Source organism: Nannobrachium achirus (genome assembly GCF_963921795.1).
Source record: "Nannobrachium achirus genome assembly, chromosome: 11".
Classification (NCBI taxonomy): domain Eukaryota; kingdom Metazoa; phylum Chordata; class Actinopteri; order Myctophiformes; family Myctophidae; genus Nannobrachium; species Nannobrachium achirus.
This window is the reverse complement of record NC_137820.1, coordinates 18,098,531-18,242,709: the sequence shown is the minus strand read 5'-3', so window position 1 is coordinate 18,242,709 and position 144,179 is coordinate 18,098,531. Positions and strand designations below refer to the sequence as shown.

Here is a 144,179-nt window from a genome sequence, read left to right as displayed (position 1 = left end):
CAGCATACGCACCACCGGCACCAACCCACGACAACCGTCAGGATCGTTCTGGTCTACCGTCCGTGGGCCCTACAAGACATTGCCGAAGCAGCAGAGGATATCGGCAGCCGCACGTCTATGTGGCTGCACAAAATACAGTTAAAAGAATGCCGCCCCTCCAGGATGGAAATATGCAAGGTGACAGTCAACTCATTGCAAAGTGTGAGGCCGCATTCCCGCCCAGAAGAGACATTGGCAAAGTTGCCATGGTGACTCGAGTCACCGATTACTACAATGTCTGTGGACAGTGTTTGTTTTTAAGAGTGGAGTCAGTGGACTGATGCAGCCGGGTGCAGTGGCGTGCGCCTGTAATCCAAGTTACTGATCCAAGTTGTGGATCGTTTGAGCTCAGGAGTTTTGAGCTGCAGTGGACTATGTCCGGGAGTACGCACTTAGTTCGGTATCGTTGAAGCCAAGGTGATGGGTGCAAGACCACTATATGAGATGCACCCTAAAACGTACAAGGACTCAAGTGCTCCATGTTCAATTGAATAGCTGCCATGAACATGGGACAAGGACAGTTCAGCCACAAAACCAGCGAGGATGCAGTGGGTGCGGATGTGGCAGAAGAAGCCAAGGACCTGGGGGGGATGTCAATGGGGTAGATATACCTGAAGAAGTGAGTGAACATTGGCATGTTGTGCCCAACACCATGCAGCTGAGGGAGGTTGGGCTGCCGGACAGCCTGGTGCACAACACAGCTTTCCGATTGAGGCCAGGTGGAGGAGCGGACCCCAGGGAGAGATGCCCGTTGCACCACCCCAGAGCAAGTACCCCTCACACACACAACACATGCACATGCACACGCACATGCACACGCACATGCACATGCACACGCACACGCACACACACACACACACACACACACACACACACACACACACACACAAGGCATGCACAAGCTAGTGCAGCAAGCTATTATCTACAAGATAAGAAGAAAATGCAACAAGCACAATCACACACAAATTAGGGGACTACTACAGTAGGGCATTCTGGAGCAACATATTCACTGTTCAGAGCAAGTAGTAGAATATGAGTACCCCTAGCATAGTCATAAAGGTCAGAAAACTCAAGCACTCGTTTATACTGATTACAATATGTCCAGGTAGAGCCCGAGTCAGTTATTAGTTCCAATGGTGTTTAAAAAGAAAAAAGAAAAGCACAGGAATTAATGACAGAAATCCTAATTCATGACATGGTACAGACACACAAACTGCAAATTAACTATACAGTAAATAAATGTTTACTAGTCTGTGGATTGTGCTGCTGCCTCTCTCTCTCTCTCCATCTGATTCTCAAGGCAAGTTTTTCAAGGGGAAGTATGCTGCGTATCTCTCTTGGAGAGGAAACACACCAAAGGCTGGCAGGATTTGGGCACAATGCTGGGTCGCCAATGACAGGGCACAGGTTTGGTACCGGTACAGTTTTATTTTAAAAAGGCCTATAAAGAAGTGAGATCACACAGTCTAGACACAAATCCACAACTTTCAGAGGTGCACCTACGGAATTGCGGTTGTGCGGAGTTTGCAGGCTGTCTGTCACAAACCGTGTGCCCCACAGGTTGCAAACCCCCACACTATTTTGGCTCAAATTCCGCCCGCCGTGACAATTTTCTGTCTTTTTTATTCTGTGGTCAATTTGACCAATGCGAGGTTTTTTCGTTTCCGATTGAGGCATCCGATAAATCTGATCAGATCAGAGAATCATGCGAATCTCCAGGGGTTTCACAGTGAGCTAGTCAAGAACCCAGGAGTCTGGACCCATCCGCGGGGTCTACACTTTGACGGTCTGATAACTTATGGTTTGTGTGGCTCCTCAGAGGAGGCCTGCAGAACCTGACACTGTGATGCTCCTGAAGCACCTCGCTGATAAGGGTCACGGTTAGTGAATCTATTGGGGACATGTGATCACAGTAGAGGGCAAAATCCCTCTCTCCCTGACATGTATTAATAGTAGAAGCTGACAGGACCAAAGTATTATAGGGACTGGACTGGACTTGACTGGACTAAAAAGGCATTTTATGATAAAATAGGCCTTGGATGAATGCCCTACTCGCTACCTATGACAGGCAGAACAGGTGGGGCTATTCAAGCATTCATAGACGAATACTTTATATCATTCTCTTGTAATTCCAAGTTCAAGTGTGTTAACAGAGTTTTGTTTCAGTTACATTATGTTCAAATCACATTACTGTAGTATTTGCATAATATTTAATTGCATGAAATGATCTTTAAAATAAAAGTCACACAACCATGTACTGTAAGAGGAGCCCTGTTCTGTATTGGTATCATATTTATTTGAGCATTAACCTACATTTTAATGAATGGTTCATGGGACTCACAGCCCTGCGCACTGGCCCTATGGCCCGGTCCATAATCAGCCCAACAGTACATCCAATCACTTGATCAAAGGGGGAACTGCATGACATCATGCTTGTCAGGAGCATGGAGGAAAAGTTATGGCATGTAGCTTATGGTACTTGTCGCTGTAAAAAGGCCAGGGACACCATATAAGGTCTCAAATATGTTCTGATATGCTGCATTATTGCCTATATTAACCTTTCTGTCTGTAACAGGAATTGTTTGTTGATTGCAGACGAGACCAATGTCTGTGAACCCTATGATACCTACTTACTTACACCTACAGCCCTACTTGGGGCATAGGCTGTCAACAAGGGATCTTGGGCTGTTCTCTTCAGCTTGCTCCAGGTCATTTTCATGGCCTTGATGTCTGCCTCCAGGTATCTATACCTGGTGTTTCTTGGACGACCTCTTTTCCTTCTTGCCCTGAGGATTCCATCCTAGGTCTTGTCTGGAGATGTTGCCTCACTTGCATGCGGGCTTTCGCAGAGTCATATCCAACTACGTTTCATTTCTTCTTTTGCGGGCAGCTGGCTTGTCCTCTGCCGGAGTTCACTGATGGTGTCTGGCCATCGGATGCAAGGATCTTGCACAGGCGACTGTGGAGTGTGGATGAAACCCTGCACTTCCTTGCGGGGCAACTGTAGTTCTCTATGTCTCTGTTCTGTGTCATTAACTTGTGCAAGGGGCGCAGAGAAAATGTTCTTGTTGTGTTTTCAAGTGTTTGTGTATGTGAAACCGAGTGAATGAAACTTAACTAACTAACCCACTAACTACAGGCTAACTTTGAGTGCAAGAGAAATGCTTAAGGTAACTCTCTGCGAGGGTGGGGATTGTTTTGTATGTTGTATGCTGTTATGTCCTTTCCGATAGGAAGCAGCAGTCATGTACAGTAGACTCTGTACACACACATAAACAGTGTGCAACTTGGAAGTAAGTGATACACACAACACAACATCCCACCAAACCGAGCTGTGGATATTTTACTATGGAAGTGTGAGCATATTGTTTATTTAGGACGCACAGTTACTGTAGCTGTAGCATTGATTGATTGATTGATTGATTGATTGATTGATTGATTGATTGACTGATTGAATACTTTAGTAACAATGAATATTCTATTGACAAGATTGTTAATGCAATCAAAGGTTACGATAAAAGTATAACACAAATGCCCCAGGGGCTTATTTCCATTGTGGGCCATTGTACTCAATTCTTCAGTAATCAGTAAGACACTCAATATGTGCAGCAGTAACTATTTTTCTTTTTTAGTTTTACAAAACAACCAGTGTTGGGGGTAAATTGTTAAAAGTTATTCATTACTGTACTATCACTTTAAGCCGTAACTGAGTAATAAAGGTTGTTACTAAAAATACTTCAATATGTATGTAAGTTATTACATTCCGAAAGTAACTTGCTGAACACCGAACTGTTTGTTTAATTAAAGTGAATCTTACTTACAGTAAATCATGTGAAATGTACTTCTACACTGTTAAAAACAATATACATGATCTACTCAATAAAATTATGGCAACTATTTACACTCAATTTCATTGAGTAAATATTATTGGCTTGTAATTAAGTAAATGTAACTCATATTATATCATTAAATGTAATGCATTTAGTATGGGTAAATTAAATTGAAACTAACTAAATTAATTAACACTTAAACAAAAATATTGAGTTCATACTACTCAATAATATTGAGTTGACCTAGTTCTCTATATAGTACTAATGTAATTTAAAGTTGTACTATGTAACTTTTTTTATAAAACAAATCTTAAAATTCTCCTAACTATTAAATCACAAAAGTTTTAGAAGATCCGCGCCGTGAATTTCAGCCTGTAAAGCCTTCTCTATATGTAAACTGAGATCCTTGCCGTGGACCGGATCTCGCGCCAAAATTGCGTCATCACACTACCGGCCAATCACAGCGAGGGTTATACAACTGCCGGCCAATCACAGCGCATCTTGAAGTGGGGTCGCTATGGCAGCCATATTTGTTGTCGCCCGCTTGTACCATCCCTTCTCTAGGTAATTTCGCCTACCAGGCAGGGTGAAGGAGTCCGTATCTCTGGAATTACTGAACGCACAGGAACAAGGGACCCCTTAAAAGATAGATCTCAGCGAGGTGGAGGCAGACGCGGGGGTCTGAAGGTACGAAAAACGTCCGAAAGACGCGGACGCGACCGCGGTTTGCTATAGGGCTAATGACCACTAGTTGGTCATCTTACACAGTATGGCTTTAAGTTGGGTTAACTCATTAACACATAATAGCCACAAAATCAAGGACGCAATTATATTGAGTATATTTCACTTCATATATTGTTTAAATATTACTTGGCAAAAGAGTCCTTATTTACAGTGTATTGCATGTCTGTTAGGACAATAATGTCGATATAAATGGTAAGATTATTTCTCATACAGAATAAACAGAGTCTTTGTAACTTATGTTTCTTTCTAATAAAGGCAAGTAACAAATCAAGTAATGTTATATTGGATATATAGCAAATCAGTTTCTGAGAGTAAATTAAGTACAGGGAATCGAATATGTACTCAAACTAAGTGACCTTATCCTCCTTACTTTTGATACATCTATTGCACCTATGTGTTGAGATTTTATGCTTCTGCCCCAATACATTTCGTAGGTAAATGATGGGCATGTGCCACTACCATTATTCTCAGCTTTAACTACACTAGCTTTGCACATAATAGCCAGTGTTGCGTAAACATTTTGGGCTCGAGACAGATATTTAGAGTTGTTTAACCCTAAAATTACATTGCTATTTGTACTACTTGAATGTAATAATCTATCATGTTACATTTGTTGTGAATGTAGCCATGGAACATGCATATTGATTATAAGATAATATGAAGTTAAAAGCATGTTCTCACTTTCGTTAATTTGTGATTTGAATCATTTGAAATTCAGTGTCTTTAGACTTGTATCCTGTATAGTGAGAGACTTAACAGAATATCAGTTTCAGTTATAACTGATTGAAAGCAACGTTTATACGATTTTATAACTTATTTTGGAAGTTTGCAAATCCAAATAATACAATAAAAGATACTTTATTTTATTCCAATGGTTTGTTTTATCCTTCCAAAATGAGTTACCATGCAGGCTAAGTGTCATGAAATTAGAAATACAATGTTCTCCAAGTGATAACAAGTGGTGTGGAGATGCTTGATGTTAGATCAATAGAACTTATTGTCACATAAAGGACCTAAGTGATTGATACCAGTTCAGCTACCAAGCTGCAACAGAATGAACACTTTACCTTTAGGACTATTAGTCGAGTATGATGCCAATACTCTTTACTCAAGTAAAATCTAATGCAGGACTTCCAATTGAGTACTTCTGTATTTTGGCATTGAATACTTCTCCCACCACTACAGTGAATAGGAAATGTTATTTAGTACCCATAAGGAGGAAGATTTCGGGGTTGGGGGGGACTAACCTCTGAAGCATATTTTAACTGCAGGTCAGCAAGTGTCAAACACGGAACAACGCCCAACCAAGGGCCAACATGGAGACGCATGGCAAACCACATCATCCCTCAACAGTGGCTTGCCCCCAATCGGTGGGGGTTAGCTGGAGCTGCACCATTATTCTGATCACAATTTGAATTTGATTAATTGTGCAGCTCTAGGTATAGCTTTATCCTGGAACAGCATCTGCTTTTGTCTGATGTGTTTACTTGAACCATTCACTGGCATTAGCTAAATTGTATTACATTTTATGTCCATTATATGGCCAAAGGGGGAATTGTTATGGAAATACAATTTATATTCCCTTTCAGGCTATTGATCTATCGATTATTGAGTTATCGATTATTGATATAGATTATATATTTAATATTCATCTTACTTCTGTTATATTAATATATGACTGTATGCTGATGTTATGAGTGTAATATGTAAGCAAGGGAAGTAAATGAGTATGATAATATGTCTTATGAGTTTAGGCCTCTGTGTACTGTCTACACATAGTTATGCAGCAGCAGGCTCATACAGTAAGGTCAAGCTCACTAGCTATTCCCCTGTAGGCAAGCGGCAGACCCAGACAGCAAGACGACAAGTTAAGGTGTTATGAACGCAAGGAGAATGTTTCTTATTTCAGGCGTCAGTATTCTGGCTAGGGTAGTGACTACACACTACGGCCTCGGCATAGAGCAGAGGGCCTTCCATTCTCAGTCGATAGGACTGGAACACATGTTCATGCAGCATTGGTCAGGGTAGTGTCGCCACTCTCAGTCGCTGAGCATTGAGCAGCACATTTCATAGTCAGGCAGAAGTGACCTTCCATACTCAAGTGTTGAGAGAACAAATCTTTTGGTCAGACAGAAGGAATGTCAGTCCTCAGAATTATCTTAACAATGTGTATGTATCCTTGCAGTATCTGTATTTAAGCTGCCTCAACATCCAGATCGGTGTCAGACTCCCGTTGCCTTTCGAGACAACTGGACCCTGTCCACCTATCCTTCTTTCATCTCTTTTTCCTTTCTCCTCTCTTCTTTCTATTCTTTACTCTCATTTTCTCATTATTGTATTACATAGGAATTATTGTCATATTATTATTATTGTCATCTGTTATATTGAATAAATCTGTTATAGACATATCAGTGTCTAACTCTTCATTCTCTCACCGAGGAAATGTTCAATTTCCACAACACCTCTCGTCAACAACTTGAATGCTGACCTCAAGTTGTGTGCATTTATCCTGAACAAATTGTCAGGGGTGTCGCACCAAATTCTGGGCCCTGGGTAGGCCTACAAGGATTCACTGCGGGCCCCCCATGGATGTTCTTCATAGGGGCAGGGGGTTTAACCCATTTAGACTGGGAACGCATTGTGCTTTAACTATTGAAAAATAGCAGATTATACAAGCTCACAGCGCGGCACCAAGTGCTGCGCTGCGAGCTTGTAGATCTGCTATTTTTGAAAAATGTGAAAGTCCCCCATCTCAAAATCTCCCATCTCAAAATATTTAGTTCCAGGGACACCCCAGAAGCAAAATTTGAGTTTCAAATGTTCTCTTAAAAATACATATATTCAAAGATTTGCAGACATTTTCAAGACTTTTCAAAAATAGCAGATCTACAAGCTCGCAGCGTGGCACTCGGTGCTGCGCTGCGAGCTTGTATAACTGCTATTTTTCAATAACTAAAGTAATTAAGGCCCCACCTTGGGCCCTAGTAACTCAGTCCCACTCCCCCCCCCCCCCCCTTGTGACGCCCCTGCACATTTTATATACTGTAGATAGATGTAGATATGGTTGTATTATTGGCGTACATATTGACAACCCAGTGGGATTGTGATGTTCCTGGTAGAATACTGCTCCCATGGTCACATTTTGATTCAGAAAGCTAAGTGAAAATTGTGGGTCTATTGCTACATGCAGTTACTGGTTCTCAAAGTGGGGTCTGGCCCCAAGGGTCTTTGAGGTGGTTCCACTGGGACTCCAGCCAAATCAGGAACAGTTTAACCACTTTAATGCTGCAGTATGATATTATACTTAGGTTACAAGCTCACAATGCTGTTATTTCCGAAGCACAAAAATCTTGATATATATATATATATATATATATATATATATATATATATATATATATATATAATATAAATGTTTCAGAGCCACTGCTATAAATTAGATTTATAGATTTGACTATGTACTTCAGGCAGTACACCACTAGAGGTCCCTCTAACTACAGTCCATCTGTGACACTGCTCTGATCTGCTTTAAAACTGGGCTTGATGGAGAAGCCTGCTACCAAATGTGTTGCAATGTTCTGATAGGGCTGAACATGAGGAGCAAATCTAATCTTAAATTCAAACTTTATTTAAAATGTTTAAATTGATTGATTGAATTGATTATTAGACGGTATAGTCGACAAGGACAACACAAAAGTTGTTGACTTTTTCCCATTGTGGTCCTATGTATTATGTATGTAATAGATTGGGTTACTGTGTATCCCTTAGATTTCAGTGGGTGGGGGCATGCGTATACAAGCGGCTAAATATTTATTTTAGACAAAGTTGTCCTTTAAGCCTTAAAGTTTAAGGACACTTTTCTTTATCATTTGTGTGTAACTGTTTTCTATGTGTGAAGCAAGCCATACATTATCTTAGCCTACATTATCACAGATAACTAATGTCATGTTGAACTGAAGAAATAATTTGTGTATGTGTGGACTCTTGGTCTTTCTTGTCTGGCCCTTGATACACTTACACAGGCATCCTTGCATTTGTGTGTGCACGCGATGCGAGTGTGTTCGCCTTGTAGTTAACAATTATTACTCCTCATTCATATGTTCCAATCATAAACTAAACAGTAGATTATAAATGAACCTTAATAACGCTCAGAGTAGCGTCAGATAGACACAAGGACTTATGGAATTTCACTTTCAAGTTTTAATATACAGGGTGGCTATTGTCAAAACAAAAGATTGTTGAACAGAAGCAACAGAGATGGTTCATGAAAGGGAGCTTTTACTTTGACACAGTTATAAAATAGATAAAATAAGACATACTTTAATATCCCCATAGCTACATTTCTCCGTGGCGTGGAACATTTACAATAAAACTGACCCATTAATTTAAAGTTAAATAACATGTCTTTACAATTCAAGTCATAGTAAAAGTAATGACAGATAAAGTGCGTGTACGTGTTTCCTAATAACACTTGATCTGAAGTGCTGACAGATGTTTTGGCTATATTTAGATATGCAGAGAATAATACAGGACTACACAATCTCATAAGGCAATATTTACACATACACAGCTTAATGCGGGTACAGTAGGTGATACTAAAAGCTACAGTAATCATCATAATCATCATCTAAGCATATACTATGGTGTGGCTGTCCCCTGGCTTAGCTTTGAATTAACTAAAAGCATTTGTTAAGAAGCACATGGCTAGAAAACAAATTGGAAAAACATTTTGTAACGATTGCGTGCGCCCTAAGGGTTTTCAGTTAAGGGTTAGAGGGTCTGATCTGGGGGTCTTTCTTGTACACTCTGTACTCAAATAAAGCTGATTGTTTGGAGAGGAGACAGAGGGATTGTGCTGAGCCACAGGTAGGATTAAAGTTCAGCTGGTTTAAGTTCATCTCAGTGGGGACAATAGCTAATGACCTTCTCTTAAGACGCTGTGCTCTCTCTCTTTCACTGTGGTAGTAGATATCCTCTTCTAGAAAGATACGTTTCCTTACACAGAGGAGAGTTGCTAACACAGATATGTCAATTGTTAAGCAGCTGTGATGAGGGGTCCGTGATATCAATTATTGACACCAAAGTATCTATATTTCCTGCCCATCCTTACTGTTACACTGGCGCAACAGTGGATACCTGGTTGGTGAGACTGCTTAAAAAGTTCACTGACACTTGCTGATGAAGTCGCCTCTCCGCCACAGTCAATATGTGCAACCTTCAGGGTGTCACAATGGGGGGGAAAGTGGGACTGAGTTACTAGTGTCTAGGGCCCAAGGTGGAGGGGCCTTAATTATTTTATACTTTAGCTATTGAAAAATATTTTTGAAAAGTAGTGAACAATGTGTGCAAATCTTACATTTGTAACTCAAATTTTGCTTCTGGGGGGGTCACTGGAACAAAATATTTTGAGATGGGGGTCCGTGGCCAAATACATCCTTCTACGTCCTTCATATGAAAAAGTTTGAGCACCACTGACATAGAAACATAGGTTTTTCAAAAATAGCAGATCTACAAGCTCGCAGCGCGGCACTCGGTGCCACGATATCTGCTATTTTTCAATAGTTAAAGCACAAAACAACGCAGTGAATCCTTGTACCCAGGGCCCAGAATTTGGTGCGACACCGCTGCGCCTCTCCGCCAACAACAGTCAATATGTGCAACCTTAGCCTTAACGTTAGCCGTAGCTGTGAGGACTGCGGGGGTTGATGGGCGAAGAGTCTTCTCTCCCACTCTGTCCAATCAGCTGATAGAGACGGTGACTGAGGTTCTGGACCTGGCAGGTGCCCAGGACACACCCCACTCTCATCAGCTGGCCGTGGCTCCGCCCCATGCTGCCGTGGGCATGGCGACGCCCCCGTGACCCTCTGTGCCAGGTGGGCCCCTCCGACATGGCGTGGTAGCTTTGTTCAGGCAGTGGGCTGGACGACCTCAGTGGGGCGGCTTTGTGCAGAAGGGCCCTCCAGATGAGACGTCTGTCTCCCAGAGCGATGTTGTCAAGGCCGACAGTGAGGTCAGAGGCGGTGGGCACGGTGGGAAACGTAGAGGACCTCAGCAGTCTGGGAGATGAACGTGAGCTCAGCCGGAGATACAAAGGGAAAAACAGAAAGGAGAGAGAGATACAGTAAGATGAAGTGCACAGGAAGTACAACACAAATACATCTTCTAACTACTTTACCACTTTACTGCACTAAAGTGCATGACACACATGTTTTGTATTTGTAAACTTTTAGAGACATTGCACTGACGTACATTCTTTACATATCTCCTTACTCCTTAACCCTTAAAGATACACACCTAAACTTAACCCTAAGAAACTACAGTCAAATGTAATTGGGTAAATCAAATTAGTACCCAATTTGACTAAAGAGTTTCCCCAAAAGTGGTCTATATTGCGCACACGCACACGCACACGCATGCGCACACGCACGCACGCACGCACGCACGCACGCACGCACGCACGCACGCACGCACGCACGCACGCACGCACGCACACACACACACACACACACACACACACACACACACACAGGTACAGTTCAGTCTGTGATCATGCCAGGTGTTCCAGAGTGCCAGTCACCCCCTTAGGTTTCTAGGTGGAATTTAATCACTCAGACAAGCTGAAATGCCTCACGAGAAGTCAGGCTTATAGTGGAGGAGCGTGTGCTGGGCTCGTTCTCCTCTGTCTCTTATGCCAGGTGGAGTGCTGCACAGGCCAGAGAAGCAGAGAAAGAGAGGATTGAAATGGAAAGTGAGAAGGAAAGCTAGATGGAGTGATACTGTAGAAGAGATAGACAGACAGAGGCTTTATCCAACCACGCCATCTCGTTTTGCTAATTGTGTGTGTGCGTGCGGGCGCGCATGCATGCATGCGTCTTTGAGTCTATGAGTAGTGTAATATAAAAGCTTAACAATGTGTCCTTTTATGTATGGCAAGACATACATAATTCCTTCAAATACCTTATTATTTATCTCGTTTTTGTACCCGTTCAATAGTTAAAACATTTTATTCACCTAACATGCACTTCTATACATATTTTCACGTTTGGGACCATGCCCAAAATAAATGTTTCTCAATTTGGTTTCTAGATTTTCTTATTCACCCTAGCAGCTATTTCTGATATTAAAATTAGCAGAACACTTAATCTCTGGTGAGGAGACTGATCTTATTGAGTTGGAAGCAAGCCTCCCCTGCATCTTTTAAACATTGGGTAGATACAACAATACAGTTTAAACTCTGGTACAGATCAGCTGCACTACAGTTATTTGACAGTTTGACCTCAAGCCAAATTCAGACTGGTCTGGTGCTGTCCATCTCAGGAGCAGAACTGATAGTATTAAAGGAAGACTCTGGAGCGATTATATCCTTTTTAATAACAGGGTGGAGGCAAATAACAACAGAAAATGTCACACATGCACTTTAACTGGCATGAATGTGTGTCACTGAAACAAAGTTCTTCCAGAATGTTTAATTATCCAACAGCTGAAACTGAAATTTATGTTTTTTCTTTTTCTTTTTTAATTTGAATTTGAATACAATTTCAAAATACAGTGGATTTCATTGGAGATGAAACTGGCCTAGTCATGATTGCTCATGTCTTTCATGCAAAAACTCTACATGGTTAAAGAGTCACAAGCTGTTTCAGTTCACTGACTGGGCCAATCATCAATCAATCGGTTAATCATTGAAATGTGACTTTTAGGAATAACAACTATAGGCTAATACTTCCTGTCAAACACAAAAAGAGGGAGATGGCTCTTCAGTGATGAGGTTCCTACCCCACCACTAGGATTAATGATGGAATGCACAATCCTACACAGAGCTGCCTCTACGCCTGTACTTCACTAGCCTAGTAAACTGACTCCTCCCATCTTCAGTTCGAATCTTCGAATGAAGGCAGGAAGAGAGACTGGTTTACGAGGCTAGTACTTCACAGATAATGACACCAGGATACTGACACCAGGATACTGACCACAATATTGACCAATGTACTGACCAGGATACTGACACGAGGATCATGATACTGACAGCAGGATACTGCCACTAGGATGATAACACTGACACCAGGATACTGACACAAAGCATCACAATTAATCACATATTAGGCTTGTCGGAGTAATGTCGCTATCACAAAAGTAACCTATCTAGGCTTCATTATTACCAGTCAAGGCAAGCTGATATGAAGTCTCAAGACCCGTCCTACTCTGCCTCTCATTTGAGGTTGAATTTATTCTGAGGGTGGGTAAGCCAATCAGAGGCTGGGTATCTCACATTGTGTTGTGTATTTAAAATACAGAAAATACAAGCTCTGAATGTATCTTGTTGTAAATTACACAAATGTTTTTTCAGTCCCAGCCAAATATAAATGACAAAATACCAAAAAGGTATGTACTAGGGATGTGAATCTCGACCACTGAGGCCATACGATACGCATCACGATACACTACCAGCGATACGATATAATTGCGATACATTGAAATCCTGCCGATACGATACATCACGATTCACCCCTGTTCCCGATACAATTCCCGATTCGATGCGATTTGTCTGCGATTGAATTCTGCACAATGTGATACTATGTACAGTATTTACAATAATGCCTATCTGTGTGTGTGTGCGTGCGTGCGTGCGTGCGTGCGTGCGTACGTACAGGACTGCTGGACGCGTGGACTGCTCAAGAGGTTAGAAGGGGGGATAAGAGGCATGTTGTTAATGTTTATTTGTTTGTTTATGTGTGTCCCCCATGCTGTAATCCTCACTGGTATTCTGATCAATCTTCTGGACATCTTGGTTCACACAGCCGGCAACAACCAGACACTGACATCCATCCAACACAATGTTGGATGGATGTTAGTAATGCATGCACGTGCTCAAGACACCTCACTTCCTGGGTGGGCATCGCTGTACTTGTGTGTAAATGTTCATTTGCTACCTCACACACACAAGCACACACAGACACAGACACAGACACAGACACACACACACACACACACACACACACACACACACACACACACACACACACACACACACACACACACACACACAAATGAATGGACCACCTGTGGATTGGATTAGAACATTGCAGAGGAAAAGGCACTTGGCACTAAAGTGCCTTCCAATACTGTGAGATGTAGGCCAATGAACAGCCAGCAACTTACCCTCTGTGTAACACAATCGACGTTTAGTGGGCTAGTCACACGTAAACCAATAACACTCTCTCTCTCTCCCTCAGTGCGTGCGTGCGTGCGTGCGTGAAAGAGGGAGAGAGAGAGAGATCGAGAGTTTGGGAGGAGAAACTATTCGCTGCTTTATTAGTGAGTTTACATGTTGAACCACTGATGACTGGCCACTGAGACAGCAACATGACAACTCATCAGTGACACACTCCAGTAGTGAAATGTCTATTCTATATTTTTGTTAGCCTGCTAATTATCAAGACGCAGTCTCCAATATGGATACACCGTGAAATGTGAACAATGAACTTGAAGAATTAATAATAACTGTTAGTACCCTGTAATATAGGCTACATTATTTGCTATTTTGCTATTTTTAAAGGATTTTTATACATTTTATATGTTTGACAATACCTTTGTACATTTTGAATTCCGGACTTTTACAGAGTTTAACAGAGTATTTCTACATTGCAATATTGATACTTTTAACTTAAGTAAAACAAGTACTTTTCCCACAACTGCAGACAAGATGCCATATGATACTATTATTGTTTGGAATACCATTGCCAGGGATCTCCAATGCCATTTATAGTGTGATCAGGGACCTGAATAAGGTGGTATCATGAAATGATGACTGGCTTACCTCTGTCATGATGGGCTGTCCTGATAAGAACTGAAGACACACATGAGGAGATTAAGAAAGAGATATGGAGGGATGGAGAGATGATAAATTGAGGCATAATAGGGAGATAAAGAAAGAGAATTGGATGAATACCGACATGGTGTGATGGATGGGATGGAGGGGTAAAGCAACAGATGGAGGAATGAAGAGACAAATGGGTGGATGAATAGGGAAAAGAAAATGGAGGGTTGAAGAGATGCAGGTAATGTGAGAGAGATGGAAGAATGAATAGATGGAGATGGAGGGAGACAGAGAGAGATAGACAGATGAAGAGATGGAGGGATCAAGAGTGACATGGAGAGAGGAAGAAAGAGATGGCAGGATAAAGAGAGACTCTAGCAAAATATTCAAAAAGTTCAAATGTAAGGCTCAAATCCAGTCCTAAGGGAGCTGACTCTGCCGAGCTGAGCATTTTAATGTTTAAATTGTGTAAAGCATGTTGAAGTAGTAGGACGGCAAATAAGGTGCAAGAATGAGTTGTTTTGAACTGACGTAAAACACAAACATAATTAAATATTTCAAAAAGTAAAAAACACATTTAAAATGTTGAATAGATCACCACCATTCTGAAATAAAAGGCTTTAAAGTTTGAATGTAGTTTTGGATGAGTGTTTAATATCAGGAAAAAGTATTATAAAGTCTAAAGACTAAAGATAACAGGGTTTCAATGAGCCTACTAATTAAAGTACTTGGGATTTATTGTGAAAAGACCATGGAACTGTCGAGAGCCTGAGCATCATAATGGAGATCCTCCACCAACATTCCTCCAATGTTAGAGCCCAGCATGAGGTTCTCTACATAGGAACTGGATGCACGCACGCACGCACGCACGCACGCACGCACGCACGCACACACACACACACACACACACACACACACACACACACACACACCTTGTTTCCTATCGTCACTCTTCACAACTACTTGAGTCGAGGAAAACTTTCTTCCCCCTACCAGAGCCCCATTACTCTCTCTGGCAATAATAGCTCTATTTGTTAGCCTGTTTGACTCCATCTCTCAGTCCCTCTTTCCTAAATTAGCTATAGGCTCCTTTAATTCTTCATTAGAAGGCTATTGGAAAGGGCCACCAGCAGTGTTTCATTTATCTGTATTATGTAAAGCCCACAGATAACCATTCAAAGAGCTGCCTGCTCTTCCCTCCCCGCTCACCAGTCCATGATAGCCTACTGTACGTGATATCAGCTGTATACTTTTTCTCACTGACGGAGGACAATGCACACAGAGTACCAAAGAGAACATGACATGCCGCAGGTTTGCTAAAGATAGTATGTTATGTTGATGAACTCAACGAACATAAGTGATATCTGAAAGACACCACAACACTGTGCACTGCACTGATGCAGAGATAGTGTTGCCGCCTACCGCACAAAGGCAATCATTCATGTGCATGAAGACACACACACACACACACACACACACACACACACACACACACACACACACACACACACACACACACACACACACACACACACACACACACACACACTCACTCACTCACTCACTCACTCACTCACTCACTCACTCACTCACTCACTCACTCACTCACTCACTCACTCACACACACACACACACACACACATTCTATACTGTATACACAGTGCTGTGTACTGTATAGCACTGTGACATTTTTAGCTCATTGATTATTAGGCTATATCATGTACCAATGCATGTACGGTATATTGAGCTTGTAGATCTGATATTTCTTGGTGTGAAACACACTAAGTATTCTATAAATCAAGTATTTTCAGTTCCAAATGGCCAACGTTAGTTAGGGTTGTGTTTTGCTCTGTGCACAATTATCTCTGTCCCCAACACTTAAGCCTTAAGATTTATACTTTGTCCTACGAAGGTGCTACTCGTCAAAGATGGCTCTTCTATATTTGTGAGTGACGCAACATACAATGGAGTATAAATGAAGCATTACCGAGTCACTGCCACCTTGCTTGTTTTTGCACATCTCTTGGTTCTGCTGCCTGGAGGAATTACCTCATTTGCTCTTCTGACCTTTCTCACATAAGTCTTTTCCAATAAGAAGAAAGAGAGACATACATACATACATACATACATACATACATACATACAGACAGACAGACAGACAGACAGACAGAGAATATCTAATATATACAGAAATTGTATTTCTCAATACAATATCTTCGGGTCCTGAATGCTAAATGTACTTGTATTGAAGCATATGCTTTATGAAATATATTCCTATGACTATTATAACGTGGTATCCACTGAAATAAATATGAAACTATAGCCATAGACCATAATATAAGCCTAAGCCTCAGTTGTAATAATTGAAGTGTACAGCAGCCTACAGTAGCCTACCTTTGTCTGTGAACCGGCAAAGCCTCTGTCTGGATCTCTGGACGCAAGAGGCTGATGATGATCCACAGCCACACCGAGAGGAGTGGACCCATGGTGGGGCAGCGAGACTCACAGCCACCCCGGGAAGAGTCTCAATTCAGAGGATCAAAACACAAGCAGAAAATAAAACATCAGGAAAAAACAAAGTGGCAAATAAAATAAAACTAATAAAAGAGAAATAAAATATGTTTAATAAGTACTCGAGCGGAACCTACAGAACTTCCACAGTGAAAGGTTCTTTGGGCTCTCTTAATGGGAGCAACTTAAGTCCCCAGCTTCCCTATTTATAAAGCACGATGGGGAGAGTGGGGAGTGAGGACAGAAGGAGGGAGAGGACTGGGGCCACGGAGTCCTCCACACACACACACACACACACACACACACACACACACACACACACACACACACACACACACACCGAACTCCATGGCATTATTAATCCTCAGGGATACAATCTGGTTGATCAGAATCAGTTTTATAGGCTACAGACTACACAAATATCTGGCCTAAAGTTAAATAACATGTAGACCAACATCAAAGCCACGATGATAATAATACATAATAGGCTAATAGTCTTAATTAGGTTGAATTACAGTTGAACTATTCAACTGCAGATATGTGGAGTTTGTTGGACCTTGAGGTGTGAATTGTAATTTGGCGACATGTTTAAGTTGACGCTTGATATTGATAACAATATAATCATCTATCAATAATTAAGACATTGTTCTTCTGATAACGATTGCTTAACCTTGAACCCTGAGCATGATCAGGCTACACAATGTTATTTCTGGACTGACTTTTCTTCATATTGTAGGTTGGCTACTTGGCTTAACACAAAAGAAAAACTTTTTTCTATATAAATATATGACTGTGTGCCCTTTTAAAATGATAGTCTTTAACTTAAGCTCAGGCACAAGGTCTAGCCTACTGTGTTGACAATGACATCTATAAAACAACCTACAAAAACTGGCATTTGTATTTATAAGATTACCAGGCATGTTTGAATGTTCCTTCAAAGAGAGCATAGCAAATCAACCATGTCCATCTGATATCTTGAGACATTTAAAAAAATCATTACTGAATACTGTTTCCAATAGCCTATTGCAGTTACATTTAGCTTGTGGATGAAGCTGTAGGCCTAGTGTGCCCTCTTTACCGAAGGATGATATACTCAGCAACCTTTTCGAAATGAAGTGCCATGTTTTTTATTTGCTAGAGTGTCAGTGTGCCATGTCAACATAACCTTTAATGACAAATATGTTGACATACTTTTGATATTTTGATCAGGACATTGTTATAGGATCATTAGACCCAGAGCAATAATCCACCTATCTTCCCGACTCCCTCCCCAGTCAGAGTTCAGAGTTTTAATGAATTTAGAATTCTGTGGAAGATGTAATTTACTATAAATTAGCTAACCTCATTTAACTGTGCCAGTGTTCCGGTGTCCGGTGATCACCCTTCCCTGTGCCAATGTTGGCACCCGTGCCTACGGTTGCCTACTCCTGATATACTGTATACCAGGGTTCCACAATAGGCGGCCCGCGGGCCATTTGCGGCCCGCCAACCCCAGTAATAATGGTGGTATAAGAGCAGCAACAACACTAGTATATCGTCATTGTCGGGTGGAAACCCCGTATCTCAAAATGTGTAGGCTACATTCTTTTGCAAAGTAGCCTAAAGCTCTGCTTGATCAAACAAGGCCGTCGCACAAAAGTAGTGAAAACAGCCGATCTACAAGCACACAACGCCTTGCGGTGCGAGGCGTTGTGTGCTTGTAGATGGGCTGTTTTCACTAGATTAAATCATTTTTAAAATGATAAATGCAAAACGAACGTTTTTTTTTTTCACCCAACAAATACGATATCTGAACTGTCGCTGGAGTTTCGGGAACGCCGCCGTCGCCCCCTGCAATGTTGTGGCCCTCGGCTTGGTACCCTAGACATAATTCGGCCCTTGGGGAAAACTAATTGGTGAACCCTGCTGTATACTGTATTTAGCTGTAGATAACAGTCATCTCATTATGGTGGTGGTTGTATGCTATGAAAAGAATGCCGTATAGCATGACCACCTGCACCTAGCTGTTGCTTTAATCTGATGTGCTTGATATCATTTCAGTCAGTTCGATCTGATACACTCTTTCACTCAATAGGGACCAGTCTTGCATCAAGTTGATGACATCACATGTCCATGTGTGGTCCAGCCCTATGGAATGTATGTGCAAACTAAAAAACAACGTAATACTTCCTATGGTTAATATGAGCATCAAAGCAATAGTTTAAATACTTTTTATTAGCATGTGCATTCCATAGGGCATCATCAACCTGTGATGGGAGTTGTCCCTATCGAGCCTGATTTCAGACTGAGAGGAGCAGTTCACTTGGTGGAGTCTGGCGGGGTCTATGGTCTGGACCCAGGCTATGAAAGATGAACTATTTCTAAAATAAATAAAATATTGCATTTTAAAATGTAGTTAATTATAATTAGTTAATTAGTTAATTATAACTATAATTAAGGCATATAAGGCTTACTAGCCAGGGATCCTTTTAAGAAAATATAAAAAAGCTTTGTTAGTTTTCACTTACAATAACAGTATATTTTTGGTAACTTTACTCCCTTTTTTAGTCATCGCTCCTCCATGTGAAGAATGAAAGAATATCAGAGGATGAGAGTCTGGGTTTGAAATAAAGAATGCTCTGTATGGATGTGACTCTGGCCTTAATTAAAGAACTGAGAGAGAGAGAGAGAGAGAGAGAGAGAGAGAGAGAGAGAGTGTGTGTGTGTGTGTGTGCGTGCGTGCGTGCGTGCGTGCGTGCGTGCGGCGTGCGCGCGTGAGTGTGTGTGAGCGTGTGCATGCAAGTGAGTATATATGTGACTCAGCAATTTGCAGCATTACCTTCTAAGCTCAGCTTGTAATGCTGGGAGCTTCAACTCAGTCCAACATGTGCATTAACACACCTCTGGTCTGTCTGAAGAGCAGTGTTTGTGTGGGTGTCTGCATATGTGAACTTGAGTGCGTGCGTATGTGCGTGCACAAGTCTTATCCAACCCTGTGATCTTCTTGCAGGCAAGGAAGCTTTGGCTCTCATTGGAGGAGCTGAGTTTCAGTTTTATCTGCCAGTATCTGCCAGACAGGCTGAAATCAGAGAGGGTCATTCACACTCCATGGGTCAATCAGGACAACCGCTCCAGACCAGTGTTTCTCAACCTTTTTTTGGGCCAGTGGGGGCACTGTCCAATATCCAGATCCCTTACCGCTCCCCTATGCCCAATTAAAATGTAAGCTTTATTTGTGTTTTGTGTTTCTTATATCATTTAGAAAACATCTAATCGATTTCCAAATATCCGATTTTCCATTCAACGGTGGTACGGGACAAATTATTAGCCTAACAGGCAAAATGTGTTACGATTATAAGTAGAACTGGATGTCGGGCCTTATCTCATCAGGCCCCTCTCACAGCACTGTCATGGCTCTGTCACAGGCCTATGTTATAGGCCCATGTTAACATGATAACATGTCATTAGCCTGACCTCTCTACGACAAGGCTCTGACAGGGCCTGACATCCCTGTGACAAGGCTGTGACTGTCACAACTCTGGGTGTAGAAATATACACTAAACACTCCCCCAGGGCTCTATACTTTGCCCAATCTGTTTCCCCCTCCACATCAATCTCTTTGTCAAAAATAGCCATTCCACAAGCCACAAGCTGACAAGTCCCAACGGAATGTATCTTGTGCTTGTAGATCTGCCAAGAATAGGGACGCTAGGGTTCATGTTGTTAACATTTGCCAAATTAAATGCAATTATGTGACCCGTTCAGAGTATCATCATGTCAAGTAGCACAGTAATAAAGACCTCCGAGTGAGAAAGAGCTTTGTTTGCAGTTGAAGTAGGTCCAAACGCACCTTGTGACTGGTCATCTTTCACATACTTTTATGACTGTATTGCCATTAGCCCAGGGCATATGAGGTAACATTCCTTACTTTGCAGAAGACTTATTTCTGTCTAGAACTTTAATTACAGTCATATGCTATCAGACCGTTGATTGTGACCGTAGGTCGCTACTTAGTACTAGTAAGACGCCTCAGGGCGACAAGCGACAAGGGCGAGGTCGCACCATGTCTTGGCCATTTGGCCAGGGATGTATATCGGACCAGTTACCTAAGGAGACCCCTGGTACCCATATACTATATGGAGATCCATGTACTATATGGAGATATGCTGTGAGAACCCAAACATGCTTACTCAGTTATTCAGGCTTAACATTGATGACATCAGGGATCTCCGTAAATGGGCATTAAAGGAATTCTGTTAGAGTGGTTCCCATGACAAAACAACATACAATCACTTTTATGCCCATTCATGAAGATCCCTGTCTGAACCAGCCACACAGATATGGGCTGTCTTCCTCCATATATGGGCATTCCCAATTTTCCTGTATGAAGTCCCGTTAGATATGGGCATAATATTGATGACATCAGGGATCTCCATATTCCCATAACATCACAGTGATGTCAAAGCGTGATGTCAGAGCAGCAAACCCTTAGACCGTAAAAAAGTGTACACGTCCAGACAGACAGACAGATTCAGCATGTGCCGTTTCACATACTAAACTGAGAGCTTCGGTTGCAATTCGGTCACAATGAAAACTTGCAGCTCATGTCTGGCTGTCACACCGCTGACCTGTTCTGACATCACAATGATGATGCTCTCATGTGGTTTATGACGCCAGACATCTATGATGTCAGACGTCAGTTATATCCATATCCATAACTAACCGCAACGTGAGTCACACAAATGAATTCCGTCCTTGTCCCTTTTATGCCCATATATGGAGATCCGTCGTCCATATTAAGCCCATATATGGACATATTGTGTCAGTCTCATGTGGTCTGTAACCTCAAACATCTATGATGTCAAACGTCAGTCATTTCCATATTGGGAAAATATGGCCCCATTTTGGCCCCATACATTTTGTGCATTTTTTTGGTCAAAGTTTATCCCATGTCCAAGCGCCAGCGCTCTCTCAGCAGTCTGCTGTCACCCAGGCGGATGCATGCACCACCCATGTGCAATCTGATACTGTATCTTTTTACCTTTTTAGAAAACTTTGAGTAATATAGATTAAGTGGACATGCAGTTCCATATCATTTCAGATGTCAATGCAATTTTATTTTAAATTATCATTTATTTCAAGATTTTGTGAATGACATTTGTGTCTCTAATTTCACGTTTTAAAAATGTTACCACTTCAAACTGAGTATGTAATCCATAAGGTAATCACCTTGTTTCTCCTAAATGCATTAACTATCTGTCTGCAGTTTTCCTATAATACATTAGTTTGCTAATTGGTTGTCATCTGATTACTGTTACTCCACTAGTTTTCACACTCAGTTGGCTTGAGAAGAAGGGTCTAGCTGCCTCTGTGTGGTGATTGTTGGGACTGCATGGTCTGCATTGCATTGCATTGAATAACAACATATAACTTGTATTATAACCTTACAAAGAAAAGCCAAAAAACGAATAAGAATTCACATTCACAATATCTGTGATGTCTGAAAATGTACTTGATATTTGTAATAGAAATGTACTGTAGCATACTTGGGAAAGTTAAGGGGGTTCTGGAGCTTCTCTCTTACAGGGAGGGAGACAGGAGTGCCTTAGCTAAGGGATGACAACGGTGATAACAGACCCATACTAAGGGATGATAATGTAGGTATCAGGTGCAGCCAGAGCATAGTACTCATTTCCTTTCATCAACCTTGGCTTATACACCAGTAATCGTTTGTGGATCTCAGACTCTGAAATTGTTTCTTTTTGTTGTCTGGGACTGGGAGATTCTTCTTTACACCGCCATCATTGACTTTCCATCGTCAGACCACAGCTATCCACACAGTCCCCACATATGAAGACTGATGGACATTGGACTTGGTAGGTGGAGGGGTGTTGATGGGTGTGAAGTTCTGGCAGAAGTGGACTTCAGTATGTGAGATCTGCTTCAGCTCAAAGCTTCTCTTTATTTCTCTGTTGTTTTTCATGTCAATGAGCTCAGCCTGGCTTCTCTTAATAGAGTTGCTCAGGGCAGTGAAAACCTCTACACCGTGTGGCACCTGGGTGTGCTTTACTGTTCAAGGGAAGAGGCAGAGCCTAGCTCCGCAAGCATCACTGAAGTCTAGAAAAATGTTAGAAAACTTGGAATCATTTAGAACACATCTCGTATGGGGTCCCTAGCACACAATTGTTTTCAGATGAGTGTCCACGTTCGAAGAAAAAAAAAAGCACAGTGCATGCATGTACTCCGGGCTAAATGCTGTAGTCTGGCTCTCCATACATCCGAAGGCACTGTCCTCCAACCATTCAGGCCACACACGACTTTTCACGCATGTTGTCAATGTTTGCAACTCTGGTACTGGAGTTGCAGCTTTGAGCATTGCAGAGGAGCATGTTTTGTCAATTAAACGTATGTCAATGATGACATCAGTATATGTCATCATTAATCATATTTAGCAGGGTCAGGGGTCCAGAGAAAATGATGGAGTCCCACTCTGTTTTCATATATATACACATTAATCTCAGTGACCTCGGAATTCAAATGTGAGTCACTCGCCGATATTACATCCCTACAGATAGATAGATAGATGCTCTGTGTGCATTTGTAGGGATGTATTCTGTTCAAGGGCGTCACAAGGGGTAGGAAAGTGGGACTGAGTTACTAGGGCCCAAGGTGGTGGAGGGGCCTTAATTATTTAATACTTTAGCCATTGAAAAATAGCAGATATACAAGCTCACAGCGCGGCACCGAGTGCCGCGCTGCAAGCTTGTAGATCTGCTATTTTTGAAAAGTCGTGAAAATGCGTGCAAATCTTTGAATATATGTATTTTTGGCGCGAACATTTGTAACTCAAATTTTGCTTCTGGGGGGGTCCCTGGAACGAAATATTTTGAGATGGGGGTCCGTGGCCAAATAAATATCATTTTGGGGGTCCTTCACATGAAAAGGTTTGAGCTCCACTGACATAGAAACATAGGTTTTTAAAAAAAACGCAAAGATTTTCATGATTTTTCAAAAATAGCAGATCTACAAGCTCGCAGCGCGGCACTCGGTGCCGCGCTGTGAGCTTGTATATCTGCTATTTTTCAATAGTTAAAGCACAGGGGCCCCTCAGTGAATCCTTGTACCCAGGGCCCAGAATTTGGTGCGACGCCCCTGATTCTGTTTGTACATATGTTGCTACATAACATTATCTGAATGGAGGCCAAACAAAAACTAAACATGTTACTCTTATATATCTGTACACAAGATGTAACAATAAAGAACAACCTTGAACTTTTAAAGTTTTGTCTGTCAGTGAAAACATTTAATAAAAAAAAACTAGGCCTAATAATAGTCATAATACATCTACTTGCAAGCAGCAATTACAGTACTGCCGGTAAGTAGAAAACGTAGAAACAATGAAAACTGTCCATCTTACTCAAAATTCTATGATTTTGTGATACTTCATGGCCTTGGTACTTACCTATTGTGGCTTAAATGTGGCTTCTGATTTCAATACACATGCTACAGATAGTATAGACCCCATTGGCCTGTTTTATATTCAGAGAGCAACAGCTGTTTTAAGAAATAATATTAATAGTAATAACAATATAGAAATAATAGGTAAATGAACAATAGAGATTATTTTGATGGTTGTTTAGAATGCTTCAATTTCACAATTACCGTAAACATAGTCAGACATAATTATTAACATCAATTAAACAAACTGGCAAAACTAATCTTTAAATGTTTTTATTTTGTCTGTCTAAAATGTGGACCTTTAGGACCTTGACCTGCTTATAACATTATAACACATCATCTTAAAATACACTAACAATTACACGTAATATGGCATATCTCACAAGACCTTAAATTATATACATTAAAAAGGGGGAAGGGCTGAATCCATTTACCATCTTTTTTAAACCACAGTGGGCTTGTTCCCATCCCAACATACGGAAACTGTGTTGGCACTTTTTATGTTCTCTTTTCTTTGAAGTCCAAGCATGAAGGTAAACAACTGAAAGAGTGGTCCAGGGCATTGTGAAGGAGGATAGAGCCAGCTCAACAACATCCAGTACGTGCTGTGTGGTGTGAAATGATTCAACTAGAACATGAGTGTCACTCTGTGTCACTCTTCAACCACTTCCCAAAATAAGCAAAAATAGCCAATCTGCTATTTTCGCTAGTTTGAGAATTCTTTGAAAATGTTGACCTATTAATAACATGCCCTAAACAGGAACGCTAGGGTTAACGCGGTACGTTCGGCATAGAGCGGGCGAATGAGGGCTCAGGGGTTGAGCCATCAATGTAGTCCTCTGAAGGAAAATATCCATAGCATGCTTATGTGTGTGTCTGCGCACAGTAAAATCCTGCGTGTGCGTGTGTGTGTGTGCGTGCACATGCTCTTTAGCTGTAGTTGTGCTGTCCCAAAGCCATGATCAGGTCCTGCAGAGGTTCTGTGTCCTCTGGGTCCAGCAGTGCATGCTGGCGGCAGAAGAGAGTGAGGTGCATGAAGAGTGAGTTGAGGTGCGGGTGCAGCCCCAGTGCCAGCGTGTCTCTGTAGTGAGACCAGTAGATGTGAGCCAAGCTTCTGAACAGCAGCAGAAACACTTTCTGCACCAGAAACACGAAGCCTTTGGGGAACACGGCACCTGGGAGAGTATGAGAGGGAGGGGGTTAATAATGATAATAATAACACCTACTACCTTGAAATGTCAATAATACATCCACCACATATCGGAAAACAAAAAGCGTTTTAACCACGTTTCAACATGGCGTCTTTAACTTTAGGTATGTCCTTGTTGGCGAAACGTAATACAAAAATGTAAAATGTAAAATAGCAAAAATAGTAGATCTACAAGTGTTGTAGATCTGCTGCTCTTGCTGCACGACAAGGATCGGCTCGGGCAAGGATCGGCACAGATCGGCCATTTTCATACCATGATGGAAGTACATAAATGTAACTCTAAAAATGGAACACAAATGGACACGTGTCCAAAAGAATGAGGACTTGCTCTGCTGTGAACCGTAAATAGTGGTGTGGTTCACCTGCTCTAGTAGGGAAGACGTCCTCGTCTGTCAGCAGCTCCTGGATGTATGACATGGCGTAGTCAAAGTACAGGGGAGCAGAGCACTTCAGCTTCTTGCCCTGCTCATCAATCCAAACATAAACCCTTTGTACACACACACACACACACACACACACACACACACACACACACACACACACACACACACACACACACACACACACACACACACACACACACACACACACACACACACACACACACACACACACACACACACACACACACACACAGAGAGAGAGATACAGAGAGATTACAGTCATTTCATTGCATTACTGAAAACATTGTTTGCTGTACGTACACCAAAGTTGATTACCATTCCTAATACAAAGATTGCAATACTTGTGTGTCTATGCATGTGGGTGTGGCTGTGTTTCCCGTAACGTACGTGTTGCCAGGGCCACAGGCAGACGGGCAGGTGCTGGAGGTGCAGAACTCTGACAATGCACTGGAGAACAGGTTGATGTTCTTGAAGAACGCTATTGCTACAGAAATAAAGAAAATTACATGCGCAAATTATTACATACTGTAATGAAATTATCCTAGTCTAAACCAGTGATCTTTTTCAAGTCAAGGACCCCCACATTGATATGTATTTGGCCGCAGACCCCCATCTGTAAAGAGTTCATTGTGCCAGGGACCCCCACAAGCAACTATTTGTGTTAAAAAATGTTTTTAAAAAGATATTCAAAGATTTGCACAAATCTTCAAGATCATAGAGTGACACGAAATGACACTGAGCTTGTATATCTGCCATTTTTGAATAGGCAAAGTATAAAATTTGGTTAAAGTAGTTCAAATGATTGTGACGCTATATTAACTACTTCTGCTGGGGACCCCCTGGTACGCCCCCCAAGGGTCTGTATGCATAACTTTGAGAACCAATGCTCTAGACTTAGACCTAGACCAAAAATATATATCTATAAGCTCACAACAGGTTGCAAAATGCGTCCGTGTTGTGAGCTTGTCGATCTGATATCTTTGGTTAATGTTCCCCCAGAATACGGATGCTGTGGTTCAAGTGGTTGACAGAGTGGCAGCAATAGTTCTGCATTTAAGTTCTGCTAGTTTGCGCTCTCATATACAATCCCCCCTTTGAATGTTTTTTTCTGTATTGAGATACAGACAAATTGAGAGACACATAGTAGGTAGGAACTAGCAGCACAACAAAGAAGTTTCAGGCAGTATTTGAGTCAAGAGACCCACAGGGCTACATGTTAGTTCCAGAGACAAGGATCATGCACAGTACAGACAGTACAGGAGTGGTAGCCTTACATTAAGTCTCTTCTACCGAGACTTCCACATTGTGACGTTGGGACGACGGTAGGACCACCATCCTAACGTCGTCCCAACGTCACAATGCGGAAGTCTCGGTAGGTCGGTCTTAATGTAAGGCTACAGGAGTAGCAACGTTGCAAGAAGAAAGCAGATACCTGTCAAATAAAGCAGAATCCAGTGAAGTGAAGTTATAGGGTTTACTACTGTACTTACTGTTACTGGCCAGCCACTCTGCCTGGTCGATGCCAGGCGGCAGGGCAACAAGGGCAGCCATGTCTGTGTGCGTGACTTGCCGACACACATTTTGCTGCTGGAGGTACGGACGCTCCTCCAGGATATTGTTGTTAATTCCCCTAGAGAGTACAGTACAGATTTAATGAGCCGGAGAGAGACATTGGGGGGGGGGGGGGGGGGGTAGTTGGGAGAGAGCTGTGCAACAGAGAAGGGGAAAGAGAGAAAGAGGTAGAGAGATAGAAAGAGATCAGTGGAGGACAGGGAGTGAAAGCAAGCAGAAGAGAGAAAATGATACAGTCAGCAGGAACAGGGAGAGAAGGTGTTGCAGATAGAGAGAGAGAGAGAAGATATTGCAGTGTAGAGCAATCGATGGGTCACTGGATAAACTCCTCCTGCAGTCAGTAGATAACACACTTTTATGGCCTCTGCATAGCTGGGTATTTTTCTTATGCACGCACGCACGCACGCCACACACACACACACACACACACACACACACACACACACACACACACACACACACACACACACACACACACACACACACACACACACACACACACTTCTTTTGCAGCAAACTCGAATGGGACCACTGGATCAGTGGTTCTGTAGGTAATGTAATGAATCCAATCAATTCTGAGCCAGCGTAATTAGTGCTAATGGGGTAGAATCCTGCAATGGTCAGAGTTATAAGAGCATAATAACTAAGGGGCCTGACGTGGCGCAATGTAAGACAAGAGGCAGAGGCCCAGTTACGCAGTATGTCTGCTGAGCCTTTTAGGGTTGTGCTTTGTTGTGGGATTTGTAATGTTTCAACTTGTTTCCCAAACTCTTGGTTTCGGTGTTGTGTATTATTTTGTATATGATTGCTATGATGATGAGAGACAGCTGTATTGTCTTAATTACCATTATCAGATACATATGGGACTGTAGGTCACATCCACTTGGCTTGGTGCAATTGCTGCTGTGGCTTATTAAATACATTTCAACTTTGTTCATGATTTGTTTAGATGGTTCCTGTGTTGTTCATGCTGAAACTCTTTTGCCATGGGCACAACATATTCCTTCTAATAATAAAGCCCTTGATAATTATTGCTAAACCCACCTCTGGCAATTTATAAATGTGATGTGTGAGGAGTAGTCATAATGTCATAATGTTGGGTGGCATAGTGCTATGCTTGTATATGTTAACATGTACTGGAAAGTCAAACGCAAGTGACTCAGACAAAGGGATTTGAATTTATGCAAACCAGAGCAGCCACTCACCCACTTGTGATGAGAAATTATTTTTAAAAGTCAGTGTGAGTGAGTGTCAAACTTACCTTTGTACATTCTCAAACACACTAAACGTTCAAAATCTGTTTCAAATTGATCTGAAAAGGCAACTGCTGCCTGCGCTCAAATTTCAAAACACTGTAGCGTGGAGCGTTTACTCAGCGTGACCTTGCCTCCTGTGATAACAGAAACACTGTGCCCTCCATTAGTTTCAGTACCACCCCCCAAACTGTGTGTGTGTGTGCGCGCGTGCGTGCGTACTTGTGCGAGAGAGAGAGAGAGAGAGAGAGAGAGAGAGAGAGAGAGAGAGAGAGAGAGAGAGAGAGAGAGAGAGAGAGAGAGAGAGAGAGAGAGAGAGAGAAAGAGTAGCGTACTGGACGATGTAGCATTATTAACAAAACAGCTTCAGCTTTGTCCAAAGGAGGGGTAGAGAGAGACAGCCAGGAAGAGAAGAGAGACAAGAAGAGAGACAGACAGACAGCACAATGTGGTTTATGTACAAAGGTACAGTACAGTGTGTGTATGGAACCTAATAAGATTAGGGAGTAATGACAGATGCTGAACCATGCCATGACAGCCTCTTCAGTGTACAGAGGAACTTGCTTTGTTGACTTCCTACCAGCTATTCTGTGCCAGCTTCTGTTGCTCAATTAGTCCTGCCAGCCAGCCCTTGGCTACCAGTTACCTGTGTGTGTGCACACACACACACACACACACACACACACACACACACACACACACACACACACACACACACACACACACACACACACACACACACACACACACACACACACACACACACACACACACACACACACACACACACACACACCTTTCATAACACACACACATTGAGCGCACAGTGACTAGGTACGATTGTTTGCATGTAAACATGGTGTCCTTGTGAACCTGCTCTCTCGCTTTTCGTGTTTACTTTTGCCTCTGCTGTGTGGATCAAATAAACACTGACCCAGCAGTGCAGCCGGCACAAACTCTAGAAGCTCACCCCTAAAAACACAGACTAGGGCTGTCACAATTATTACATAATCGTCTAATCGCAATTATTTGACATAATCGTGAATCATTTTCATAATCGTCATAATCGTTTCCATGTTGAAAAATGTTAATATATATTTTTAAAGTAAACAATAGTAGGAAATAGCAGATCTACAAGCTCACAACGCGTCGCAATGCGACGCGTTGTGAGCTTGTAGATCTGCTATTTCCACTATCAAGGTTCTTTTTTTTAAGTATAAAGTTGTCAAATATGTCAAAATGTCTTTGTATATTTAGGTTATGTGTCATATCTACCATGTGCAACTTCAAAGCCTATAAGCCAAACAGAAATGTAATTGTCAACGACAAAAACACAATTAAATTGTTAATCGCAATTATTTGAGTGACAATTAATCGTCATGTAAAATGTCATAATCGTGACAGCCTCAACACAGATTGTAAAATCCCCGGTGCACATTTATCTCTGAGAGTGTCAAAAGTTACCCACATGAACCTGTAAAATAAAAGACCCCCTATATTATTACGCGAACATGTGCATTATCTATTCTCAGTCAACTCCAAATTGTTTTCAAACACGTTCCCAGTGCTAAAAGGAATCCACCTGCGATGATTTTATCAGACAAATATGTGAGACGCGCGCACGCACGCACTCTCTTATCTAGAAAACATTCCTCAGTTAACCATGTGCAGCTCAACCCTCTTCAGTCTCGTTCTTCGTCACCAATCGCGAACATCCGTTTTCTCTCTGCTTCTGCTACTCTATTTCTTTACCCTGCACTGTTTTGTCTCTCCAATAGAAAGCAGGAAGACTGGTAATGGAATACAGCATTGGCACTACAAATCCCCCACAGACATCACAGCATCGCCACAAAAGCAACTCAAGATGGGGAGAAGCAAAACATTCCCAAACAGGATGTTTGGTAGACAGCAGGCAAGAGCACAGACACGGCACACGGGACAAAAAAAGAGCCAAATAAACAACAGCAGTGCCAGGGACCCGGATGGCAGATAACCCCAGCAAATGTAAGTCAAGAGGTCAGAGGAGGACACAGAACCATGCCAGAGAATGACAGAGAAAGAAAAAGAAGCAAGGACGACAGAAGACGGGTCAAGAAGGGATGATACTCACAGTTTTTCATTGCTGATGTCTGAGGGCTGAAGACTCACAGCGTCCGTCTCCGTAGCCGAGGGGTAACTATGGCAACCCCCCATGGCGTTGAGCTAAGAGCAGAGCTGTTGGTACCGCCACCCCCCCTTTTCCATCCCGAACTCAAACACACACACACACGCACACTCACACACACTACTTGCACACTAGAGATATCACATAGTAGTAAACACAACAGTTCTCTAAAACTCTCTCAGCTGTGACTTATATTCCATATAGTGGATGCATAGAGCGGCGATTTCTCTGCAAAATCCCCTCCCCAAAACTTAAAACTAACAAAAGTCTCCCAGAGGAAATGTGGATCGGATCGCCAGCTGTGTAGAGTAGACAAAACTGAAGCCCTCCCCCTTCTCTCGCCTGTGTGTGTGTGTGTGTGTCTCTCTCTACTACAGCGTTCTAGTAGTGTCAGTGTGTGCCAGTGGGACTGTGGGTGTGTGTTGTACATGTCTCCTTTGTTTGAGAACCGACCGACACCCCTAATGCTCCTCCTCTCCAGGACTCCAAGCGGCCGGGCAGGTTCCTCCACAACCTCCACCCCACCTCCCCTGTCCTCCGACCCCTCCCCTTCCCGTGTGCACGCCCGCTGCCCGCTCTGTGCACGCTCCCCTGGAGCTCGGGCGGGCAGGTGCAGGCACACGTCCATTGTGTGAGGGAGGGAGAAACTGAAGGGGAGAAGGGAGGCAAGGTGGGAGAGCAGAGTGAGGGAGAGACAGAGGGTGAACAAAAGGAGGTTATACTCGTGTGGGACAGGAGGAGGTTATTTGTGGCCCGGTCGGCGTATTCATCATCTTGCGGGCCCCCTCGTAAAACTCAGGAGGAATGCGATGAGAGCTGTGGTGTGTGTCAGCGCCAAGGAACACGCACATAAAACACACACACACACACACACACACACACACACACACACACACACACACACACACACACACACACACACACACACACACACACACACACACACACACACACACACAGGGAGCCTCAAAAAACAACTTCCTGATAAGAGAGTAAAACACATTTTTGGAGGTGTTTTTTTCCCCTGCCTCCTAGCTGTGTTTTAAAGGGGTCTGGCTCGCTCCTCACGTTACATGAACTTGTTTCCCCTCCACAGCCCCGAGGGCACAGCAGATACTGCGTGTGCTAAGCAGGCCTGTGTTTGCATTGTAGTGACAAGGGAGAGGGGGATGGGATAGTGTATGTATAACAGTAATTTTAAGACACCTAATCCTCCGGCTCACCTGCCCTCAAGGTAAACATATTTGGGCATCAGCTCAAGCGCGAGCGTGTGTTTGTGTCCTGTTGACATCCGTGAAAGACAGAGAGACTCCACACCCTTCATGGTTTGACGTGTTTATTAGGGTTCATATCTGAATGTACAAGCTAAGTTTGACGACAGGTAACGGACACGTTACTCTCTATATGCAAGGAACCGCCAGCATCAGTCCACTTTACACAAAAAAAAAGAAGAAAGGCATATCACAACAACGCTGTGACACGCACGCACGCACGTGCACACACACACACACACACACACACACACACACACACACACACACACACACACACACACACACACACACACACACACACACACACACACACACACACACACACACACACACACACACACACACACACACACACACACACACACACACACACACACACACACACACACACGTACGTACGTCAGGTAAGCCAGCATCCATGGCAAAATCCTTGCCTTCACTTGAGTGTAAAGGTTTCAGGTGATGGAAACAATAATAGCTCATACCACAAATCTATTAGAGGACATACGAATGTACTGTATGCATATATATTGCACAGGTCACATAGGACGGTAGAATGGCACTTCAAGGAGCCATTATTATGCATACCACCATACCTGTAGATGAACTGTACACAGTAATGCACACATGACAAAGGACGCACGGACGCACACACACAGAGAGAGAGAGAGAGTACAGTATGGGTCAGGTGCAGAGTGCAAGGGGTTTGGGAAGAGTTGGATGACACATTCTGACCTTGTATACAACCCTGGTTTCCCTGCCCTGATTCAAACAAACCCTGACATTCAGTTCCGTAAAAACTAAAAAGGAAATAAGACATTTCAATCTCAATTATAGGAGCTACAGTTCTTGGGGGATTTGTTGTCAAATAGAACGTCTTTCTGTGAAAATCTCCTGTCCTGTCCTCTCCTCCCTTGACTCCACCTCCACTGAGTAGTGGAAGAACGGCATTAGATGGTAGAACATACTAAAAGTTGCTTAAAGGAATGCACCACTGTCATCTTTGTGAATGTTCAGTCAAGTTTTGAATCGTTTCAATCAGATTTGTAGATTTGAGACTTCGCTCGAGTCAGACATGACACATTATGTCTTGAAATTCTGGTGAATTTACTTGGACTTCTCTGATGCAAATAACAATGCATCTTAAATATATATCACTATCACAGACCTAGTTTAGCCTACTGATTTACAAACAGTTCTGTATTTAGTTTGAAGTACCCGTGGTAACTGGGCACTGCAAACCTGTATTCCTACTTTGTGTATAATAAACTGACATTCTGTACACTTCCTGTTGCACTTCTGACCTGTTCTCTCCGTCTTTATCATGTCATATTTTGCACCCACTTGTGCATTGACCGGTCATGCAAACTTTAAGTATATCTTATTCCATTTTATGTATATGTGTTAGGTTGCACAATAGACTGTGTAAAGCTGGTTGCACACTGCACTGCGTGTTTTCGTTGCGTTTTGGAAATCCGAAATCCAAAAGCCAGGGAGAGAGAGAGGAAAGAGAGAGAGAGCAAGGGACTCAGTGCAACAGCTGCGAAAATCGGAACAAATCTACCCTGGTCCAAAAAGTGTGCAAACGTGATTGACATAACGTGAGGTTGATTTTTTTAATTCACGCACTCCGAAATTCACTCCGATATACGGCCCGAAAAACGCAGCAGTGTGCAAAGACCATAACACTGATACAGTAATTGTCTATCTGACTGTAGATATATACTCACACGTCTTATGTATATTTTATGTGTTGATATTAGATATATTGCACTATAGACTGCGGAACACGGTCCTGTCCAACATTTTATGTACTGTATATCTGACTGCATGCATAATATTTGTTAATATCTGACTGTAGATAATAAATATATATCCCAACACATGTTATGAATATCCTTTTTTTCTTCAGCATAATAGACAGCAGAACCCTGTATTTCGATCATGTTAATAAATCACAGTACCATGCCCCTGGCTTGTATATTTACTATTCTTTACCATTATTCTTTATTTAATCTAACTGCAAGCGTAGTTCCGAATCGGTCCTTTTTCTGTCTCTCAGCTTACTGTCTCTCTACACTCTTCAAGTTGAAAGAAGATATTTTCCTTTTTTATGATAAACAGGCCGTCAACGCGCTATTATTCCCTATTGATCATTAATCTGACTGATAAAGACATGGATATGAACTTGAAAAACAGTGGTGTATTGCTTTGAAAGCAGATCCGTTATCATTCTCATCCAGCCTTGTGGACATGGGTGAAGGGAAGGAGGCTACCAGACATACTGCAAGATCCAGCTATAGAGTCTTTGGCAAAGGAGACCATTTTTGGGGGAGGAAAAAATACAAAATATCTTAAAGTCACTCATTCAAGTCAAACATTTCTGCCTCTCTGTAATACATCACCGTCCCTGAACACAAACCAAAAAGTGCTTTCTCGAAAGTGCTATTGACAATTAAAAACAAAACGAGCTAAGTCAATGATTTTTCATAGGCATATGCGCCGAAACTCAACTCCTGCCCTGAGAAAGAGAGATACAAGATGAAAGATCCAATAAAGCATGGCACACAGTAATTAAAATAAATGATATGGAAGCCTTAAAGCTGCACTATAACTTTCCTTTTCTAGCCGATTTGAACCCGAATTCCAGCAAGTGCTGACATTTTTACCATTGAGTTAATAGAGCAAACCTGCTTGCTCAGGGGATTAATTGAATCTATTTGTGTTTTTGGCTTTTATGCCTTTATTGATAGGAACAGCCATTTGGCTGACAGGAAATGGGGGAGAGAGATGGGGAGTTGATTAATAGAATCTTGACCTTCAGGTCTAACTTCCTGTCAGATGCTGTTGTCTAGGTGAGACATGACCTTTGACACGATCTAAATGTCTCAATGGAAGAACAGGGAGACAAAATACAACCGCTCCAATTGTATAAGTTCTATTGTATTAACATACTCTACCATACAGATTGGACAAAATTATATTTTATTCATGAAAAATAAAAGGTTACATAGTGCCGCTTTAAGGGCGAGTTATACTTTGCTGCGTGCCAGAGTTGTGCACTGAAAATAGCAGATCTACACGCCCCTAATGCATCGCACTGCAACACGTATTGAGCTTATGGATCTGCCATTTTGAATGCGTGACACAGTGAGCAACCAAGTATAACTCAGACAATACTCTACAGCAGTGGTTCTCAACCTTTTCTGGATCAGGGTCCACTTGAATGGGGGCTGCCGTGTTCAGTGGTCAGATGGGTGGGCCGTCGGCATTTCCAGAGCATGTTATGATCAATCAAGCGATTGTGTTGGAACCAATGTAGTGCACTTTAAGTTCTTATATAGCAGTATCACAATGACAACTAGTTGTTAACTGTCTTAAAGAAGAAAAACTAAAACAGTTGTATACTATGGCGTTTTGCTTTTACATTCGAATTAATGTTATATCATTATAAAAATATGTTGTGATAATTATTTGGGAGCCCACTTGCAATACCCTCATGGCCCACCAGTGCCCGGGCCCGGACCACATGTTGAGAACCACTGCTCTAAATCAGTGGTTCTCAAAAGTCTCCAAATTATTTTGGGGGGTCGCCAGATGATTAACTTAATGTGCAACATTGTTTTCTCACTCAACAGTAAACAAACCAACATACAGTTTAAGTGTGAGGCTATCTGCACACTTTTAAAGTGACAATTTGAGGACTTTTTAATACCTCTAAAATGACAAATTAAACATTGGCCAAATTATCAAATATTAGAGGCAGAAATTGTGAAAATAGCCGATCTACATGCTCACAACGCCTCGCACATGTAGATCGGCTATTTTCAAAATAGAACCGTGTTATACAAAATGTAATGCCTCAACTCTTAGTGCTCATCAGGGTGGGGGGGTCCCCAGTTACAATAAGATTATTTTGGGGGTCGCAGGCCGAAAAGGTTGAGAACCACTGCTCTAAATGCACACACAGGCGCACACACGCCCCAAACACAAACCCGCACGCAGGAAGCATGGAGCAGAGGAAACAGGAACTGATGCTGGGGTATTCAAACCAAAACACAGACATCATTATTGCCTCATTTCAACAGTAAACAACACACACACACATACTGTACATTAACACACGTTTGCCACCCGCAGAACAACCGCTTTGCCATACGTCTAGATTTGTTCCAAAAATAGATAGAATGTTTATATATATACTGTTTACATTTATATTACGTTAACATAGTACCAAGAAGAAAAAGCCACAACCTAATACGGATTCAAATGTCACAATATTACATTTAAACAGCTCTGTGCGTGATATGATCTAGTATGCGCATGTCATTGTATAGGAGTTCTATGTTGTTCTTAATGTGTGTTTGTGTGTGTGTGTGTGTGTGTGTTGGTTATGTACATGTGTGCACTGTGCATGGTATGTACGCATGTGTGCGTTGTATGGACATGGTTGTGTGTACACACGTGTGTATTGAACGTGTGCATGTGTGTGTGTGTGTGTGTGTGTTACACAGGTGTGCTTAACTTTCTTCATATCCACATCTCTCTTTCTTTTGACCTGAGAAAACACTCTGCGCCTCAGACAGAGCTCAGACACACATGCACACAGGCACACATGTCTACACATCGTCGTTGTCGGGTGGAAACCTTGTATATCCAAAACCGTTCCGTTTTGTATTAATCATTTTAAAAATTATTTAAACTAGTGAAAACAAGCACACAACGCCTTGCGGCGCGAGGCGTTGTGTGCTTGTAGATCAGGCTGTTTTCACTAGTCTTGTGCGACAGTCTTGTATGATGAAGCAGGGCTTTACTTTATGAAAAAACATACACATTTTAAACTTGGAGATGCGAGGTTTCTGCTCGACAGAGAGGACATGATACTACATGACATCAGCACACACTTCTAAACTACCTGAAGTTCACAGAGTGACTGATGGCGCGGGTACGAGTCGAGAGACAGCATGATTAAGCCCAGGGTGAGTTTGTAATTCAAATTAAAAACCTACGTGTGCTCCGAAAGTCTGATAAAATAGACCGATTCTGGTTCGTTCCACTGCTGGATCAAAGGCTAAACGTTTTGGATTTACAAATGGTTCTCATACTGTAGCATGTATGCCAAAGGGAGTTATGAAAAATGTCTCAAATTACTCTCAAATCAAATGTTTACTCTATGAAACCCTCTGGCCAGCATACTAGGGAGAGAGGAATTCCATGCCTGGCATGGAAGCTCGTAAGCTTAGCCACGTCGTACAGCTTGTACATCTGTTGCTGTAAACAGTCAAATTCTGTGTTGGAAAAGTACCTCAGGGGTGCATTCTGGACGCACCGACAGGCTGACATACTTAATGAAGTGAAATGAGATTCAGATAGTGTCCGGAATTCACAAATGTTTCCAGTTGTGGACCGGAGTGGTGCTCTGGGAACTCTGAGTTTACGAATGTCCCCCGCTGTGCCATTGCCCCTAATCACTACAAATACGAAAGTGGATTTTGTGAAGTTCCATGAAAAAGGTGGACAATGTTAATAGCAATATGTACCATAATTTGGCTTTAAGGGTCTTTTGGGCAATACTGCTTTTTGTTTTACAAAAGTGCCCACTGCTCTCTTCTACACTGACCTATAGTGATTATGTCACTGAGGTATGGGTGACATGGGTGCAAAAAAGCAGCAACACATCACATTGTGTATTCAAAATGTATGCTGTTGAGGGCTTTTTCCTCTCTGGTTTGTCTGTTACTTCTCATTCCCCTGTATCTCTGTGAATGCAGACAAAAGGTGTGGGAGGACTGCTAACAGGAAGAGAAGGCGGTAATGCGGTGTGTATTGAATGAAGACGAGGGTAAGTTAAGTGCATGTCTCTGTACCGCAGCGTTAGACCGGTCCGTTAGCAGAGGGCGGTGTCTCTCTGCAAGGAAATGACATGGAAAATTATTAGATTTACAATTCAAGGATCAATTCATGAATGTAAACACATGCACGCACGCTAGGGACGGGACGATAAGCGATATCATCGTTTATCGTGGTAAGAAACGCTCACGATAATCGTATCGTGGCGATTTAATTTATCGTGATATAGTCCTATATAGTACTTGATGTCTTTTCTATCAAATGTCTTTGACAAAAAATAGCAAAATAAAAATATCTAAAGGCTCACAACGCGTCACTTTGCGACGCGTTGTGAGCTTGTAGATCAGCTATTTTTTTGGCAAATGTTCCGCCCCAGGATAATGGATTTTGATTATCACGTTAATATCGTAAATCGCGATTTCTTTTGCCACACTAATAATATATATTATAATAATAATCGTGATATGACATCTGACATATCGTCCCATCCCTAACGCACGCACACACACCCATGAACGCACGCGCACTTACTGTGTGACTGCAGCCGAGGGACCAGTCGGTGTGGGGGTGGTTTTGCTGGGGAGTCCTCCAGTCGTCTTTCCCTTCTCACTCTCTGTCTCGCTACTTTTGCCTTTGTCTTTGGCAGAGAGTCCATCTGGTAGCACCTTGTCTGCGTCACTGCAAGTGCAAAGAGACGGTACTTTAAAAAAAAAACTAGAATGCGGAAACCCCTTCAGAATGTTGCCAATCCCAACTTAGGCCATGGTGAGCAAACCGCATGTGTTGAGTTAATGACAGCTGGATCTCATCTATAAGACCACACCTTAACCATACACCATGGTTGACATGCCATGCCATACGCACGCCCACTCACATACTGTGCACACACACCAGGGTTCCCACACATTTTTACCAATTCATTTCCAAAACTTTTCTAGAATATTTAACCCAATTTCCAGGACTATATAACAATAATTCAGCTCAATAACAGGTGGCTTACTCCTATTAGCAATGCCCAAAGACAGGTAGTGTATGCCAGTGGTTCTCAACCTTTTCAGGCCGTGGCCCCCAAAATAATCATGTTTTAACTGGGGACCCGGCACCCTGACGAACACTAAAAGAGTTGAGGAATTTTGTATAACACTGTTCTATTGTGAAAATAGCAGATCTACATGCTCACAACGCTTCGCGTTGCAAGGCGTTGTGAGCATGTAGATCGGCTATTTTCACAATTTCTGCCTCTAATATTTGACAATTTGGCTCATGTTTAATTTGTCATTTCAGAGGTATTAACAAAATCAATCACCAAAGACAATGCATAGCTATTTTTTCCAGGACCTTCCAGGACCTTCCAGGACCCTTGATCAATTCGAAAACTTTTCCAGTACTGGAAAAATATTTTTCTAATTTCAAAATATTTCCAGGAATTTCATGACCGTGGGAACCCTGACATCAGTGTACGCTGTTTCTGGTACCGGAAGCCACAGCCACACACACACACACAGCCACACACACACACACACACACACACAGCCACACACACACACACACACACACACACACACACACACACAGCCACACACACACAGACACACACACACACACACACACACACACACACACACACACACACACACACACACACACACACACACACACACACAGCCACACACACACACACACACACACACACACACACACAAAGAAGTATTAATGGCTGATCTCGGCATGTATCGAGTGTTAGAGACCAAGGCTTCCTGAGAGCATTCCACATTCCAGAGCTGGAGCTCTACATACCCTCTGACTGCAGGTGTGAATACTCTGGAGTCAAGGGAGGAAGACAGGAAAGGAAGAGGAGGGAAAATAGGAAAGGCGGGAGGGCAGAATTGGGCCGTTTGGGGAGAAAAGGAGAGGAAGATACTCAAGAACTCAGAAACACTTCATTGCCAGTATGTAGGTAGGACATACAGGATCTGTTTCTGGTTTGGGTGCCACATGAAAGGGTAAAGAGTGTCCATTAAAACCCCATTTAGGCCTAGAATTATTGAATGCTTTAACCAGTGAAAAATAGCAGATATACAAGCTCACGCTGCGAGCTTGTAGATCTGCTATTTTTGAAAAAGTTGTGAAAATGTGTGCAAATCTTTGAATATACGGTATGTATTTTCAAAGCGAACGTCTGTAACTCAAATTTTGCTTCTGGGTGGTCCCTGGAACAAAATATTTTGAGATGGGGGTCCATGACCAAATAAATATCATTTTGGGGGTCCTTCAAATGAAAAGGTTTGAGAACCACTGACAAAGTAGTCTCTCAAGAACAGACTAACTGAGCTCCAGTTAAGTGAAAAGGACCTTTTCTTTGACGATGGCTGGCCAGATTACTGACATACTGTAGAAACATAGGTTTTTCAAAAAATCTTAGAAGCATTCAAAATACACTTATAGAATCGGGTCAAAATACTAATTTTCACGATTTTTCAAAAATAGCAGATCTACAAGCTCACAGCACGGCACTCAGTGCTGTGCCGTGCTGCGAGCTTGTAGATCTGCTATTTTTCAATAGTTAAAGCATAAAATAATGATACACAATAACGTGTACCCGTTCTGAATGGGTTAAGGGCAGGCAGAAGGGGAATTGTGGCAAAAAACAAACAAACAAGCACACACAGTTCATCCCCAGAGACAAAGAGAAAACTAATTGGGTGTAATTCCTGTGTGGGTATAATACTGTACCTGGTGAACAGCGCTCTCTCCTTTTTGGCGTCCATCGTGAGTCTGATGGTCTCCTTGCCGGCGCCCGTGGTGATGGTCTCCGTGGTGACCATCTCCAGAGAGACAGACTCTGTCTTGTCCTCCTCCTCATCGCTGTCCGAGCCGCCCGAGGAAGAGCTGTCCGACGCCACTAGGGGCGCTTTCCTCGCCACGCACACACTCCATACACACGCTGTAGAGGAAGAGACGGAGGGAGTCTGCGCCTTGTCTTGGGAACAGAAAGCAGATAACATTAATCTAGAGAATGACTCTAGTCTGAGTGTCCCATTTGTAGAGTGGACTTACGGTTGGGGTTTGGTTTGGTTTTGTCTGAGCCACTGAGATCTGAGTCCACAGGGGAGCTGCACCTGGGCCCCGTCTCAGAGCTGGGGAACACATGTTGTGACAGTTACTCTATCTGGCCCTGAGCCTACGTTTTAACAGCGGGCAACAGCCGGCGACACTGGTCGACACAAATCTCCTAGTGGGTGTTCCTGCCGTCATTAACGTACGTCCTCCATTGGGTAAACAGAGCAACACATGAATTTGATTGGCTATCGCCGTCGTCGTCCAATAACGGTTTTCATGTTTTTGGGAGACGTTCCTGCGCCCACTTTTCCACCATCGCCTAGTATCGCCAGTGTTGCCGGGACCCATAGACAAAAAAACACACTTCTGGAAAATACTCGCCTGCTGTTAAATGCACCGTGAGGGCCACTGGTTTTCGTTCTAATTCGGGGGACTCAATTACACCTGAGAAGTCACGTGACCTTCATAAAATATGTGTTAAGAAGCAAAGTACAGAGTTGGGAATGACATGTTTATGTGGACCTACTGTACATAGACCAGGGATAGCAAAACATTGCAGTTCCTACCCTGGCCTCCTTTATAGCTAAGAAAGAATTCACAAGGTATAGTACAGGCCCCACCTTCAGTATAGTTTTGGGGTTGTTTATTGTGATTTTATAAATAAGGTAAACGTTTCATCTTCATCAGCTGCTCCTGACTGTATGGTGAAAAAGGTCTCAAAATCACACATTTAGCACACATGAACAAAAACAAGCCCTGCTACTAGTTCTGTGATTGAGTGTTTTGTGTGACAGTGACACCAGATCTACCAAATTCAAAGTGTAATATAACGTTTTCTTTCTATCTCTTCTACACGCTAACGTCATGCAGTGAAAAGACACCCAGATTTACCAGCAGAAAGGCTGGAAGTCTGTGAACTTGGCCCACCCTTTCTCCTCCGTCTCTGTGGCTGCAGGCTGGGGGGCTACACTGCCCCAGTCTGCAAATCCCCCTCCTGCTGCAGGGGCCTTAGAGTTCACCTCCCCAAAGTCAGCTACCCAGGCAGAACCTGGGAACATACATGCAGAGCAGCACACAAACTATATGAGACACATTGCGGAGAACAGTGCAACCAGAATCAAATGACACAACATGATTTGGCTGTGCAAATACATACATATTATGTTTTGTTTGGAGTATGCTGGAACCTACTAACATGCATACTGTACATGTTAGTATGCACACACACACACACACACACACACACACACACACACACACACACACACACACACACACACACACACACACACACACACACACACACACACACACACACACACACACACACACACACACACAATCAAAGCATTATAAATGTACACAGTATATAGGTGTGTCTCACTGTCTGAGGGATCGGTCAGACTCTGGCTGGAGAAAGGATCCTGCCCGGAGAAAGCACTGGAGAAAGGATCCAGGAATTCTTTAGGCACCTCCGCTTCCTCTGTGTCTGAGCCCATCGTCTTAGCAGAGGCTTCTGGGTTCGAGGCCGGTGTTCCATCCTGGGCCTTGTTTGCTGAGTCACTCTGTGATAGCCGTGATCCACCAAACCTTCATGCACAGTAAAAACAAATTGCGATGATTATGTCAGGACAAATGCATAGTGAGGAAATATACTGTACATTCACAACACGTAACAAAGCACAAATAGTTGAAACAAGAAATCTGAGATTGGTGTATTTGACCTGTTTCGGGACTTGGTTTGTGTTGCATAGTCGATTGTCTTCTCCTCCCAGATGTCCTCCTCATCATCATCAAAGGGCTGTATCTTCTCCTTAGAGCAGGCCTCAAACACAGCCGTGTTAGCCTGTACACAGCACAGCATAACAGGCATAATATTTTAAATATCAGTCACAGGTTAACAGTTCTACTACCAGATTTATTATTTATTTATTGGGGCTGGTGCCAGCAAAAAGCAGCTTACCTTTGCGATGTTATAGAAAATTATCTATTGATTATTTTCAAACTAATTCCTTTTACAATACAACGCTCATACTGTATGTGTACTTTAGCCAAACTGGTGGCAGAGGGCAGCCTTATGCAAAGGATTCATGTGAATTGGGCCACTTCGCTTGCCATCCATTCAGAGCATAGAAATGCATTTTCTAGATCAGATCCACAGAAAACAGCCAGGAAGTGATTTGGGACTCCATTATTGCTAACGTGCGGTGGATTTTTGAGAGCAGCGTTACAGGAGATGTTTTTAATGTACACGGCGGCGCGACCCCTCATCAGCTTACAGTCATCAGACAAGGTAAAAAGAACGAGCCGTATTGGCAACGAGCTGGGTTGAAAATTGGGGCGAACGGGAATGTCCGAAGCAGTAAAAGAGTTAACAACACTTGAATGGATACAGTCAAGCAAATACATCCCATTGGAAGAGAAGGGGTGACATGGCAGCAGTACGATTCAGTAAGTAACTCCAACAAACACAACATCATGACACAACAGCATATCTGTTGCTCCGCTAGTGACTCCTACATCTTGGTAAGGGCGCCTGTTCAGTAGGGGCGGAACTGGGAGGGATAGTATGTTCCTCCCACCACACTATGCCCTCCCAGTGAAACTCCTCGCTGTCAGGTGACAAGTGTGTATTGGAGGAGGGGAGTGGTTGTATACACCCTCCCCACAACCAACAGGTAGGGCTTAGCAGTGACTATATAGGTATACATGGAGGGAATTGACAATGATGCAATTAGCGAGAAAAACAAACAAACAAAAAACATTGGAAGGAAAAGCAGAAAGTTATTGCTGTACTCACGCTGTCCTGGCCAGCGTCAATGCTGATATTGATCTCTGCAATCCGGTCAAATGTTGCACTGCAACAAGATTTTAGATTTGCTCTGTTAGTACACATGCACAATTATAGCACTACACTAACATTATAGTTTGCTATCACTTTACCCGATGCTGTCATCGTGTTCTGTAAACTCCTCGTCATTGAAGCCAAACTGGTCCACGAAGTTCGCCGTCATCTGCTGGATCTGGTAGTCAGAGAAGACCTAGGGCAATCCACACACTTAAATTAGGTCATTATTTAAGACATATATTTTATGTATAATTCCATAACTGATTTATCAGGATAAGATGTTGACAAATAACAGGAAGGCAGGGAGGTGATGCGTAACCACATCAGTGCAGTTAACCGCTGAAATGTTTCTTTTTGACCGCAGTAAGAAAGAATCCATGCCTAGTCAGGAACCGATCCAAGCGTATGTGATCCATGTGATCGACACATTAACTACCAGAGCACCTCAAGTTATCAGTATATTTAAGATGGGAGCTGTGAACAGTTTGTGTGTTTATGTACCTGCTGCAGTGTCAGTTCTTTTGGGAATGGACTCTCCATATCATCCTCAGATGAGTGGCGCAGGCTACGGGCGCCGATCTTGAACAGGGAAAACAAAGATTTTACTTGAACACTTAAATATCAATTAACGGATAATATATACTAATTTAAATATGAATATAGAAGATAATACACAGTATTCTGTTAAAGGGACATACGAGTGATTTGGCATGTTTAGCCTTCTGTGCCTTACTATTACAGTTGCTGACCAGCAGTTGATTTCAGTGCAATATGAACATTTACTTGCAGAAAATAGAAACTTGATAGGTAATCCAGCAAGGTAAATATAATTGCAGCTATTTGCATTATTCGTATAATAGATAAAAACTCCCTGGAGAAAATGTTAAATATCCATGACTTATTAACTTTACAAAAATGTTTGGACAATATTGACAGTATTATTTAGGTACATTGAGTAATTGTAATTACGTGGGACAAGATGAAAACAATTGTGAATTTATTTATGACATATGGCCAAAGCTGCAAATAGATAAATAAACTATTTCTCCAGAAGATCGCCTATTTGGAGGATTTGGAAATGTGTTTGAATGGTGTTTACAACAAGTGTGTATATATTACAGAGTTCCGTTCTAAACAAAGCATGCAGTATCGACCGCTCCACCTCTAAACAAAGTGATTTATTTAGATGACAAACCAGTGGTAGTGTATTTTTGAGAAAAAAAGGACAAGCTCACAAATATGTTACAATCTACTACCACCTAGTTAACCCGTAGCTCTTCCCTTGCACATTCAACTTGAATGCATGCAACATCTCATCTCCTGTGCATGCATTAAATTTGCATGTTTGCAGGGAATGGCTGACCCTGCCAGCACCAATAGAAACTACTATACAGAGGAAAGCTTACATATTGCAGTTACAGTACATGGAATGGCTATTGCTACAAAATTAAAGTGAGAAAAATCATTACATTTTTTTAATGAACATAAGGATCAACACTTTTAGAGTTTATAAAAAGTTAATTTTCAGATGTATCCTTTGCCAATAGTATTTCCGATATACTCTATATTTATATTGATAGATCAAAAGATATAAATGTGTGTTTGTGTGAGAATGTATACCAGGTCTATAGTGTTTTTCTTGTTGGTTTCTGAAAGGGTCTGGTCCACAAAGCTCTCCCAGCGCCCTCTACAGTCGCCTGGCAGTGCTGCAACCACACAACACAAAAAAGAGTTATCAGAACGAACACACACACACACACACACACACACACACACACACACACACACACACACACACACACACACACACACACACACACACACACACACACACACACACACACACACACACACACACACACACACACACACACACACACACACACCAAATATTTGAATATTTGAATATCAAAGTCACTATCCGACGTTGTTCACCGAAGTCGAATATTCGCTTATTTTTTTATTGTTTTCTCTTTTAAAAATATATAGTTTATAAAGCTTGGCTAGATAGGAAGTAAGAATGAGTTGTCACTGCACCTGGTGGATGAATTTGTTAATGCTCTATACCAGGGGTTCTCAAACCTTTTTAGGCTGTGACCCCCAAAATATACATATTTGAACTGGGGACCCCCACCCTGACAAGCACTCGGTTCCGCAGATAAATATAGTGAAAATAGCAGATCTACATGCTCGTAGATCGGCTATTTTCACAATGTCCGCCTATTGCGTACTTAATATTTGGCCAGTCCTGTCGAATATTCGACTATTCGAATACTTTGAGGTAGAATAATTCGAATACTAAAAATCACTATTCGTGAATGCCCTAACACACACACACGCACGCACGCACGCACGCACGCACACACACACACACACACACACACACACACACACACACACACACACACCCACCTGTGATGAGGCTACTAATCTGGGTGTGAACAGGGCCTTTATCCAGGTTGTGTACCACCGTGTTGGCGATCCTGGTCAGGTGTCCCATGTATCCTCTCCTCATCCCGCCCCCTGTCCTGAACACAGCAACACCAGCACATTCACATGCACAGTACACATCCTAGAGAATGCTAGAAAACATAAAGTAACTGCACTAGCTCACTCACTGCATCACATCATTCTCCTCCCAGGCATTCAGAATCCTCTGGACAAGTTGGCAGCGTTCAAACAGCTGTGTTAGAGAGAGAGAGTAAGAGAGCGAGAGAGAGAACATGCACATTAGACACACTGTAGATTGCAGTGTTGTTTTCCTTACATGGAATTTACTAACTTCACAATTTCAACACATACAACTGGCTGAACGGTAACACCTACGGTACTTACGTGAGAAACCATAGCGTTGTGTGCAGCGTTTTCAGGGAGAGCTGGGGTGTCTGGAGTCGGAGGCTCTTCTTGCTTGACATCCAGATGAGGACTGGACTCGTCCTGGGGTCCCAGCACAGGCTGAGGTCTCATTTCGTGGGCAGCAGGCCTAAGGATGGCAGCGACGCACAGCTCCACTTGGAGGTGCAGGAAGTTGTTCCAAGTGTACTTAAAGAACAAGTCCTGGGGGATAATGTGTACATTTCACAAGCTCAACATTCAGTTATTTCTTTCTTTATGAAATATAAAATACAGAATTTCAGTTGTACAGTGATGAGAAGCAAGAAGGACTACAGCCCCCAAGCGGTACTCGAACCCAGCATGTTTTATACAACTGGTCGAGTCTGATCTTATCTGAAACTATTCCATTGGACATAATATTGTTTTATTGTACTTCACCATAACTCATTGCTTTCACGTTGTTGTGTGAAGCACAATTAACACTTAAGGTGTCATTATGAACGTATTATCATCAGTGATTGTATGTTGCAGGTCTCACCAGCAGCAGGTCCAAAGTATCGAGCTGACAGAGTTCGTGAGCTATGGCGGCATGGCTGGATGAGCTGGTGTACAACAGAGAGGCCACCAGTCGGGCGACGTGGAGACGGGTGTTACCCAGTGGTTCCTCTAGCACTCCCAGCGTGGTCAGCATGGGACGTTGCTACACACAAGAAACATACATGACAAAATGGCTTTTACAAGATGCTTACAAATACAGGGTAATGTACCAACCTGGTCCTGCGTGTTCCCCAGTACTGCTGGATTTGTATCTGCAACCAAGGCTAATTAGTCCCTGATTGGACACTGACAGCTACATATCGTCGTTGTCGGGTGCAAACCTTGTATGTCCAAGTCTGTTTGTTTTGTATTTATCATTTTGAAAATGAACTAAACTAGTGAAAATAGCAGATCTACAAGCACACAACGCCGCGAGGCGTTGTGTGCTTGTAGATCGGCTGTTTTCACTACATTTGTGCAACAGCCTTGTATGATGAAGCAGGGCTTTGCTTGGTGAAAAAAGTACAAATTTGAAACTTGGAGATGCGAGGTTTATGCCCGACAGTGACGATATAGTACCATGACAAGGACACCAACCTAATGCACATTTACCTCTACCACTTTTGTGGAGGGAAATAATTGATTCAGAACTAGAAATACCCCATGACAAATCTATAAGGAACATGGCTGGAACATTGGGCCTCATTCACTAAGCTTGTTTACACCCATAGTTTGTACTTATCGGCATGTAAGCACTTTTCCACATTAAGTGTCTGATTCATCCAAAACATTTGACCGTGGATTGTGACGGATGCAGACTTACAGTACATTGGACCAAAGCTTGCGTATACAATTTACAATTTAGGCATTTAGCAGACACTCTTAATCCAGAGCGACTTACAGTAAGCAAGGACACCACAAGGTAATACATCAAATGCATAGAAATAGTAATTTAGGATCATAGGTAACCCAAGAACCTATCATCAGTCTAACAGTATAATATAAACAAAAATCAATAATCAGTACAGTACATTGAAACTATACACTATAGGATGTCAGGTGACCTGGCATCTGTCCATGTACTGTATGTCATTCTTCATGCAAAATCAATTACAATAGTGCCAAACCTCAAATAAAATATTCATGTGCCCAACACTGATCTATTGCTTGGATGTAGCCTATATTATTAGACATGATACAAATTCAAAACAAATGTTATTTATTTATCAGTTGCATTTAGAGCTGAATTATTAGGTCCCTCTGCGTGTTTGCCAGTGCCCGACTCAGACACAGTTTTACGTATGATTAAAAGCATAGCCTTAATGCCTTAATGTTGCAGGAGGCAACAGAACAGATACATTACCCATTCCGACGTAGGACACTTATATGTTTATCCAAAAGATGAACTTCTCCTCAGTAATCAATAAAGCTCTGGTCCATAATCTATCAGATAGCAGCGTTCCGCATGCCCTGGATTCCAGCACCATCTTTCTTTTTACCTCAGTAAAGGGTGAGCAATGTTCAGTAGAAAAGGCTTATATAATGTCCTTTCCACGTTTTATAAGCCTATTATTTGGTAGTGGGGTTAAACTTTGTAAACTTCTTATTCTCATTACACATGAGAGCAATACTTTATTAATGTTCAGCTGATCCAGCGGGGAATCGAGGGAATCGCAACCAGAAAGAACAGATGTAGGCTACAAGTTGTCAGGGTGGTGCAACGGTGTCGAGATGTGTTCTTATTGACAAGACAACGTTGGCTTTAGTCACTTTATTTACACACTATTTATGAACAGCTTAGTGAATGAGGCCCAAAGTGTTGGCCCAAATTGAGGGACATGTTATGAAGGACTTGCTCATCAGGACAAATTCAGATATGATTCTGCTCTTGAGAAAACTATTAGAATGCTCAATCTTTGTTTACTGTTTACCTTGGGTGGCTCCAGCAGCAGTTGGTGGAAGTGTTTGAGCTGGGGTTGGATGGCCAGTAGAATGCTGCTATTGACAGTGTAACTTCTCTCGAATCCCTGAGTATCAATCAGGCCTTCAACTCTGTCAGAAAGAAACACACAAGACCATAAAACCCAGTATCACTTTGGATGGATTACTATTTGGCACAATGTCAGTGTGCCAAGTAGGGCTGTCACGATATGACATTTTACATGACGATTAATTGTCACTCAAATAATTGGCGATTAACGATTTAATTGTGTTTTTGTCGTTGACAATTACATTTCAGTTTGGCTTTTAGGCTTTGAAGTTGTACATGGTAGATATGACACATAACCTAAATATACAAAGAAATTACTGACATATTTGACAACTTACTACTTAAAAAATAACTTTGATAGTGGAAATAGCCGATCTACAAGCTCACAACGCATCGCGATGCGACGCGTTGTGAGCTTGTAGATCTGCTATTTCCACTATTTCGGACATTTTTCAACATTCACGATTATGACGATTATGACAAAATAATTGCGATAATGTCAAATAATCACGATTAGACGATTATGTAATAATTGTGACAGCCCTAGTGCCAAGTGAATATGAGGCCATAACAGCCCATGTGTCAGATACAATCCACATGTAACCACCAGCTGAGGACAGTATGTCTGTTTTGACACTATCACTCACACAGGCCTTCTGATCTCCAGTAAGGTAAGAAGAACTTGAATGCCATTGATGATACAGCTATCAGTCCTCTGTCCCGAAAACATGTTCTGTAGCAACTGCCCCACGCACGCCTGTCTGTAGAAACAAATACAATATGTAGTGGATATAACATCCAGTTAAGTGAGAGTTTTGTAAGTGCAGTATACATGTGCACGTGTATATGTGGTTCTGTGTTACCACTTACGATTCCAGTACAGAGAGCAACGGGTCAGGTTCTGAGTTCTCTTGGAGCTGATTGGCCTGGTCTCTGCTCAGACGGATGATGTCGCATAAAGTCTGAGCTGCGTTGGACTGCCTCTGAAAGAAATAACACACACACACACACGTAAACGCACACGCACGCGCACACGCACACGCACACGCACACACACACACACACACACACACACACATTTAAGCAAACACACACAAAACAGGTCCAGTCTAGAAAATTGGTAAATGTAAGATTCTGTACTGTATGTGCAGATAGCCAGATATATGTTCTACCTCTTCATCTCTCTCGGGGTGAATGAGCTCTACGAGTCTCTGGGCCAGCTTCTCTTCATTCAACCACTGTGGAAAGAGATTCCATATTGTCACATACATAGCCTTTGTTTGCCCTGTCGTAACTTAAAGGACCACTTCACCCATTTTCAACCATCAAGTTATTGGTCCTCACTAATTATACTCATAAGGTTTGGTCATTTCAAGCAAGATTTCAAATGTGTGGTTTCAGCCAACTCCCTCCACTCACTGCTGATAAAGGATGTGCCTGAGGTTGGATAATGAGTTCTTGGGTGATGTACAGTATATTTATTACAGAGCAACATCACGATATATAAAGACGTACACATGCGTTGGGAGTCTTACATTGAGAGTCTCCAGTCTGAGAGGAAGTGGGTCCACACAGCTGATGAGACGCAGCAGCAGATCCATCATGGCTGATGTGTCAATGTGCTTCAGGACCAGGGAGAGAAACCCCGCCTTTCCTCGTAGGAAACTGATCACCTGAGAACCACACCAGAGAGCAGGGGAAACCCCATCACTTAAACTTAAAGTACAAAGCTCAAAGACGCACTCATACACAATAAACATCATTCAGAAACTTTCTGAATTATGTTTATTGTGTACAAGTTCTTTCAGACAGAAATAACTAAACTAAAACATGTGAATCTCAACTCGACTACTCAAACGCTGCCTCATGTTGAATCAAGATCACTGATGAAGAGCAAATTTGCATTTGCATTCCTTGTACAAAGCTGCGAGACACTAGCTGAACATTATAAGTGCTGGCCTGTCAGGAGAAAGAGAACTTGGCAGGCACCATAGCTGAGACTAATTCCCAAGAGAAGCATTTTGCATTATGTGAATGTATGTAGGTAAACCTCTCATTGCCAGTAAATAGTCAAAATGCACCGCAGTGCTCAGAATGCCTTTATAGCTCAAGCGTATGCATGTAACTTTACTCTGCATTGAAGTAAGCCTTTTTGTGACTTTGTGTGTGCATTACCTGCTCAGTCTTGCGTGTGATAAGGTTCCCAATTGTCTTGCTGAAGAAAGATGCAAGCAAGGGGTTGAGTGGGGATGGCTGCTCCAGGAAGGCATAGAGAGTTTCCAGTAAGGGCTCCTCATTACCTAACTTATCATTGATCATTGCCACATCACACGTCAACAGCTCACAGGCTATGTTTGCATACCTGTGATAAATGAACATACAAAGTCCATCAACACTACGCTAAGTGAAAAAGACAAAACGGATATTCATTTTGACACTATACAATAAATACATCAATGAAAGATTTGTTTGACTTGGTCCCTCGGTTATGAAGTGATTTCTACACATCCTCTGTCAATTATTATACAAATTAGCAAATAGAAGATGCAGGTCATTGCATTATTTTTCTAGATGATGTTTTAAAAACAATTTCACTTACTTGAAGCGTTTTGTCTCCTCATCGCCAGCAGGGGGCTCTGTAGTGATGAGACGGAGCAACTCCTGCATGGAGGAATCTTGAGACAAGAACAGGAGGAGCCTACAAACCATGAAGACAAGTAGCAAATTAGCAATAGCACCACACCAGGTATCACAATGTGGCACAACTACTATGTACAGTATTTTGCCATTAGTAACCAAAGCCAATAAGCTTAAGCTGATGCCAAACGGACCTGCGGTTCTGGGCCTTGCACTCCTGCAGGACATCCTCTTCATCCATGAGCTCAGCGAGCGTGACATCCTCTTTCTCCAGCAGGGCCTCCAGGTGGGAGGACGTGTGCAGATCAAACTTCCAAAACATGGCTTATGTCACTCAAGCTGAAAGCAGATATATGGTGATTGTGGTGTTAGTGGTACAGTATCGTCACATTAACAATGGGAAGTAAAACATTATTAACAGCAAAGGTAGGCTAACTGACAGGTACAATTGATCTTATTTAATATGCACATATACTGTATGTATTAAGAAAGTAAATAAGAACTGATAAAGTGCTCTCCATGGGTGCTTGGCTTAGCTCAAGTGATGTTGAGCACCATAATATGGTAATCACAAGAGAAAAGGTAAGAATAGTTGAATAAACATGTCGTAATCTGTGCCTAATCAAATAGATTTCACCTGCTGACTGCATAGTCATGCCAAGGCCTAGACAGACTAGGGGGAAAGAGGTTTTATGGGGTGAGCAATGAGCATATTAAAATAAAATAAAATCGGGATTGAACCAATATCAAACTATTTTCTTCTTCACTGATATTATGAGGCATGAATGATGTGTGCTCATTGAATGTATTGGTAATATTGCAAGGCATTGAACTAATTTGTGCTCATCTTCAATAGTGGATACTTGGAAATAGACTAGAGTGTATTTCATCAGGTTACAATGCATTAAGGGGAAAACAAGTATGTATCATTTATTCTGCACCCAGAATCACAGTTACTACATAGCATAATAGTTATAAGGAAAACCTACTGGAATCTTGTATTGTAATATTGCAATATCGGTTCTGTATTGATCAATTTGACCATGCAATTATTTGGATATGGGATATGTCAATATCGTGCTGCCCTAATACAGAGAATTCTTACTTCTGAATAAGGAATAAAATCCTCAGTCAGTTGTTGTTGAACAGTCAGACATCTGCCTTGGTGACAAAACGTGGCCTGGAAGACGTGGAGCAGCACAGAAACGCACCACAATCGTACCACACACAACCACTGCACACAAACTCATACCAAACGCACTAACTCATACTCTTTCACACTATGGAGAGAATGCCTTCAAGAGATACAAGAGATAACACAGGACAGGAGATGAATGTAAAGAGAATATTTTCCATGAAACTGCGCTGTCATCTTGCAATGTTAATACAGCCAAAGGGAGAATCAGTTTACTACGATGTACTCTACACAGGACTTTGAGCAGGAAGCAGTGTTTCTAATTCAGTTAGTAACTGTGAGTGAAATGATCAAGCTTACTCTGTGACTATAGTTATGTGTGCACTGTCTGCACTCACAGAAAAGACATCAGAAAAGCATGGGTGGGCTGTAAAAGTGAACTACAGTACCACGTAATAGATAAGACCATATTATTTATCCCATGGGGGAAATTCAGTTGGTAATGCAGTTAAGAAGGAGATCATATATTATGATAATAAACTGATAAAAGCAAAACACCATTAAAGGGATAGTTCACCACCCCAAATGATTTTTTTCCCTCGCCCCATGGAGATTTGAATTCATGGATTGTTTTTGTCACATTCCTATTAAGCCAATAATTTGAGGATAGCATACTCTTTGTGTCTCCATAGGGAACAAAGCAGGCTGATTGTGTCTACATATAGGGAACCACTGCTGGTCATCACATTATTGGCTTAGGAATATGAAGGAAAACAAAACTAAAAACAAACAAAAAAACAACATCCATGAATGAAAGTCTCTATGGGGTATGTAAAGAAGAAAACGTTATTTTTTGGAGTGTGAAATATCCCTTTAAAAGATAGGAATATCCTTGCATATGCAATGTGGGCACTCATGGAGATGAAAGGATCCTGATCGATGAGTTGACAGGCGTAGGAATGCGTTTGGCATCATATAACATAATGGTTACTACACAGACAGTACACTAGAATGATGTCATTACTGCTAGTAGGCCAACATCAACAAAGCAATCACAACATGCTGATGCAGTCATAGGACCTGTCTGTCACTGACCACTGCTGCCACGGGATATATAGTGACCTTGACCTCAACAGACCCTAAAAGCCTGAAGAAATAAAGCTTTATTACGACCATAACCAAAGTAAAGCGTGCCGTCCTGTCTCTAAATGGACTTGACCTCACCCTCCCCCCATTATCTTGTAAAGAAAACCCCGTGACCATCCGCTGCCGCTTAACATGCAGTGTATTTTGATTTAAGATGCATTTTGAAAGGGACTTTTAAATCGTTTAACACCCTGCACAAGATGGTCCAGGTGGTCCCCACTCCCCAGCTAACTGATGGAGAGTTGGTAACCAAATGAACCCCATTTGGTTTCATTTTACGCTCTCAAGAATTAGATTATTGTTAAACATCTGCATTAGCCTAGTTAATTATAAGAAGTCTATAGAATTGTTATTTTGATTGACCTGGTATCTCTTCTATGGTACCACGTGATCTCTATACAGTATGGAATAGTGGACAAAATCCTATCCAACGACAACAAAATCTTCCAAGTTTTGGGTCTGAGAGGCTAAATTAATCTAATGGAATGGTGGTCCGCGGCTCAAATGCCCAATAAATAGGCCTAATGGACCTTGATATGAAAAGGGTTGAAACCCACTGCTAGAGAGGTACGCACTTCAGGGATTTACCTTTTGATCCACTGCTACATCATGATCAGTTTATATGACCAGCAGACCAGGCCTCTCTAATGTGCTGAAAACAATTCAGCTGTCTCTGAGTGTTAAATAAATGTCGCTGTCGCAAATTAGCTGATCTGCCAATTCAAGACCGTTTCAATTCAAAACGACGTTAGCGTTACTTCGCATGACGTTAGCGGATCACAAACGGTAATGTCATCATGTCTCAGTTATGTAGCCTCCTGCATGTATTAACTTGTCTTGCACGGACGGACGTTCCTGGTTCAGACCTACCTTTTCTTGGCTGGCGGTGCTGGCTAGCTGGCTAACGTACACACATATGCTGCTAACGCCTCGGGGCTTTTAGTTTAGCTACCAAACAAGTGACTGCACCGCCCGCATATCACCATGTCGTTTAATTCTCTCTCGTCATCCACCAAGGAACAGCGATTCTTCGGCGCGTTCACTGTCAGGTCAACCGGAGGCCCGGTGTTACACCGAAATCGGCGACCAGACGAATTCAGTGCTCCCTAGCAGTTACGGTAACTTAACGGGTTTGTTTGCTCAGCAGTCACTCGGCACAACAACTGCATTTCTTGACAATAGTCAATCTTCTCTCATTTTATGTAGCAGCCAAAAGTCAAAAACAAAATTGGCAGATTGGGGCAATCACGTTAAAACTCAACCACATCTCCTGCTGGACGCCCTCCAGAATTTCTCCTGGATTTGGTACAGTATCAAACTACCAAAATTCACCAGAACACAGTAAATTACATCTACTCTGTTAAAACGTTTCTGGGGGAGTAGGACCCCCGCCCAGAGTCCCAGACCTGACCTGTCACCTGGCCCCTGATCGGGTGCGTTCGGAAACCCGCACCGGGTGTGTGCTCAGTGTAGTGAGTGCAGTGGGCGTGACGTTGGAGAGTGCGTTCAGTGTGGCTTATTTACGAACGACCAGTTTTAACAGGGAGCTGTGTGCTTTTTCACTCTGAACTCTGAAGGCAAACTTTCTGAAAAGCAGCAGTTGCTAAGTATGCTAACGTAACATTGACATTGAAAGGAGATGTAATTCATAGCATTGGCATACCTGCTGTTAGTTTACACGTTAATGTGTGTGAAACTATCAAGGCCAAACGACCAATTAAGCTGCAAATGCTGCATTTTGCGGTAATTTCCTCCATTCTTCACAGCTGAGAAGCGTTCGAGACATGGCTATGAAAACCAACCAATCAGAACACCGAACCACCGCACCACACCGCCTAACCCCATCCTCTGAGTAGGGTTGGTGAGTGCGTGCACTCAACACACCAGTGCGCCGCGCACTGGATTTCCGAACGACAACGCACCAAGTGCACCGAATAAACGAACGACAACATGGCACACCAGTGCGTTGAGTGCGCATTTCCGAACGCGCCCGTCTTAGCGGACATGGCTCGCTGTAACCTGTGGACTGCACAGCGCATGCGAAACAGCGACGCCTGGACTCATACTTGTATAGGCCAACAATTTGGGTGTAACACCAGATTTAGCTACCGTTTCTCAGCTGCAATGTCATTTTCCCTGCAGGCTGAAGCTTGAACAACCATGAAAATGTGTAGACTACTTTAGAAGGCGAACCTGACGAAAAACTGAAATAAAAATGGCGGCTGGGAGAGAACCGAATGAAAAGTTTGTCTGATCATTGACCAACACGACCAGCACACATTTAAACCATAGAGATGTCACAAGTGTCGAAAGGTAGAGTAGCCTATTTATTTCCCATAGCTGGAGTGATGTGGGTAGCGCTGTGATTGGCTAATGGTCTGGTTGTCAGGTAACATACACACTAGACTAGTCTGTCTTGTCCATTGGATAGTATAATAATAGTAATAATAATAAGTATAATAATAATAATAATCACTAGTAGACGCCTCAGGCGACATGTGACCTGGCCAGTGATGTATATCGGACCCAGTTACCCATATGGAGACCCCTTTTTGTACCCATATATGGAGATCCATGTACTGTATATGGTACATCCCTTGTTTTATGCCCATGGAGATCCCTGTCTGAGATATGGGCTGTCTTCCTCCATATATGGGCATTCCCATATGAAGTCCTCTTGGATATGGGCTTAATATTGATGACATCAGGGATCTCCATATATGGGCAATTGGGCATAAAAGGGATTCTGTTAGAGTGGTTCCCATGACATCACAACATACAATCCCTTTTATGCCCATACATGGAGAATCCTATCTGAACCAGCCACACAGATATGGCCAGTGATGTATATAATATCAATGACATCAGGGATCTTCATATATGGGCATAAAGGGGATTCTGAGGAATACCCATATATGGACTTTTACATACTGTAGGTGGTCACCTGTGATATCACCTGTGATGTCACAGTAATGTGTCAGGGGAACCACAGTGTCAGGCGTAACCTTCAGTCTTGATACACGGATACGTGGACAAGATGTGTCGGTTTTCATAGTAAACTTGGTTGCAATAATAATAATCAGAATCAGAACTAGAAAAAGTGCCTCTCGGAGCACATTTCTCCTTCAGGTCAGGTATGTTCGGAATTGGCCAATCAGGATTGAATATGAAAAATCTGACAGATCCGTCTTGAATCTTGATCAACTGTGTAGGCCGATTTGCGTGATGTTTGGACAAAATAGGCCTAATATAAAAAAAAAAAACATGTTTTGCAAAAATCGGCCTCCTGGTGGCGCAGGGCAATGTTAAAAAGGTGGTATTAATTGTTCCTCAACAACAACATAGTGCTGTTTCTCTGCAATCAGACCTTGAGTTCATGATTTGTTACATTTTGTTCAAAACGGGCCAAAACTTTAGATCTTAGCCAATCAGGATGGAATATGACAAATCTAAAACAAACAAAAATATCAAAAACAACACAAATATTCGTTGAATATTATAATTGTCTAATAACAATATTGAAACACAGTTTCCCCATAATAATATATTACAATTAACTGAAGCTTGCTCCAGTCTCACCTACCCTTCCAGCGCAGTATCACTGATATTTCAGCACCATGGACAGAGCTGTTTAGTGATTTGACCCTTAGTTGAACGTGTAAAACAGTGGGTGAAATTTGTTTTTTGTACAGATGGCATCTCCGGGCGAGTCATCAAGACCTGCGATGATGATCTCCTGTTTTGAAAGTCTCTCTTTGGCCCAGTCCAGGGCCCAGGTCCCTCTTATATGCTTCAAGAGCTCCACCACTGATTATCCCGGATTCCCTGGCCGTGCCCAATAACACCTCGCACAGCGTCAATGATTAGGCCAACTGCCCGGTAGCACTAACCTCAAAGGTAATGTAGTGCTTTGAGAGACTGGTCAAGGAGGAGTAGACCTGCTCCTAGCTCTAGTCCATAGTGTAGACTAGAGCTAATCTCTCCAGCACTTTGGACCTTTTGGTTTGCCTACCATCCCAACAGATCCACTGACAATGACATCTTCCACTTCCATCTTATGCAGTGGCGTCATGTATACTTAATTCATCCGCCTCTGCCAAGGTTTTTCAGTAGAAAAACGTCTGACTTCAATTTAGCTTCAACCTAACTTCAACCTAAAATCAACCTAACGTTAACTTCAACCTAAAATCAACGTAACTTCAATGTAACTTCGACGGTAACTTCAACCTAACATCAACCTAATTTCAACCTAACTTCAACGTAACTTCAACATAGTTTCAACGTAACTTCAACGCAACTTCAACGTAACTTCAACAGAACTTTAACCCTTCAGCCTAACATCAACCTAATTTCAACCTAACTTCAACGTAACTTCAACATAGTTTCAACCTAACTTCAACTTAACTTCAACCTAACTTCAATGTAACCCTTCAGCCTAACTAACATCAACCTAATTTCAACCTAACTTCAACGTAACTTCAACGTAACTTCAACATAGTTTCAACCTAACTTTAACTTAACTTCAACCTAACTTCAATGTAATTTAGCTTCAACCTAATTTCAACCTAACTTCAACGTAACTTCAACATAGTTTCAACGGAACTTCAACGCAACTTCAAAGTAACTTTAACCTAACTTCAATGTAACTTCAACGGAACTTCAACATAGCTTCAACCTAACATCAACCTAATTTCAACCTAACTTCAACATAGTTTCAACCTAACTTCAACTTAACTTCAACCTAACCTCAATGTAACTTCAACGTAACTTCAACATAGCTTCAACCTAACCTAATTTCAACCTAACTTCAACATAACTTCAACATAGTTTCAACCTAACTTCAACTTACCTTATGTTGCTATGATTTTTCTCTTCAATGTCTCACGTTGCCATGGTTACCATAGACTTCCATGTAATTGTGCAAGTGTGTAAAAAGTGCACGCCCATGCCTAGATGATGCACCACGTGTGTAGATGCTGTTCACAGCTTTCAAACAAAAACATCCGCTTAGAAATCCGTTCAGGCATTCATGATTTATCAGCCATTATGTTTTCTTCAGATGTAAACAAACATGGCTGCCATGTTTGAAAGAATGGGTTGGGTTGGCACCAATTTATTATACTTTTCCCTAACATGAGGAATACATCCCAAGCAGTTAATGTGTAGATTCCTTTGGAACAATCTTGATTCTTTCCAGAAGAATGTCCACCCTAGTATGAGTTTTTGCCATCAAAGCTGGTCTCCACCAGAGGTCTGGTTGTGGAGTTGTTGAAGACGTCAAAGCGGAAGATCTGGTTCTCCAGGTAGTGGGTCAAGTCCACCCTCTGCTTGGGTTTGCTTCTTCACACAAACACATATTCTGTGGTCTTTAATCTGGTCTGTTTTAATAAGAGGTCTGTAGTCTAGACTGGCTCGGAAATCACCCTAAAAAAAAAAAAGATTGGCCCCAGGGCCCTCGCGGGGGTTAATCCGTCTCTGGTCTTTCTGTCTGTCTGTCTGTCTGTCTATCTCTTCTATTGAGAAATGTAGTTCCTGTGGTCTGGTAGGACCATTCACCATAGTAGATCGGGTGGACCATTACTGGTTGACAAGGGGTACAGATTAGAAGGCTCGCTCCAAATCACGCCCCCTGGTCAAGTCCGGCGACCTCGGAACAGTCGTCACCAGGTGAGACTATTCCTAAAACTAACCTTATTCCAAACGTAACCAACCACCGTAAAACTATGCCTAAACTAAACGTGTCAACTGTCAATCAATAGGCAGTTGCTTGTTATCTCACATCTGGCAACCCCCAATTTAAGACCAGTTGCCAGTGTCTAAACACAAACAGTGCAGTAAACATCATTATAGTGTTGGGATTTAAAGGGGCCCCACAATGCTTTTCAAAATATATATTTTATATTAATATTGGTCCATAACATTACAGGTTTTAGCCTAAACAACCACTCTGATATTAAAATGTCATGTTCTGTCTGTCTCTAATTCCAAGCCATTTCAGAAGCAATACGAAAATGCCCTTTGTTGGAACTTGGAACGGGGCACTGTCTTTGGGCTAAAATTGGAATGATACAGAGAAGATTAGCATGGTACCACAATGAGAACCTTGTAAAGTCAATCATTCAAGACAATTTTAGTACCACTTTACCTCATATAGTCTCAATAGAATATAGCCTCCCAAAAAGTACCGCCCCCTTCTCCAGGGGGCCCAATAGGAAATGAGCCCCTTTGTGACATAAACAAGGGCCTGTGACATAAACAAGGGCCTGATTTCAAAAGAGTACGGTTCAGACTCGCCCATTCGAAAATTACTGAAATGAAGTCTTAGACTCAAGGCTTAGATTTTCTTCCCAAAAATACCATTAATTAACTCTAAGCCTTAGAGTTAATGAATGGGATTTTGGGGGGCTGGAAGAGGGGCATTGGGAAGACCAAAAAACAAGAAAAAAATAAAAAATGTGAAATTCATCATGGGGCCCCTTTAAGACATAACGCTCTGACAAATAGTTGAAAGGCTGTTTTATTTATTTTTTGTAAAATAGCTTGTTTAAACTTTTAAGGTTTTGTTTTCTAGCTAAAAATGCTTGTGTCCTGTGTGTTATCTGGCATCCCTGGACGTACCCAGACGGCTTGAGTCATTCGGTGTGTGTTGAGTTGCGTAGCTTAGCTTTCCGCTCTCGTCTCGTGAACCTCCTCCGCAGAAGCAAGCTCTTCTTGTGGTAGCCGGGGCTAGTACAGTAGCATAATGGCGAACGTTGTGGACACCAAACTGTACGACATCCTTGGCGTTTCACCGTCTGCCTCTGAAAACGAGCTGAAAAAGGTACGTCGGGTCAGAAACCAATGCCCTTGTACATCTGAAAGACATGGAAATGCCGAGAAAGAGAGATAGATGTAAAAGTGTGGCCTACCCGTTAGCGTGTTGAGTTAGCTAGCTAAAAGAAAAAAAGATGCTTAGCGATGGTTAGAGCAGTGTTGAGCTATAGCTGGCTTGATATTTATATCTGCTTCGTAATATGCTGTTATAGCATAGAAATTAACAGCCAATAATAATAATAGCCAACTATCAGCATGTGTCTTACCTTTAAGACATACCATCAATAGCTGTATTAATCTTAGTCATTTTGATAATCAACAATTGATGGCTAGCTTGCGACCTGTTAGCTAGCCTATTATTATTATTATTAGTAATATTATTTGGCTTGGTGTTATGTAAGAAGTAAGAAATGTGTGTGCTCGAGTCGTGATTCAGCCTGGCAAAAACAAACTGCACCAAGCCAGGGCTAACACCACTCTAACGTAACGGCTAATGTACAGATTGTACACTTCAATATTGTGTCAAGAAGAATTACCTGGATACAGGTTGGTTAGCTTATGTTAGAGCTCGGGTATTTTGATCTAGTTTATTTGGTGTAAAGATAACTGCTTTTCATCTGTACTATGTATGTGTGTAATATAACACAATGGGTACAACATGGCAACAACACCTTTGCTAGTTGTTACTAACGGCAACCATGGTGTCATGGTTTTCTGACAGCAGTCCCTCAGCGTTAGCTGTGCTCTGTCTCTAGCTAGCTGCTACGCACTTTATACATGTTGTCCAGTCTCCAGATGATGTGGGCAGATTGTGGTGTGTTATAGTGGTTTATTTGATTTTGTCCATTTCAGGCCTACCGCAAGTTAGCAAAGGAGTATCATCCCGACAAGAACCCTGATGCTGGAGATAAGGTATGAGTATGACGCACCAAAACTAACATGACCTAACAAGATGAACTGGATAAGCAACCCAAAATCCCTTAAATTTTTCAACAACGAGTAGTTTTGGCCAGTGGCGTGCAGTTTTTGTTATCAAATGACTACTATTATTCAGCTAGGTTTGGGTGACCTATTCGCTAATAGCAACCCCCTAAACCGGGGACACTTATGATTCGTGCTCGCACAGGCCCATTCGTGCACGTTCATGCACGTGCACATGTATACGCGCACCATAGCTGTTGCAAACAATCAACTATGTGATTGACAGTTGACACACATCAACTGTCAATCACACATCAGCGTTGAATTCAGACACCAATGCATAGTTCATGTTTTCATGTTTACCATAGTTTGTCAGGTGTGAGCATGTACATGAACAGAACATGATAAATGTATATGCAACTGCTGCAATCAAGTTGTAATTGTGGCAAAAACAGGTCCATTTGATATGTTGAAAACCGGGTTATTTTATTGTTTAGAGATTTGTGTCGGGTATCTGGACAAATCCCTAAGCTAGGTAGGCTATAGAGACTAAAATTGCTTTTCTAATGGAACAAATGGACAACCTTAATATTTTTACTTCTTCACAACCTGCCCAGTGGTGCTGGGCATGTCCCTCCCACACGCATGGCATGTGCACAATGCATCACCAAATTAAGTTTCAATACTATGAGACTACGCTCAAACTACGCTATTGGTATTGAAGTCCACATTCTTGCTGCCCCAGCCCCTTCTCCTGTGTATCAGATGCGTATCAGATACTAGACTTTCAGATTTATTTTTTGAATGGCTGCGCTTGGCTACGAAACATTTCTGCAAGTACATATGTCTACGTGTAAAGCGTATCACGGTAGAACACTCCACTGGACCTGCCTAACAATAAACTCAATTTAAATTGGTGCCAGTCCAAATACTTGCCTTGTGTCTCTTATTTCTTTTATTGTTTACTTCCCTTTCTGAAGTTCAAGGAGATCAGTTTTGCATACGAGGTTCTGACCAACCCAGAGAAGAAGGAGCTATATGATCGCTATGGAGAACAGGGGCTACGGGAGGGAGGAGGCGGAGGGCCAGGCATGGATGACATCTTCTCTCACATCTTTGGAGGAGGACTGTTTGGATTTATGGGGGGACAGGGAAGAGGTGGACGCAATGGAGGCAGGAGGAGAGGAGAAGATATGGTGCACCCTCTGAAGTAAGTATTCACATTGAGACAGTGGGTGGGTGTTTGGCCTGGGCAGGGGTTTTACTACTTACAACAGTAAGCATGATCTGCGTTGCAACTATGCATAGACAGTAAAGTATTACCTTATTTGACAGAAATCTATGTGTTTTACTTTATTTCCGACCATTTCAATTATGGAAATGTTCATTATGAAGCCACACATTATACAACATTATAAGAATTTGTTGCATTGTTGCAGCCATACAGCATTCCAACTGGATATTCATTTGTTGATATGCTGATAGGTTTGGACACCAAAGGATACATAGCCAACACACTAAAGGTCAATTTATGTATCTCTGAAAAATGTACAGGCACAGACATTTCATTAAATGTTGGGTTCTTTGATTGGTTGGGAAGGAAAAGTAATCTCTGTTGCCACAGAGATGCTCAAGACCACATTCACTTCCGTTTTTTACATTTTCTGGCAACGCAGTCAGTGAGTTGCAGATACTGTGAATGCTCAAAGCTCAGACTGCTGTGAGACGTGTCATTTATAAGCTCAGAAAAACACCAGACCTTGTAAGCATCGGTGCAGACGTTCACTGTGTCTCGACTCGGCCGTTTCTTTCTCTCTGTGTGTGTGTGTGAGAGAGAGAGAGAGAGAGAGAGAGAGAGAGAGAGAGAGAGAGAGAGAAATGTGCTGTAGAATATGACCTCTCTGTCTCCCCTAAGAGTGTGAAACCCTCCCCCCCCCCCACCACCACACACATTATATTATATTTCACACCTTACTAATGGGAAACAAACTGACCTGCACAATATTGAAGTGTCTCTTTTCTCTGATGCAGGGTTTCCCTTGAGGACCTCTACAATGGCAAAACCACCAAACTGCAGCTCAGTAAGAATGTCCTGTGTGGTTCCTGTAATGGGTGAGTCCAATTTAATTGAATCAAATTCAAAACGCCAAACTTATCTATCTGTAGAAATCCCAGGTGGATTTAGGTAATGGTTATATTTATGTTGTACACAAATGTTGTCTCCTGAGATATCAGGACTATTATTAACTAATTTATCTGTTACACTGTCAAATTCCGTTTCAATGCATCCATTTATGACTGTGAGTTAAATTAACACTTTATAATTTTGTGTTTTCCAGTCAGGGAGGTAAGGCTGGAGCAGTCCAGAAGTGTGTAGCATGCAGAGGACGCGGTATGAGAATCATGATTAGACAGCTGGCCCCTGGCATGGTTCAACAGATGCAGTCAGTTTGCACAGACTGCAACGGAGAGGGTCAGTAACACATCTCAACACCTACACACAGCCTTTAACATAGAGTTGATAATGGTAGATGATTCACATTCATGCGCATTAACATTATTAAATTGTACGTGTTAATTTGCAGGCGAGGTGATAAATGAGAAGGACCGCTGTAAGAAGTGTGAAGGTCGTAAAGTATGTAAGGAGACCAAGCTTTTGGAGGTTCATGTGGACAAAGGTATGAGACACGGACAGAAGATCACCTTCTCTGGGGAGGCTGATCAGGCACCAGGCACTGAACCAGGAGACATAGTCCTGGTACTCCAGGAGAAAGAACATGAGGTACCCCACATTCTTCTCTCTCAATTACACACACACACAATCTCAAATCCACTGTGCTGATGTAGCAGGCTGTGTTTTATTGTATAAATGTGCCATTGTTGCTGTTTAATTCATATTTGCAATTATTATTGTATAATATAATTCATAATGGACAATTAAAATTGTGTTATTGCTGTACTAATGCAGTATCGTGTAAAAGTGTGATATTATGTGACCTGGTCACATGACTTAATACAGAATCCTCAATCACAGATTCAGAACCCTCAAATACTTGTCCATCATTCACCTAAAGGTCAGAGCTGAAATCGGCATTTAAATATGACATTTTGATGATACAGGGAGGGTTGCATACTACAGCCTGCTGGCAAAGCCCAGCTGAGACAAAGAGAGGAATCTCTCACCTTGTATTACAAGCATTCACACGCTATGAAGTCTGGCTTTTTGCCAGACATTAGTGAATAAAAAATTACACCCAGTGTGAAGTGGGCGGTGCCTTTTATGAGTTAATTTTATTATGCTCCGCAAAGCTCAGATGTAGAGGTCAGCTCCATATATGGAGATCTAGATGATGATCAGTCGTCTCCATGTATGGTTATCCAGGGTTTGATGAGGTCAGTGTCGTGATCTTCATATATGGATATCCAGGTGATGATAGTCAGCAGTCTTGATTTGCAAATTAATTCTGTCTTGGCCATATGGGCATTGCCAAATATGGGCTTAATAATGATTACATCATATATGATTACATCCATATATGATTGCTAGCATAGGCTGTCTTGGTCATAAGTGTGACAGTCAACAATGTGATGTCACAACAGGTCAGCTATAGACATTGAGGCGTTATGGGCTAACTGACTGACGGACAGGATCTGCCGGGTTTCATAGTAAACTGCAACCACTGGCTAAGATAACTAAACTTTTGGGGTTTTCCACTTCAGGACTTCCGTCGCGATGGCAATGACCTTCACATGACCCAGCGCATCGGCCTGGTCGAGGCTCTCTGTGGTTTCCAGATAACAGTCACACACCTCGATTCACGCCAACTGCTTGTCAAGTATCCACCTGGAAAAGTCATAGAGCCAGGTAATTTCATCCCTGTTTGACCAGCTCAGTGGCCTTGTGGTTAGTGTCTGCCCTGATATTGGGAGGTTGGGGTTTGATCCCTGGCTGGGTCATACAAAAGACGATAAAAATGGGACCCAATGCCTCTGTGCTTGGCACTCAACAACCTGTGACATACTAGCATCATGTCCAGGGGGTGTACTTGTACACATCAAGCTGCCTCACGCTACAGAAACCGGTTCGGCAAGGCTTATGTGACCACTTTGCTGTCTTTTAATTAAGTTAGCATTCCTGAGGAACACAACCAAGGAACAAGAGGAGATTTTTGTCATTACACTATTCTAACTCTTTGTTAGATTGTGGCGCTTTTGCTGGTTTGGGAGCTTGGATTCCATATAGCCACTTACTTATATGAACACTTGAAAATGTACAGGGAATCATCTAGCATGGAACAGGAGAATGTCTGTTTCAGATGCGTTAACAAATAAAGGTAAATACTCAGCTTAATAGGGAAGCGTCCGGTGTACAGTAGGTCGTTGTGAGCTGGAATGTTGTGTTCATACATACAGAGTTTGAACTCTGGAATACTTCCATAATACAGTGCACCTCTGAAAGTGGATTATGTAGGCCTATTGAAAGTGGCTAAAAAGTCATTTAGATTAGAAGGGAAAATATAATAGAAATTGATGTTAATGATTTGAAAAACAAGTTATCTTTTTCCAAGTATGTGTTATAACAAAAAACATACCGAAGTTATTTATTTTACAATGAGACAGAAACTAATTTAGCTATATTCAGTGAGCATTCTTTGATTACAATATGATGTTGTTTCTGGTGCATAGTTCAACAAAGGTCTCCTGTCAAAGAATTCCCTTTTGTGTATAATCTTGTGTGTTACTTTGTTACAGGCTGTATTCGGGTGGTTAAGGGCGAAGGAATGCCTCAGTATAGGAACCCCTTCGAGAAAGGAGACCTGTTTGTCAAGTTTGACGTTCAGTTCCCCGACAACAACTGGATTAGCCCTGAAAAACTCACTGTGAGTAACACCGCCATATTCCAATAACAGCTGACATGAACATGTTGCTTTCAGAAAATGGCAATATCCCCAAAGCATGCACACGTTCACAAGGGCGGGTAGCCCTATTGATTTTGCATTTTTTTGTTGTGCAGGAACTCGAGGATTTGCTACCTGCTCGTGCTGAGGTTCCTGTAATCTCTGCAGATGCTGAGGAGGTTGACCTGAAGGATTATGACAGAGGTCAGGGGTCGGGTGGGGCCAGGAGAGAGGCCTACAATGATAGCTCTGATGAGGAGGGAGGTCACCATGGGCCAGGGGTGCAGTGCGCACACCAGTAGGAAGACTCATACATGCGCGTGCACGCACTTGCATACCCATCCAATTCCATTGCATACTCCCATCAGTCAAGACTTGACACCCATACATGTACATTTCTCTCCTTTCTCAGTTCCCAGGGTGAGGTGAGAAAGAGTCTCACACACACACACACATTCTCATACACATACACCTCAAGCCACTTTGTACAGCTCCAGTGTGTGCCCATGAGTCAGCGAGCTGCTGGATGTGCGACCACCATTTTGTGTTTTATGGACCGTAGTAATCATCAGAACTTCCAGCAAGAAGGTAACCCCGCTCGTCGAGGGTTCGAGCTCTCCACCAGACTCCAGCTTCCCCATACTCATCCCAAGCTTTTACCTTTCACTGTGGGAACATGCCAGTCTAGTGTATACAATGCAAATATTGTTGATTATCTTGTATAAGGTGTAGTTTAGTCTATCACACATGAGCGCATGCTGCTTCTTGCCGAAGAACTCGCGTAAAATATCATAGGTCCAGAGCAGGACACCATAGAAAGTGGTGCCTCCCAAACTGTGTGCGTACCTCAGTGTTACTGCTGTCAAAAGTGCCCTGGCCTGCAGTCAATAAGAACTGACCTGAATACAGCCCTGAAAGCATGCCCCTTTTACACAGCCTGCTGAGAGCTGTACAGGGAGATAAAACATCACTTGTAAGCTCAACTTCCTATCGCTAAAATGGGGTCACCCAAGTTCTGATCAATCCTCACCCATCACATATTGCTAGAATATTAAAGCCCTAAGCAACAGCATTTCTCAGTCATGTTTTTGTAGCTTGGAACTTACGCTTTTGTGTTTGGTGGTTTGAATGTTTGTGTGTTTAAGACCACAGAACTTGAATCTAACTTTTTGTTTTTACCTTAGAGCTGCGGGCACACTTCTGTAACGTGTCTCTGTATGTTTGTACAGTAACAGTGGCTGAGTTTGTGGGAGCTTCTGTAGAACGTTCCGACTCAGTCAGCTGGTTGGTATTCCTGCTGTTTGGCTGCAGTGTGGGTGAATGCTATACGTAGATAAGGTCAATTAAAGGAGGAAAAAATAATTTGAATGTGCTGACTTGTTTTGACTTTCTCACACCTAGTCAACCCTTTCCTTGCCCTCTATTCACCAGGACCAAGAGTTCTTCCTCCTGAGCAGGAAACTCTGTGGGCCGCATCTCTGTTCCTCTGTATTGTACATGTCTCCCCAATAGTAGACTTGTTAGCCAAACTTCTGTCCATGGACATGCTTCACTCAGTACTCCCTATCCCCATATAGACCTGTAAATACCAGCTGAATCCATCAGTGCATTCACAGTCTACAGTGGTGTCCTCCCTGTAGTTACAATATCATGTATATTCTATTCTGAGTGAATACTGGCTATCTGTGCCATTGGAGAAGAGCGACGTTTATATGAAGGAGAGTAGAGAGAACACCTGTTGACTGCTGAGATGCGCCCCTTATTGTATATTTCATTTTAGGCCGCAGGAGAATAACGCCTACAGACAACTAAAGGGGTCATTGATATTAATGACATTATTGTTGATGCATATGTTTGTTGAGATGATTAAACTGTATAATAAACAGTCACTAAGAATATAGTTTTCTTTGTCTCATTTCATCTGCGTGCTTGTGTACAAGAATACACAAAGCTAAATCTGATAAGAATAGTTTAATTCTTTAATTCTTTGTAGTAACACATCAAAAAGTAATATTGGACAAAACAATGCAGGTGGTAAAAAGTCAAGACAGTTTTACAGTAGGAACATAACAAACAAAAGTGTTGTGACCTTATGTTGTAAGGAAAAGTATTGCTTGTTTGCGTTATGGCATCCTTGAGACTAATTGGGATGGATGGGAAAATAGTTTTTGAAACATTTAATGTGGAATAATGTAATTGTACGTGGGTCAGTCCGCACCATCATCACTTTCCATGCTGTGGAGAGCTACTGGTCCCAGGAGTTCCTTGAAACCAGCAGTGTTCCTGTCAAGATGAGACAGGAAAAATGTAAGACCAAGAGAGGAAGGGTGCAGGTCCTATGTGTTAATTGTTTGTAGCGTTGTCTGTAACCTACTGTACCTGTCCCTTTTGGACTGCATGACTGAGGAGCGTTCCCTCCGTAGCTGCTCCAGTCGCTCTTTGACAACAGCCTTCTGCTGGCTCTTATCCTCCTTAGACATGCACACACACACCCCCCAAATGGATGTTTATCATACTGTCCAGCTGATCAACACCCTGGGACACTATAAATGTGCATTCTAGGGATGCAACTGTTAATCGATCAAATCGATTTGAGCTATTATTAAAATAATTTTGATTTCAATAAAATAATTTATATAGAAAAATATTATTTATTAATTAATATCGACTACAACAAAAATAGCAAAAATGTGTGATGTGATGCATTGTGAGCTTGTACTTCTGCTATTTTAGCTATGGTAGTTTTGTGTTGCTGCTGTACGGCAAAGTATAAATGGAGGTTAATCAGATTTAATTGATTATACAAAATGTATTTGAATTGTTTTGTTTCTATTCTTTGATATATATTTAAAAAAATATACTGTATACACATCCCCCAAAACAATGCTTAGTGATTATTTGATTACAAAGTATCGTTATAATTATCACTAAGAAGATAATCGATAGTTGTAGTTTGTGTTTACCTGTGGTAAATTATGTGTGAGCTGCCATATTCTGTCTTGCTGTAGATCCTCCTGTGCCTTCCTGTTCTGGACGATAGACAGCCGCTCCTGGACCTGAAACAAATCAAGATGTGCATTACAGCAGTGTTTCGCAAACATATGGGTTGCAGAACTGTTGTTATGGATTTTTGTTTTTACTTCAAAGATGTTTAACTTTTTCAGAACATTTCTAAAAAACGTAAAAGATGCCACACATTGTAGATCTGTTATTTTCACAAGGTTTGGACCCCAGGGAAAGACATTTCTTTCATTTCACAAAGACGGCACTAACTAATTCATAAAATACTTATAATGATATAATAATATAATTTCTCTGAGCTTGTGTACTAATTTCCCTCAAAATTCCTCAGTCCATCTCATTCAGACTCACCCTTAAAAGTTGTCTCTCTCTGTCTCTTTGCTGCTTCTGTTCCACCTTTCTCTGCATGTCCACCAGGCTGCGCATTGTCCTCTCTCTCTCCACTACTGAGACCGGTTCCCTCGTTCTCTGTTCTCTGTCTGTCAACATCGATTCCTGTCTTGACTCCGTCTTTGGGATGCTATAGTCTACCTGTAGACAGGAACCACCAGCATAATTAACCTTTTGGGGAGGATGCACAATGAGGAAATGCCCATAGAAAGGCTTTACACAAGTGAATTTTAAAGATGACATCTATCTATGCAAAAACGCAGTAACAGTCTTACACTGGCTTGTGAGATATATCCATTGTCCTCAGCGTAAGGTGCTTCAGGCCCTTTCACGTCCCACAGTTTTGACTCGGTTTGTGTTTGTGTTTCCAGCACAACTTCTTGTCCATCCATGAACCCCAAATCAGCTCCCACACTGGTTAAATCAGAGCGGCAGTTGACCTTGTTCACCGCAGTAGTAGGAGAGCAAGCTAAGTGACGTGTTTGTTCAACCTCTGCGGTTCCCACTACCAAAACATTAGTTTGCAGGTCACCATCAGAAGGGGCTTCGGTTTGAAACTCTGGGGTCTCTGGAACTGCCCTGTCCATTAGGCTCTCAGAATCAATCTAAAACGCAGGACAAGACAAATTTGAACCGTTAGTGGCAGGCAACAGGTGGTCCATGTGCCGGGAATTGGTTTTGCCCAGCACGTGTGACTGACATTCCCACATATAGATGTAATGTACAAATAGAGAATCTACCCCCTTGTGAAGAATGCTTATTATACTTTGACCCATATTGAGACTGAATGAGCACAGGTAACAGGGTGCACTGTAGTCTCACATAGCCAGGCAATGACATCTCCGCCTACAAATACGTCTGGTGACAGGGTGTGAACTGATAAGATGCAATGGCTTTGTACTGATGAAACTGTGTAGGATGAACACTATTTTTCTGTCAACATTCCTCTTTATATTTTTGGATGAAAAATGTCTCTTGCATTTCAAAGAAAACCGTGTTTCACATGCCTTAACAGTACACGGTTCCTCTCCATACGTACCCTAATAAGAGACCTTGAACAACGAAAGAGCTCTTGTTTATCTATGTTTCAAAAAGGTGTATGACAATCTTTCTTCTTTTTTTTTTTTTACTTTTTAAAGAGGTGGTGCAATAGTTTTGTACTTTTTCTGTTTTGTATGTGTCTATGGAGTTAACATTACTCGAATAGACCACAGGGTGTGGTTATAATGTGCCTTCCCTGTGTATTTGTGGTTTCTTCCTGAAAGCTGATAGCCTCTGAGTCAAAAGGCCTGATCGAAAAACACTGATTTAACAACATCATAAAAAAATCCCCTCCCCTTTTACCATACACCCACCCCTGTGGGTGTGGCTAACTTAAACTGGGTCACCATCTACCTGCCAACCAGGCATACTTAATGAACTGGTGGTTGTGGCCACATAAAAACAATTTGAACTCTTTCTGTACTCTTAAAAAAAAATCTTCCCGTTCCCGTTCTTAAATTAGCCATTGATTATGTTCTGAACCACCATCTAATGGCTTAGAAAATAATAAGGTACTTGCCGACTACTCTATATACGACGATAAAAATGAAAGCGCAGTCAGAGAAGAGATAGAACAGCACATTGTGACATCTGGTCTGCAATAGGTTTATACCTGCTGATCTCCATCTGTGGCCTTTGGCTCCTCTGCCAACTGTGTGTATGGGTCACCTCCAGAACGGCACAGAGAAGAATGCACCTCCTCTGTGTGACTCCCTCTAGGAACCTCCTCAAATTGCACGACTCCAGCTGTGCCGTGCAAGTCACCGGTACCTTCCACCGACTTCACGCTGAATTCAGCAACCTGCTCAGCTGTTGTGCCTGCAACAGCATCCTCAGCCTCACTGTCACTGTCACTGTCACTGTCACTGTCACTGTCATACTCTGGTGGCTTGCTCCAAGCCAGCGTGATCAGAGATTCCTGTTTCTCATAGCTCTGGGGGGTCTTCCTCAGACTGCCCTGCTGCGCTTCCTCTAGCGTTCCTTTATCAGTTGTGTGCCCATCAGTGGTTGTGGCATCTGACATGCCCAAGACCTCCAGGTATGGCACGTCCTCCATGGCTGCACCACAGCCTGGGGGAAAATGGTAAATGGTCTGCATTTCTAAAATGAACACTATGCTGGAGTTAAAGAACTGTACCAGTATGTGTGTGCTTAAAGATTGGTTGTGGGGTTATGTGATCAGTGACATCACGAAGATGTACTCTGCAAGCCAAAGAGTACAATATTTTTGTAATGATAATGATAGTTGATAATGATAGTTACCTACTCCTCCCGCAGGGGAAATTCGGGTATCGCAGCCCAACCCAGCTGCTTTTTTTCAGCTTAACCCAGCTGAACCCTATGAGGCAGCCCACAAGGAGCGCAAGGGGGGGAGCGGTGATAGCTGGAGCGGGGGATCGTACCTGCGACCTCTGGGGTCTCCGGAGTCCTAGGTGTGGACACTAACCACTCAGCCATCACTGCTTTTTTTTACTGCTCTCTTGTACATGTTTCATAAAAAAAAAAAACGTGAGACACGCAAAAAAAAGGAAAGAGTACATCTTCATGATGTCACTGATCACATGACCCCACAATAAATCTTCCAGTTTTAGGCAACACAGAAGGGGGGGAATTCCACTCAACAACTCTATGGTATATTAATGACATAGTTCAATGTTGAAAATGAGTGGTATTCCTATTTAAGTCTAGGCCTGAGTCCCTTTTATGGTATTTTTTATCTCTGACTGAATCTACTGTATGCTTGCGTTTACTTCCAATACCTGTGCAGACATCATGCATCTCAGGGCCTTGCATTGGATTTGGCTCTCCACTGGCCTCTCCAACAACAGTGTTGTAGTTTTGGGGTTTTGCACTGCTATTCTGGGCTGTGGTTGGACCAGCAGAGAGTAGGGAGTCAGCTGTAAGAGGGTTCTCTGAGGTCAGTAGTTGGAATAGGCTGCTGAGACGCGGCTCCGCAACGGCAGCTTCGTATTCCTCCCTCACTGCTTGGAGATGCTGTGCGCTCTAACCTCAAGAAGAAAGCACTTTATGCATGCCAGTCTGCACTCATATCCAACTTTTAAACACTTATACACCATATACTTCGTCATGTGGTGAATAGCGAAAATAGCAGATCTACAAATTCACAACAATTCACAATGCAATGCATTGTGGACTTATATATCCGCTATTTTCACTATTTCTTTTTGTGAAAATGTTGAAAGTGGTTAATGGAGCACTGGGATTGCGTTGTAACTCACCATGTTCAATATTGCTGGCAGTAACGCTGAAATCTGGGCTTCCTGGTGCTCTATCAACTCTATCATCAGGACCAGGGCACACGCTCCCCACTGGGGTCTAGAATAACCTGCTGGTACCTGTGTGTGGGGCTGAGCAGCAGTCTGCTCTGGTTGGGTACGGATGTGAGAGTGTGTCTGCAGTGTAGCGTGGATTTGCCTCAGCCTTCTTACACAGCTGTCGCTTAAGGCAGTCTGTGGATGTTCTGAATAGGAACATGACACAGATATAAAGCAATACCAAATTCATATTGTCTGACAAACGAATGCACAGAAATGGAAGCACACAGAGTTACCCTCGCTCGGAGGCCGCTGGCCCCCTGGACCCTGCAAGTCCTCGAGGGAGACCCCATGTAGCAACCTGAGCAGGTACTTCCTCTCTTGCTCCTGACTCAGCACCAGCCACTGCAGTACTGCCTGTTGGGAGGTGCCAAGAGATGTATCATCAAAAATGTGTACACTATGTTTTTTTTATTGACAACAAAAACAACATTTTGTCTCACATAAATACATACAATGACACATTTAATTCAAATTCAATTCATATAAATGTATATAATTTACAGCACCTGCTCTGGGGATACGGTGATAGAGAACTCATTTTCATTCCTGTCTTCACCTGTGTCCTGTAGCCACACAGTGGCCTGCTCTCTTCTGCATGGACTGCTGACACATGGCCTGAAAACACATGATGGACTGTAAAATGCTGAGGGACATGCTGCCTGCCTGCAACCATCATCATTACTGGCTGTGCACATCAAAATGAGTTACTGGTCTGCATTGGTATGTGCATTTTAATTTGTCATCATCACTGTCCATAGGCCAGAGTGGTTCTCAAAGTGGGGTGCGGGGACCCCCAGGGGTCCTTGAGAGGGTTCCAGGGGGTCTCCAGCAAATTCATTTAATTTCATATAACTACAAAATCAGTTGGACCACTTTAACCCTATTTTATACTCCACCCTATTTTTCATATCGCAATGCGTTGTGAGCTCGTAGATTTTTATTTTTTAAACAATGTGAAATAATCTTCACAAGATTATTGATTAGATCACAAATCTAATGTAACAAAATAGTTTCAAATGGCAGTCTGTGGCAAAATGCAAATCAATTTGGGATCCTTGACAAGAAAATATTTGAGAACTGCATTAGCCTACCATGTCTCCCAGGCCTGTCTCGTTGCCAACAGAGCACCATATGACACTTTCTCTCTCTGAGCTCTGAGAGTGGCCAACCTGATGTACAGACACAACAACCTCAGGTCCTCCGTGTCCAGCCTGTTAAGGAGATACAAGCAAATGGAGCCCCTAAGTCAGGACCTAGCCAGAGATGTGTTCCAGCACAAATAACTATTATAACTAAACTGATAAACAGTACCAAATAGGTGGAGTTTAACATACTGTATGGGTCTCCAGACATAACAACTGATAGAACAAAATGAAATAAAAATGAATGAGCTGAGAAAGATAATCACATGAATGTCAAAACCTAAATGAGGGACTTATCTGTGAGCAGTGGTTTAGCTGGCACTATCTGAGCTTATCTGTGAGCTCACCCAACGTGTACCTCTAGCAGATTAAAATAAACCCTATTTGCAAAACAACTATTTGCAGATGTTGTGACGTGTGTCTGAAACTGTACCTCTTGCTCAGGGCTGTGAGCGTGTCCCTCTCTTGTTCACAAGCGGTTTGTAACTCAGTGAGGATCGTTATTGCAGACCATGATCTCTCCCTGGAACCAGAACCTTCTGGACAGCTCATAAGGGACACTCCCTCACGTGACCTGGGGAGAAGTCCACAACATAACAAAAATAAGTAATTTGATGAGAGACTATGCTTCCCCATTCCCCAAGTACTTCTGCATTTGTGTGTGTGTGTGTGTGTGTGTGTGTGTGTGTGTGTGTGTGTGTGTGTGTGTGTGTGTGTGTGTGTGTGTGTGTGTGTGTGTGTGTGTGTGTGTGTGTGTATGTTGACATGCATGTCAGTGTCTGTGTTTCTCCATGATTAGTAAATAGTTTGAATATGAGAAGAGCAGGCGTGGGAGTTTAACTCTAATATGTGTGAGTTTTGTTTTACGTGTATATTCTGAAAGCTCCTGGCAGCTCGGCCAGATGGAGCAGGTCACTGCATTTCACAGCCTCTTCTGCTAGATCCCACAGACGCTCCTCTTCCTTGTCTTGTTGCCATGGCAGCAGGGTCTCCCATGCAGTCAGACCTGTGGAGTTCCAAAATAAAAATGTTAGGTATCAAATATTGTACTTTTACTCCACTACAATTTCAAAACCTTAGTTACGAGTTAATTACTTTGTAGATTTTTACAAAACATTATTACAAAACATACATTAACCACTTCAGTCCTATTTACAGTATACCTTAAACTTTAAGGCACAAGTAAAACATATTTAGTGAAAAATGTAAAAAAACAAAAATAAAACAATATTTCATTCGGTGAAGAAATTGCATGACATTTTATAATGGACATTTTTGTCAAGTGCATGCTTGGGAAAGGGCCGTGCGTTAAAGAGTAGTATCCTTAACTCGTATTTGTGACAGTTACGATAACTCCTTCCTCACCGTGGTGCTCCTGCAGCATCTCTGTGTACAGCAGGTGGGTGATCACGTCATACTTCACTTCCATCAGCAGGACGAGGTCAGAGGGGGAGACATAACCCCAGGCCTGACCGCTGACCCTTAGCCCTTGACCAGAATGACCACGCCACAGAGAGGGTATGATGCTGTGCACACCCTCTGCCACCAGTCTGGGAAGACAGAACATGTAAGCAGCCATTTTGACCATGATGTAATCCCTCAAGCACAACATCTAAAATTGGTCAAAACAGGTCTAGATTTGAAAGTTAAAGGGGAAGACCACCCATTTTCAATATTGAACTATGTCATATACCTTAGAGGAGTTGTGTGGAAATTAAAAAAAAGTCCCCCCTCTTCTGTGTTGCCTAGAACTGGAGGACTGATTTTGGGGTTTGTATTGTAAAGTACAATGTGTGATGTCATCAAGTTGTAATTTGCAATACAAACCCCAAAATCAATCCTCCAGTTCTAGGCAACACAGAAGAGGGGGAACTTTTTTTCTATTTCCACACAACTCCTCTAAGGTATATTAATGACATAGTTCAATATTGAAAATGGGTGGTCTTCCCCTTTAACTTAGACTAGACGTTGATTAGTCGTCTAATAGACGAGAATGGATTGCAAACAATTTCTTATGGTTAGGGTCATGGCCATATGGGATAGCCTACCTGGCCCAGTGCTGCCTGGCTTTCCTCCTCAGTCTTGATTTGTATCTGTCTCTTCTCTCCTTGTCCCACTTCCCTGTCAGCTGCATTCTCTACATACAAAGCAAGAAAAGTGTCAGGCAATTATAAAATTCCTCCGAGCAAGTGATCATCTGTTTCAGTGAGAGCATACTGTACATACAGTACCTGTGAAAGGTCTGTGTCAAGGCCATATGAAGTTACCGACTGAGAATCGGATCTGTTCTGAGTTTGTTTGGTGCTCTTTGTGTGTGACTGCATTCTATTTGTGGTCTGGCGACTGATGCCGTGCTTTGTGTCCATTGTGTACACAGTGTTGAGTTTCCCCATATTTAGAAGCTGGAGGTCCCAGTAGAGCTACAGACAAAAAACAACGACTTTAGACAACAGCAGGAACAGTAGAGTGCCAAGTGCCAACACTCCACTGTGTTGAAAAATACTAACCACTATCACAAAAAGGAACCCATTCAGTCACAGAGACTTTAAAACCCTAGGTCTGGTGAAATTCAAGAGATTAAAAATGACACAAAGGTTTCATCTGTTTTTTAGAGAGAAAAAAAAACCCTACCTCTTCTTTCTTTTGTCTCTCCCTCTCCATCTCAATGAGAACATCCAAGACCCTTTCTCCAATACACGACCAGCCCTGATCATCCCCTGCAATCTGAACAAGAAACAGCTGAATGTCTTAATTTTGTCTTTTTACAACAAGGGTTCGTATTTTAGATAGTCATTAGAGAAAAGAAAAGATGTTAAAATGTTTTAATTTACTTCTTTCTATCGATTTAGTGATTTTAACGATTTTGATTTGCATGCATGGGGCCATGCATGCAAGTGGCTAAATATGTCTTTTTAGACACAATAAATAAGCCCATTCCCAAGATGCCCCGCACTCTTTCATGGGCAGATCTGACTGATGGGGGTTGGTGTAAATAATAACAAAGAAATTGCCAGCTTGTCTAAAAATACATATTTAGCCACTTGTACGCATGCCCCCACCTACTGAAATCAAAATACTAAAATCGCTAAAACAATAGAAAGCAGTAAATGAAAACATTTTAACACTCAATCTTTTCTTTTCTCTAATTACAATCTAAAATATGTTTCTTGTTGTAAAAAACTAAAGTTGTCCTTTAAATATTTCCACACAGATTGGAATATCTGTCAATGTTAATCTGCAGTTGTGTTTTATGTGGGGTTGAGTGGAACGTTGGGTACCTTCTTAATGGCCATGTGCACATCCTCTTTTGTAGAAGGCAAGTGGAAAATCTTGTTGAAGAGAATGCACACGTCTTCAGAGGAAAACTGTCCTCCAACAGAGCTACCCAGAGATTGGTACAGACCGGCAACACAGTCCTAAAGAAACACACAAACACATTAGGACAGCAAACAATTTGGAACAACATAGAAAGCAAATGGTTTCAATAAAACTCATCTTACCTGCTCCATGTTTTCACTCTCTTAACTGATAAATTATACAGGCTACTGCTATGGTTACAACAGCCCTGTGGAAAACAGCTGGATCAAGTTACCAAGCAACAACACAGTGACAATGTGTATATCAACTGAAGTCAGATGGGAGTGCAACAGTGCCATTCCACCTGTTTGTAAACGGAAAACCGAATGAGATGAGAATGGACAGATTTGAAAAGTACTCAAAATGTCTAATTGATCTAATATGACTGATAAAAGGTTTATAGATATTTTTTTGAAATAAACAAAATGCATCTGCTATCCTGTAGATGGCGTAAATGTCCCAGAAAACACCTCAACTGACATTATGTGCCACAAAACTGACAGCACTAGTATACTTCTCATATAGCAAAGACTGAGGACTGCTTCACATAATTGAAAAAAGCATTTTATTAATTGAGGTGAATTCATTCTCTTTAGTCTACTCATCAGAGGTTAGTTAGTCATTTAGGTTGAACCTAAATGATTAGTTAGCCTAGCAGGCAGCATAGCTGTTCTCCGTACTTGTGATACAGAAGAACCATCACACTCAGCAATAGAACACAAGATGCAAATGACATTGGTATGCCTCTGAAACTGATGCCTTTGTTTTGGTACACAAACACAGACACAAATATAGAGGTGCACATTTTATTTATGAAGTTTGTAGTATTAACATGAATTTTAAAAGGAAGCGTTGGGTTATGTTCATTCTTGGGTACCACCCTGTAGGAGTAATAGCTACCGTATTGATCCCTCTGCTTCTGTGACTCTTCATGGTTTGAACTGTTCATAGTTGGAAATGAAATGGTTGGTTCATCTCATGCACGTTTGACTAATTTCCACACCTCAAAGTCTGATTTAAAATAAATAAAACATAAAACACTAATACATTTGAATTACACAAAAGAAAACACATATAAACAGATACAAAAATTGCATCCTGATAAGCACTGACATTCAGCAAAGGTACAGTATTTCAGTCAATCCAATCCCTTGTTGAAATCAACTATCACATGGAGCCTACATTTGTAAAGTTAACTAAGGCAATATGTGAACAGTAAGGAGTAGTGCCATACTCAGAAACTCTTCCACGAGACACATGGCTGCAGCACAGAATGAACTTTGGACCTTCTAAATTAAATTAGTTGATTCACTAGGACACTGCCACAGCTATTGCCTAAGTAGCTTTATGAGTTCCTCCAACTTCATTGCAGTCTTCAAGTCTCCCTGGACTTTCAGTCTCCCACTGGTGTAGGCAGCATATGGTCTCAGGCTGCCCTCAAACATGGCCAGTAGATCCCTGTCACTCATAGTCAAGGTGACATCTGGCAGCTGGCATGGGGAGCCTACATCAGCTGCACCGCTGCCTACAATGCACACACAGACAAAAAAAGAAACATCAAGGGTGCTTGGTGGCAGCATCGTCGGTCAGTTAGTCGTTTTTCTTTTCTTTATAAAAATAACTAAAGTAGCTGATCTAGGAGGCTAGCTGTCTATAAAAGGGTCTATTTTCTAGAGCATATCTTACAAACTGCTGTACTCATCAGTCAAATTTAATGTGTAAGCTGCCAGTAGTTCCAAAGAAGTACCTCCAAGGCATGAGCTTTGTTTTAAACATCTTTTATATTTTCGGAAATGTAACATTCATTTTATTAGTCAAGTCAATGGGACTGATTGGGCTGAAACGTTGCCCAATGTGGAGCCGAGATCCACAATGAAGCCCCGTCATTCTCATGATCCACACATTGGGAGAGACATCTTAAGAAATGTAAAATCAGATTGCATATTGTCATCACATCCAAATCAATCTCAACATGTACTGTAACTGGAACCATCTGAGGTCTATGCGTCAATCACGTGACGATGACAGCTGAATGGTCACCTTGACTCAGATCCACATAATAGCTGTTGCATCGTCCGTCTTCTGAGCTGATGTGGAACTGGAAGCAGGCCCCCACCTGGCTGACCAAGGTGTCTGACAGGAGCAGCTTGATCACCCCCAGCAGCTCCTCCACAGAGCCAGGCCTGGCCATGACGGGCTGAGGAGCATCTCCAAGCTCATCTATAAAACTAACATTGTCATCTAAGGACATGCAAGACGTAGATATATGTTATTACACTGCAGTCATATGAACAGAGTAGAAAAAGAGATTGTGGAGAGTGTGTTGCAGCACCTTTTTGAGGCTGAAGAAGTCCACCCATAAAGTGCATGGCCAGCTCCTGAATGGGGCCAGCAAGGCCTTCCAGCCCAGGCACTGAGGGAGGCATAATGAAAGGACCTGAGGGGCCCTCCTCTGGGGCCTTCAGCAAAGAGCCCACTACAAGCTCTACTCTGTCCACCTCCAGCCCCCAGGACCGAGTCATCTCATTGATGTCCACCTGTGAGAAAATAAAATAAAAAATAAAATAGTTGGTTTAAATTCATTAAGTCTGAACAGTCAGTAGGTAAACATATTCAGTAAGCTTTTTAAGTAAGATCCAGATAACTACTTAAGCCCTATACAAGTATACTTCATTGTACAACAAAAATGTTCACCTACAACACAAAATAGGGACACCAGGTTAATTTGACTCTGAATGATCTTCCTGTCATGTCCTCAGTCCTCACCCCAAGATATTCCCCCAGTTTCACTCTCTCAGTTTGGATCTCTCTAACAGTCTTCTTCCCCAGGCTTTGGGTCATGACATTCTGTGCTGTCAGCCTGGTCGATGCGTTGAGGTCCTGGACAGACACCACCGACATGACTGGGTTCCAGATTCGGAACTGAGTGTCTGCTCCCACTAACAGGACACCACCGTCCCGAGTAGTCACCTGGAATGGTAGCATTTCAGTAGATGCTCAATAAAACATAGAAAGCCGTAGTTTTCTCTCCTTCGCCAGCTTGCGTCAAATTTAATATGCAGACGTGTTTGGGAACGCACCACCATGTTAAACGTGCATCAGCGTTCCAGATCAGGAGAGTGCCTCCATTTAAAATTTGGTGCAGGCTGGCAAAAACCCAGTTTAACCACTTAAACCCTCAATAGGCCTACTTAGTAAACGTGATCTGAGTTGGCTCTGTACCTGGTCCACTCTTTTTCTCCCTCTACACAAAATCTACAAGCTCACATCATATTGCAACTTAAATTAAGTGTTCCCCCAAAATAGGGTTGCTAAGGTTCAATTGGTTTAAAGGTTGTTTCAACACATTGACTATTCTTTCCCGACCGCCAGAACTACAGACATCTGTAGGATACCGGGACTACCTTTACATTTTGTAGGTTGCGGCCTAAGCCAGATCTTAAATCAGTGGGACTCATTCACGTCCAGGAGCTACAGCGGAAGGAGAGGTCCACTCGACTGGCAGTGCCCAGTGGCTACCCACTGCACTACTGTAATTGAGATGGGTTAAAGGCAGAGAATGAATTTCCCCACAGGGATCAATAAAGTATAACTTAATATGAGCATCTTTGGTGTACCTGGCAAGGAGGTATGTTGAAGGCCCGGGTACGCAGGTCTACCCTCTGCCATTGGTCTATGAGGGGCAGCAGAAGGACAACGCCGGGTCCTTTTGGAGGACAAATCCGTCCCAGACGGAACACAACAATCCTCTGGTAGTTAGGAACCGTCTAGTGACAATGTCAAACAGAGTTTGTTAGGAGGATTTATCTAATTGGGAAAGTGGTATTGCACTGGGTTATGTATAGCCTAGCCCCAGAATGGCTGTGATATTACATACTACATAGCCTACATTTCATGTATTCCACATCTATAGATCACTCCCATGTTGTAGTGCTGCGTGTGTAGTAGAGTGGCTCACACTCACAGCCTCAGTCTGATGACCTAAAAGTCTAATACAGCATCTCCCCCCGAGCCATAGGGAATTCCCTTTGATCTAGCGGTTAAGATATTGGCTTTCCACGCGGGAGACGCAATAATTTCCGTGCTCGAGTTTGGAAATGGTCCTTACTGCCACCTGGTTCGAAATTGCACATAATGCAGGAGGCAATAGGGCGTTACTGAAAACGAGTGCTTCCGAACTCTGACACAGCATCTATTGACAGAAAGTAGCTCATAAGTCATAACATGTCTATGGTGGATTTTTATAAGAGAAAAACGTTGCATATAGGAAGAGGATAATTCAAGCTTTCCATACAGCTGCAATGTTGGTGAGTTTAATATTGTTTAATACAATCAGATAGGACTTTTCTGTCTGTATGGGCTGTCAATGGTTGGATGTCGCAACTCTAGATTCAACAAGTTGTGGCTGGGGCTATAGATACCGACATCCCAAATACAAAAAAGGTATTCAGGGTTCCGAACGGGGCTAGGCATAGGTATGATCAATATGGCTGAGCCATGATTGTGTATGTAATATAACAGCCAGGTTAGGTATTTGTCCACTTACTTTCAACACGAACCATCCTGATATAGGAAAACTTATAATGGTTAAGATGTAGACCAAGAAAATGACAATCAGGTTGCAGATCCAGGACGCCCATCCTTGTGACAAATCTATGTATCAGAAAGAGAGGTATAAAGTACTAGATATTAGATATGAAGTTATGCTACTTTATCGGATTCATATCGGAGGCATTATAATAATACTGTGGTTGCTATAGGCAACACACTACTAGAATGTTTTGCCAGCAAAGTGAACCTGCTTTTTGTTAACCTTTTGACTGAGGTTATCCGGGTTGCAAGGCTGGATGGTAACCGCGCTTTGCCAAAAATCCAACTCGCCAAATTGTCCACGCTCATTGGGCAGGCTTTTCAATGCTCCTGGATTCGCCAGGATGATTGGCAATTAGGCTACATCTACTATCTTATATATACATTCCTCTAAGAGCCGCATCCCACTTCACGCCCCCTTTACATCGACTTCAACTCATAGGTAGTCGTCTAGGACGTAAGGAGTACCGCCCCTAACCCTATGCCGTCCGCTCATTCGCTAAGCACGAGAGAGAGGAGGCAACAGGGGAGGGGGTACGGGCAAGCGAGAGAGAGAGAGAGAGAGTGCAATTTGACACCACTGTGTTTGCATGTGCCTGCTGCAGAGAAATAGCAGAGGCTTAACTGTGGCTGTTTCTCAATCGCGGGCTTGGTAACTAGGTCCTTGGGTCCTTGGTAGTTCAGACTTGCAAGTTCGCCTTGGGAGTAAGAACTTCCAGGGACGCGAGGACGCACGTCGCTGATTCTGGGTTTGGAACAGTACTTCCTGCAGCTTACTCGGTGACGTCACCATCTCGGCTCGGGGGTGGGGTGAAAGGCATGCTGGGTAATTTGCTGTGGAAAGTCTCCACAAGTCAGCTCCAATGCATCCTCGGTAAAGTGGGAGGATCAAGTTCACATCCGGGAATTTGGTCTCTACTTGGTCAAATGCAGACTTGAGATTGGAAGCATACTTGGGCAGCAACTTATGACGTATCACAAGTTCAGGAGGACTCAAGTCTAGACAAGAATCCACATTGAGAAACAGCCAGTCACTTCTCTCCAGTGCGTCCGGCGGTCAAATATGTCCAACCGGAAACGTGCGCTGCGGCACAATAGTTCCGCCACAATAGTTCCCCCCCCCCCAAATTTTTTTTTTTTTTTTTTAATTTTTTTTTAAACTTTTTTTTTTACTTATTTTTTTAACTTTTTTTTTTTTTTTTTTTTTTTTTTTACTTTTTTTTTTTTTTTTTTTCGGGCGTGGACTCTAGATGTGAGTGGGCCGAAGGCCCGCGAACCTCTAGTGTTAAATATTTTGTGGGGGAGGACCCCCAGATGAGAAGTCGTTTTTAAGGATGTCTTACTTTGCTTCAGTCATCAAATTTGTACACCTCCATTTGGCATTTTTTTAAAAAAATGAATGGTACTGAAATTGTACCCATGCTAGTAAAGCAAGCCTGATAAAAGTATCAAACATGCACAACATTCAACAGAACACAGGAAAATATATATATCTGTTAAGAAGTTTTGGGGGGAGGACCACCAGACCCCTGTTGAGGAGTTCCGCGCACCCCCTAAAAAATAAATCTCCTCGATTCTCCTGGACTGACAGTCCAAGGTTGACAACCCTGCTCATTGGCGAGATGTCCTAGCAAGTTGATTTGGCGAGTTGGATTTTTGGCGAAGTGACTGGTATTCGGCTGGATATCTTGGACAATTACTATGTCCAATCAGACAGGATTGGTCAGGGTTCACTTGACATCACAATATAATATATTGTGATATAAAGACGGCTTGCTTGGGATCGGCTACAAGCTCAAAGCGCGTCGCTTATTTATACACGGTTACCATGACATCCATCCAGCTGTCACTGTCATGCTAGCGCTTATTGTGGGACATACGCATAGTTACGACATACATATCCTCCTGTAAACTCACTGATGTTACCTACCGGTGAAGTCGTTGTCAGTGACTTTAGGTATGTAGTCAAAAGAATGTCCTTTATGTTGGTGGGACTGGCTCTCTCTTTCCACAAACAATCCTGGCTGTCTCGTGTCGCTCTGTGGAAGAGACTGGTACGGGTATCTGCTCGACGAGTCACCAAACATTGTCAACACGCACTACTCAAATTCAACTGCATATAAATAGGCCTACACTTATATTATACTAAACCATTTCTCCAACATTTACTGACAGGATGTTGTGCACTTCCGTGTTTTGTTTTTGTTTATTCCCCATTTTTCTTCTTCTCAGTGGTGGCTGTTGACTATGTGGTGCTTAACGCTACATTGGTGCATTACCGCCACCCCCTGTTTCTAAAAAGCAGTGCAGAGATTCTCAGTCTAGTTGGTAAGATTAACCTCTACTGTCCTCTACTTGTGATCATGTAGCTCCATAAAATAAGCTGATTAGGAGGACATCATCCTCTTGCGAACAAATCGATGATCAGGGGTGAACACTTCCAAATCCAAGAACTGACATCAAATAAAGCAGGCATTTATTTTTGTATTTACTAAAAATACATGAAAATGACACAAAACAATATTCCCTACTTTCCAGCATATAAATAAAGTATTCCTTGAATATAGCAAAAGCAAACATACTTTTATAAATACTGTTTAAATGAGTAGTTCCCCCTAAAAACGTACTTATTTTCTGCACACCCATGAAGCCTTGAATTCGTGGTGATTCTTTTGTTTTTTACGCATTCCTAAGCCAATAATTTGATGTGTATTTCCAGTAGGAGACACTACCGGATACATTAGCTGATAAGAGACGGTAATCAAATTATTGCCATAGGAATGCGACAAAAGCAAAAAGATCTCCATGAATTCAAGGCTTCGTGGGGTGTGACCTTGATAGAAAATAAGTAATTCTTTGGGTGAACTACTCATTTAAGAAGGAAAACAATGTATTGATTATATTACAGTGTGGTGGCCTATGGTGGCGGGATATAATCTTTGCATTATTTTTGACTTTAAGAAGAACAGCAAATGAAACAGAATTCATGGAACAAGATTGTGTTTCTTCAGAGCTGGCTTTATATAACCACCACATTCATTCCTGGGGCTTGTTTAGTTTTTGAACATGTCACAAAGCAGCTTCTCCATGGGTGTGTTGCCAATGGTCCTGTGAAAGAACATTTGCTCTATCCTCTCTGAGCTGACCAAATGGAGGGAGGGCAGCAACAGTAAAAGTCTTCCACACCTGAACAACAACAACAAAAGAAGATCATGATTCTGTTTTCATAATAAATAGTTATAATGTATTATAACTGTCTGTCTGTCTGTCTTTCTGTCACACACACGCACGTACGCACGCACGCACGCACACGCACGCACACACGCACGCATGCACACACGCACACACACACACACACACACACACACACACACACACACACACACACACACACACACACACACCAAGAAAAGTAGGTGTAAATAAAACCATTTTGTGATTATTATTGGGTGTACCTGGCAGCCTGGGCTGGGTATATAGAATGGATGTGCTGACCCAGCAGCACCTGTGACTGGTCCTGCAGATTTTCCACCTGTTCTGGGTCCTTGAGACCTCGAATCTCTGTGCCACGGAGTCAAACAACTTAGTTAGTAATATAAACACCCAAAGTTAACTGAAAAAATAAAGAAAGGGCAAATAGAAAAGCAATGCTTTACCTGGCTTGAAGAGTACAATGGCTTTTAGGCAGGCAAACTCAGTGGGATCAACAGCCAGGGTCTTGAAGCGATTAAAGACCTCCTCTAAGATACGCAGGTCAGGGGAGGGGACGCTGCCTTTAGACTGCTGCGTGGGGGATAGTTCTGGCAGAGACAGGAGGGGGCAACTGTCCAAGGGTAGGGACCACTGGATGGCACATAGCAGAAACATCTCACTCCAAGCTTCCTCCAGCAGGATCACCTGGAAATGACACAGGAGTGTAAATTACAACTTAAAACAAAGCTTGCTTGTGTGTGTGTGTGTGTGTGTGTGTGTGTGTGTGTGTGTGTGTGTGTGTGTGTGTGTGTGTGTGTGTGTGTGTGTGTGTGTGTGTGTGTGTGCGTGCGTGCGTGCGTGCGTGCGTGCGTGCGTGCGTGCGTGCGTGCATGCGTGCACGCTTTTTCCTTCAGTTGTGTGTAGTCATGACACAGGGTTATGTAAAAGTTACAGTATACATCTACATGCTGTTGAGTCTTACCTGGTCCCTGAATGGCAAGTGAGAGAAGACAGGCAGGTTCTTTGCCCATTTGACAGACATGAAGAGCAGACGAGCTGATGTCTCATACACACTCTCTGGACAGCAGGAGTTGTACAAGGACGAGCGACATTCAGAGGGTGGCCTCTCTCTCTCTGGCTCATTCGTTGTCACGTCAATATTCTCTTCCACTACAAAGCACAGAGAAAGAGAGACAGGGAAATCAGACAGCGATGTCTGGACACATTTTATCCCTGTTGAGCAGGAACCTTGTGTGTACAAAACCTGTTTTCCAATTAATCCAATCTAGTTATTTAGTCACAAGCTCTTGTTAACTACAACAACGTACAGCAAATCTTGTTACAAAGGGTGATTGGGCCTTCGCCGTCCGAGCTCCTAAACTCTGGAATGCTTTACCCGAGAACATTCGATCGCCTTGGGCTTCCCTTGGACTATTTAAATCACTATTAAAAACCCATTTGTTCCAGAAATCAATCCTGTAAATAACCCTTTGTTCTTTTTTGCTATTAGCTTATGTTATTTTATTTTATTTGCTTGTATGCATGGTTATTCTAGTTGTAATTATGATAGATCATCTTATGTCTCTTTGCTTCTCTTTGTGAATTTGTTTTTATTACCTTGTCTCATGTTTGTGCAGCACTTTGTGGCTCATGTCTAGAAAGGTGCTATACAGTTATTATTATTATTATTATTATTATTATTACCCTTAAACATTATCTTTTCTGCAAATAGCCAACAATGTGTCGCTTCGCAATGTGTTGTCAGCTTGTAAATTGGTTATTCTCGCTACAACACTGTCATGCGACGGCAATGATGTATAAAACAGGGCATTAATTCATTTAAAACAGCATTATAACCCTGCATGGTCTCACCATCCTCAGGCTCCAGTTTGGCACAGGTCTCAGCAGTAAGCAGGCTGACCATGAGGCGGTGGTTGTTTTTTGGGCCGTTGCTGGCCTTTGTGGGGGCAGGAGGTGTGATGGAGGTGTTGACCAGTGGTCTGCTGATGATGGAGTACGTGGGCTCCCTTGTCGTAGCCAGGTGCTCCTTTTCTGGGTCCACATTAATGGAGTCCAGGCTGACCTGCGCTGTGCTCCGAGGCTGACGCTCATTCTGCACTGCTGCAAAGAAATAGCAATACTGCATGACACATGGAGATAATCCACATTTTATACTGTATGAGTTAGAGCTCATACCCAGAATCCAGAAATACTGGCGTATGACAGAGTGCATTTTCCAGTAGGCTCACTTTCTACTCACCATCTTTGTTCATGCCAGCTTGGAGGCACCTCTTCAGTCGGCATGCCTGACACTGGTTACGATGAGCTTTGTCAACTGGGCACATACCAGTTCCAGCCTGACACCTGTGAGTTTTGACCAGAGCCATATTCTAATTAAACAATATAAGCCTGAATTATGATTTGCCAAGAATGTGAGCGTTTAGATACATTTTTTACGAATTCAGCATAACTGTTGTTTTTTGTGCAGCCCTGTCCTCACCTGTAGATTAGTCTGCGTCTCACGCTGCGTTTAAAGAAGCCACTGCATCCATTGCAGGCATAGATGCCATAGTGTTTCCCACTGCTTGTGTCAGAGCAAACTTTACACAACAGGCCTTGAGTTGGCGATTTCCCCGGAGCCGGAGCTTTAGCTGAAGAGAACATAAAGAGAGCAAGATTGAGTAATTCAAATCACAGTTAGTTTCAGAAGTGAAAATGCCACACATTTTTGTTTCTTGTTTCTTGCTCACCTGCTTGAGCAGCATCTGTGTTGTGTTGTCGCGAGTCCTTCGAGTTGGAAGAAGTTAAGGTGCTGATCTTGGCCATGTGGTCCTCCATTGTGAGATGCGAATGTATTCTATGAAATACGTTGTACAATTCTAAGACAATTCTGTCCTTTGTGCAGTCTTTCCTGTGAATCTCAAAGCAAAGTTTTGAGTTGAGAATGACAGAGATGAGAATACTCAGAGAGTAACTACTGGAGTGCATCAAGTGTTTGGTCCTGTGCTGCTGTCCAAGGTCAGTGGCCTCTGTTGTCTGCCACCTCTTCCTTTTCTATGAGCCAGACTGATCGTGTGAGCCTGTGTCGTCTGGGGGCTCTCTGAAGGAAGACAAGTAGATTAGTACCATGCGCTGTGTAAGCAAATACTGATTTGTCATCCCCTTAATCTTTACTGTCCATAAGGGTGGATCAATCAGTCACACCATTTAGAGGCAGAACCACACTCAACAAGTGTGTACATTGAAAAAGGACCAGGAAATATCCAGTCGCGTGTTGATGTTTAAAGCCAACGCTTTGAATCCGATTGCTTTGAGGTGTGCTGTATTATTTTTTTTAATAATTCGGTTACGTGTAATGCTGTGGCTGAATATCTGCAACATCATCCAAGATTTCATAAATTACATTTTCCCTGCACTTTTGATCTCATTTCCTACTCTTATGTCTTAACGCTACAGACATTTCTCCCTCAGAGCTCAGAGGGGTTTTCTGCCTCCACCAACTAATCCATTCTTATTTTCCGTATGAGTCAGTGTGAGTTATACTAATCTAGATTTGCCTCTGATGCACTTGCTTCAGCATCTAGTGGCCAGTAGAACAGTAATGTTATCTTAGTTGTCTTTTTGTCTTTCTCGTCATTATTTAAATTTGCTCTACTGAGATGTTTGACAAAAGCAAATGGAAATTATATTATAGCCTGGTTTACGTATTGTATTGCTTTGGTCCTGCCAAATTAGCAGTGCTATCCCTTTCCATGTGGTTTTGGGAGAACGCTACCATCCCTAATCAACAAAGAAGCTTATGCCACCATCAAACATGGCCTCCCTCCTTGAGAGGGATCATGGAAGGGGATGATGAGAAGAAAAACAATTAGTGCTGAGGTTGAAAGAGCACCAAAGAGTTGACCCTTAAGCCTGATTCATAGTTGTATGGTTGGTGGTGTCACTATTCTTCTGCCATATGGTGGCTGCTCTGAAACCCCAGGCTGCCTAATTAGTGACCCATGCACAATATACTGCCAATTAGAGGTCAGTCATTTGCTGTTTTTTTTTTCTTCCAGGATAAAAACATGTCTGTATTGTTCTTTTATACTACAACCAATGGCTGATGGCATACTGAACAGCACCAGTCAGGGACGTGCTGGGCCCCTGATTCAGCCCGGGAAAAAGAGTTGGAGAGGCCCTCATTTCTTTTTTTATATATATATTTCGTCGTTGTCGGGTGGAAACCTTATGTGTCCAAAACCGTTTGTTTTGTATTTATCATTTAAAAATGATTTAAACTAGTGAAAACAGCTGATCTACAAGCACACAACGCCTCATGGTGCGAGGCGTTGTGTGCTTGTAGATCTGCTGTTTTCACTACTTTTGTGCAACGGCCTTGTATGATGAAGCAGGGCTTTGCTTTGCGAAAAAAATTATAAATTTGAAACTTGGAGATACAAGGTTTCTGCCCGACAATGACGATTTACTTTGCTGGCTGCACAGCCCCCAAAATGGAACGAAGGCCGACATTTTATTTTAAATTCTTTCCTAATGGCCGGCCTGGACCGGCCGGGAATGAACCGGCCGTTCGGGAATTGTCCCGCTTTTCCCAATGGCCAGCACGTCCCTGCTTCTACTGCAATACGATTTATTTTCTGTTCAGTTTTGAATTTTCCTTTTTAAAATGAGAGTCAGTAAAAACTGTCTGGCATGTTTGTGGATTTTCTTTTTCATGTCTCTTGATTTTTAGGCTTTGTGTTCAAAACAGAGCCCTCTCTGTTAGCCTAAACGAGTGTATAAAAGGATTAAAGATGGGCTTGTTAGATGGAGCTATTTGACCTCAGAACTCATTTTCTCATTGGATCAGTCACACACGCACGTGAACTGCGCATGCAAACACGCGCGCGCGCACACGCACGCACGCACGCACGCACGCACGCACGCACGCACGCACGCACGCACGCACGCACACACACACACACACACACACACACACACACACACACACACACACACACACACACACACACACACACACACACTCACTCACTCACACACACCCACACACACACACACACACAGTATATAAAGTATAACCACTTTCAACCTATACTATTCCAGTAAGACGCCCTGAGAACATGGGTGCGCGCAAATGGGCGCGTGCACGCATCCGCCTGGGTGACAGCAGACTGCTGAGCGAGCACTGGAGCTTTGGCATGAGATCAACTTTCCCTCTGCGTCCTAAAATAAATATTGGCACTTTGGCTACAGTGTGTGAGGCCGCTTCTTTGTCTTTTAAAGACTATTAATGGGATCAACCTTTACCAAAAAAATGCACAGACCTGGTTGGTTATGGAGACTGACCAACTGACGTCTGACATCATAGATGTTTGATGTATTAGACCACATGAGACTGAAACAATATGTCCATATATGGGCATTCCCAGATATGGGCTTAATATTGATGCCATCAGGTATCTCCATATAGGACACAGTTACTGTATATCCTTCTGCTGAGCTGGGATGAGGTGTCATTGTGATGTCAGAATAGTGATGGACGGACAGACAGACAGACATGAGCTTTTCATACTAAGTACAACTAGTAAGACACCTCAGGGTGACTTGCGACCTCAGGGTGACATGCGACCTAGCTCGCCCTAAAGGGAGAGGTCGCGCCAATTTTTGGCCATCTGGCCAACCACTCTGACGATTCTAGTTGTTGTCATTCTGGGGGGAGTTTGTTCATGTTTTTGTGAGGGTATCAACTCTAGGAGACACGGGGAGAACATGCAAACTCCACACAGAAAGGCCCTATCGCCAACCCCAACTAGGGTGTGGGCGCTGATGATGCGGAGGGAGGAACACGCCGCCCATATATGTCCTTAATATTGATAACATCATATCCTTAATAATGTCCTTATTGACAATATAGGAATCTCCATATATGGGCATAAAAGGTTTTTTCTTTTTCTGGGAATGACCATATAATTATGGACTTTTTATTTTATTTTATCCTTTATCAATAATAATATGTATCCATATACATACTATATATGTTATGCCCATACATGGAGATGGGCATTAAAAAAAATCGAACCTCTGTTCGAAGTGGAGCTGTGTGTGTGTGTGTGTGTGTGTGTGTGTGTGTGTGTGTGTGTGTGTGTGTGTGTGTGTGTGTGTGTGTGTGTATTGCAGTTGAAAACAGCGCCCCTCCCTTAACATGTGTGGTCATAAAAGGTACTACACCACAGGCTTGAGGCTACATACAGACAGACCCACCCACATACAAACATACCTACACACACGGCCACGTATAGGGAGCTTGTGTTCCACACAGCTCCAAAAATGTACGTTAATTAGTAGTGCCAAGCAGGGCCTTGGTGAGTTAGGGCCTTGGTTTGATGCCTGTTGATCTCCATATATGGGCCATATATGGTACCCTAACATTCTCATTTTCGACCTGGAATTTATGACATCAGAAATCTCCATGTATGGACATAAAAGGTTTTTTCCTTTTTCTGGGAATGACCATATATGGACTTTTATATCCTGAGAAATCTTGTAGCTTGTCTGACTGTCAGTACAGGAAGTGATGTCACGTGACATCCTTTTTATGCCCCCCATATTATGAGTCATTCTGTACCACATCACTGTGACTCACTGACATCACACTGACATCACTTCCTGAACAGACAGACAGTCAGACAAGCTACGAGGTTTTTCAGGGTATAATGCGGTCGCAATAAGTAGTGACCTATGGTCGCACACGCACAAACTAATTTTGCACAAATTTCAATCTGTGAACCCATTCGGTTTTTGCCTCTGGGGTTTGCCACCTACTTTTTTGTGTAGAATCAGGAACTCGGTTTGGCTCCTCCCATTCTTAGTGTGTTTATTCTTACTAACATGTTTAGGGCAGTGGTGCTGACATTCTGTCATCTGTTTTGAGAGATTACATAAACTATAAATCACACAATAAATTCATTAATTCATATAGAATGATATTTATGCAGTATGAGTATAGTGTAGCGTGAAGTACTGAATGACACTGTGGTGCAGTTGTTCTCAACCGTAACTCTAAGATTTAAAAACAACAAAAAATGACTAATTCATGGGTTGCATTTGTAGTCCTACACCAGCCATTTTGAGGACCAACACAGGTGTTTTGATTAATGTAGACCATTGGTTCTATGCCAATCAGACAAATTGAACACCTGTGTTGGTCCTCAATATGGCTGGTTTAGGACTACAAATGCAACCCATGAATAACTGAAATTATACTACTTACTTCCTTTGATCCAAGCTGGAACACAATCGATTGATTGATCACTAAAATAAACATGCTCTGAAAATGCATGCGGCCCAACCATCTGTCCACTTAACAGCTAAGTGTTCAGATGGGTGGGTCGACAACGCTTTTAAGATTTTCAAGTGGGCCCTGATCCAGAAAAGGTTGAGAACCACTGCTGTAGTGGGTTACATTACATAAGAGCCTGGGCCTGAGAAATAGGAGCTACATGGCCTGGGTTACCTCACCTGCACCTCTGGGGAAAGCTGATCATTCATCTCCATCCATCCCACACCAGAACTTAAACTGCAAACAATAAACAAAGAATTTACATGCAGGACACTTTTCTTGGTCTATTTTTGTGTGTGCCTACGTGACAATTTTATGTTCCAGAATATCAGCATATTTGAGATTGTAAAATAGGCATTGATAGACATATAGGCATTGATATATAGCTCACACAACACATGCATACAGTGTATATGTCGAAACATGTAATAGACTAAGCCCATACTTACCCTTTTCCACTGTAAATATCTTCCTTTTCTTTTTCTTTTATTTCCCATTTTTTTTCTTCTTTTTGAATGCTTTTTTCCCTTTTGTTATTGATGATATCCTATGCAAAGTATTGTGTTCTAACCACCTGTCTTTCAATGTTATAGAGATACATAAAGTGGATCCTGTGTAAATAAGCCAAAACTAGAGATCCTAGCTTACTAGGATCTCCTTTTAGTTGACCTTGTACCAGTGATTTGTACTGTCATGAAACTGTAGCCTACTTTTTCCTATGCAACCTTCTAATAAATTCTTCTATCAATCAATATCATTATGCCAAGTCGGATATACCGTATGATGAGTGACATACATGTAAACAGGTATTAACTAGGATTTGCGTCACAGTGAGGATGAAATAATTATGAGTTAAGCTCTGCATGACCGTCTCTGTCTCGATCTAGATCTCTGACACCCCAACTGCAGGCCCTGCAGTGAGGTGTTGCTGCCCTCAGCAGAATCTGTAGCCGTGGGGTTGGGCCTGAGAGCGGATAACTGTCAGACTCCTCCTCTCCTGAGCACTGGGATGGAGCTCAACAGTTCTCTGATTGTTTACTGTAATGGATCCAGTCACAAATGAAATGGCCAACTGCCATGCAGGTAGGGAGATGATGTACTGTAGGATACTGCTTTTCGGGAGAAATCCTTTCAGTGACAGCAGCACCACAAGTCACCCGAATTTATTACTGCATCTCCATGAAGTAGGTGGGCATGTTGGGTATGAAGACGAGCAGCCATGAATGAAATATTGTGTTGTGTTTTCCCCATTTAATTGTCCAAAGAGTATTTTTATGTAATTACACAGCATCCAGTTGATTAGGAATCAAATGTCTAGTGCACATTGGGATACAAGACTAGCAAATGGCACTCTCACTCTGCACAAGGCATATTTGTCGCTGTCCTTGAGTAGATGCCCTTGAATTCAAGTTCACAAATCTATGCATCAGCCTAAGCAGCTTTATATATAATCTCCTTGAATGTCAGCTATTGTCAAAGAGTGAGATTAACTTTTTATAAGTGGTAGGTGGCCTCTTTGTGTATTGGTAACAAACAGGTGTCTCAAGATGCAAGGGCATGAATGTGGTGCCAAGTTTTATGGCATAACTGGCATTAGATTTTTTTTCACATGCAATCATTGCCAAAATAATACTAGGTCTGCTATTGTCTTTGACTTTGTCAAATATTCAAATGCATCCTAATGTCTCTCAGTGTTTGGTCTGGGGATCAAAATAGACCCTTATGGGTATGCAAATGAGAGTGTACAAATGGAATGGTTCAAATAATATGAAACAGCAAAATGTATAGTGTTCATGTCATTGGTGGTATAGATAAAGAAAAGGGTTTTTGGCTTTGACACAACAAATGAACAGGCATACTGTAATAACCTTTTAATAAACCACCATGCTGAGGACATTCATGCTTCCTGGAGGATGAACTCTACTGATTTTAGTGACCCTATGACCTTTTCTCTTGTGCCACCCTTGGGCCAGAATGTCCACTTACACACAATGTATGAAAATGGGCATGACATGAAACCTGTCACTTTGGTCAGACAGGTTATTATGGATATCTTGAAAACAACTGGCCAGATTGCCATGGAATTCACCATGGTAATTTTTTTTCTTTTTTACTGACTATATCTACTGCATAGTACTGTGTTCTATTCGTCTGTCATTCAATGTTATATGAGATACTTCAATGGTTTCCTGTGGAATTAAGCTTAGTCTTTTCTAGGATCTCCTTTTAGTAGACCTTGTACCAGTGAACTGTACCGTCATGAAACTGTACCTTTTTCTATGCAAACTTCTAATAAAGTCTTCAATCAATCAATCAATCAATCAATCAATCAGTCGATGACCCTACAGGTTTTCTAGCAGGGATTTCAGATTCTATTTAGTCGTGTAATGTGTATAAGATAAGAACCTTCAAGAAGAACTATCGGGATCTCTTTATGATTCTCATGTATAATGGTCAGGGTCAGGACCTTTGTTGTCACGGTAAAAACACACTCCCTTTGTTTTTCCTGGCAATGTTCCAGTATCTACTGGGTAGGAGTATGGGTAACCAAACATTGCATGGCTAAGCAGTCTTTGGTTTGGTTCAGTGCTGTAAAGCACCCTATGCCCCTGTCAAATGATGACTGGAAGCAGGATTGAGGCGTCAGCACAATGGACAACAGGGATTGGCCCACCATGCCATCTGCTGCCATTAACATAATCCACACAATGAGAAGAATCAATTGTCTCAGTGCATATCAAAGACATGCCAGCTCAACTCAACAAGTAAATTAAACATTAGAGAGACTTATCTCAAATTCCATGATAATGCTGACTAAGGAATAAAGCTAGGGAGTATTCCCTCTAAACAACCAACTAATTCTAAATACTATTATGAATATTCTACTCTACCACCATCATTCAACACTAAACTACTACATTTAATGAAAGAATATATATTTTTTTAACTATTAACTTCTGAAAAAGCCTGAATAATATTTACAATCTAAAATCAGGGTGATTTACAAAATTAGAGTAAGTGGCATGAACCCTAGTCAACAAAAGACAGGGTACAGTGCATATACAGTACGTAAACAGAGTGCATAGAAAACAATTTAGAGCAACAAAGGAACTTTGATACAAGGTAAACATTAATACGATTCTATATATATATCAGAGTTTAAAGTATCTGCTCATTGTATCACATGCATGCATGGGAAAGACAGGGCCAACTCTACTTTCTTACTAGGGCACACTTTTGATGTTCATTTCAGTGGTGAATTGTTGAATCACAATTTTAGAATCAGATGTATTTTTTATTGCCAGGTATGTAAACACATTCAAGGAATTAGTACACTGAAAGCAACATTATAGAAACATTTTCAAACATTTTTCATACAACTAATATAAGCAAATACTGTATAATATAAGCTATTCTAAGCTAGAAAGTATACGATATGCAATACCAATATACAATGTACACTAAAGACTGGACTGTAGCAGCTGGCATAGCAACAATCTCAAAGATCCAGTAATGAGAGAAAGCACCGCAAAGCAGAATGCCTGCAACACTCCAGATTAAACAAAAGTCTCAAGGTGCACAGCTCTACAATATCATGAAACTGAGAAACCGGACAGCACACAATATGCAACAGACACATCTCAACCCAACCGGTCTTCCTCAGCATTGTAGTGAGCCTCATTGAGGGGAGTTCAAGCATCACACAGAAGTGGTCCTGATCCTATATACATCCAGACAGCATACAGTATACATTCCCTTGTATGGTACATATGGTTATGGTCCTGGAGGCCAGTGAGGGGTCGGGGGCTTTTGTAGTGGGATGTGGTGGGAGTAGGGGGTAGAGAGCTTGTTTGTGAAACTGTGGTGTGTTACTAGAAGATGCTTTTGGTAAGATGTACCACAGGCACTGGAATTAAAAAATACAGAAATACTGTTTGTTTCCACAGTATGTATTGTGATAATCCAGGCTCTAGCACATAGATTTGGTATGGCAAATGTCAAAACACCATACTATAAAAAGCCACATTCTAAATTATATTCATAAAATAAAAATAAAAAGTATTTTATTTTAAGAAGCCTGAGCAACACCAACTGTAACAGTTGTCCATTTGGAACCAAGCAATCTTAGTCTATGGCATAGACTCTATCTATGCTATGCCTTATTTCTCAACTGGGAAATCCCTGAGGTAGATTGCAATTGCATACTGCAACCCAATCTACAGCCATGTTCTTGAGTGAACCATGAGTTACAAAGAAACCCCAAAACAATCTTGTAGTATTCATGTGTCCACAGTCTTCATATAGCATGGTACTCCTGCCTGCAATGACCAACAAAGAGTGGCTCTGCCTGGACACCACGTCTCAGAGAAGAAGAGAAATGAAACAGGAAAACAGGAAAATGGATTCAAATGACTGTGTAAAACTGAACAGACCGTGGTAAATATACAACATTCTGTTAGAAACATGGTGTAGCAATGTATAAAAAGGTCCTACATGGAAAACCCAACTACCTCAGCAGCTTGCACCGGAAGTCCTGCAACCGAGGTAAAGCCTTCTCCACACTAGAGGTTTGCTTCTCATCACTCCACAATCTCTCTGCTGCTGCACTTGCCCTTGGCCTGAGGACACAGTAACTAAGGAGATTGAGTAACTAAGCAGTAATTCTGCAGTTGGAGTATGTTGTAGTTATTGTTCTTTTTTTCTCACTCAATCAGGGAATTAGCTGGATTATTAACAATGCATTTATGGTACATTGAGTGATGCCGTGATTTAATTTCTTTCACTTTCACTGAATCTCACCAAAGGCGTGGAGAGAGGTTTGTGGCATCAACATATTCTCCCCACATGCAAACCTCTCCCCCAATAACTAGCCTCTTCTGTTCCTCTGTACCTGTGAAGGGAAAGTAATACCTGCAATTAAGGTATTGTTAACACAATGGAGTTTCACATGGCTTTGATACCTGGATTACAGATCTGTTTATGAATGAGGTGTATAACACAGTGTGGTTTGAGTATTATTGTATGCATGGTTTTGCAAGGCAGAGAGATTCTTCACAGCATTCACATTTACCAAAGCACAGCAAATAATCACTCAGTCAGACAATACCTGGCCAGATTAATCCAGTGAATATTATAACGAGGCTCTCTGTCAATTTATTATTAAAAGGCAGTAGTTTACTTGGCTACAGTTTTGTTACTTAGTTATTATTCCCAGGCCTTGCACCCACCAGATAAGTTCTGTGGCTGCACAGACTAGTCTCTAGTTAGTAGTTACACCAGGCTTGGCCATAGGTGATGTGGTTAATATAATAGCGGCCACCAGCCAGACCAATTGGTAAATCCTGCTCAGCTCTGTCTTTGCCCACAACATGAAGGCCTTTCCAGATGTGCAACACTATCCTTGGGATTCTGACCCGGGTGACAAACAAGACATTGTCTGGCCATTCTGTGTGGTCATTCTGACTGTCTGCCATTGATCAGTGTCTGACTACTGGTATTGTTTCCTCTGCTTATATTCAGCCATTTGGTTTAAACCACATCAATCCGGTGGCCTCATGGTACAATATTGTGATTTTGTTCATGGTGCCAAGCAGCATCCAATGCTTTAATGCCTGTGAAACCAAAGGCATTAAACACTATAGCACTATAGGGAAGGAGTTTAGCAATCTGGACTGTTCATACTGTCAGAATACAATTTCACATCATCTCAGAATATAAAAATAATTTCAAGTAGATTAGCTCAAATCTATAATTATCTGCATATAGAATTAAATTGTATATGGTTGTCATTGGGCTTAGTTAATGTAAATGTGTATTTCATTTAAGTGTAATTTGGCCATTTTCATCCTCCTGTCTCTGTCTTCCACATGAAGCTGTTCAAAAATTATGTTGCTGTGTTCCACGGATGCTCTTCATTTTAGCAGTGTAACCATTTTAACTTATGCACAATAAACAGTCACACATTGTCCCCTGGGTTAGATTCTTAATGTCTTACAGTATGTTATACACATACAGCAAATATATTGCGGTCGTTTAGACGTTATTGCCCCCTGGTGGTATGAAACTACAAAAGGCGTAATACACAAAAATATTGACACTGTAAAATCAATACTCAGATGGAAATCATGTTTTACCATAAAAGAAACATCAATGGTAAACAACACAACACAAAACAAACAAAACATAGTGTAGGCCTATAGCACACCACAACTGTCCATTCCACACAGATTGTGCTCTGACCCTTAAAGGCGAGGGGGAACACAGCGTAATACCGGGCCCAGTCGTGTGTGGGGCCAGGTTGGTCCAAATACCATGGAGAGGCGAGAATCACTCTATGCCCTGCCTTAGTCAATCTGCGCACCTCACAGAGGTAACAGCCATCTTTCCAAACCTCCACCACTGAGAGGCACCTGTGCTGCAACACAATCCTAGTCTGTCAGAGATACACGTATATCTACAATGTGTGTGTGTGTGTGTGTGTGTGTGTGTGTGTGTGTGTGTGTGTGTGTGTGTGTGTGTGTGTGTGTGTGTGTGTGTGTGTGTGTGTATTTCTATGAGTGACTGCGATACATTTATACAGTTCAAAGAATCATGTTACAAGATAGGGTTTGCTGTCTTATTTGTACAACAGCTAGCTGATCATTTGCTAGTATGAACAGTACTTACTTGTTCATGGAAGTCAATCACATCTTGCCACACAATGGATGTCTTGTTGAGAGCTGAAGTTATGTTCACAATGCTGAAAATATAGATAGGCCTAATGACTTGGGTCCCATAAACCTTTGACTGACTGTTTGTGGTTTACCTGCTTCCTAGTTTCTTGAGGCACTATACACTGTCTCTTTGCATTCTATGAACTGGATGTGATTACCTTGCTTATTGTAAGTCGCTCTGGATATAAGAGCGTCTGCTAAATGCCTAAATTGTAAATTGCATTATGGTGCTTTTCTTTTTTGAGTACTTACTTCTCCATGTAGTATAATTCCAGCTTTTTGTAATCACTTCCAAACCCCATCTTCTGCATGAAACCCCGGACATAGGGGTTGGATCTCCTATGGGGAGCGAATTATAGTGATCCATTAAAAGTCATTAAAAGAACATCATGTACTGTACATTGCTGTTGAATTCTGACCTACCAGCAGGTAAAGTTGACCTCGTCTCCTCCTAAGTGAATATAGGAGTCGGGGAACACAGAGGCCACTTCCTTAAAAAGGCGGGTCATGAACTTGTAACTAGAGTCCAAAGCTGGATTGATGGGGCCAAATATCCCTGAGGGAACACCCCCTCTGAAGCAGGGAGTTAACAGGCCAGGCTGCCCTACAATGAAAGATGGGGGAGATTAAAAAAATACAATCATTGCACCCGACAACCTTGTTTAGGTTGAAATGTTGTGATCTGTCTCTGATTTAGTAACAGTTATAAGTTATAGGAGAGCTTAGAAGTCGGTTTGTAGATAATTTTCTTCGTAGTTTAATTGTCTTTTTTTATCCAGCACCTGTAGAGATTATTTGTGGATGTGCATACACCAGCTGGACTGCATGAGATTTTTTTCTTTTTTAATTAACTTGATGAACCTTTATTAAAATTGGCTAATGGGAGGACCAGCCGGCATCACATCACTATGACTCAGCCATAAACATATAAGGAGTTCCCAATATGAGCACAGAAGATACAGAGATCTCCATAACGTCGTTGTCGGGTGGAAACCATGTATCTCCAAGTTTCAAATGTGTATGTTCTTTCGCAAAGTAAAGCCCTGCTTCATCATACAAGGCCGTCGCACAAAAGTAGTGAAAACAGCTGATCTACAAGCACACAAAGCCTCGCGGTGCGAGGCGTTGTGCAAAACGAACGGTTTTGGACATACAAGGTTTTCACCCGACAACGACGATAAGAAACATATTTCCTCATGGGAGTTTGAAATCTTACCTTTTCCCCATGACTGAGTGTGACCGGGTGAGTCAAACTCAGGGAGGACTCGGATCCCTCGTAGCCTGGCATGTGAAATCACCCTTCTCACATCAGCCTGTGTGTAGACATGAGTCATCGGGTGGAAAGCCCCCTGAATCAGAGCCAAAGGTCTTTGTTAAGGGTAGAGGCGATCTCACAGTATCTTATGACAAACATAAGTTCATGATAAAAGAATACATTAAAAAAGTCTCGGCCTTGCTTCACAAATATTAGGGGTAGTAGTAATAATAATCTGTTTCGCAATGCTGAAGGTGATTTATTCTTTCTGCTGTGGCTGTCCTATCATCTTACCTTATCACTGAGGCCTGTAAAGGTGCGGCTCTGGTAAGGGAAAGAAGGGTCATCAACAATGTGCCAGTGAAACACATTAAATTTGCTGTAGGCCATTGCATCCTGACAAGAAAAAAGTAGAATTGAAAAGATTTAGTATGAATATACTGTCTGGGATACAAACTTTGGAGGATATGTAAAGGGGTAAACTAAACTTTACATGGGACAAGGGAACTGCAATAAAGTGGAAATATAGCCGTTTCAGAAAACTAACCATTATGAAATGAATCTTGCTCATTCTCTTCATGTAGCATGGGACAGTCACAAATTATAACCAACCCCATTTTCAATTAAGTCCAATTATTTAGCTCAATTTGGAGGAATATTTACCTTTTAGCAACAACTTTCAAATTAAATTTAAATATATTCACCCAAGTAATATAAAGGGTGTGTTTGGATATAGTATAGCACTGAGCGCACTGGCCAATACAAACCAATATGTAAGTGCGCACCCGGTGCGCATATCCCAACGCACCCAAAGTAATAGCACTGCAGTAGTGTGCAAGATGCTGAGACTCATTAACTGACTGTACTGTCAATGTGATGGGAGAATGCTCTGTGCATTGTACTGAACTAGAGGTTCGCGGCCTTCGGCCGCTCACATCTAGAGTCCACGCCCGCTTCTTTACTAAAAAAAAAATTTAAATAGGGGGGGGAGCTATTGGGGGGGGGGGGGGGGGGGGTGAGAACTATTGTGCCGCAGCGCACGTTTCCGGTCGGACATATTTGACCGCCGGACGCACTGGAGAGAAGTGACTGTTATGCCTCTGCTATTTCTCTGCACTCCACTGACTCACACAGGCAGCAGCAGCAGCAAACACAGTGGTGTCAAATGTCTCTCTCTCTCTCTCTCTCTCTCGCTTGCCCGCCCCCCCTCCCCTGTTGCCTCCTCTCTCTCGTGCTTAGCGAATGAGCGGACGGCATAGGGTTATGGGCGGTATTCCTTACCGTCCTGATGACTACCTATACGACTACCTATGCGACTACCTATGAGTTGGAGTGGATGTAAAGGGGGCGTGGACGGGCTTGGAAGTGGGATGCGGCAATAGGAGGAATGTATATATAAGATGCCCAAGCTGGGATGTTGGCAAATTGTGTGTACATGTGATGGAGGAGTACATTGGGTGCACAGTGCATGGTTGAAATTCAACTGAATTGCAATTAAATGGAGATATATTAACCAACGCATGCCAAAAGACTACATGTATTTTCTCCTAAATAAGGTGTCAAACATTTCTGGGAATTTACCACAACATTTCTGTCACTTTGCTTGAAGAACCTTTTTGAATGTTGTATGTGTTGTTATTACCAAGGTCTTTAGGATGGTGTTTAGTGGCAAGTAATGACGGGAAGTATCCAACAAAAGCCCTCTGTATTGGAAACGGGGGAAGTCCTCTATCTCAGTCTTGTTAACAAAAAACTAGAATGGAAAAAATTCAAGAGAAGGATAAAAATAAAAATGTGTCCAATCCTTAGTTTTGGAGAGTTGAATGATTTTACTGTACCAATAACATTTCTGCATTCAACAGAGTACTGGTTAAAAGATTCCATTTGGTTTGTTCAGTTAACTTTGAAGACTCGTTTGTCACTGACGATTAATTAAAAAATGATGGTTTCTTGAATAAATACTTACGGTGCCAAAGTCATCTTGATACACTAGCTGACTGAAAGTTTCCAAACCTGGAGTTAATTAAATGACATTGGGTTGGCAAAAAAAAGAAAAAAGCATTTATGGACAACACATACACAGCCATTTACAATATGCTTGTGCGCCTATACTGCCAGGAATATTATTAATTTCCAAGTTATGAGTACAGAAACCCAGCAGGCATAATTATGATTGCAGACTGTAGTACACGTACTATACCACTAGAGAGTGCCCAACGATTAGGTCTTCCAGGCTGGACCATGGGCTGGACCAGCCTGGACCATAATGGCCGCCTATGGGCGCCGCCGTCCGGTCCGGGCGAACGGGAGCGATCCTGGACGCCGTGCACGTCGTGCGCACGCCGTGCACAATCGTTTTTGCTCCTGGGTGACCACTCTGTCAGCCCAGCCACTTTTTTTCCGAATGAAAATCCGTCTAAATATGGTAAAGTTTGATAAAGAAACGTTAGCTTTCCATGCTAAAAAAAGGCCTATGCTATGTTATGGGCAAACGATTTCCGGGTTACGTCATCGATGATGTCATTTCCATCGCAAAATCATTCTTTAGACTGAAATGAAGCTAGAAAGGTCAGTTTTTGCTCTAAAAATGTCAAAAAAATACCAAAGAAATCAGAAAATCATCAGCAAGGCGACGTTCGGCGATCTGGCTGCCTCAGCCCCCCCCAAAATGGCGATTTTTGGCGATTTGGCTGTGAAGCAGTTAATTTAAGACACATTTATGTATAGTTGACATAAGCTGTGCTGAAGAAGACTGGGTGAAATGCGCACCTGTGCTACAGAGGAAGAGTCACACACTTGCTCTGAGGCAGAAATATTATTAAAACCAGCATTTCCACATCTTGAAATGCTGATGAAATTACGGTTATTTAATTAATCAATATGTTGGTTTTGGTCTTTTTTATTTTCACATCATCTTTACAGTTTACATTCTAAATCTCTTGTACATAACTGCTGCTAATGTGGACTTGCTGCTAATGTGTCACCACCTCTCACCTTGTGTCTAACCTCATGTACATACTACTTGAGTATTTTGATAAAATAAAGATATCATGACTACCTCTCAGTGCACCCCAAACAGTATCTGCATTCAGGAACGCTTTCCCTGCGGATACAATCAGTGTGTCTGGAAGACAAAAACAAGCACATTAGGTATACTGCTGTGAGCCCTTGGCTACAATGTGTAGAGCAAGCCACTTGAGGGACATGTCCTTATTAAGCCTTCTTTGGTTAGAATAGGTGGGTTTGTTTGATTCATTGATTGGTTGATAGAATACTTTATTAGCAGTTCCCCTTGGAAAGGCACAAGACAGTAGTACAGTTCACTACTTACATCTTTCTGAAGAGTTTTCATTTGGGTAGCTCTCACAGTCATCATGGTCCAAGCTAACCACCAATGAAAAGGGTTTGGCATCATGTGAAGACAGGCCATCATTTGCTACTGGTCACAAAAATGAACATTATAACACTGTAGTTAACATCACATTTAAAACAGTTGCTACCTTTTTCAGAGGGTAGGTCTATAATGGATGACCACTGCTCTGAATGACACACAACTGCTGCCTCTACAAAGCCCATTGATCTACTGTACTTTAAAAGCAAACAGAATGGACATAACAAAACCATGTCTCTAAACAAGTGTACCAACATACCAACTCTCATACAAATTTAGTTAATAAAGGTAGTGTACATGTTTCTTTTTTTTCCTTTTTTTAGTGAGGGATATTTGGGTGGGTGAAAGCTCTAGCTATTAATTAGTTAGAGTGTTTGTTCACTAACAGACAGGGGTCTCCACTCTCTAGGTACCTCCATATGTTTAATAAACAGAAAATAAAGTGCCTATTTCTATTTTATAGTGTTCGAGTTTCTCGACTTTTTAAAGCATTTTCAGTTTATTAGGTATACTAACTGAGAAATTGAGACATTTCTGCTGTCCACTATTTAAGTGAATAGTCTCTCTCTCTCTCCCTCTCCCTCTCTCTCTCTCTCCCTGAATTAGGCCTACATTGATCTATCACCTGAGCCATTTATTTCAGCCACATTTATATTTACACAATTCCCTTGAAAACAGACAGTAGGCCTATACGACATCAACATACCTGAAACGTAATCTGGAAAAATGAGAGAGAAGTATCTCTTGAATGCAGCGTCCAGGACAGAACATATTTGTGTGGATGTTGGGTTCCTTCCAAAGTTAAAATCCTTTGGATTCACTGAATATCGCTCTATCGAGGTGGTTAGAGATTGAGGTAAAGGCCATACTCCTGTCACTGTGCGCAGACCTAACTGTAAGAGAATTATAAACAAGAAACTAACCTCTAGATTAATGGAATAAGGCCTTGCACGGACATTCGACATTACATCTGTTTTCCAAGGTCCTTGTTTGGTGCTCAAAGCAACCACTCTACTGGAAGGGCATTCATTCACATCATGTGTGGACCATAGAGTCAAGTGCTGCACAAACAGTTTGTCACATGACCAAAAAGCTCAGAGGCAGTGGTGGAAAGAGAACACACATACTGCAATGTAGAAATACTCTGTTACAAGTAAAAGTACAAAAGTATTAGTATCAATGTAGTTAAAGTACCAAAAGTAAATTTACTCATTATGCAGAGTGCAGTGTTGGGCAATATTACTCAGGAGAGTAATACATTACTTATTACTTTTATATTAGTCTACATATTACTTTTTTTTTTACTTCCAGCGGGAAAAAAGAAATTAAAAGAGATGTACAACTACACAATCTGTTTAGCCAGCTCCTTTTAGAACTGAATCATTTTTTCAATAATAATCAGTCACCAACCCGCCAAAATGTCTATAAAATATAGCAGCAATCTCTCTTGACCTTTTAAACAAAATGTTTTCAAAAGACAGCCGACAAAAAAGTAATAAAAAGTAATATGTAATGTATTATTTTCTTTTACAAAGTAATATTGTATAATATTACTGTTTTGGCAAAGTAATCCCTTACACTACTCGTTACTGGGTAAAGCTTAATACAACCCCTTTGGGCCTATAGAGCCACGTCATAGATCATCTAAATAGGGGCCATAGAGTCTAATGATGGTGTGGCCTAACTTTAGCTAAGGCTGAAATATCTATGTTTATACTTCAGCAATAGCAACAAAAATGCTTCATGAGAACAAAGTAGATTTGTATCAGTTTCACTTTCACTTTTATTTCAACAGGCATTTCAAGCTTTAACTGTGTATCAAATATGTATTACTTGTTACACACAAAGTCACGTATTGGAGCAGCTAGCACCGCTCAAATGTATCGTTTCAAAAATGTGCTTCTTGATTATTCACTTAAACTAAAAGGTAATCAATAGAATATTAACTAAGAAAACAATCAACAGTTGATGATGATGATGATGATGATGAGAGGGGACGTCACCCAAGGTCGCCAGTATTAAGTATGTACAGTCTGACGTCATGGAACTCCATATTTGGACAAGAGGAAGACACGGCAGGACTCCATATTTGGGCAAATTGGCTGACATCAAGATGACATCATAGTGATGACGTAAGCCTCAATGAGAGGTTTTCACACAGCCTTGTCCACAGAGCAGGATTGACCCTAGTGATCTGAATGACTTTGCCGCATAGACGAGAGCGACCATTAGAGCAGTCTTACAAAGACAACCTCTAAACCGATATTTTTGTCAGAAATAATCCATCCATCTTCAACCGCTTATGGTATCTTGAGTCGGGTTGCAGGGGCAACGGTTTCAGCAGGAAGGCTCCAGACTTTCCTCCCTGGATTGTAAAGAAAGACTCTTCTGAAGCTGTCCATTAATGACTAAGTTGAATTCTCTAAAAAAAGTAATAATTTTAATATTTTCACTCTGTGCGATTTGCAACATTTGGACTCTGGTCACGACAACATTGTTCCCGGCGATGTCGTCGCCCCCCTCTTCCCCGTCGGCGGCCTGCAACTCTTTCTCCATGTCTCTGTTCAAACAGCTGGTAGAAATGAATAACAACACATCATCAGGCAACGTGTTCTACTCTCCTGTGAGCATCTGCTCTGCTCTGGCCATGGTGCTGCTGGGGGCCCGAGGCAACACGGCCACACAGATGTCCAAGGTCCTGCACTTCCACAGCCAGGCTACGGATGACGACCACCTGAACCTCTCTAAGGTCATAAGGGACCTGAACAACGTGCCGGCGGGGGAGAAATCCAACCACACCCTCAGCTTGGTCAGCCGCCTGTACGGAGAGGTGTCCTACCAGTTCGTCGAGGAGTTCTTGAAGGACACCGTTAAACTCTATGACGCACAGCTAGTGCCTGTGGACTTTGTTAGCGACGCAGAAGCAGGCAGGCTGAACATCAATGACTGGGTGGAGAAACAGACGCAAGGTAAGATCAAGGAGCTGCTCGCCTCGGACGCGGTGGACAACCTGACCAGGCTGGTACTGGTCAACGGCCTCTACTTCAAAGGCAAGTGGGACAAGCCATTCAGCGAGCCCGCCACGGGCGACGCTCAGTTCAGACTCAGTAAGACCGAAAGCAAGCCGGTGAAGATGATGTACCAGAGCGGCACGTTCCCTCTGGCCTTCGTCCCCGAGGTCAAGTGTCAGGTGCTGGAGCTGCCCTACGCGGGGGGAGACCTCAGCATGCTCGTCTTCCTGCCCGAGGAGACGGAGGCGGGCCTGGAGAGGCTGGAAGAGGAGCTGACCTACGAGAGGTTTGTGGAATGGACCGACCCGGCCGCGATGCACCGGAGCCAGGTCGAGGTGGGCCTGCCTCGCTTCAAGATGGAGGAGACGTACGACATGGAGGAAGTCCTGACCAGGATGGGCATGGTGGACGCCTTCAACGAAGTACTTGCCGACTTCGGCGGCATGTCGCCGGCCAACAACCTGTACGTCTCCAAGGTGGTGCACAAGGCCTGCGTGGAAGTCAACGAGGAGGGCAGCGAGGCGGCGGCCGGCTCTGCTGCCGTCATGAGGATGAAATCGGCGACCCCTCGCTTCGTGCACTTTGTGGCCGACCACCCCTTCCTCTTCTTCATACGACACAAACCCACCATGAGCATCCTGTTTGCAGGCCGATACTGCTCCCCTCCTTAAAGGAGCACTTTTTCAACCCTATCCACTAAATGCCTAAAATTGTAAATTGTAATGCACATTATAAGATGGCACCATTTCTGTCTACTCACTCTGTGTCTCAGAGGATGGCTGTGGACTGTCCGGAAACCTGCTTACCAGTGACATACTCTGGTTTGGTCATTTCAAACAATACGAGTTGATCCCAATAACTGAGACTAACGGATGGACAGACGGACGGACGGACCAGTGGGGTGTCCAGGGGTGACTTGGGGTGGCGCAGCCAGGCCACCCAGGGATCTGACTGGCCACTACAGGTGCCACCCGATTACACACTCTTTTTTTTTCTAAAGCAAGTAGTACATCCTCCATCTTTCCACAAGCACTGTGTTTGGCAAATAGGTGAGGCAGATATAATAATAAACTTTATTTGTATCTTTCATGACAAGAAATGCAGCTCATAGTGCTTTACAGGGGTACTGTCACCTAAGAGGGGTACTGTCACTTTAAAAAGTCATCTTAAAATATGTGTTAATATTTTTATGATGTCATTATGGGAATGCGCAATTATAAGGCAATCAAATTAATTGACTGTACTTAGACTACTTCCTACTGTACTGGTCAGCTGTTGTTGGGGGGCAAGGGGCAGATTACACTGTGACATGAGTTTCAGACTATTTCAGACCGTTTTCAGAGAGACCACGTGACCTACTGTATCATACAACTATTATAATTTCGGGGCGTGTCAGCGGGCCTTTAAGTAGGCCTACTGTACGTAAATACAATTTTGCGGTAGGCCTATTTATACTTTACTTGAGTATTTCCAGTTTTCAGTTTTTACTTCAAGCCTACTCCACAGTTTCAATGGCAAATATTGTACTTACTACAATGAATGTTTTGAAAACTTTATTTACTAGTTGCTTTGCAAATTTTGATTATTGTCACAAAATATACACTTACCACTTCAGCCACAGTTGATTTGTTGTACTTTACACACACACACACACACACACACACACACACACACACACACACACACACACACACACACACACACACACACACACACACACACTAACCTCGCCCACCAGGCAAAACACACACACACACACACACACACACACACGCACGCACGCACGCACGCACGCACACACACACACACACACACACACACACACACACACACACACACACACACACACACACACACACACACACACACACACACACAGTTTCCGTATCCGCTGTGTCACCCAGACCGGATCAACAACCTACAAAGCGAATCGATCCCAGGCTATTCCTAACCATGTGACGTCAGGCCGTCGTGACGTCGGTCCGTGACGCCGTGTCTCTTTGTTGGCTTAGCAGCAGCGACGGTTTGTTGTTATTTTTCGCTGCAGTTGAAGGAAAAAATAGGTGCGGATCAAACTGTCCCCACTTGTATTGTGTTGTGTCAAATAATCCCCCCCCCTTTCCCCCGTCCGCGTCTCACACGGCCGTCGAGGCGTCGTTGTCGTCGTCGTCGCGGGGTTTCAACCATCAAACCCTCCGGTGTAGGAATGGACTCGGACGAGGGTTATAACTATGAATTCGACGACGAGGAGGAGGAGTGCAGCGAAGACAGCGCCGAGGAGGAACCCGAGGACGATACCCTGGAGCTCGGCGAGGTGGAGCTCGTCGACCCCGTGGTCGCCGGAGGGGACCGCGACGAGTGCGGGGACACGGGCGGCGGCGGCCACGGGCCCGGCGGCCAGGAGGAGGAGGACTACCGCTTTGAGGTGCTGACCGCCGAGCAGATCCTCCAGCATATGGTGGAGTGTATCCGGGAGGTCAACGAGGTCATCCAGGTAAGGTGTTTTTGGAATGCGAGCCGCAGGAAACACCGGGGTCCCAGCCGAGGCCCGTTAGCCTAGCCTGTTAGCTGTCTTATATCCTGTACACATAACACACCAGTCATTGGTTCTCAAACTTTTTCATGTTGAGGACCCCCAAATTGACACTTACTAGCCCGCGGACCCCCATTTGAGAAGATATGCCAGGCAGTGACCACCCATAAGAGAAGATTTTTAAAGGCAGAGATTCCCAACCATTTTAATTTCAAGGACCCCCCCAGTTTGACATGCATTAGGCTACGGACCCCCATTTAATGGCATTTATATCTCTGAGACCCCAATCTATTATTGTAAAATCAAAGTTAATTTAAGTACACTCTCCATTAAGTTCCATAACCCCATTTGTACACTCTTGAGTTACATACCCATAAAGGGTCCATTTGTTTCCTAACTATCTAGCTGGGGACCCCCTGGAACTCCCACAAGGATCCCTGGGGGTACCCGGTCCCCACTTTAAGAATCAGTGGTATAAATGGAGTTAACAAATTGATAAATGATTTGAACACTGAGGATTTGCCTATCAAAATACCCTAGTTAGTTGCACGCTGGTTTACAGGTTCTAAAATGAATGCCAATGGAATGTAAACCCACACAACATTGGGGAACCGTTCTCTTGAATTGTCATTTAGCACTGGCACTGTCTTCCATTAACCACGGACACATTTTTATTTGGTTTTATAGACGTTTGAGACGTGGAACTGCTCTCAAAAGGATACCGTTTCAGGAAATAGCCAGAGCCCTCAGCCCAGCCAACAGCCTAGAAGTTGGCAGCTAGCTGATGTTTCCTACGTGAACGCTAGCTGGCTGGATTAGCCAGTTTTGCTAACTATAAAATAGAGACGGACAGCTGAGTGAAGTGACGTTAACGCAGTTGGCTTGTTGCCAACCGTATTGTCACGTAGTATTGCGTTCAATCATGTATTCAGCTCATGTGTTTTCGTTGCAACATTAAGGCCCTGTCCAGACGACAACGTATTTTTAATCCCCGGGGAGGTAGAGCCACGAACGCACATGGGTGTCCACATGCAAACGCATGCAAACGGAGGACTAGCCGAATAGTTTCCAAAACTCCGGCTGCAGTGCATTTTTGTTACCCGGGCGTATTTCTTTTGCCTTGTGGACACTGTAAACGGAGAAGTTCTTTGCTTGCATGCTTACGTCACCTTGTGCTCCTCGCCTCCTCCTCCTTGCTATGAGAGAATCCCATAATAGTCTCTGTAGAATATCCATATTTAAGAGCGCATTCACGACATGTTAACATTAGAGAGCTCCGCTTAGGGATGGAGCCCTAATGAATGATATTTGTTACTCTTGTCAAATGTCATCTTCATAGATGGTGGTCACTGGTCAGCCACGAACTTACAGTTGCAAAATATAGGCTACCAGTTATGTTCTGAATTTGTTGTCTCACATAGCTTTCCACCGGCTCAATAAGCCGGATCGATAAGGTGCTCATTATCAATAACGAGATGCAGCCCTCGTCTTGTCAACGGAGCATATCTGACGCGACGCGCCTGCCTCTTCTCTTTGTCAAAGTTTGGATATCAAATGCCAATATCAAATGATTTCAAGCATAATGGAAGACATATGCACGCATGCAGGCATTATTCCAGCCCATTCTTACAGTTGTCTGACGCTTTGAAGGTGAGAATATGTTGATTATTCACGGCATGTGCCTCCTTTTTTAAATTATTTCCACGATCAGCACAAGCACAAAAAGAAAGTCCGTCTGTAGCCTAGTTACTTCTCTCTCTCTCTCTCTCTCTCTCTCTCTCTCTCTCTCTCTGATTGATAGAGTTAGCGCACCACACTCTCTCTCTCAATACAAAGTGATGCTAGCTTGACCACAATGTTCTGATTGATAGAGTTACATTCGTTTAATGCTGAGAGAGAGAGAGCGCACCACACTCGACGATTCCTCTCCTCTCCTGCTCTAGAAATAGTTTGCGAATTTATATTAAATTAATGTTTAAATAGCAATTGTGCATGTTAAAGTGTGAAGATTGTGAAACTTGGACGATGCATAGCCTACACTAAAGTATAGATAGATAGCTGCTGCAATGATTCCATGAGAGCAGGGGTACGCGGCCACCCGCTTCGGTGACGCACAGACAGGGATTTATAGCGTTTTGATAATACCGTGTGGACACACATATTTTTCTACACGGGCCCGTGTGGAGGCGTATAGGTTTCAAAACGAAGTCAGAAACGCCCGGGGATTTTTTAGGTATAGACAGGGCCTAAGTAACCAATAGTTTCACGCTGCGAGAGCGAAGCTTGGTCATTGAGCTAGTTAGCAAGTTCAGCTAGCATGTTAGCTAACAAGTGGCTTACAAGTTTGTTGACTTGAGTCCCATTAGAGACATTTGACTTATTAACCAGGTTAAAAAAATCTGGTGGAATCGTCCACACACACAGTATACAACACCCCAAAAATACCCTGCACTTAGATGGCTCCCAATGAAATGGAAACTCGTCTTGAACTGACCCCATTTTAGGCCTTGACTTGACAAGAAACTCATTAACTGTTGTTACATTTTAGAGATACCCTCACTATAAACCTGATTGTTGTCATGTGCCATCATTACACTTTCGTTAAGCCTGCGACATAGAAGAAGAATCACAACAGAACAACAGTACCACATCATATCCTAATTTGAAGATAAATATTAAATACAATTGCTATGGTGCTTCTTCTAAAAATAGCCCTTTCAGGCCTGCTTTGTGTTCAGGTTTCTTTATGCAATATCATGGAATAAGTGTCACAGAAAAGCTGCACATCTGAGTTTAAAATGAAAGATGCTGGAGAGGTGGACAAAAGTGTTCTTAATGTTATTGTGTAAACATTTTATTATTCAACCTGTGCTTTTAGCAGTTGGACACAATCAGGGGGTTCTTGGCCTGTGAAGAGGCTTAGGTTGGGAGGTAATGTTGGCACTTGGCAGTCAATTATGTTCTATGCAGGAATAGATGGAGTTCAGTCATCACTGTTGAGATCAAATATGATTTATGGACAGGATCGTTCATCAGAAATGTACAGAAGATAAAAATGTAGATGCTTAGATTATGTCCAATGGTTAATTTAACAATTGTATTCTGAAAGGACTTTGAGATGTGATTTATTTTAAATAACGGCTAATACTAGGAGTAATGTGTACTGGTCAGTGGTCAGCTGTTTGAAAATGACATGGTTGGTATCACTGATCAGGGCTGGATAGAGTGGTGCTCTCCTACATCTTTGTACTGTGAGCCTGTTTTAGAAGAACTAGGCTGAATATGCAAAATATTGTCAGGCAAGGAAAGACAAATGGCTTATACTGTTTTCCATACGATTTGTCACCAGTTGCATAGATTAAGCCAGTACAGTCGACTTTGGCTTGGATACTATAGCTTAGTTTGTACATTTAGCTCAAGTAGCGCTCTCTAATTGGTTAAGTTACTTTTGGCCGGGTCATAGAATCTTTTATATAGATTGTCAAGTATCTCAAGACTTGTTTCCTAAAACTCCTCAAATGAACATGACACATTTATAGTTGCTCCTGTGTAACTGGAGGATTTACTTAATGTTCAATCTCAAGACCTGGAAAGTTTACTGAAGTTTGAAGATTCCCTCACATGTCACATCTATAATTGCACTTTCTCATCAATTTGTCACCTGATGTATTTATTACTGGACAATGCTGTATGCATCCAAAATTAAAGATTCAGTGATACATACGTATTGTAGTTCTACAACTTGCTGTTAAGAGTATGTACTGGTATTGTTAAATTGGCACAAGGACTCTCATGTATATTCTTAGGTAAACACAATGACAAGAGGTTGTGTATTACTAGGTTTTATGAAAAGACAAAGACTGATACATTTGTCATCTCAACGATGTTGATCTAGACATGTGAAAATAGTCTTTTAGAATGAGGAAGAATCCTCAAAGTTCTGTGAAAAGTTCAGTGTTCTGGTCTCAAGGTTTGTGTGTTGACAATACAGATGCATGAAAAATCTTTCAATCATATTGGTGTTGTCTGATATTTACTGCATAATAATATGAATATTCTTTTGCCATTCTTTGATATATATATTTTTAATTTCAATGTGAAGCTGTGATGGTGATTGAAGGCTGCTGATTTAATCGGTGTTCTGGGGAAGCATTAATCAGTTTACTAGAACTAGTAAACTGATCAGCAAATTACCCGATCTGGAAAACCGATCTTTTGTGATAGAGCTGCACCATTAAATGGTATAAAAGTCAATCAAATATCTAGTAAAATAATGCTTTGCAGCTTTGTGACAGGTCCAGACGTGCCCGCCTCCCTCCTACACACGAATGCCATCTCTGAATGGTTAGACAGCCCGCCTGGGAAGGCATTCAAGGCAATGGTCCCAGGTTCGATTCCAGCTCTCAGTAATGTGTCAAACTAAGCAAGACACTTAACCCCTCATTGGTGTTTCACTCCAACAGAAACAAATTTCATGTTTGTGCAAATATACACAAATCCACAGAACGCTACCCTCTAGGTGGCACAAGCAATATTTTGGTGTCAGACTCCTGCTGTAGTGTGCATAACTGCTTGCTTTACCTCTGGTAAACCTACTGGCAACTTATGGTCAAATCGATCAAAACTAACTCCGATATTGCAACACGTTTTTGACCTGTCAAAATTTAAATATCGTGCATGCCTAATACAGACTACTCATTTGTTGGAGACGGAGTATGAAAGTTAGGTGGACAAAGAACATAGCGACTATATATCATAGGCAATTTGCCAATATGATACAAACAAAACTATTTGGAAGTGACATTTGTGTGTTTTAACTCGCCATCAGTGATACATACAGTACAGTATACTCAATAATCTGGATTCATTATGAAGTCAGTGTTCGTTGTAGTCTTTATAGAACATTTTACAGCATCCATTTTGATGCGTAAAAAAAGCTGAAAGTAAGTGGTGTGTTTCATTTAGGTATGATTATTACTATACCAACATGTTACAGTATATAAGAAAATTGATTTAGCTTGGTTGTTAAGTGACGGTAAACTGAATACCTTTTCACCTGTTTGCTTCCTTTAACAAAGTCATAACTTTTACTTGTGGCTATGTTGGGTGGGTGAGCCTTGCATGCTTTACACAGAAAAGCACAGTCAACGTCACCTGTTCAACACCAAGATGGTCTATTTTCCATTTTATTTTCCATTTTCCAGAATTTCCCCAATTGTAGAAAGGGAAGCATTCTTTGCCATCTAATTTAATGGTGTTGATGACTGCCCAGGATGTCACTTTCTTTGGTAACGGTTAGTATGAGGTACTGGTCCAACGCAGAAGCTAACTTCACCCGAGTTTTGTGAGACTGCCTGGCTTCTGCTAGGTATCGTAACAGCAGCGTAGTGTGAACAATAGCACTGTTTGTGTGTGTGTGTGTGTGTGTGTGTGTGTGTGTGGTGTGTGTCATAGTTGTGTGTGATGGCGACTAGTCTGGAGTGGCCAGCCCTCCATTCTTGATACTCTGAAAGCAAGCTTGGATGTTGGGGGCAATTTCTGCCCCTCAATCATAGCTTAGGGGGCATTCTGGGAATTCCTCGTGCATTGTTGCCCCGGCTAATTTCCGATGTTGGGTGCTAATGACTTATTACTGCCATTGGCCACATCCCACACTTCTGCTGAATGTAGAGAATGAGATCAAACAAAAGTTCTACCGTAGTCCCATAATCATACCTACAGCTCATTGCTTTTAATTTAAGACATTCAAGTCATTCTTATCCCATTGTGGAAGGTAAACTGGCACACTTGGCCAAATACTACCCTGCACTGTGTTTTCTTTGAGTTCCACACATACACAAAACTAATCACTGAGATGTCCATGTATTGTGAGCCTTAACGGTCACTGTGGATCCATCATTTCTGATGTGTGGGTGCATTTCACTGACGATGACAGCCATATCCAACTGTCCAACCAATTATAACGTCCCTTTTCTCCTTCATTTGAAGCGCAAGCTCAGTTTGGTTCACTCAGCATCCTGCATATGTGCAGTGTTTCACAACAAATGCTTAGCTTTAAGTCACTTGACAACAAGCAGGTGTGCCCATGGACATAGAAAGGTAGACGCCTCCTCCAGCTCTGGGGCATCTGCATCGTGAGGCAGGAGGGCAATCTTCTGCATGTGTCACAGAAATGGAACTTCGGTGGGCCCAGCGTGATCTAGGTAGGCCAATCAGAAGCAGGTGGGGTCGGATCTTTTCGTAACCCAGGGTGTGTTCGGATATAGGAACTGAGGGCAATGGTATGAACTCTGGTCATTCGTTTATTCGAATGTACCCTAGATTCTGACAAGTTCTGGAAAATACGCGCGGTGGTTGGCCAGTAGTCACTTTGAGTGGTTCCGCAATTCCGCCCTCTCGTTTTTACAGGTCTCTCCAATGAACTGCTGTGGCGAATATAGCTTTTTAAATCTATAACTGTGCCGACACAGCAAGGCCTTGAGGCTCGTACGGTGTGCCGAGGCAAGCTGCTAGGTGAGCATGTGCCAACACAGTAGCCAATGCCCTTGTGTGTCGACGAGTGCACCATCCGAGTTGGTAAGCTGTAGTGTGTATAAGTTATCAAACCAAAGCGCAGCCTACTCTTCACTCCATGCATTTCAGTGGGAGGGGGAAGAGTTTTGAGATCCAATACAGTGAAAATTACATCCACTTGACGTGGGTGAAATGCACAGACTGATAATGATGAGATAAAATGCAATTACAAGCCAGTTGTGGTCTTCTGGTGGGTTATCGTTATATTAGACACACCTTTTTAGTTCAGAGCTGCTGTGTGACAAACGCATCAATTGCTCTGCCAGTAAACCTTGTTTCCGCCCTCTAACTAGAGGCCTTAAGGTTTATATTTTTCTGCGTGCTTTCATGTTGTACACAAAGTAAAATGATGGAAGTGAAAATGTTGCCTTTGTTATGTTTCGCTTGTGTCTGTCATTTGTTCGTTTCATTTACCTGATGAAACGCATGTTTGTAAAGTATGGACTGATGTTTGAACAAACATTTTCATTTCTTCTAGAACCCTGCGACAATTACACGCATTCTTCTTAGTCACTTCAACTGGGATAAAGAGAAGTTGATGGAAAGGCATGTACTTCTGCAATTCATTCATTATGTATGCCTTTGTCTATGTATATGTGTATATATAAATATACATACGCACTCACGCACACACTCACACACACACTCAAACACTCTTTAAGTAATATGCATATTTATTTCCCCAGTAAGTTGCTTGCCAAGTCTTGATTGTAACTCTTGACAGGTATTATTTTTTATATCTGAATGTATACAGGTACTTTGATGGAAACCTGGACAAGCTTTTCTCAGAGTGTCATGTCATCAACCCCAGTAAGAAATCTCGGACCCGTCCTCCGATCAACACAAGATCATCTGCACAGGACTTGCCATGTCAGATCTGCTATCTAAACTACCCCAACACTGTGAGTTCCATCAGATGACTGGGTTTATGTTTAGACATTAGCAGCTTATATCTCCCTTACATAAATGGAATAAAGATATAATCACAACAAAAAAGTATTGGTTGAAGCACATTACAAGTGAACAACATCTCAGTCATACATAAATATATCAAATCTAGGGCAGGTGTTTTGGGCCTTATTTCATTCTCACTTAATTGCAGCTTCATACCTATTTAGTTGCTGCTTATGATTGGATTGTTGACTGGAGGACATGTTACTGACACATGATGGAGAACCCAGGTCATGGTTAGCTTGTAATGATTAATAGAAGTGTTTTTCGGATAGATAGTTAAAATTTTGATTGGCCCAAAAGGAGGCAAAAAACTGGGGTATGCCCTTCATTTGTATGTATTTGTGCATAACAACCACTTTCTGCATTTCTTTACAGACAAGCCTGTATAGAAATAGTTGCGTGTACAGTTTTGTTGTGTTGCACATTGCATGATTGAGTGCTGAAAATATGTACAGACTAGTTGGACATAATTCAGCTACACTTATCATCTCTGGTGTGTGGTCACCAGTGACCTAATGGATTAATTTACAGGCACTAATTTTGACTGTTCATATTTATATATAAATCCAGGAATCGGTGTGTATGTCTGTCCCTTTTATGACCATATACAGAGAATCCCAAACTTGCCCAAGTTAATTGACCCTTTTAAGCTCAAGATCCTGTCCTTGGCCTTGGTGAAACACAAGATCTACCTATTTGAAGGAAAAAATACCCAGATTGTACTTCCATCTAACTTCCAAGTTGATGCAACGAAGAAAACACTGTAGCTAGCATAGAGACGTTTGCAGTTTCACGTCCCATTAATTAATTTCCTCAGAGAATTGTATTATCAGCTAATGTCATAACAATCTAAGGTAGACACTAGGCTCCTGCTTGTAAATTATGCTATATGGACGTGTGGCTTGCAGCCAATATAGTATTTAAGAAAAACATGATTAATTCACGATCCAACAGAGAAATACTTCACTACCCACAATGCTAAAGTGTAACATCCGGTAACATGGACGTCTGATTGTTGGAGCTCGGGAAATGTTTGTGTTTTGTCAAAAGGGTTTTCCAGCGTAATGCTACTGTGAGCAGGCAACAGGCTTTCTAGCTGTGTACAACTGAGGTCTTTCTGCATGGTACAGATTTATTGCAACTGAAGGTCGCAGTTTACCATGAGAAACGTCACAGCTTGTCCGCATCCGTGTAGACGTGTACACATTTTTCTATGGGCAAACCCATAGACTGTAAAAAGATGTCATCATGCTCTGGCTTCACTGTGATGTCACACTAACAGAATCCCTTTTATGCCCATATATGGAGTTCCCTCATGTCATCAATATTAATTATGCCCTGTTAGAGAGATCCCTGTGATGCCAGGGGAACAAATCCCGTTTTATGCCCATATATGGAGATCCCTGATGCCCACGTCGCTTGTCGCCCTGAGGCGTCTTACTAGTATGATTAGAATCTGTGGATCAGATATGGTTTACGATAATATGGCAATAACCAAATCTTAGTTGATTATGTGAATTATTTTGTGGTTGTTTTTTCTTGGCAACATTTTTAAAAGAGAAAGTTTACTAATCCAGTCAATACTTCCTGGGTCTCATCAGCCAGATAAGTGATTTATCCTGAAAAAAAGCAAGGATTGTTATACAGTTATAATTGGGCTGTTGGGGCGGGGGAATTGGCACATCTGTCATGTATTAAACATGCCCCCATTCTATCAGTTTGTTTTGGCGCCAGATTCCGCTCCCACATAAACTTTATTTCCTGACTTTTACCACTTGGTAATGTTCAGAGTATTTGTGCTCTTCACAGTACTTCACGGGCCTGGAGTGTGGACACAAGTTCTGCATGCAGTGCTGGGGAGATTACCTGACCACCAAAATCATAGAAGAAGGAATGGGACAGGTATTTATTAAGCCTTTCTTTTTTCTTTTCTTTCTTTTCTTTTTTTCTTTTTTACTCGGCTTACTCAACTGTGTTTTTATTAGCGGCCAAGTTAATTCATGGCCTCCTATGCTTCTGTTTCAGACAATTTCTTGTCCTGCTCATAGTTGTGACATATTGGTTGATGACAACACAGTCATGTGAGTACCTTGTTCTGGCTTGTACTTGTTTTTTGATCAGTTATCAATTATACGTGAATCTTAGAAACAAAAAAGCAGACATGCTGTAAAAAAAGTTTATCACTCATATTTTTAGACTGTTCAGTTGTTTACTTGTTGCTCGCAGAACTGGGTCAGTCCTGATTTGTTGTCGGAATGGCCCCCTTTAACACTTACTTACTGTGACAAGCTGAGCTTGAGTTTTGTCCAGGAGAATTCAGACAGTTTAACCTAAAGAAAAGCAAAATAGTGCTTTTGTGGTATACTTTGTTACTTAAAGTGAATTTATTTAGTAAGTTTGTATAATTTAATCCAAGACTTAAACAAATTAAAAGAGTTATATGTGAAACACATTTTTGTATTTTCTCACACCACATGTCGTGGGGCCTATATTAATTTGAATTTGCCCCATATTATTGAAGCTAATCTCTTGACCCAGCTTTGAGGCTGACTGTAATTGCCTTAACCTACATCCTGGTCTCCCATAGCTAGTAAGGTGGTTAATATGCTGGTGTTAGGTTATGCTACATTATAAACCAAACACAAAACCGGTTGCCACCAATGGAGGAAACATTAATGTGGCATCATTACATTTTGCATAAAAGACTACGTATTGGGGTCTGTGGCCTGGGCTATACTCTTTTTTTCTTTTTTTTTTGTATTTGTGTATAGTTGGGTCCAGTGTTGGGAACTAAACCTTTTCCCCTGCAGCCACTATACAGTGTAGAGCTCGAAATTGCAACCATTTTGGTTGCAAATGCGCCTGAAAAGTTATCTGTGCGACGTTAAAATATAATTGGGAGCACCTATAGGACTGCAAATAATTGGTGTGTTGTGTCCAAAACGGTATGTCGAGTGAAACAAAAGGAGTGCTCCTTGATGTAAATGACAAACAGAGCCGGTTTAATTTGCAGTGGTAATGAACGGTTGTCCTATGTCTGTGAAGACACCTTCTAGTATAGACAGTCTTTCAACACCATTGTTTTTGGTCTCCATGCCAATAATCCACTCATTCACTTCACTTCTGTCTCCTTGTAGACTGTCTATCTCTCGGTCTTGAGCAACCTCCGCTGGGCCGTTCCACTCGGCCAGTAGCTATCCAGAATGATAAATATTGTAGCAGTGGTGGTGGACCAAACATTACAATTATTTTTAAAAGAATCTGGTGCTGGCAGAAACATATTTGCATTCCTGCTGGGCTGTTTCTATCTGCCAGCACCAGAAACCTGAGGATTGTATATTCAGTTGGTTACCTACAACATGCCTGGCATTGTAGCAACACTTAGCAGACATAAACAAACTGTTCCAGTTTATGGCTAATTGGTTCTGTTAATTTCCCACACTGTTTATAATAGTTTAGTTTAGATGATTTCAGTCAGTTACTTTTGTGGTATACAAATATGTCATGGCTAATACAAAGTAAACTAGTCTATAAAGAAAATCAAACCAAGTTTGAAGGGAGCGGTGGATATGAGCAGTTCATTTCATTAAGCTATACGCTGTGTGTGTGTGTGTGTGTGTGTGTGTGTGTGTGTGTGTGTGTGTGTGTGTGTGTGTGTGTGTGTGTGTGTGTGTGTGTGTGTGTGTGTGTGTGTGTGTGTGTGTGTGTGTGTGTGTGTGTGTGTGTGTGTGTGTGTGGTCATCAGCATTTATCTACCTACAGCTTTACTACTACTCACTACTACCACCCACTCGGTATCAATGGCACACTGTACAACCCTAGTAGCTACTATAGGGGTTACCATACACTTCTGTCGATGAGTGCAACACACCGCCTGCATTTTATGAAATTGTTGGTTTGAGCTTCGTGTTGACTAACATTTTGTTTGGATTTCTCCTCTAGGCGCCTCATAACAGATTCAAAAGTGAAGTTGAAGTACCAGCATTTAATCACAAATAGTTTTGTAGAGGTATGTTGATTTAAATATGATGATTGCATCCATACTATGAATATGCTACTGCTATATAACTGACCCTCACACTGCTCCATTTTGTATGTTTTGTTTCCGCTTCCCCCTCATAGTGTAATCGACTGTTAAAGTGGTGTCCTGCACCTGACTGCCATCATGTCGTCAAAGTCCAGTATCCAGATGCCAAGCCTGTGAGGTGCAAGTGTGGCCGTCAGTTCTGGTAAGACACCCTCCCTCCGGTTGGTTTAGTTATGCTAGCCAGGCCTGGCCATCCCTATGCGAAGGCTTTGGCAAAAAAAAGCTTCCACCCACCTCTCATCCCTGGGCTGGTGCTGCTCCCCTAGGATCCTTGTTTCCTGTTGACAGGTCATAGCCCTCCTAATCCCTGCAACTAGAACATGGAGAAATCTTAACATGGGTTACCTGGAGTCATCTCGATATGCACAATGTAATTGTGATGTGCTGGGGCCGGTTGGGTCATAGTTTATAGCTGGCTTTTAATCTCTTTCCAAAAATATCAGCATATCAAAGTTGTTCCTCTTTTGCACACAGGTAAATGATGTGCATTCATCCAAGAGAAATATTGCCCATCAGGGCTGCATTGAAATGCTGTAATACTCTGCAGGAATACCTGGATTAAGATGAACATTGAGTATTAGATTCATTTAATGTTTATTTTTATTGCAGCTTCAACTGTGGGGAGAACTGGCACGATCCTGTCAAGTGCAAGGTATGCTCATGCACGATTCATTTCAAGAATATTTGTCAGAAAAGCATTGAGTAAATTCAACAAGGAATGTCCATGACATTACTAAAGCTAATCAACCGCCAATTGATAATATTCGATCAGATACACCTTGGTTGCAAATAAAACTGGTGGTTGTATTCAAATGATGGGCAATTATCATTAAATTACATCCCTGGCCAATGTGCTGTGGAATTCCCCTCTTGTATGGCAAAACATGTCTTGAAAATACAATTAATCTATCCCGCCAAATTATGAGTGAATCGTTTTCTTTTTTTGCTTACAAAGAGCAAGACAGCAGACTGTCAACCTCCCACTCTCACTTTGCTGGAGGACTCATGAGACCTGCCTTGTTATTGCAGAGGCAGTCCTGGTAGCAACAAAACGAGTCCCTGTGTAAAACTGAGAAACGATATACCTGAATGTTGCCACTGTTGAAGGGGCCAAAGTCATTTTTAGTTGTCATTGCTTTTGTAGTGGCTGAGGAAATGGATCAAGAAATGTGACGATGACAGTGAAACCTCAAATTGGATTGCAGCAAATACCAAGGTATGTCCATTTGTAAGGTTTAGCATTAATTGCTGTTAACCTAGCCTGATGGGGTTAGGAATTTAAAAGCTATTTCCACTGTCCACAAACGTTTTATTCATAAATTGACAATATTTTTTCTTGATAAGTTGATAAGAACTGTAGAAGAGTCACAGATCAAGTCTTCAAACTATGAGTCATTGCAGGAGGAGGTGACCTGTAGAAGATAGTCTGTTTGTCTGTCCAGGGCTAATCTTCCAAACTGCATATTGAGAATCATTCTTTTACTTTTTAGAGCTTCCAATTTTTATAGTGGAAGTCAGAGGATGTCAGTTTGAGCTGAAACTTTGCCCAAATATGGAGATGGCTGTGGTCGTCCAAGACTGGCCACATGACTTCTGAGATCCAACCATCCGTAATCGCATATTGGATACACAATAGAATGTTTAATTTTGGACATACTGTACTAGTGAGACTGCACAGAATGTTAGGAAAGTGCCCCATCTTGTGACAAAGCAGATGTACTACACATACTAGTGGTGGTGGGGAAACATTCTTGGATGCATGGCAATGTGGACGTGGCCGATTGTGAATCGATACACCATTTTTTCAGTTGTGCCAAATCTGTGCCATGGCTACATTGTTTACAAGACAGGATGAAAACAATTTCACAGTCAAAAATGTAACAGTCTAGGGGTTCAAATCCTCCATGGTTTATCCAAACTGCTAATATCATGTGTCAGAGGTGACATGTGACTGCCTGCACCCTCCCTAATTAACGCAACCAGTAGGTGTCAGCAGTGACAAGTATAAGGGGAATTAGGAGTTGACATCTCTGAGAAAAGGGGAGGGGGAAAGAAAAATAGAATTGCTTCTTTTTTCTTTTCTTTTTTATTACTTTCACTTAATCACACTCTGCCCCACAACCAGGAGTGTCCAAAATGCCATGTCACCATCGAGAAAGATGGTGGCTGCAATCACATGGTTTGTCGAAACCAGAACTGCAAAGCTGAGTTTTGTTGGGTCTGCCTTGGTCCATGGGAACCCCATGGCTCTGCCTGGTAAGTTGTTATAAAACAAAAAAACTAAGCCAGTGCATCACCCCACTTCAGTGGTGTGTTCTACCGTGTTACGCTATATACGTACAACCTACAAACATTTTTCGTAGCCAAGCCTAGCCTTCTACAAACCATTTCATCTATTTAAAACATGGTAGCGTGGGGCACCTGCTGACCTACTGGTCTTGGCGCATACCACATGGGCTTTGTGTAGCCTGGCGGTGTCGCCGGTTTGATTCCCGGTCCGGATGACCTTTGCTGCGTGTCACTCCCCGTCTCTCTCCCCATTTCCTGTCAGTCTTTTCTTAAAAAAGAAAACGTGGTAGCATATCTCCATGACCACACAGGTATTTTATCGTATCCCTCTGATACGTTGTATGATTAGCTCCTTTAATACTATATGATACTTAAATCGTAGTATATTATGTAAATTCTGAAATATAAAGTGAGAAGTCAGTGTTATGTTGTGCACCATCCTTTGTCATGAAACATGTCATATCCCACTTTAATTTTAAAATCTGTCAGGTGTCAGTCACTGCTACAGAATAACTAATTGGAATACTACCATATTCATATGTCTTTTAGGTATAACTGCAATCGTTACAATGAAGATGATGCCAAGGCGGCCAGAGATGCTCAAGAGGTAACGTCTGTAAGACACGTCTTTTGCATTATTATTTTAACTAACTCCTCCCCCTTTTTCACTGGGTGACTGATGAATTGGTTCTCAAAGTGGCTTATTTTGCATTGCTACATACTTGTGTCATTATACAATGCAGGACAAAGGTTTCACCCTGTTTTGATTAGTTTTCCTATTAATTACCTTATGGATGCTGCAACGTTTTCCTCACTGTCTGTTAATCATTTGGCGAAGGAAACTTGACTCCGATTCAGAATGCCATGGTATCCCTTGTTCAACATCGTTTTAATTTGTTATGATTTGTGTTTGCTGCCAGTGCAGACGGTGTGGTGATATACAATTTAGGCATTTAGCAGAAACTCTTAATCCAGAGCGACATACAGTAAGCAAGGACATCACAAGGTAATACATCAAATGCATAGAAATGGTAATCTGCCATCATAGGTAACCCAAGAACCTATCATCAGTCGAACAGTAGAATATCCACAAAAAAAACAACAATAATCTTTACATTGAAACTATAAACACTATAGGATGCCAGGTCAGCAATGACCTGTCATCTGTCTACTTAACCCATTTAGGCCTGGGATTATTGAATGTTTTAACCAGTGGAAAACAGCAGATATACAAGCTCACAGTGCAGCACTGCGAGTTTGTAGATCTGCGAGCTTGTAGATCTGCTATTTTTGAAAAAGTCGTGAAAATGTGTGCAAATCTTTGAATATATGTATTTTTAAAGCGAATGTTTGTAACTCAGATTTTGCTTCTGGGTGGTCCCTGGAACTAGATATTTTGAGATGCGGGTCCGTGGCAAAATAAATATCGGTTTGGGGGTCCTTCACATGAAAAGGTTTGAGAACCACTGAAATAGTAGTCTCTTAAGAACAGACTAACTGAGCTCCAGTTAAGTGAAAAGGACCTTTTCTTTGACGATGGCTGGCCAGATTGACAAACATAGGTTTTTAAAAAAAACCTTAGAAGGATTCAAAAGACACTCATAGAATCGGGTCAAAATTCAAATTTTCACGATTCTTCAAAAATAGCTGATCTACAAGCTCGCAGCGCGGCACTCGGTGCCGCGCTGTGAGCTTGTATATCTGCTGTTTTTCAGTAGTTAAAGCACAAAATAATAATACACTAAATGTGCACCTGTTCTAAATGGGTTAACTATACTATTTAAATTACATTTTAGCCTTTGTATAGCCCTCAAGGTCGTGATTGTTGTGTGGATGGCAGCGTTGTTTCCACGTGTAACTAAATCCAGTTTTGTGTTTGGTGTCGTGTGCAGCGCTCCAGGGCAGCCTTGCAGAGGTACCTGTTCTATTGTAACCGCTACATGAACCACATGCAGAGCCTGCGCTTTGAGCACAAGCTCTACGCTCAGGTCAAACAGAAGATGGAGGAGATGCAGCAGCACAACATGTCCTGGATCGAGGTGCAGTTCCTGAAGAAGGCTGTGGATGTGCTGTGCCAGTGCCGCTCCACACTCATGTTCACCTACGTCTTTGCCTTCTACCTCAAGAAGAACAACCAGTCCATTATATTTGAGGTACTGTGAAGTGATATCTTGTCGGGTGTTGCGACTCAGACCGTCATAAGAAGGCACATAGGATTAACTGAAGCTGAATACTTAACAAGTTAACAATGAGTACAAGTTAACAATTAGACCTGCCTAAGTCTTAAAAGATGTCATGGGCACTTTTAGGGCAATAGATGCAGCAGAAATGTGTCAAACACTTGACAGCCCATTCTTAGTGACAGCACTGACCAGTTTAGTTCTTCTTTATACATTCCATAGCCCGAGGGGATGGTACAGTAGACTGTGATTAGGACTTTCACAATAAGAGTTGCAGCAACAACAAAAAATAAGCAATTTAATGACCACTTGAGCCCCAGCATTCAAATTCTAGTGGGAACATTTGCCAAAAACAATAGATCTTTGCATTGCAATGCAACACATTCTGAGCTTGTAGATATGTTATTTTTGTCAAAGAAAGTTGGTGTAGAGGGAAAAAGAGTGCAACAAGTTTAGATGCAACTCATGTACAGTTTAAGTACATAGGGTTTAGGTGGTTAAACTCTACGGTGGTCAAGTAGAACTCATTTGACAAGCACACACCAACATTAATGTTAAAAATATGATCATTGAGTCGATATTTAGTTTCCTAAAAAAAACAATACAGCAGTATGCAATAAAGAAAATAAGGCCACATGTCTGTGGAATGATAAGACAATTTTTTGAACAGAATTTCTTGTCATCCATTTTTACATTATGTACAAGGCAACATTTGTGCATGTTTTACACCTGACCATTATTCAACTGGCAAGAAAAATAACCCTTTGATGTTTGCCTATCCAGCCGGTGGCCGGCCTTTGTGAATGTCCTGGTATCTAGCTTTGAAACTTGGGTGAAGATTTTTCAAATGAATTCGTATTAATTTCTTTTTGTCGTGATTTCTCAGTCAAGTAGGCTGACATTTCTTGGCTATTGTATAAAGCACAAGATGCATGTCCTTGAAAAGCTTTTATCTTCAGTCTAGACCACTTGTTGACTAACAAGGTCTGTTTTTGTCTCCATTTGATATCAGAACAACCAGGCAGATCTGGAAAACGCCACCGAGGTACTGTCTGGCTACCTAGAGAGGGACATCTCCCAGGACTCCCTGCAGGACATCAAGCAGAAAGTTCAAGATAAGTACAGGTGGGTGAAGGACGCACTACTCCACATGGTCCAATCACTGTTCAGCTGTTTTGCCGCTAACTCCCACTTTTGTTGCTTTCCCTCTTTGGTTTGTCTGTAGATACTGTGAGAGCAGGCGAAGAGTGCTGCTACAGCACGTGCACGAAGGCTATGAGAAGGACCTGTGGGAGTACATCGAGGATTGAGGACACGTCCCCCCCCATGCAACGGACTCTTGAGTATCTCGGCAAAACCTAGAGCGCTGATGCAATTTAACAGGGCAGCACGGGCCTCTGCCGCCTCTCCCTCGGCAAACCAACCACTTTTTTGCATCTTTTTTTCCTCCCTGGATTTGTTTAACGAAATCTTCAAAGTAAATTATATATAAATAGAATAATAAAAAAAAGAGTAAGTGTACTACAGTATTGTTAGCAACAGAGTGAAGTCTGAGAAAGCAGAAGATCCATCTAAAACAGAATACATCCTCCTGTATTGTAACACCTTCTTTTCCCCTCTGTTTTCCTTTTTTCTTTTTTTTTCTTTCTTTTTCTTGTGAATCTTACGTTTCGATTTTTGACGTATTTTTATTTTTCCTTCTTTTTTTTTTGTGTGTGAATTATTTTCAACACAGCTTTAATTGTCCTGGCCATGTCTGCTATATGTGGTGAGATCCTTTGTCTGGGTTGCTGATATGTTGATCAGCTGATTGCAAACGGGGCAAAGACATTTCAGGGGAGGGGGTTGAAGGAAAAAAAGTTTAAAAAGAACAAAAAGTAAGTCTGTATTTTTCAATTTGTAAATACTCCATATGCATGGAAGTTCAAGAGCAAGAGTGGCACGTGTTTGCATAATTTTTAAATTTAGAAGTATTTATTCTTTACCAATATTCGAGAAGGTGTATATTTGCTGTGTACGGTTTGAGTCTCTCTACCCACCGCAACCTCCATACGAGTGGGATTATGTCAGGTCATTGGCATTAAGGTAAAAAAAACAACCCCTCCATCGTCGTCCAATCTCTCCAGAGTGGTGCACAAGTTACACCCTACCGGTTAACTCTAAACGGGGAACGATAGAATGGGTTCATCTTACTTGCCAAGCAATGACTTTGAGGACTCAGTGAAAGTGCACAGCGGGTTTAGAAAACCAAGAGGTGGTTTAAAAGCGTAAAATGTACAGGTTGGGTGGAGTGTACCTGCTCCGTCTCCCTCTATGCTAATCCCCTTTTTTGCTGTACCCTCCCTTAGTTGATTTTAGAGATGTTTAACATTACTAATTATTTACAAGAGCCAAATTGAGTGACATTCACTCATCTTTTTTTTCTCTCTCTCTCGACGTGGCTTGAGGTAGCCCTCTTAAAGCTCTGCTTGCACCTTGAGGAATACGATGAAGGTAATGGAATGTACTGGCAGCAGGCCGCACCGCTCTGGGTGCTGGTGATTTGGGACTGGATATCTGTCAAACAGGGTCAGGCACTTGCATCACTCTAGCTGAGAATTATGGATGGCGTGGGGCTCATGATGATGGCCGTGCTGCTCTTAGAAGAGATCTCTTAACCTTGCAGTGAACCTGAACATTGCTTTAACACGAGTGACATAGATGGACTCGCATGAGACAGTAGACAGTGGAGGAGTGATGGCGCAAATTTCTGAGGGTTCTAGGATCATTTTATAATGCTGTTGCTGTTATGCTTTTGCGTTTTTTGAGACAGTTTTTCTGCACATAGTGTTGAGGATTTGGCAACGAAATGTCAGTGCCCCTCCTGGTATTGCGTTGTTCTGTGTTGGTTGCTCTGGATAGCAAGCTCTCTGCTTGTAAATGCTCGCATATGTCTCGGCCCTGCAGCAGTCTTCACAAGACTGACTGGAGGGGAGACACGAATATACAGCTACTAGTGCAAGTCGGAAGATGACACCAAAGTGTCAGCCATTTTTCAAACACATCCTTTGCCCCCCCCCCCCCCCCCCCCCCCAGTTTCAGATCTTGGGGAATTCTTGCCCAAAATGCTTCTTATGTGTTCAACAAAATATTATTTTAACCTAGCAAAAATAAAAAAAACTGTATTGTTTCTTTGAATAAATGTCATGAGAATTATTGGGAGTACTGTGTGAGTCATTAGAGTAGGCTTGGTCTCAATCATGAATTACCCAAATGTCCTTGATGTGTCTCTGCGCTTTGTATTTGAAATGTAGTGTATTCTACAATCCTTTACAGAGGCTGTGGTTGTCTTCCAGAATAGGAGCTTTATGAACGAATTTGGTAATTCATGATCAATAAGATTTTTTTTTATTTTTTTTCTTTCTGTTAGGTAAAATGTTAGCCTTTTTGCACCTATTTTACTTTTAGGTGTTGCATATTGACATGCAGGTGTTCATTTTGACTTGCAGGTTGTTCATATGAGGATGTGGTTGTTTGTATAATGTTACTTTTTCCAACTTCATTTTGTGTATCAGCCCAAGTCACAAACCAATGACAATTCCGTTTGAATGGATAATGACAGAAGGGCATTTTTTTTCTTTCTTTAAGCTGTCTTGCAGTTATAGAACACACCAGCTACTGCTGTGCTCATTAGGCTAACACGCTCAACAGGGCTCGCTGCTTTTTTTTTCGTGTCTGCTAGTAGTTTCATCAACATTTCAAGATAACATTGAACGTAACAGAAGCAGCTACTTTCATTTAATTGAAACATCCAAAAACTTTTAATACTTTTCTACATATATCTTTTCTTTATGCTATCAAAGGTGTTTTATTTCCTATTTACATAGTGTAAAAATGTGGAAGAAATTAGTTGTCTGTTTTGGAGAAAATATTAAAGTGCAAAATGTTGCAAACATCCTTCTGGCATGGGTGATTGTTTCATAATGCACACAATACATCTTTGTTGTGGCTGAGACTCATCTTTGTTGCTTATGTGTTAACATGTGTTGAACACCATCCTTGAATAAAACTTAACTATTCTCAGAAAAAGTCTAAAGCACAGGGCAGGGAATTTGCAACTGAAGAGTTGATCCACATGGGGGGGACAGAGACCATGGAATGGTCCTCTTGAACATAGTTTGGATTTTAATGGAGGTAATGGACAGAATCGATCACCATGTTGTTTTTAATGTACTCTGATATTCTTTTTTCTTAAATACCCATGATAGGACGTTTAACACAGGGTTGATCCAGAATAAAAACCTTTTGACAATACTGTTTTAAAACTAGTGAGCAAATGAGGGCTTGCAAGCCAGGACTTTTTGACCCTTTAAAGAGAGTGATGCCATCTCACCAACAGCTTTCTGATTATATTACATTTCTTCAAATTCATAAGGTGCATGACTACCAGTATACATGCAGCCCAAGTGCCAATGTATGCTTTGCTGTACAACAGTGTCACAAGGGGAGTGCCAGTGAAGATAAAATACTTGAATTTAAGATCTAAAAGACAACCTAAAGAAACTTGAGGGATTTCAGCAGACAACTTATTTATTCAACATAATGTGCACCAACGGCAGCGTAGGTCAGTGGCTCAAACTTTTTGGGCTTCAGTACCCCCTTTAACTGAAGTCAGTATATTGAAAATAAAAGTAAGTAGACAGTTTTCTATTCAGTAACAGTAAAAAATCGTACTTAATTTGGTTTAAAGCTTTACGGAACAGCACATTGACATACATTTGTCAATATTTTATCATTAAACATAACAGTAAAATAAATGTTTCCTTTTTCTCTCAAGCACCCCCTGTAGTACCTCTGCGTACCCCTAGGGACACATACACCCATTTGAGAAACACTGGCGTAGGTTGATCCACCTTAGACAATGACACGGGGACCAATTATATGAAGATGAAAAGTGGTGAGGTCATCCTTTAAGAAACGTCATATTAGATGTTGTACACACTTTGAGAGACTGAATCATCATTAATCTATGGCTCCCATGTCCATGTACTCTGGCTGTATGCCCAGACAACATCTCTACACACCACAGTCTGTGTCCGACCAAAGGTCTCCACTAGTGTCCTAAAGTCATGCAAAACTATCAGGCCATTAATCAACTATTTGTGATCATCTGCAATCCAAATGTTGTGGAATAACCCTTGATATCACATTTTTAACAGACATCTTTCCAAATGATCAATAGCATACATTACAAAATACTTTTCTGATCTCTGGAAAATCTTGGAAGAGAAATTCACAGTGCCTTGTGTGCTTGCAGTTTATGCATTTAAAGTCTAGACTGTCTACCGTCAATCAGCACTGTCTGGACATAACAAAGAAAAAGCCTTGGAATCCAGCCAGACCGTTTCATGTGCTGGTCAAAGGAGGAATGCGTGGGAGTGTAAAAGGACCACTTAAACTCTACTTAGTTGACTGCATTCCCCAGGGCTCTACACTAAAACCTCTTTCCTGAAAATAGATGATCTAGATTGGCTATTTTCATGAAATGTTCGTGTGTGTGTGTGTGTGTGTGTGTGTGTGTGTGTGTGTGTGTGTGTGTGTGTGTGTGTGTGTGTGTGTGTGTGTGTGTGTGTGTGTGTGTGTGTGTGTGTGTGTGTGTGTGTGTGTGTGTGTGTGTGTGTGTGTGTGTGTGTGTATATACTGTATGTATGTATATATACCAGTAAGACGCCTAAGGGCGAAAAAGGGAGAGGTCGCGCAGGACTGAATTCGCACAGGACGGAATCATGAAAAATGTGACAAATCTTCTCTGTCGCTGCCAAACATTGTATTCTGCTGTTGCTATTGACTCTTGTTTTGAGCTTCCTACCCCAGTTACCCATGGTTTTCGTGGGTACGTGTGGGTACATGGTGTACCTGGGGAGGCTCTGTGTCTCCCCATAGGATCCGACCCTGCCAGAGGCCTGTTTGAGTGGGATCCTATGGGGGGACAAAGAGCGGCCTGCCCGCTCTGGGGAAAAACCTCCATGAAACAGGGAGAAAATGAAGGCGGATAAGATTACTGGAACAGCCCTAATGTTGGAGGTCTGGATCCAATGGGGAGACAGAGCCCCCCAGGTACCCCATATACCCCCTGGTACCATGGGTACAAGGGGTAGGAAGCAAAACAATATATATATATATATATCGTAGCCTATTTGGAGAGTAATCTATGGAGCCTACGACAGGATCATGTGATTCATGTTGGTTATGTGTGCATGTGAGTGAAAGCACGTGTGTGTCTGGACAGCAGATTGTGTGTAAAGAGTGTGCGCGCGTGTGTATATATGTCATAGTCTAATAGAGAACCAGCACGTTCAAGACGCGGAGCGTTCGCCGTGCGGTGCCGGGGCGGCGCCGGGGCGGCGCCGGGGCGGCGCCGGGGCACCCACAGCAACGTGTTCCAGGCGGAGCCTGGCGGAGCCCCAGACACGAAGCCCAACCGAGTTACGAAGCCCCCCTGTATCCACGAAGCCCCAAGCGGCGCGAAGGCCAGCGGTCCTTGGTCCTGCTCTTCGCCCCCGAGCGCCGTAGGCGCGAGTGGCCGCGAAGAGCGGGCCAGGGCCGCGCGGCCGGCGGAGCGCCGCGCGAGTTACGAAGCCGTGGTGGACGCAATCGTTATATTAATATTTGCCCAGGCCGTAAGGCCTGGGCAAGCGCACGATAATGGCTAAGCTAGGCTAGGCTAGGCTAGGCTAGGCTAGGCTAGGCTAGGCTACGTAAACAACGTCGCAAATATAGTCGCAAACGAGTGACGTCAGCGCCTTCACTAGTAAATGCATAGAGTATGAGTGAATGGCTGTCGTACGCCACCTGGTGGTGATTAGTGTGTGGTGAACTACAAAACGAGCGCTCTTACAATGAACGTCCTGGGTTACCCAAACATCCTGTAACATATATACTCACTTCTTCAGAATCCACCCTACTCACTTCTTCAGAATCCACCTTAGCCCCAGGCACTCCTTTCTGTGTGTATCCATCCTCACCTTTTTTTTCTTCCTTTCTCCCTTCTGTAACCTTTTTTGATAGAAGATACTGAGTCCTATCTTTCTATGCAGATGATGCTGGTTAATACATAAATGATTGCATTCAGTCCAAGTCCATATTTTAACATTTTGAGTATAGATATTTTTTTGATTTACCAGACCGTAAACCACAAACTAGAAGTTTTTAATCTGTTAAAGTCTTAATGCACTCCCCCCTCATTTTGTTGAATTCGATTTTTTTTAACTTATTTACTTAACTCATATATATGTTAGGAATTATAAGACATAATACTTATGGAAAGTGGCGGTAGGTTTATACCTGTATATTCAAGTGCACTTTTTCTGTCTAGGCACAGTTCATCCAAGACCTTTTTTATTTATAAACTGCAGTCAAATGAGGCGTGGGTTCTGAATTGTGTGTAGTTGCACTGTATGTCAATATCATGTCACATTAAGCCTCTCTCACAGCAGTGTGTGACAGGAACGTCACGGCCGGTCACAGGGCCTGAAAGCCAACATGACAGGACTGTGACAGCCCTGCCAGAGAGGGGTCTGGTGTGACATACAATAACACACCAACAGTCAAGTTTAAGGAAAAATCTGATAGTTGGAAATTAAAATAAAAAATAAATTAAAAGCTTACATTTTATTTGGGTGTGGGAGGGCGGTAAGGGACCAGGATATTGGATAAGTCGCACTGGCCCAAAAAGGTTGAGAAACACTGGTTTGGACAGAAGCTACGGTATATGTTTGAGGTTTACCTGGTATCCTAATTTCTCTGGGGCACCACATTGTTTCTAGTCATGGGACCATTTACCTTGCGCTTGTTGACTAAAAGTACACATGATGCACTTCGTTTTATCCTTCAACTTCTTGGTTATGCCCCAAATAACAGGATATACAGGTTCAATTGTCAAATGTTTAAGCATGTTCTGATCATGTATGTTTTCTCTCTAGGCAGTGAGATGATTGCCTTGCCTAGAGAGTGTCACATGATTTGAGATTCTTTACTTAAAGGGATATTCCTTTTTGTCATTTTATCATCTAATCAGGCTTTTATGAACACCCTGAACAGTTTTTAATTTGCTTGATTCAATAGTTAGGTATTTGATGTAAATGTTATCAGGCCCTCCAGGCCCAGGGCCTCTCCCCATACAAACTCCATTTGATCTCGCACTTGTAAATGACTCTGAGCATCTGCTAAAAAGCTAAACAGTATAATGTGTATGTAATGTGTATCATGCAAGACTTAAATGAAACTTCTTAAAGGGAGATTTCACTTAAAAAAAATTTTTTTATCATCTAATCAGGCTTTTATTAACACCCTGGACATATTTTAATTTGATTTATTCAATATTTAGATACTTGATGTAAATGTTATCAGGCCCTCCTCCTCCAGGGCTGCTCCCCATACACACCCATTGTAACTTCAAACTCCATTTTAACCATGATAAGATTCATTAAAAACACACATTATTTTTTTCTGGTGACTCATACTAACCTCTTAATACGTGAGCAGGCCGTTTTTTTCGATAACCTTTTTCATTTCTTTTTAATATTTTTTATTGTATAAATTCTTTCCCATTTTCTGAAAGAATTATTAAAAATAAATTAAAACTGCCTGCCAGGTTCAGAAGTCTATAATAGCCCTAACGCAACAGAAGAGACTAGTGGAATAGCATACAAATATTTATATAAAGAAAAAATAAATGACAGTCAATCAATTCCATCTGCAAAAATGCAAGTATAAAACGTTTTAATTACAGTAGAATTTTAGGTGAAAGCTTTAAGATTCACAGTGATAGAAACAACAAAAACCGCATCACAGGAGTCTGATTGAAAGCAGCTTTTTTTCAGAGGTATAGTAATGCAAGTCTGACTTCAAACACACATTAACAACGCAAGTCTAATTTGGGTTTGAAGAGAAGGATCATTCCTTTGCCACAGCGATGTGCAAACCACGCAAAGCTAGACCCGTGTCTCACTTTACCCATGTTAAAATGTATGAAAACTGTGTTGTGCAATATATTTCATAGACATAGTCAGCAGTCACAAGGCAAGTGCTATATTAAGACTTCATGATTGAGACACTATGTCACAGACCAATGTGTGCACGTGCCTTCCAGGCAGAATTCCCCTTGTTTATCAGTGAGGCCTACATATCGCACACATGGCTTTAATGAGACAAATTAAAATAAATAATACCCTTTCAATCAAAATAAGAGTATATAGTCTTAAAACGAAATAGGGAACTTTTCTCATGTTATAACTACAACTATGATATATATACATATATGAATTATGGAATAAATAAATGTCAACGGTTCAATGAAGTCATTAAAGACAATCTAAAATGCTAAAATTCTAGTTTGACAACATGAGAAATGCCAGCAAGTTATTGGCATACCCAATCGTTCCCAAATGACAGACTACCTTTGTTTTACCTTAACTACTACAACGGTCAACTTCCTGTTTGACTTCATTCCTGTCAGGTGAGGGAATTTTATTCTCCACACGCTTAACAGACAAAATGTAAGAGGACAAACACAGTGAAAAAACACTGATGCAAATCATTAGTCCATCAAAACAAAAACGCATGGGACGCTTCAGCCATCTATTTTGAGCCAGCCTTTTGTATAGTCTAACAAGAGCTCCAGGTAGTACTTCCAATCTGGCTCGCTGTCATACCGGACCTCAAACACAGTTTTCAGTGGGTTGGGGTGAGCCTCGTGGATACGCACCACCTCTCCTCTGTACCACATTTCAGACTTGTCGTCCTCCTCATATAGGTGGCGAATCCTCTTGCCCACTAGGTCCGGATAAAGTTTCATGGCCCACCGAGCCCTCTGGACAGACGAGCGGAGGACCCAGCGTCTCCTGTGCTCAGCGCTGTGGCAAGCAGACAGATAGGGGCAGTATTTGATCTTAAAGAGGGATGTGCGTGGTCTTTTAGAGGAGCTGGAAAGGGGTCGCAGAGTATGGGAAAAGCCTGCCGTTCTGTGCCACCTGTGGGTGACTTTGGACGAAATCCTTCTTAAGAGGTTCCCATTACTACCCCGCTCCCTGGCGTCCTCCCGGCCCTCAGCCTCTGAAAAGGAATGGTCAGAAGGGGCCCCAGGGTTAGCGACTGTTTGGTAGTGGGACTTTATGCCGCCGTGGCCTTTGTTGAACTGCACCCTCCGGAGTTTGAGAATCATGTCTGAATGCTTCTTGGGTCTCGTCTGAGACTTGGTCAAACCTGAGGACTCACTAAAATGAAGCGTGGAGGATATTCCTTCGGTTTCTGTGGAATTTGGAGGGGTTAAAGGCCGTGTCCATGAGTCACTAGATTCTTTACCCTGAAACGTGATACGCCCATCTCTAGTTAGCTCTGTGGATTCCACTTCATCTTCCGATGATGAAGTCCTGTCGTCTAAAAATGTGCGCTTGGAGCTCCTCCTAACTCTGCCTTTTGGTTTCCACTTGTTCAAAAGTGAAATTTTCCTCTGTTCCTTCTGAAATCTCTGAGGTTCTCGACTTAAGGGTTGCGACGCAGGTCCAGCGTCTGAAGATAATAGACTCCAAGGGGTGCAGGCCGCCTCAGAGCCTTCATCCCGCTCTCTGCTGGTGGTCTCATCCAGTTCTACTCCTGCAACAGAGAGCATGAGACCCTTAGCAGTTGAAAACCACATTACACAAGGATTAAGGTGGAAAAGAAATCAGTCAAGTCAGGTGGGATCAAAAGGTTTGCAGATTCTCTTTTAACGTTTTCAGCCAAAGAATAGAAACACAAACCAAAGAACCCTTAGGGTTTTGGGGGGAGAAATAGACATTAAGAAAAGCTGAGGTTAGCTGAAATATGTGAGAACACAGTTCTGGCGTGTTTCACTTCTGCCTAAACACAGACGTTGGAAGCAAAGAGCAACTACTGTACAAACCCCAAAGTCAGTTGTTTCCCAATTCTATACTATGACAAAAGGCTGATTCAACAGTATTTTCCACAACCCTTCATTAAGTAAACGGATGGCAAATGTATCTCTTCATTAACCTCAGTGGACCTCTCACCCTGAGACACCCTAGAAACAGTGAGAGAATAGAACGTTCACTACCATTAAGTACTGCAGGGCTGGGAAAGGGATGCTATAAGGCTGGGATGGAACAGAAGTGAGACAACAATAAGACAGGGTCAAATGTCCCAAACCATGTGAAACAAAAGCTTCAGTGGTGAAAGGAAATAGCAATTTGATTAATCCAGTCAAGTTAGTGACATTTTGAACAGACACAGGGCATGACATTAAGGCTTGTCCGGTTGTCTGGGACAACTAATACATCTTTAAGGAAAAGTTCATTAAAAATGTACTTGTCCGTTGGACAAGTATTTCTTGGTTTCACTTTTTCTGTGACACTCCTAGCAGGTTTGTGCTGTATATGCAGACTATGGACTGCCGATACTATGGAGTGGAGGGAGCCATATGGGGGGTCTTAATAGTCAATTCGTTTTCTTTTTTACTGTGGCATGGCAAAGTGACTTTTGTGCCTGGACAAGTGAATGTGAAATGTACTTGTCCAATGGACAAAATGCCTCAAAAAGTTAACGTCAAGCCCTGAAACACTTAGGTTTAAAAAAAAAAAAAGAGCATGCATTGTTGCATTTATCTCTGACTTACTGTAATTTGCTCGAATAAAAAACATTTGAAACATAGAAAAGAAAGATCTAAGCAGAAAGTGATAGTTCTCCAATATACACTGCCCTTTTGTTAGTTTGACTTCACGACATGATAGTTATACCACAGTGAAATACCGTTACAAAAGAAGTGGATATTTCCTTTTTTTTTAGGGGTGGATGAGTGACAAACACCAAAGTGTGAAAGCACCCTCCATCTCCCAGCCCCCGAGGGCACAGTTATGAGCCATCTCACGTGTGGGCTGTCATTTCCTTCCTCCGGAAATCAGTGACACGAGCCCAATGCTTACAACCAGTCGTGACTCCACCCCCACCAATTTATATAAGTCATATCTCTGCTTCTATGTCACATCTATGCTTTAGTTATTATTAGATAGGAGAGTGTATAGAGACAGGAAACCAAGGACAGAGAGAGGAGAGACATGCGACACAGGAACACAAACTCGGGTCCTCAAGGCTCACGAGGGCACATGGTCTGTGCACTCATTGGCTTAGCCAACAGGTACCCCAAATTACACATTTTAAGGGTTGGTGTTCCTAATGTCAGGAGTAACGTGTCAATTCTCTGCTGGAGCGGTTATTAGAAATAAAATGGTGAAGAATAGTATACTTTAAACCGAGGTACAACACAAAAAAGACATATACCTGGGCTCTCTTTTGGGCATCAGCTGAGGTCGATTCTGTAAAAAATAAATGGATTTGAAACATAATATTACCTCGAACAGCACCAAGATTGCAGAAAGCATATTCACAGTCTATTAAAGGGCAAGCCATCATGTATTTTTCAATAAGTGATTTGATATCTTTTTCGTAACAGTTTTGTGAAAAAAGTGTGTGTGTGTGTGTGTGTGTGTGTGTGTGTGTGTGTGTGTGTGTGTGGGTGGGTGGGTGGGTGGGTGGGTGGAGGGGCGCAAAAAGGGGTCTTTCTCCAAATTCAATAGGATCACATGAGAACAATAAATCACAACTAGATGAGTTGTTGAGAGTGTGTTCCCTTCATGGTAGATAAGCATCTGTCTCTCCTAGCAATGACAGTTCTCCATGTGATGTCACATTCAGTAAATGTAACAATAATGTGAAAAGGGAACATGAGTGTCAAATTTCTATAAACAAACTATACTGTTGAGTTATGTTGGGTACCGTGAAGACCAGAACTAGATTAAGGAAGTGACACCATGGTATCGTTTACATACTCAACAAAAAAAAAACACTTTACTGAAAATAAATGTGTTAGCTCCCAGGCCCAGCAGTGAAGGAGATGTATAAGAATATATAATAATACTGGCCCAACCAATTAAACAAAAGGAAAGAAAGGGGGAGACCTACATTCAACTTAAAATCTCATCTTAAAAGGTTATCCGGTGTCAGCTGTCAGGGATGTCTTACACAAATAATTATTCCAAATATAGACCTACTGTCTGATAATATATAAAAATGTTCTTTATACTATTTGCAAAGAATATGCAATGTTGACTTGTTATTGACTGTTATGTATTGCAGCAGTGACCTATCATAACCTTGTACCAGTGGAATCTTTGGCAATGTTTCTCTGATAAACGTTCATTATCTATATAGTATGCTTATTTTTTTCCATCATAAACATTTATTTCACCTTGGTATTGCTTTGACAAACAAGTCTGAGGTCACTATTGGCCAATGCAAGCTGATTATATAAGACCTTGTCATAATGCAAAACACTTTACCTTGATTACACAATAATGAAGAGGAGAAACTATGGTATCACGTGGGAACTGTCAACATTTACAGGATTGGCACTGGTAATGTCCTACTTTGCAAAACAAGTTGTCTCTCAAATAGTATTGTATTATGAAAGCCAAAGGGCCAGATCAAGCAGTAACAAGAGTTACAGATTTGCTGTAGAAATATAGAATCTGATAACTGAATTATGCTCCCCAAGTGTCATTTATTAAGTGTTTCAAGCTTCCTCAGACTGAGGAAGTTTGGATACGCTCAAAACGTCACCTTGGTGGCAACTTAATTGAAGACACTTTAGGAGCATGATCCAGTGTGCAGATTCTATATTTCTATTTTAAAGTTGTCCTTCCGTCCAGCACCTGGGACTTTATCATTTGGATGTGTGTGCTTTGTGAACGTTTTACTTGCCATTGCTATTGTTCCCTACTGGCTCACCTGCCATTGAGAGATCGCCTAAATCCTATTCCTCCCGGTGAACACCCCCACTGACAGGCACCGTCCCCAGCCCATGGGAAGTCACTAGCAGTGACAATGATCACCCTACCAACCAACCAGTCAAGTGCAAATAGAGTCACAAGGCAGGATAAATAATTAGCAGTTTGGAAATTCATATAAAAACATTTAGGTATGGAAGCAAGCGCTCTGTCCGATGGAGTCTTCCATCGGGTCAGACTAAACATTTAAAAGACCTAATTAAGTGTCATCAAGTCCTTAAAGGGGAAGACCACCCATTTTCAATATTGAACTATGTCATTAATATACCTTAGAGGAGTTGTGTGGAACCCCAAAATCAATCATCCAGTTCTAGGCAACACCGAAGAGGGGGAACTTTTTTTGTATTTCCACAGAACTCCTCTAAGGTATATTAATGACATATTTCAATATTGAAAATGGGTGGTCTTCCCCTTTAAGCTTCAGATCAGTCAGCAAGTGATTTCAGGCTGCACTGAGGGGCAGTGCACATGAAGACTAGTAGCAAGGAGCCGCTTGAACAGTCTCTAAAGTCATGTCATCAACATGGATCTGTCCCATTTCCCATATTCCCCCCTGATTGGCTACGATTGCCTTCTAAAGTTTGTATATGCGACGTGATGGTCGCTTATCACCCGATTAGGGACTCTTACTGGTATTTACCAAGAGAGGAAACAAGACAAGGATGGATTCATTGAGGTTGAGAGGTCAAAGAAGACCACCCAACTCTGGCATACAAGGTAGGTACAATGGTGAGAGAGAAACCTGCAGCCTGTGACAAACCTTAGTGCAGTGGTTCTCAATCCCCAGGGGGGTCCCCAAATTATTTTCGGGGGTCCCCAGATGATTAACTTGTTTTTGTAAGGACACCAAAACGACAATGGAACCGTACCTGTTTAAAAATACCCTTAATGTGCAACATTGTTTTCTCATTCTAAAGTAAACTAGAAGCAGTGCTCTTCCGAGCACAGGTCTCCACCAGGCCACACAAATCGGCCTGTTATAGCGCCACCATGAGGCTGATTTAAAAAATGTGGGGCAGAGGTTCTGAATTAGCATCCAGGGAGTGTGTGTGCTCAGTTTGGCAGCGATCGGGCCAACGGCGCCGGAGATTAGCTGGTAACAACCAGGCCACACAAATCGGCCTGTTATAGCGCCACCATGAGGCTGATTTGAAAAATGTGGGGCAGAGGTTCTAGATTGGCATCCAGGGAGTGTGTGTGCTCAGTTTGGCAGCGATCGGGCCAACGGCGACTGAGATTAGCTGCACACAAACTGCGAGGACACACGCACGCACGGACGGACGGACACACGGACGGACGGAGGGGAAAACATACTCTCCCTCAGCCTTCGGCTGGTGGAGACAACAAACCAACAAAGTTTAAGTGTAGAGGGTATCTGCACATTTCTAAAGTGACAATTTAAGGACTTTTTAATACCTCTAAAATGACAAATTAAACTTTAGCCAAATTGTCAAATATTACAGGCAGAAATTGTGAAAATAGACAATCTACATGCCCACAATTGAGCATGTACTGTAGATCTGCTATTTACACAATAGAACCGTGTTATACAAAATGTAATGCCTCAACTAGTGCTCGTCAGGGTGAGGGGGTCCCCAGTTAAAAGGATTATTTTGGGGGTCGCGGCCTGAAAAGGTTGAGAACCACTGCCTTAGAGCACTTTGATACACCAACACATGCAACCAGTGCCAGCATTTGGCAGTGGCATGCATGTAGATCAGATCACCATAGTCCAATAGTAGAAGGAAAGTGGCCTCCACCAGTTCTTTCTTGGCAACAAAGGAAAAGCAGGATTTATTTATAAAATAAAATTGAGTTTGTTTACCAGGTTTACGATATGATGTTCAAATGTTAAATTGGCATCAATTACAATGCCAAGGTACTTGTACCATGTTCAAATGCAAGAAAATACTTTAATGGTTTATTCAGGTATTTTCTTGCATTGAAGACAGGAGTGTGTGCAGGAGTTTTTTCTTTTACTACGGTTGGGCACCCGCTTGGTCGTCTCCTACGCACCTGTCTCCTTTGTAGGTGTGCAAAATACTTGCTTTTCATAACACCCAATTGAGAAAAATGTCTGTGGTCTTCTTTGAATAAATTGTGGATTTGGAAATATATCGTCTCTCCTCTCTGGCTGTAGTAAATAGTAATACTCAGATATGCATTTGGAGTAGAGAAGCTCCGATTGTTCGGCCAGTGATTAGGGTCGGTTTTCAATGTAAAATATGAGATCGGGGAATTCCGATTATAGTTAAAATCACTGTTCCGATCGATGACATATTATACTGTACATGCGCTCTCATGTTGAGCCCAGCAGCTACACATACTCGCCCCCCTCCACCACTACCAGACACTCACATACACACACAAAGCAGAGAGAAGGACTTGCCCAGCCCTGGGTCTCAAAGTAAAGTTGTTACTGTTGACCACTGGAATAATAAATGATCATAGATACTATATCTTAAATATAGCCCTACTAACCTTTGTAACCAAGCTGTTATAATAATAATTATGTTATGTAATCCACAATGTCAGATCTATGTCTTACTAGAGTAGTGATCTCTCTGTGGGTATTTTTTCAACACACATGAGATTATTATTGCCTCAAGGCGACGTAACATTAGCAGGGAAAGCGCAATTTAACGCCAGCTGTAAATGCTTCTGTCTTTTATGACTGTCTCTGTGTGTGCGTGTGTGTGTGTGTGTGTGTGTGTGTGTGCGTGCGCGTGTACACTGCGTGTGTACTGCATAGCCAACATTTTCTGACCATATTCACATTTTAATTTTGCTGTAGCATCACATTATTTGAAGTACTTCCCCATAGCCGTTCCCCCCATGCTAAACTTAAAGTGAAGTTTCACTTCTCCCCAAAAGGGTTGTACACTTTGGCTGTGTTGAGCACAGTTCAGAACATTGCAAATAGTGCGCAAATGGAAATGCAGTATGTGCGTGACATCATCATCATTATGCGGGAATGCCTAGAGAATGGCAAAAAAAAAAAAACTTTCTGGCCTTGACAGCCCATACATCCAAACAGAAAAGTCCTATCTGATTGCATTAAACGATGTTAAATAACGTTAAACTCACTTTGCCACTCACTTTATGCATGTGCATACCCTCTATTAGCCGTTCTCAAAACCATTCTATGGTGCCATCAGGAAAATGATAGTATAGTAATATAGACAGTAGCCCCAAACCGCATTTAGGACCATCTTGAGTTTTGCTTGATCTGACCCCAAACTATTCTTTTCTTTCCCCCCAAGATTGTGCTCTACAGTGCACTGACCATATCCACATAGCAGTAATTTTTCTGTAACATCACATTATTTGAGGTATAACGTAAGCAAAATGGCCCCTGTGTGAATAATGGTCAATTGGTACTTCAGTCATCCACAACACAAACACATACGTTAGGTACATACCCATATGTTTGCAGACACAGGCATGGTAAAAGAGGTTGATCACATCGGCATAGATGTCTGGCAGATATTTGAGGGACAGCAGCCTCCTGAGCTTAGAGGAGCAGGCACTCTTGTGGAGCTGTATGATGATCTTCTCCTCTGAGAGAGTTGTGGGCCGCAGAGCTACTTTGTGCAGCTGCAGGACCTGATCGATAAAGCTGCCGTTGACCTGAGGGAACATCAACTCCTTTACCACCAGCATGGGAATGAAGATCATTCCTGTCCGCATCACGTGTGGAAACGGACACTGACTCTGGGCGACATATTCTCTCAACCTCTGGAGCACCTTGTGGAGGGCAGTCTTGATTTCCTCATTAAGCCACACCTTCCTGACGTTCTCCCCCAAGAGATTTGTTACATTTTGGACTTTAGTTGAGGAGGACACAGGTGCAGTCAGCTCCAGTTGAGAGAGCCAGGTTTTGACCTCCTGCTCTGAGGAAAGGCAAACATGGTCCGACACCAGCTTGCACAGGGACTGATGCAGTTCTAAGAAGTGCTGGCGCACTAGTTTGTGGAGCT

The 144,179-nt window shown here is 42.1% G+C and overlaps 8 protein-coding genes across 12 annotated transcripts; 3 read left to right on the top strand and 5 right to left on the bottom strand.

Moving 5' to 3' along the window:
• Positions 1 to 24,207: 24,207 nt before the first annotated feature.
• LOC308294757 (MOB kinase activator 2) lies at positions 24,208 to 31,362 on the bottom strand. Its single transcript, XM_080737597.1, has 5 exons — positions 30,928 to 31,362; positions 27,483 to 27,622; positions 26,380 to 26,476; positions 25,951 to 26,075; positions 24,208 to 25,553 (listed from the first exon to the last, which is right to left on the bottom strand). The coding sequence occupies exons 1-5, from the start codon at positions 31,008 to 31,010 to the stop codon at positions 25,309 to 25,311; spliced, it is 690 nt and encodes a 229-aa protein (XP_080593723.1). The 5' UTR covers positions 31,011 to 31,362; the 3' UTR covers positions 24,208 to 25,308.
• A 947-nt stretch (positions 31,363 to 32,309) lies between these two features.
• ppp6r2b (protein phosphatase 6, regulatory subunit 2b) lies at positions 32,310 to 55,344 on the bottom strand. 4 transcript variants are annotated; one of them, XM_080737593.1, is made up of 25 exons: positions 55,164 to 55,344; positions 53,118 to 53,307; positions 52,207 to 52,351; positions 51,975 to 52,073; positions 51,551 to 51,737; positions 50,911 to 51,048; positions 50,548 to 50,613; positions 50,246 to 50,358; positions 50,023 to 50,136; positions 49,317 to 49,437; positions 47,387 to 47,548; positions 46,849 to 47,070; positions 46,632 to 46,696; positions 46,426 to 46,541; positions 45,634 to 45,719; positions 44,515 to 44,592; positions 44,109 to 44,206; positions 43,966 to 44,023; positions 42,890 to 43,011; positions 42,550 to 42,755; positions 42,057 to 42,213; positions 41,163 to 41,242; positions 40,839 to 41,085; positions 38,637 to 38,783; positions 32,310 to 38,163 (listed from the first exon to the last, which is right to left on the bottom strand). In XM_080737593.1, the coding sequence occupies exons 3-25, from the start codon at positions 52,332 to 52,334 to the stop codon at positions 38,130 to 38,132; spliced, it is 2,844 nt and encodes a 947-aa protein (XP_080593719.1). In that variant the 5' UTR covers positions 52,335 to 52,351; positions 53,118 to 53,307; positions 55,164 to 55,344; the 3' UTR covers positions 32,310 to 38,129. The 4 variants fall into 4 exon arrangements, with proteins under 4 accessions (XP_080593719.1, XP_080593720.1, XP_080593721.1 ...); XM_080737594.1 differs by having other exon boundaries at positions 40,839 to 41,049; XM_080737595.1 differs by having other exon boundaries at positions 42,093 to 42,213.
• A 5,615-nt stretch (positions 55,345 to 60,959) lies between these two features.
• Positions 60,960 to 68,823, top strand: dnaja2b (DnaJ heat shock protein family (Hsp40) member A2b). Its single transcript, XM_080736474.1, has 9 exons — positions 60,960 to 61,113; positions 61,959 to 62,018; positions 63,008 to 63,237; positions 64,059 to 64,139; positions 64,367 to 64,500; positions 64,613 to 64,809; positions 65,748 to 65,892; positions 66,780 to 66,907; positions 67,042 to 68,823. Exons 1-9 carry the CDS (start codon positions 61,036 to 61,038, stop codon positions 67,225 to 67,227), a joined length of 1,239 nt encoding a protein of 412 aa, XP_080592600.1. The 5' UTR covers positions 60,960 to 61,035; the 3' UTR covers positions 67,228 to 68,823.
• Positions 68,824 to 79,007: 10,184 nt separating this feature from the next.
• On the bottom strand, positions 79,008 to 84,993 carry stoml1 (stomatin (EPB72)-like 1). The gene is made up of 7 exons (XM_080737298.1): positions 84,736 to 84,993; positions 82,762 to 82,868; positions 81,833 to 81,982; positions 80,982 to 81,185; positions 80,548 to 80,752; positions 80,256 to 80,456; positions 79,008 to 79,740 (listed from the first exon to the last, which is right to left on the bottom strand). The coding sequence occupies exons 1-7, from the start codon at positions 84,890 to 84,892 to the stop codon at positions 79,544 to 79,546; spliced, it is 1,221 nt and encodes a 406-aa protein (XP_080593424.1). The 5' UTR covers positions 84,893 to 84,993; the 3' UTR covers positions 79,008 to 79,543.
• An 865-nt stretch (positions 84,994 to 85,858) lies between these two features.
• Positions 85,859 to 88,835, bottom strand: nr2e3 (nuclear receptor subfamily 2, group E, member 3; the record flags this gene model as incomplete). Its single annotated transcript, XM_080736913.1, has 8 exons — positions 85,859 to 85,991; positions 86,261 to 86,366; positions 86,462 to 86,702; positions 86,980 to 87,167; positions 87,870 to 88,118; positions 88,258 to 88,361; positions 88,498 to 88,648; positions 88,748 to 88,835. 8 exons carry the CDS (start codon positions 88,833 to 88,835, stop codon positions 85,859 to 85,861), a joined length of 1,260 nt encoding a protein of 419 aa, XP_080593039.1.
• Positions 88,836 to 97,633: 8,798 nt separating this feature from the next.
• Positions 97,634 to 105,329, bottom strand: hexa (hexosaminidase A (alpha polypeptide); the record flags this gene model as incomplete). The annotated part of the gene is made up of 14 exons (XM_080736912.1): positions 97,634 to 97,697; positions 97,848 to 97,955; positions 98,137 to 98,227; positions 99,577 to 99,751; positions 100,003 to 100,075; positions 100,302 to 100,388; positions 100,473 to 100,653; positions 101,266 to 101,398; positions 101,599 to 101,700; positions 102,947 to 103,057; positions 103,271 to 103,317; positions 104,363 to 104,428; positions 104,636 to 104,743; positions 105,308 to 105,329. The coding sequence occupies 14 exons, from the start codon at positions 105,327 to 105,329 to the stop codon at positions 97,634 to 97,636; spliced, it is 1,368 nt and encodes a 455-aa protein (XP_080593038.1).
• Positions 105,330 to 107,201: 1,872 nt separating this feature from the next.
• LOC308294186 (leukocyte elastase inhibitor-like) lies at positions 107,202 to 108,377 on the top strand (the record flags this gene model as incomplete). Its single annotated transcript, XM_080736911.1, has 1 exon — positions 107,202 to 108,377. One exon carries the CDS (start codon positions 107,202 to 107,204, stop codon positions 108,375 to 108,377), a length of 1,176 nt encoding a protein of 391 aa, XP_080593037.1.
• Positions 108,378 to 109,723: 1,346 nt separating this feature from the next.
• On the top strand, positions 109,724 to 130,258 carry arih1 (ariadne ubiquitin-conjugating enzyme E2 binding protein homolog 1). 2 transcript variants are annotated; one of them, XM_080737651.1, is made up of 14 exons: positions 109,724 to 110,200; positions 117,291 to 117,358; positions 117,567 to 117,714; positions 119,576 to 119,668; positions 119,792 to 119,847; positions 121,709 to 121,775; positions 121,889 to 121,995; positions 122,463 to 122,505; positions 122,998 to 123,069; positions 123,979 to 124,109; positions 124,692 to 124,749; positions 126,035 to 126,295; positions 127,335 to 127,447; positions 127,548 to 130,258. In XM_080737651.1, exons 1-14 carry the CDS (start codon positions 109,913 to 109,915, stop codon positions 127,630 to 127,632), a joined length of 1,590 nt encoding a protein of 529 aa, XP_080593777.1. In that variant the 5' UTR covers positions 109,724 to 109,912; the 3' UTR covers positions 127,633 to 130,258. The 2 variants fall into 2 exon arrangements, with proteins under 2 accessions (XP_080593777.1, XP_080593776.1); XM_080737650.1 differs by having other exon boundaries at positions 124,692 to 124,758.
• Positions 130,259 to 144,179: the final 13,921 nt, after the last annotated feature.

What these genes read in the sequence shown, in the direction of transcription:
- LOC308294757 (XM_080737597.1), bottom strand. Translation starts at nt 31,010, where the DNA reads ATGGGGGGTTGCCATAGTTACCCCTCGGCTACGGAGACGGACGCTGTG. An exon ending in GACATCAGCAATGAAAAACT is followed by an intron (nt 27,623 to 30,927) that starts GTGAGTATCATC and finishes TGTACTCTCTAG; the next exon opens with GGGAATTAACAACAATATCC. An exon ending in AGAGTGGCTGGCCAGTAACA is followed by an intron (nt 26,477 to 27,482) that starts GTAAGTACAGTA and finishes TTATTTCTGTAG; the next exon opens with CAATAGCGTTCTTCAAGAAC.
- ppp6r2b (XM_080737593.1), bottom strand. Translation starts at nt 52,334, where the DNA reads ATGTTTTGGAAGTTTGATCTGCACACGTCCTCCCACCTGGAGGCCCTG. An exon ending in AACCAAACCAAACCCCAACC is followed by an intron (nt 41,086 to 41,162) that starts GTAAGTCCACTC and finishes TCTGTTCCCAAG; the next exon opens with ACAAGGCGCAGACTCCCTCC. An exon ending in GAGAGAGCGCTGTTCACCAG is followed by an intron (nt 38,784 to 40,838) that starts GTACAGTATTAT and finishes TTGCACTTGCAG; the next exon opens with TGACGCAGACAAGGTGCTAC.
- dnaja2b (XM_080736474.1), top strand. Translation starts at nt 61,036, where the DNA reads ATGGCGAACGTTGTGGACACCAAACTGTACGACATCCTTGGCGTTTCA. An exon ending in ACCCTGATGCTGGAGATAAG is followed by an intron (nt 62,019 to 63,007) that starts GTATGAGTATGA and finishes CCCTTTCTGAAG; the next exon opens with TTCAAGGAGATCAGTTTTGC. An exon ending in TCCAGGAGAAAGAACATGAG is followed by an intron (nt 64,810 to 65,747) that starts GTACCCCACATT and finishes TTTCCACTTCAG; the next exon opens with GACTTCCGTCGCGATGGCAA.
- stoml1 (XM_080737298.1), bottom strand. Translation starts at nt 84,892, where the DNA reads ATGTTTGGTGACTCGTCGAGCAGATACCCGTACCAGTCTCTTCCACAG. An exon ending in CACTGACAACGACTTCACCG is followed by an intron (nt 82,869 to 84,735) that starts GTAGGTAACATC and finishes TCTGATACATAG; the next exon opens with ATTTGTCACAAGGATGGGCG. An exon ending in CAGGATGGTTCGTGTTGAAA is followed by an intron (nt 81,983 to 82,761) that starts GTAAGTGGACAA and finishes CATTGTCACTAG; the next exon opens with ACGGTTCCTAACTACCAGAG.
- arih1 (XM_080737650.1), top strand. Translation starts at nt 109,913, where the DNA reads ATGGACTCGGACGAGGGTTATAACTATGAATTCGACGACGAGGAGGAG. An exon ending in GTTGATGACAACACAGTCAT is followed by an intron (nt 119,848 to 121,708) that starts GTGAGTACCTTG and finishes TTTCTCCTCTAG; the next exon opens with GCGCCTCATAACAGATTCAA. An exon ending in GGATTGCAGCAAATACCAAG is followed by an intron (nt 123,070 to 123,978) that starts GTATGTCCATTT and finishes CCCCACAACCAG; the next exon opens with GAGTGTCCAAAATGCCATGT.